Here is a 144,179-nt window from a genome sequence, read left to right on the forward strand (position 1 = left end):
AGGAAGGAGAGGTGGGGATAGAATAAAAAACCTTTCCATGCAAGAAACTTTCTGGATCTATAAGTTAGAGTCCCATACCCCTAAAGGGTTAAATGAGGACGTGGATATTTGGTCCTGTATTGATTTTGGTATTTATATGTGCACCTGTAATCATCTGCTTTGAAACTAATTTTTTGTTTCCTTCTTTCAGAGTTTACATTAACTTTTTCTTTGCCATTTGTTGCTTTTATTTTCTTTATACTTTTTGATGAATTAAGTATTATTAATTATGTTTTATGATGATTGTGTTAAAAATGTTTCTTACGTGTGCAGCTCTAATATTCAGCTGAACAGTATTATCTTAGTGAATGGTGATTTGCTGCTACATTTTAGTAATTAACCAATCGCAGAGTTTTGAGTGGTATATACTCTGAACTAATGTTCTGAGTTTTTATCCCTGAAGAAGTGGCTTTTTGAGCTACGAAACGCGTTGGAGAGATACCACTCAACCTCTAATCTATTTTATTTTGAGTTTTGAGGTTCCTACATAGCCTGTGAGTTTTAATATCAACTCTAAGCTATTTAGTCGTTTTGTACCCTTCGGCGCATGCGCCGTGACGTCATCAGCCTGTGCTGATGTGCAGTGAGGTTTGGAGCAGGGAAGACACGCGCTGCCTTACAGGACTGAGCTGAGTACCTCTCTGGCTCCACCGGGTGCAGTAACGCCACGAACGGGACTTACAGGATCGGACTGATTACACCAGTGGCTCCACCGGGCGCATTGACGCTACAAACGGGACTTTGGAACTGTGTCAGAACACCGACACACCGGTACTGCGGTTACCACTTCACTCCGGCTGATCGTGTGGGAGAGGGAGAGAGATTCTCGCTGAGGGAGTCCCCTGCAGTTCCTGGTTGCAGCCATTGGTAACAGCTACGGTGTAGCTTTATGTGCCTGATTAAGTCTGATTTGATGTACGCTTAACCTTGAACCACTTATTTTATAAACACTGTTTTTACAAATTTCACGATGAGCGTTTTGCGCTTTGTTTTATTGTCTGTAATTACCCTGGATTACCTCCCTGTCTCCTCCCCTGCTCTCAAGGACCTATCCCTGCAAATACCCAGACAAACCTCTGCTCCACCCCTCATTCCTATTGGCCCTCCTTCCTTTATAACCCCACTCTGTTCTCTCAGTCCTTGCTCTGCATAGCTTTCCTGTAGCTCCTGTGTGTGCAGTGTCTATGCCTAGCTCCCTTGTCTGTTTCAGCTCTGGTTCCTGTTCCTGCCCCTGTTTGGATTCCTTTGGTTTGGTCTTTGCTCTGTTGGACTACGTGTACCTCGCTACCCTTGGACTCTGCTTTGGACTTGACTACGCTGCCTTCTCCTGCCCCTGAACCCTGGCTCTTGGACATCACTACGCTGCTCTCTCCTGACCCTGAACTCTGGCTCTTGGACATTAACCCTCCGACCTCTGGCACCCCGGACTCAGCAAGTATAACGTTAACCCTTTCTCACCAGGCCTGGCAACGCAACTTACCACACTCCGGGCACGCCCTCACTGCTGTGGGTGCGTGTTATACCCTTACCCACCTCAGTACTGGGGACTGGCCAGGTCTGCGGGCATACAGGCGTTACAATTTATTTTTGATTACATGTTGTGCCTAGCCCCAGGTTTTAAGCTTTGTTTTGTCTATACACTGAGCACTGATACCCGGAACTTTGTTCTACTTTGTACCTTGGCAACAGATTATCCCAGATAGTAGTAGAACAGGTGGAGGGAGCGTGATGTGTGATGTACACAACAGAATAGAAGAACACACGTAGAGTAGTACTGCTAGTAATTAAACACAGAGATTGAATCCTGCTAATCTTCAATCATTATACACACATAGATGTGAGTAAAAAAACCATGTCACACTCAATGTTCTGGTGTGTAGATGAATACCATCATGGATAGAAATAGCGTCTCGGGTTGGGTGCTGTGTAGGTATTCTTTAGGATAGAAAAGAGGGAGACACCATAGTGCTGACAATCAGAACTGATTTAATAACTAGTAAAATAAATAAATAAAAATAATCCCTCCGGGACGCGCACTTCCAATTAGTGCAGTTTTTATAATGACTGTCATATTCTCTAGTCTGCTGTTACCATGCTTGGCCACCGGGACTGCTGCCACTCTCAATGTCTTGTTCTAGCCTGCAGTACCTATACTTGTCCACCGGGATTGCTGCTGCTAAACTAAGGAACATTCCAGACTCTGATACCTGACACCTCTGCACCTGTGCTCCACCTCCCAGCCTGCCTATATAAACCTCCCTTTCCTGTTCCTCTTTGCCTGTTTATACTGGTTCCTTAGCTTCTGCAAGGTTCCTGTGTTTACTGCTGTGCTAGCTATTGCTATCATCCTGTTCCAGTTTCCTCGTTGCCGACCTCTGCTTGTTTCCTGACTTCGCTACCTGCCGCCTGCCTCGGACCCCTGCTTGTTTCCTGACTTCGCTCCCTGCTGTTCCTGCCACTGGGATCCACTTCAGCCGAAGTCCAATCCTTGACAGAATAAACAGGCCCTACCATGGATTCCGCCGGAACAGACCTGGCCCAGGCTCGGACACTGCAGGACTTACAACGTATCATGGTTGGTTTCCAAGAACAACAAGGACACCTTATCAAACGTCTTGGTCATGTGGAAGATCAGGATACCCTCCGGAAAGAACGGGATGCCCGCCAGGTAGAACGTGATGCCCGCTGGGAAGAATGTGTCGTCCGCGCGGAAGGATGTGCCCTCCGCTCAGAGGAACGAGCTGCCGCCCCAGAAGCTGAAAACCGTGAACTACGTGCAGCTTTAATCACCGCATCTGTTCAAAAGACTCTGACTGTGCAAACCGCGCCCCGTGTAACCCTTCCGGAAAAATTTGGAGGAAAAAGACAATCTTGTCGGGATTTCCTTAATCAATGCAGACATGTGTTCAAGCTTCAGCCTACCATCTATAATATACAAAAATGACACTAGATGGCGCTCATACACTCTAAAAAACACAACTTAAACCATGCAGTGAGATATAGTGACTGGTGATATCAAAATAAATCAAAAATAAAGTGCACAAAGTGATAAATAGACACTCAAACCCTTAAGGACTGTTTCACAGTGCCTAAGGAAAAAACGTGATACTCGCATAGTGCAATATGTTAACAATACACATACACAGGCAGAGCTCTCATAAGAGCACAATGAAGCTAGATATCAATGATCACTAAGTATCAGAAATACTAGCTATGTATGGACATCTATGATAAAAAGTGTCCCATACACACAGGAGCAACAAATAGGAGGTAGAAATCCAAAAGAGAGACACCAATCCAAAACTTAAAAAATGTAGATATTTATCCAGCATTGATAAAAATTGGAGGCTTACAGGATTCCGGAAAGGTAACAGCAAGTTTGTACACATGTAGATTTCACTCGAGTCGCGTTCTCGGGATCTCTGCACGATGCTGCTTCCTCATCTGGTCTCCGACCTGCGCTGCTTCAGGGGGCCGATACGTCACTTCCGGGTTCTTCAACACATATAGCAGACGCCACCGGAACTCCACAGCAGGCTCTCTCCCTCTGGATCTCACAAGAGGGGTTACGCTCTACGCGTTTCGCCGTACGTAGTGACGGCTTCGTCAGGAGTGACGTTACCCCATAAAGAGATGCTATTTATACCCTTTAATCTATGCTGACCTTTCCTCCTATTGGACAGCAGATAAATTGGTGATTGACTTCATGTGTCCTCCCAATCCTCACAACACTGTTATACAATTAACCTTTAAAATACACAACAATGTTTATACACTTCAAAGTAAAATACATCTTTATTAATAAAAAAATCCTATTCTAAAAATTAACGAAGTGACCTCATATACAATTGTGCTATTTCAGGAATTGTATATAAAATATATGAGACATAAAATATAATAAGATCGCTCAAAATCTAACTTATAATATATGTTGAAACGGCGATTGATGTATCTCAAAATAAGAACATAGGGAAAAAACACAATTAGTTCACAGTATGTGCATTTTCAACCTTAGTTGCAGTCTAAAACAATTTATTGTCTAAAACAATTTATTACAGTTTTTTATAGGAAAGCACTTAGCTCAAAATCCACATTAAGACCTAGTGGTACAAGTGTTTGTAAGGTGAAGATCCAGAAGCTTTCTCTTTTTTTAAGAGCAGCTTGTCTGTCTCCACCTCTCCAATGTGTCAACACTTGTTCTATAACTGTAAAAGTGAGCCCAGATGTATCCCCATTATGTTTTTGTAAAAAATGGTTGGACAGGTAATGTGTAGTGACACCTCTCCTTACATTGCCAATGTGCTCAAGTATACGTGTATTTACAGTTCTTGTTGTCTGGCCCACATATTGTAATCCACATGGACAGGTAATAAGATATACCACATAATTAGATTTACATGATAAAAGTTGTTTTATGTTATATCTTTGCCCTGAGGTATTAGACATAAAGCTAAATTTGTCCTCTGGCCTATGTTTACATGCAGTACATGTGGTACAACCATAAAAACCTGTAGATTTGGTTAGCCATCTATTCCCCTCACTGGTTATTTTAGGGAGGGCACTAGGGGCTAATTTATCTTTCAATGATTTTGCGTCTAAAGTGTTACCTTTCACATACTTTGGATAGAACGTTGAAGGTAATTTAAGGCCAGAATGTATTAACATTGGTCTGTCTTCTGATGTTTCAGGTAATTTAGTCACATCCGATGTGATGACAAGATTATCAGCGGTCCTTTGTTCTACATCTTTTAGTCTAAAAAATCTTTTTATAGTCAGTTTTCTTAAAAACCTCTGCGCATCCACAAATAGGCCAAAATTACTTGGACCTACTGTTGGTGCAAACTTGAGACCCTTTGACATTAGTGACTTTTCTGATTCTGTCAGTGGTTTTGAACTAAGGTTAAAAATATTATTTCCTATTTCTTGCTTTTTTTGAGATACTTCTTTTTCTCTTCCTCTTCCCCGTTTTCGTCGGGTCTTGTTCTTTTCCTTTCTGACGAGGGATCCCTCTTCATTAGGGGAGCATAATAATTTGCTCCCTGAAATGAAGTGGACCCCCCTCCCCTAAAAAATCCTTTTTTATTACCATTTTTAGGGACATGTTTAGTGAACAATTTCTCTTTCTGAACTTCTCTTTGTTCTTTCCTAGAGTTTGTTACTAATTCTACTTCAGAATCGAAGTCTATACTTATAGTTCTTTTAGGTGTTTTACTTACACTAATCTGAACTTTATCAGGTCCTTTTGATGTTTTTGGAGATTTTGATTTGGTTCTCCAGTTACCTCGTTCAGGACTCTTTCTATTTTTATTTCGTATATCTCTTGTATTCTTACTAGATTTTCTATTTTCCCTTGATTTATCTCTTTTTTGAAAGGATTTTTTAGGGGTTTTCTTATTATTGGTAGATTTGGCAGATAAAACTTCAGGAGTTTTATTCTCCTTAGGATTTGTTTTCTCTTCCAGATCAGGTTTTCTAGGGGGTCCATCTTTATAGTCCTCTTCATCTCTAAGAAATGTTTTAACTTTCTTAGTGATGGTTTCCTTCCTGATCTTATCTAATTTGTTTTGCAGATGAATGTCTTTCTCTTTAAACTGAGTTGTTTGGTTTAAATTACCGATCCTTAGTTCTATTTCATTGATCTCGACATCAATCTGCAAAACATGATTTCTCTGCTGTTCAATGATTAATCCCATTAGATCTTGTGAACATTTTCCTAGCAGATTATACCATTTCTCAACGAAAGCCTCATCTTCTAGATCTATAGATGGGTGTTTCTTGAGTCTTAGTCCTCTTGGGACTCTGCCACTTATAATGTACTGTTCCAAAAAAGTGTAGTCCCAAAACTTTTTAATGTCTTTGATAAACAACTTCTCCAATTTCTCAAATTCTGATTCCAAAGTATGCGACTCTTCAACTATAGTATCAGAGTCTAAATTTAGTTTCAGAATGCTGTCAAAGTCCACAACCCTTGTGTGTCTTCTTGAGAAACATTGGGGAAGTTGTTATCAATTTCTATTTCTTCCTGCTTGTTTCCTGACTTCGCTCCCTGCTGTTCCTGCCACTGGGATCCACTTCAGCCGAAGTCCAATCCTTGACAGAATAAACAGGCCCTACCATGGATTCCGTCGGAACAGACCTGGCCCAGGCTCGGACACTGCAGGACTTACAACGTATCATGGTTGGTTTCCAAGAACAACAAGGACACCTTATCAAACGTCTTGGTCACGTGGAAGATCAGGATACCCTCCGGAAAGAACGGGATGCCCGCCAGGTAGAACGTGATGCCCGCTGGGAAGAATGTGTCGTCCGCGCGGAAGGATGTGCCCTCCGCTCAGAGGAACGAGCTGCCGCCGCAGAAGCTGAAAACCGTGAACTACGTGCAGCTTTAATCACCGCATCTGTTCAAAAGACTCTGACTGTGCAAACCGCGCCCCGTGTAACCCTTCCGGAAAAATTTGGAGGAAAAAGACAATCTTTTCGGGATTTCCTTAATCAATGCAGACATGTGTTCAAGCTTCAGCCTACCATCTATAATACCAACGAAGCCCAGGTTGGACTGATCATAACCCTGCTCAAGGATGAGGCCCTTGCTTGGGTCTCCCCTATGTTAGAACAGGATAGCCCACTACTAAGGGACCTGGAGGAGTTCATCGATGCCATGAGTCTTATTTTTGATGACCCAAATCGTAGTGCAACCGCTGAGGCAACTCTGAACAATCTTCGTCAAGGAAGACGCTCGGCAGCTGAGTGCGCCGCTGAATTCCGCAGATGGGTTAACGATACTGAGTGGAATGAGGCCGCGCAGAAATATCATTTTCGGCAGGGTCTCTCGGAGCAAGTTAAAGACGAACTAGCCCGGGTGGAGACCCCAGAGAGATTTCAGGACTTTGTCCGTTTATGCATCCAAATTGATCGCAGGCTTACGGAAAGACGATTGGAGAGACAGGGGTTCATGCCAAGCAACCCCGGGTTTAGAGATGTCAGTACCCCAAGACGTTCCAGGGAGACTGAGGAGGAGCCGATGCAAGTAAATACACTGCGGGGACCCATCTCAACCGGGGAAAGGAATAGACGTCGAACAGAAGATCTCTGTTTATATTGCGGAAATGATGGGCACTATCTCGCTGATTGCCCAAACAAGTCCAGGCGGTCTTCTTTCCAGAGCCCTAGAAGAAATCAGCTGCACGCTATTTCAAAACCTGTTCTCTCTGCTTCTCAAAGGAAAGATAACCCTCCTTCGCTACACCCTCACCTCCTGGTTCCTATTATCATCGTGGAAGGAACACATCGTTTTTCAACCACAGTAATGGTCGACTCAGGGGCGGCAGGGAATTTTATGGACATAGAATTCGCCAAGAACAATTCGGTATCATTTGTAGCCAAGGAATCGCCAGAAAGGATGGAAGTCGTTGACGGTTCTCCCTTGAGCTCTGGACCTGTTACCCATGAAACCAGTAACTTAACACTAATCATGGAGCCCAATCACCAGGAGAAGATTTCATTTGGTCTCATTCCATCACCTTTGTTTCCAGTGATTCTGGGAATTCCATGGCTCATGATCCATAACCCACTAATCGACTGGAAGACCAAGACACTCACGTTTCCCTCGGAGCACTGTCAGCTAGCCTGTCTACCTAAAACTCCTATACCAGAGTGTGTAGGAATACATAAGATTTCCTCGTCTCAAGAAAATCTTCTGCCGGCTCCTTACTCTGAGTTTTTAGATGTGTGTGACAAGAAGAACGCAGATACGCTTCCCCCACATCGCTCTTATGACTGTCTCATTGAATTATTACCGGGTGCTGCTATTCCGTTTGGAAGAATTTATTCCCTCTCAGAACCGGAATTGAAGGTCCTCAATGACTACCTACAGGAGAACCTATCAAAGGGTTTTATCCGACCCTCTACTTCTCCAGCAGGCGCTGCGCTCTTCTTTGTGGGAAAGAAAGATGGTTCTCTACGCCCCTGCATTGACTATCGGGAACTAAATAAGATAACGGTGAAGAACAGGTACCCATTACCTCTGATTCCTGAACTATTGGAAAGAATTCGGTCAGCCAAAATCTTTACCAAATTAGATCTCAGAGGAGCGTATAATTTGGTCCGCATTCGACCCGGTGACGAATGGAAAACAGCCTTCCGAACCCGTTATGGGCACTATGAATATCTGGTGATGCCTTTCGGACTCTGTAATGCCCCTGCTACCTTCCAGCATTTAATCAATGATGTCCTCCGAGAGTTATTGGACCAATTCGTAGTGGCATACCTGGATGACATCCTAGTCTTCTCAGATAACATCATGGATCACCAGAGACATGTCCGAATTGTCCTTGAGCGTCTCCGTAAGTACAAATTATACATCAAGTTAGAAAAATGTGAATTCGAAAAACCCAGCATGCAATTTCTTGGTTACATCATCTCTCCCAAGGGTTTGAGTATGGACCCAGGCAAGATTCAAGCCGTGGTGGAATGGCCAATCCCTTGGAATGAAAAGGACATTCAGAGATTTGTGGGTTTTGCCAATTTCTATAGACGTTTTATTAAAAATTTCTCTGGCATTATTGCCCCAATCACCCAACTCACACGGAAGGAATTCCCCTTCAAATGGTCTCCTAAAGCGGATGCGGCATTCGAACAATTGAAGTCACTCTTCACATCTGCCCCTATCCTCATCCATCCAAATCCAGAATTACCATTCATCTTGGAAGTGGATGCATCCAACTCCGCTGTTGGTGCCATTCTGTCACAAAGAATTGGACCCAAGATGCTCCTTTATCCATGTGCCTTTTATTCATACCAAATGTCAACAGCTGAACGAAATTATGACATCGGAAACAAAGAACTCTTGGCTATAAAAGCTGCATTCTCTGAGTGGAGACATCTACTGGAGGGGCCAATCACCCAATTACGGTCTTTACGGATCACAGGAACTTAGAATTCATTCGATCCGCAAAGAGACTGTCTGCGCGACAAGTGAGGTGGGCTCTCTTCTTTGCAAGATTTCAGTTCCACATCTCCTACCGCCCTGGCTCCAAGAATGGAAAAGCCGACGCCTTGTCACGGTCCTTTCCTAATCCTAGTTCAGACAAAGAGCAAGAAGAAACTATTCTTCCAAAAAGAATTTTTTTGGGCGTCACATTCTCCGCCGATCTCCTCACACGAATAAAGGGAGCCTACTCAAATGACTCTTTTCTTAAAAACCCTCCTCCGGAAGCAGAACTATTTCTATGTGATGGTCTCTGGAACTATAAGGATCGTCTGTTCGTCCCTAAGGAGGTAAAATTAGAGGTGCTCCAATTAATGCACGACTCCCGACCCGCTGGTCACCCAGGTGTCCTCAAGACACAGGAACTGTTGTCTCGCTCTTTTTGGTGGCCTAAATTAGCACAAGATGTTAAAGACTATGTCCTCTCCTGTGAGACTTGTGCTAGGACCAAGACCCCTCGAGCATCACCTGTGGGTTTACTGCAGCCCCTTCCGGTTCCAACTCGTCCTTGGGGGTCCATATCAATGGATTTTATTGTTGATCTGCCCCGATCAAGTGGACATAATACCATCCTGGTAGTGGTGGATCGACTTACAAAGATGGCTCACTTCATTGCAGCACTGAATCTTCCTTCTGCAGACCAGACAGCCAAGTTGATTGTGAAAGAGGTGTTTCGGCTTCACGGGGCTCCTGATGAGATCATATCCGATAGAGGGGTACAATTCACTTCAAAATTTTGGAGGACCTTCTGTTCCTCTCTAGGAATTCGTTTAAATTTATCGTCTGGCTATCATCCACAATCCAATGGCCAGACAGAAAGGACCAATCAGACTTTGGAACAATACTTACGATGTTTTGTTTGTCATCTCCAGGATGACTGGATTGATTTCCTACCATTAGCTGAGTTTTCTTACAACAATTCACATCATTCTTCGACTCAGAAGAGCCCCTTTTTCTCAAATTATGGATTTCATCCAACCTTTATTCCTCGTTTTCCATCTTCGGGCCCCATTCCGGCAGTTACAGAGAAACTGGAGACTCTGTGAGACATCCAGGAGACCCTCAAAGAGACAATTCGTGAGACTCAAGTAAAGTACAAAAGAGCAGCAGACCAACACCGCAGACCCTCCCCAGAATTTCAAGTCGGGGATAAAGTCTGGCTTTCTACAAGAAATCTACGTCTAAAGGTTCCAACCATTAAATTGGGCCAAAAATACATCTGGCCATTTCGCATCTCAGCACTAATAAATCCAGTGTCCTTCAGATTAGAGCTTCCTGAGACCATCAAAATACACCCTGTGTTTCATTCTTCTCTGCTGAAACCTTTCCGTGAGAATCCGTTTCCTGGACGGAGACTTCCTCCCCCTGAACCCGTCCTCGTGGATAACGAAGAGGAATTCATTGTGGAGAGAATTTTGGATTCCAGATTACACCGAGGGAAACTACAGTACCTGGTTCACTGGGGGGGCTATGGCCCAGAGGAAAGGTCTTGGGAACCCAAAGATTTTGTACATGCTCCGCGACTAGTCAAAGCTTTTCACCGGAGATATCCAGACAAGCCTAGCAAGGATCGTCCGGAGAACCTTCTTGGGAGGGGGGAGTAATGTCATATTCTCTAGCCTGCTGTTCCCATGCTTGGCCACTGGGACTGCTGCCACTCTCAATGTCTGGTTCTAGCATGCAGTACCTATACTTGCCCACCGGGAGTGCTGCTGCTAAACTAAGGAACATTCCAGATTCTGATACCTGACACCTCTGCACCTGTGCTCCACCTCCCAGCCTGCCTATATAAACCTCCCTTTCCTGTTCCTCTTTGCCTGTTTATACTGGTTCCTTAGCTTCTGCAAGGTTCCTGTGTTTACTGCTGTGCTAGCTATTGCTATCATCCTGTTCCAGTTTCCTCGTTGCCGACCTCTGCTTGTTTCCTGACTTCGCTACCTGCCGCCTGCCTCGGACCCCTGCTTGTTTCCTGACTTCGCTCCCTGCTGTTCCTGCCACTGGGATCCACTTCAGCCGAAGTCCAATCCTTGACAACGACTCCCGACCCGCTGGTCACCCAGGTGTCCTCAAGACACAGGAACTGTTGTCTCGCTCTTTTTGGTGGCCTAAATTAGCACAAGATGTTAAAGACTATGTCCTCTCCTGTGAGACTTGTGCTAGGACCAAGACCCCTCGAGCATCACCTGTGGGTTTACTGCAGCCTCTTCCGGTTCCAACTCGTCCTTGGAGGTCCATATCAATGGATTTTATTGTTGATCTGCCCCGATCAAATGGACATAATACCATCCTGGTAGTGGTGGATCGACTTACAAAGATGGCTCACTTCATTGCAGCACAGAATCTTCCTTCTGCAGACCAGACAGCCAAGTTGATTGTGAAAGAGGTGTTTCGGCTTCACGGGGCTCCTGATGAGATCATATCCGATAGAGGGGTACAATTCACTTCAAAATTTTGGAGGACCTTCTGTTCCTCTCTAGGAATTCGTTTAAATTTATCGTCTGGCTATCATCCACAATCCAATGGCCAGACAGAAAGGACCAATCAGACTTTGGAACAATACTTACGATGTTTTGTTTGTCATCTCCAGGATGACTGGATTGATTTCCTACCATTAGCTGAGTTTTCATACAACAACTCACATCATTCATCGACTCAGAAGAGCCCCTTTTTCTCAAATTATGGATTTCATCCAACCTTTATTCCTCGTTTTCCATCTTCGGGCCCCATTCCGGCAGTTACAGAGAAACTGGAGACTCTGCGAGACATCTAGGAGACCCTCAAAGAGACACTTCGTGAGACTCAAGTAAGGTACAAAAGAGCAGCAGACCAACACCGCAGACCCTCCCCAGAATTCCAAGTCGGGGATAAAGTCTGGCTTTCTACAAAAAATCTACGTCTAAAGGTTCCAACCATTAAATTGGGCCAAAAATACATCGGGCCATTTCGCATATCAGCACTAATAAATCCAGTGTCCTTCAGATTAGAGCTTCCTGAGACCATCAAAATACACCCTGTGTTTCATTCTTCTCTGCTGAAACCTTTCCGTGAGAACCCATTTCCTGGATGGAGACTTCCTCCCCCTGAACCCGTCCTCGTGGATAACGAAGAGGAATTCATTGTGGAGAGAATTTTGGATTCCAGATTACACCGAGGGAAACTACAGTACCTGGTTCACTGGGGGGGCTATGGCCCAGAGGAAAGGTCTTGGGAACCCAAAGATTTTGTACATGCTCCGCGACTAGTCAAAGCTTTTCACCGGAGATATCCAGACAAGCCTAGCAAGGATCGTCCGGAGAACCTTCTTGGGAGGGGGGAGTAATGTCATATTCTCTAGCCTGCTGTTCCCATGCTTGGCCACTGGGACTGCTGCCACTCTCAATGTCTGGTTCTAGCATGCAGTACCTATACTTGCCCACCGGGAGTGCTGCTGCTAAACTAAGGAACATTCCAGATTCTGATACCTGACACCTCTGCACCTGTGCTCCACCTCCCAGCCTGCCTATATAAACCTCCCTTTCCTGTTCCTCTTTGCCTGTTTATACTGGTTCCTTAGCTTCTGCAAGGTTCCTGTGTTTACTGCTGTGCTAGCTATTGCTATCATCCTGTTCCAGTTTCCTCGTTGCCGACCTCTGCTTGTTTCCTGACTTCGCTACCTGCCGCCTGCCTCGGACCCCTGCTTGTTTCCTGACTTCGCTCCCTGCTGTTCCTGCCACTGGGATCCACTTCAGCCGAAGTCCAATCCTTGACAACGACTCCCGACCCGCTGGTCACCCAGGTGTCCTCAAGACACAGGAACTGTTGTCTCGCTCTTTTTGGTGGCCTAAATTAGCACAAGATGTTAAAGACTATGTCCTCTCCTGTGAGACTTGTGCTAGGACCAAGACCCCTCGAGCATCACCTGTGGGTTTACTGCAGCCTCTTCCGGTTCCAACTCGTCCTTGGAGGTCCATATCAATGGATTTTATTGTTGATCTGCCCCGATCAAATGGACATAATACCATCCTGGTAGTGGTGGATCGACTTACAAAGATGGCTCACTTCATTGCAGCACAGAATCTTCCTTCTGCAGACCAGACAGCCAAGTTGATTGTGAAAGAGGTGTTTCGGCTTCACGGGGCTCCTGATGAGATCATATCCGATAGAGGGGTACAATTCACTTCAAAATTTTGGAGGACCTTCTGTTCCTCTCTAGGAATTCGTTTAAATTTATCGTCTGGCTATCATCCACAATCCAATGGCCAGACAGAAAGGACCAATCAGACTTTGGAACAATACTTACGATGTTTTGTTTGTCATCTCCAGGATGACTGGATTGATTTCCTACCATTAGCTGAGTTTTCATACAACAACTCACATCATTCATCGACTCAGAAGAGCCCCTTTTTCTCAAATTATGGATTTCATCCAACCTTTATTCCTCGTTTTCCATCTTCGGGCCCCATTCCGGCAGTTACAGAGAAACTGGAGACTCTGCGAGACATCTAGGAGACCCTCAAAGAGACACTTCGTGAGACTCAAGTAAGGTACAAAAGAGCAGCAGACCAACACCGCAGACCCTCCCCAGAATTCCAAGTCGGGGATAAAGTCTGGCTTTCTACAAAAAATCTACGTCTAAAGGTTCCAACCATTAAATTGGGCCAAAAATACATCGGGCCATTTCGCATATCAGCACTAATAAATCCAGTGTCCTTCAGATTAGAGCTTCCTGAGACCATCAAAATACACCCTGTGTTTCATTCTTCTCTGCTGAAACCTTTCCGTGAGAACCCATTTCCTGGATGGAGACTTCCTCCCCCTGAACCCGTCCTCGTGGATAACGAGGAGGAATTCATTGTGGAAAGAATTTTGGATTCCAGGTTACACCGAGGGAAACTAGAGTACCTGGTTCACTGGGGGGGCTATGGCCCAGAGGAGAGGTCTTGGGAACCCAAAGATTTTGTACATGCTCCGCGACTAGTCAAAGCTTTCCACCGACGATATCCAGACAGGCCTAGCAAGGATCGTCCGGAGAACGCTCTTGGGAGGGGGGAGTAATGTCATATTCTCTAGTCTGCTGTTACCATGCTTGGCCACCGGGACTGCTGCCACTCTCAATGTCTTGTTCTAGCCTGCAGTTCCTATACTTGTCCACCGGGATTGCTGCTGCTAAAATAAGGAACATTCCAGAATCTGATACCTGACACCTCTGCACCTGTGCTCCACCTCTCAGCCTGCCTATATAAACCTCCCTTTCCTGTTCCTCTTTGCCTGTTTATACTGGTTCCTTAGCTTCTGCAAGGTTCCTGTGTTTACTGTTGTGCTAGCTATTGCTGTCATCCTGTTCCAGTTTCCTCGTTGCCGACCTCTGCTTGTTTCCTGACTTCGCTACCTGCCGCCTGCCTCGGACCCCTGCTTGTTTCCTGACTTCGCTGCCTGCTGCCTGCCTCTGATCTCTGCTTGTGACCCCTACTTCGCTCCCTGCTGTTCCTGCCACTGGGATCCACTTCAGCCGAAGTCCAATCCTTGACAATGACATAAGTAGAATTACAGGTGCGGGACAACGGCGTTCTCACCACCCTCTCATGTGGATCAGGGGAACTCGTCCGAGCGTCACTGGAGCTCCTTCCGATTGCGGCCGCATGGAAACAGCAACCTCGCTCCGTAGAGTTCCTACTTCCTCTGACCTGGTGTTTCTCCTTCACTTGTCCTACTGGATTCAACGCGTTTCGTTTGACAGAACAAACTTCCTCTGGAATCCTATCCTATCACATCTATGTGTGTATAATGACTGAAGATTAGTAGGACTCAATCTCTGTGTTTAATTACTAGCAGTACTACTCTGTGTGTTTTTATATTCTGTTTTATACATCACGCATCCCGCTCCCTCATCATGTTCTACTACTATCTGGGAGAAAATAACAAGACTCTTTTCTGTTGGAGGTTGAGTGGGAGGCTCAGTACATTTATTGTATTTTCTCTTGGTTTGCACATATGAAATAATAAGTGTAATTATTAAGTGTTCCACTGGGTGTCACTATATATTCACTATTCTATTTTTATACGCAATTTATTTAATATATATTCTAGAATCACTGCACTGTATAAAAGCGCCAGTCCTGTTGTTGTTTGTGTTAGCAGATTATCCCAAACAGGAAAATGTTGCAAATATCTTGCACTGCTTGGCAGGTGGCTAAAGCCTTCAATAGAAATCAAAGGATGCTTTAAAACTCATTAAAAACGGCATTAAGAGTTTAATAAAAAATAAATTAAAAAAAGTCACAATTATCTAATACTACAGCACTGATTTATTTATAAAAAATAAATAAAGCCATAAGATTTTACGTTTTACTGCTTTAAAGTGTTATGGGTGATTGAATCGTTCTACTGAGCGGCTGATTTTGTGTGTTTCTTTCGACCGACTACGTGGGACTTAACCTTTAACCCTTTGAGTGCCAGAGGGGACACAGCACCAGAGTGCCACGGCCCATCCGCCAAAGCACGGTCACGTGACTGTGGTGGCCCTTAAACAAAGTCCTCTTCTTCCATTTCCCTACTCTGCAGAGTGCGTCCTGCACTCCATGGGAACCTCAAGGCGCGATGTAAGCTGAGGGAAAAACGTCCCTTCTTGGGCATGACGGAGCCATTACCTCGTGGGGTCCCTGGTTTGGCAGGCCCCGTAACGTAGTGACTACGTCTTGGGGCACCCAAAGGGTGAAAGCGTGAATCACCATTTTTGGGGTTATTTCATCTTTTTACTTACTTTAAGAGCTATTTAATTGCTATTTCCAATGCACTTTCTATCTTAAAATTGGATGCTCCGTTCAGGAGATTTAAGCATTTGGAATGTGCAATGTCCGGGAGGTTAAAATGGAGCTCTCCCACTGAGCCAAAAGCATTCCAACGGTTACCATGGTAACCTCAGAAGCTAGAGTAAGAACATCATGACACTAAAACACACACACACACACACACACACACACACACACACACACACACACACACACACACACACACACACACACACACACACACACACACACACACACAATAATAGTTAAACTCAAAGGCTTCTGAGGGATCTCCCACACAAAAAAATGTTCTAGCTTCCACAGAACAATTAGAGCTGATCAATGGTCACCCGGCCTTTAGGAAAACCCTGGTTACAGAAAAAAAATATTTATTTTTTTGTAGTTTTTTCTATAAGAAAACAACAAAAGCTACAATATTATCTCCATACGACATTGCGGCTTTTCTATGAACAGGTGAAGGTAAGGCTAACCCTGCAGCCATTTTGTATCCCCCAGGCAAATATTATTGCCCGCTGGGCAAAACGCCTTCTCACTCAGGAACAGTCAGTCCTCTGAGGTCAGAAAACCTCCAGGGAACCCTCTGGTTCAGGTTAGTAAAAGATCACAAAAACAGCGTTGATTGCTGCTTTAATGTCACAAATCTCATTGGTGAATCAATTTGGGTTGCCAGGTGTCCTGTATTGAACCGGACTGTCCTGTATTTGGACACTGTCCAGTACAAAATGTATGTGTCCGGTATTACCTCTCTGGACATGTGACCTGACCGGCTTCAAGGGGCCGCGGGATTTCCCCGAGCTGGGAGAGATCAGAGCTGTTGTTAGGCGGCTGGGCCGCTTCCTCCATCCTGATTGGCTGCTGCTGGAAAATGCAGCCAATCAGGAGCAGGCGTCAGGAGCCTGAGGGTGGGGACAAGGAGAGGAGGAAACAGCATGGAGCAGTGGGCGGTGAGTGTTTGTCTCGAGCGCGTCGCATCTTTCACCATTGTGCCCAGTACTTTTAGAGAAGCCACCTGGAAACCCTAATAGGATAAGACTTGGGAGCTATTAGTTCTTTTAGATTTACAAATGCAATATACATGTTAAATAGCATGCCTGCGTGGTCTTATAACCTCTCACAAAACCACAGGTCTAATGGAAATCATCTGCTTATATAGGAGCAGGTGATGTAATAACCACTTCCTGCAAGCTATCATTTTCACTCTGTACTTCCTATTGTGCCTGGCCCTTTAAGAAACCCCTACCACTAGGATGAAGCAGATTAATGATTGGCGGTTGAGGCACAGCACAACCTAACCACCCTCCAGCCTGTCTGACAGGCCTCTCAGCCAATCACACGACACTCCCTCGTGGCAGGGGTAACCGTCCCGTAGCGCTAACCAATCACCGCGCGCTGCTTCTTTCCGCCCCTACCACTGATCTTCATATTCTGACTCCAGCCGGCCAATGAGGCGCCGAGGCTTGTAACACCGGAGCAGGAGCGGCAGCCAATGGGAGAGGGGGGAAGGCGGGGCCGACGCCGGAGGATTAAAGCACGGTTGTGAGATGAACAAGATAACAAGAAACGTTTAATATTTCAGGTAATAAAATGTCCCGCGGGGAATAACAGGGAGAGGATCCGTTACATACAGCAGGGTTCCCCCAGCCCGGACACAGCAAACATATGCATTATTATAGGAGGGGGCAGCAAGAAGGGGGGGAAGGGGGTATTTATCTCCTGATTAAATAAATAATGACGTCATGTCCCCCACTGATTGTCCTGCTCCTGGCCGGGGACTTCCTGGGAGTTGTGATGATATTATTTCCCCCTCTCTCTCTGTTGTCTGGGGAGTGAAGCTGAAATTAATTTGTGTTTCTTACTTCGTTTTAGCAACTTTCTCTCTCATCACAGTGCTGGCTCACAGTAAACAAGGGATTTAATTTGCTCCTTTAGTAATTTGATTGAACATTAATTTAAGTGGTGGGTATATATATATATATATATATATATATATATATATATATATATATATATATATATATATTATTGCTTTTATTTAGGGGGAACGTGGTGAATTGCAGTTTCTGTACTTTTTCCCCTCCCTGTAGATCACGTGGTAGATTTTATAGCATTGTGATATAAAAAAAAAACACATGTTTTCTAAAACAATTAGAATGTAATAATTATTATTTACAAAAATAACAGATTTGAAATGATTTTGAAAGGTGAATGTGTATCTTATTGCGCATGTCCAAGATTAATCCCCCATCCCCATGTCCCACCCTCACGTCAGCGTTCATCTACCTTTCTTTCTTAATACAGTATATAATCACCCTCTCTTTTCACCTTTAGGACCTTTCTTAAAGCACACCGCTTTAACAAAGCATATGGGTAGCTGCTGGCTGATACTATACTGTAGATCTTATAGGCACTGACCTTAGCTTCTTGCAGGCGCACTTTTCAGAGCACGGCCCCCACTTACTACTTTGTTTGTAAACTCTTTGGGGTAGGAACACCTTTTCCTATTGTTCTCTGAAGCGCTTATTGCCATTGTTATAATATTATGTCACGTGTATTGTAAAGCGCTATGTACCTATATATCTGTCTCCAAAAAAACATACATTTATTTCTGTACCAAAGAAATACAGATCTGCTGTGATTCCCTTTCGTGTGAATTTTTTTGGTCTTCTCGTTATTGTGTGTTCACTGTTTATTACCATCATAAAAAAAAAAAATCTTGCAGATGAAATTCCCCTTTTTTTAAGCATTTTTTTACTGCACAGCAGACACATGCAAACAAAACGTTCAAACAAAAACAGCAACAGTTGTGTAAATTGTCCCTTGTTCGACCTGTGTAATAAACCAATACAATTTTCAAGATGAAGCTGTAGCACTGAGCTGAATCTTCTATGCAAATAAGGGAACACCATTATAATGAAACAAATGTCGATAGCGTGTTAATTAGATTGCTAAAACAGGAATTTGCCTTGTGATGCCCATTGTCGACCTTGCATGAAATGTAATTTCACAGGGTTTCTTATGCACAGTAAGCGTACATTAGCTTGATGAGTACACTTTATATTATTTGATGGGTAAGAGATAGGGATGAAACTTCAGTCAGGTGAAACATCTTTCTTAATGAGTTTCTCTTATGGAAAGATGGATGCCATTCATCACACAGGGAATCTGCAGTGAACTCGCAAGTAGAGGGTTGTGTTTCTGCACAGACTTGAAAAGAAAGACTTTATGATCTCCAAAAGCCATGTACGTACAACACCCGCACTACCTGCTTTACAAACCACTGCATCACTATAAAGAGCTGTTCTGCTGATCCGCTAAAAAGTATCACTTCCTCTAATAGGATCGGTATCCATGGCACGGATCTTTAATTACCCAGGGTGGGAAGCAAGGGGTGTCCAGAGCTGGACCACGTTCATTTCGGCTTCAGGGAGGATCCCCTGCTCCACGACATACTTTTTTATTTATTTATAAAATGTTTTACCAGGAAGTAATACATTGAGTTACCTCTCGTTTTCAAGTATGTCCTGGGCATAGAGTTATGATGACAAATACATAGTTACATAAGTGAGCAGGGTTACACATTATATACAAGGCATTGCATGCACAGTAAGAGATAATATATATTATAGGCGTATGTAACAGTTACAGACCAGATTAAAATGCGAGACGGCTTTAGTTTTGAAAGAAACTTCTAAAGTTGATGCTGGTATCTTATGCAGGTTTAATGGTACCGTGCGTCAGTAGGAAGCCACAATGTCACCCCGTGCGGCTTCCTATTGGCCCATGTGACGCAGGACCTGTAAACCTGCATTGGATGCCGGCATCACCTTTTCGAGGTGAGTATCTCGAGGAGCAGGGTTCCCCAGAGCTGAAATGGATATGGTTCAGCTGTGGAGACCCCACACAATGGGGAAATAAAACCTTTTTAAAATGGGAAATACTTCTTTAAATACTGTTGACGCACTTCTACTCATAAATGATTTAATTTTTAATTGAGGCCTAATACTGATACTTCATCTCTCCATTGTTCATTCCAATAGAAAACCACGACTGAAATCTGCCGATAATGTCCCAAGCAGCAAAACATCTGGCAGGAGTCTTGTAAGTGTGGAATCTTATTTATACTGACTTATTAAACACTTTCCTCCCCTCGTACTCGTTTACAGTTTGCTTCTGCAGTTTAATATATATTTTCTATGTTCTATGTCATTTTAGTGTTTTAAAGATGAATTGATGTGGCCTTATTTTCAGGAAATAAGTCTCTCTAAGCCTAGGGTGGGCAACTCCTGTTGTCAAGGGCCGCCAATAGGTCAGGTTTTCAGCATATCCCTGCTTCAGAGAACAAGAACGGATGAAAAAATCCTCGGCTGGACTGCAAAGGTCACTAAAAAAAAAGTACTTTATTGGCACATACAAAAAAGTAGTAAGGGTGACAACACCAACGCGTTTCACGCCTAGTCAAAGAGTAAGGAACCCTAACTGGCTGACATCCTTTTAAAAGCATCTTGCAGACCTGAGCCGCCGTCCATATAATTATTGTGAACTGCTTCAGGTGAGGAAAAAAGGGGCGTGCATACAACCCGATCGCAAGTCACGGCTCAGGTGTGCGGATGACCTAGCATCTCCTATTAACCATTACACTCCCGAACCGTATGACACTGTATCACGGAGTGTATTAGTGACAAAATATATAAAAACACATGTAGTATTGAAAATCGGCAATATTATTGCTTTGATTAATATTAAGCATGACATTTCATGATGTTTCTATGTTCTAACTATCTGGCTGTTTTTAGATATAGGGTTCCTAGAAGTATCCCTATCTAATTAACATGCATCAAGTTATAGGCTCTGGAGACAGGTTACATTGACATTTTGGAGTATCCTACAGAGGAAGATCTCGCATATGAGCATCATATTTTACAGTTTAATAATGCATCTTTTAACATTTTTGTTTCCTTTCACATACTGTACTTTGGTGTTGCTAGGGAAGGGTTACTTATGGTTATCACACAATATATTCACACCAGTACATTTTTGAGCCCAAGCATGTTATTATATGTATTGCTATATATATAATTTTTTATTTTAAAAGAGAATTTTAATAATCTTGTCGATTTTATTTATTTTTTTTTTCTTCTTTTTTTTAAATTTATTTATTTATTTATTTTTATTTTTCCATCTCAATACTACATGTGTTTTTATGGATTTTGTCACCAATACAATCCGTGATACCGTGTCATACGGTATGGGAGTGTAATGGTTAATAGGAGATGCTAGGTCATCCTCACACCTGAGCCGTGACTTGCGATCGGGTTGTATGCAGACCCCTTTTCTTTCTCACCTGAAGCAGTTCACAATAATGATATGGACGGCGGATAAAGTCCGCATGATGCTTTTAAAAGGATGTCAGTCAGTTAGGGTTCCTTACGCTATGATTAGGCGCGAAACGCGTTGGTGTTTTCACCCTTGCTACTTTTTTGTATGTGCCAATAAAGTCCTTCCTTTGCAGTCCAGCTGAGGATTTATTTTTAAGTGCAGTGTACCCGCCATCTGTCATTGTTCTCCGTTACTTCTTCATCAGGCAGGAGCATGCCCACGGACTTCCCACAAAAGGGTAGTGTGAGTACTTTGGAATTATTAAAAGTTACTTTTTCCTTGCTCATCCCAGCTGGGAGCTAGTGCACGATCTGTACAGGGGAGGAGATCTTATACAACAAAGAGGGACCCACAGGATTTAGTGTTGGTTCCCTATCCCCCTCAATATTTTCTCCCAGCAATATATGGTTTTATGTGCTTCATGAACACATGTTCATGCTAACAAGTCACGCAAAGAAATGTACTCACTTATTATGATTATTGTCATTACCTGACCGACCGAAGCCCTATTTTTCATGATACAACAGTCACACCAGATTATCCGAAGGGATTGATATTCTCATATGCAGTTTTTTTTTTAATGCACTGATGTTCGGATTTTGTCCGATGTTTGCTATGCCTGCTTCAGCACAGGTGTCTCAGTCTTTGAGTCTGTGACTGAGCCACTGCTTCAACAACCTGTGCTGAAGCAGGGATATCCTGAAATCCGGATCTGTTGATGGCCCCTTGAGGACTGGCGTTGCCCTGCTCTAAGCTCACGTGACATTTCTTTGGATTTCAGGCATCCTGTAACCAAAGCACACGGAGGAAGCTTTCTTATAGCTGTCAAACAGGAGAAGGTGGATGGGCCGAGAACAAGTGGCGAGAAGAACACGGGTGCAGAGGAAGAGGTAAATGACAGGCACTTCTCCTGCAGTTATTGTTGAAGGTCATGCTAAAATTGCTCATTTTTAATATTCCAACACTTGCCGTAAATGGTCATCAACAGTCTTATAAGAGAAGACATGTGGCCTCTCTTTTAATATGCTCTAAAGCCGTCTTTCCATGGGGGCCAGAATGTACGGTTCAGCGTTGCAGGCGGGATATGGTAGAGAGGCTGACATAACGGTAGGTAGCCGAGGGAGGCGTTCTTTAACGCAGTGGAATGAAAAGACGTTTGGAAAAGACTTGAGTAACCTTAAGGCAGGGGTTATCAACTCCAATCCTCAAGACCACCCCCCCCCCCCCCCCCCCCCCAACAGGTCAGGTTTTCAGAATATCCCTGCTTCAGCACAGGTGGTGCAGTCGAAGACTGAGCCACCTGTGCTGAAGCAGGGATATCCTGAAAACCTGACCACTAGGGGAAAGGGGGTTCTTGAGGACTAGAGGTGAGAACCCCTGTGTTAATGGGTTTGGGAAATAGGATTAGGATGTAAGAGGCGGACATCAAGAATGGTGGGGAGTTTTACAGAGGTTTATCAGTGATCCTGTAAAATATTTGGGCCCATATTTACTGAGCCGTTTTCTGCTGTAAAACTCCTTCTGGCAACAGAAAACATTTTACAGCCCATTCACTTAAATGGGTGGAAAGGGGTCTTCCAGTGCCAGCCGGCTTAGTAAATATGGCCCTCAATCCTTAATTGACCAACAGGAGATTTCTTCATAGCTGTAGTTTGTACGCAAGCTTTTGACGTTTCACAATCCTCTCCTTGGGATGCCATGCCTAATTAAGGACCCCAGGAGTTCATATACAAATTAGATCTATGAAGAACTCTCATGTTGGTCCAGTAAAAGGTATCGCCACCTACAAAATGACCACCTACAAAATGATCCCTATCTGCTGACGATTCTGTATCAATTTCTAGTCATTTTCACTGTTTTACATCCCATTTTATTTATTCTTTTCCTCTTGACGGTAGCCGGTAAAGAAGAGGGGATGGCCAAAAGGAAAGAAGAGGAAAAAGATCCTGCCAAACGGACCCAAGGCCCCGGTCACAGGCTACGTCCGGTTCTTAAACGAGCGCAGAGAGCAGATCCGGGCACAGTATCCGGACCTGCCCTTCCCAGAAATCACAAAGATGCTGGGAGCAGAGTGGAGCAAACTCCCACCCCCAGAGAAGCAGGTATTTCAGAATATTTATTCCATACAGCACACAAAGTATATGCTACATAATCTGTAGTCAAAGACGGTGTATAAAGACAACCCACTGATGTTGGGTCTCCAAAAGCCGATTTAGGATTTAGGCCCATATGTACTAAGCAGCCTTCTGCACCTTCCAACACTGGAAGACACCTTGTGTCCCATTCACTGAGCTGGGTGGTGCCTTCAGCAGAAGACTGCTTAGTAAATAGGGAATGTAAGATCTACACTACCCTATTTTCAGACCCCTTGATACTAGGAATCCCTTGTATTGTAGGGTTGGGGGTTACTGACCTATTAGTTTTAGGCAGACACACTAAAGATTGCCGGGTTTTGGTTTTAGAGGTACTTGGACGAGGCAGAGCGGGACAAGCAGCAGTACATGAAAGAGCTGCGAGAGTACCAGCAGTCCGAGGCCTACAAGATGTGCGCAGAAAAGATCCAAGAGAAGAAAATCAAAAAAGGTCAGCAGAGTCTGCTCACACACCTACTGGACAGTGACCCTAGAATTCAGTCCATGCTTCAATTGGCCAGTAATACACGCAACCACAGTGACATTTCAATGTACATTACAGCCAAGAGATGGGTCTTCAATTGTCAGTTTACAAGCTAATTAGTTGGGGGAGGGGATTATCCAGAGACCCCTGTATAAGAATCTCCATATTTTATTTCAGCACAAGCCTGAGTTTTATGCGGCTTTGAACACCAGCTTCTTTTTAAATGAAAGAAGAATGCCGCCATGTTTTTACCGTTGCTTTGAATGCGTTGGTGGTAGTTTAAGAAAAATATAACAAATGACATGTTTAATGTAACCAGACTTTGACATTAAATTTAAGCAATGATTTATTATTCTATACGCGTATATGACCAGGTGAATGTTATTTAGAGACGTATCCTTTATGTAACTTTTAAGGTGTGTACATCTTATTAACCATGTTTAACTAACTATCCCGCAGAGGAGACCAATGTGGCAGCTGTAAGCACCTTGCTAAATGGATACAAACACAAAGTGAGTGAAAGAATAACCGGGTTAATCTTGTATGTGATCCGTCCACCTAACTTGTATGTATCTGTCTGTCTATCCCACATGCTTTTATTAGTCAATTTTTTTGGAGGGTTATTCGTGCCATGTTTCTCTCTTCTAGTGCAATGTTCTTGTAGCTCTTCTGGCCCTGGGGAAAACAAGGTCAATATTTATTGGTTCCTTTCAATGGACCAATGTGAGTGTTTTTCATAGAGAGAGTCCGTATATGAGCTTACAAGACCTCACAAGTCTCCTTTTTCAAGGTTTCGGTTGCCCCTGCAGACCACTGGGGTTCTGGGGTTTGTCCACCATGTTCCAAGACAAAAGGCTCTAGATGTCATTGGAATGTCCCCACATAACGAATGACACAGACCATATTCTCTTCCCCCATGCACTGTGCTGGAAGGAAATCCCACAGAGCTCGTCAATTCTGAAGATCCATCTCAGGTCTCCAATTACCCCTATGGTTTAAAACTGCCCTGTTAGTGCAATAAAAAGGTACAGCGGCCTGCCAGAAGATCTAGTTCCGCCTCACCTGCCGTCTGCTTTCAGCCAAGTTGTTCTAGTGTTACAAATATTTCCTCTTTAAACCGCCGGTACGTAGCATCTGTAAGAGTAATGTGGGATGGTTGTCTCACTCTGTAGAGCGGAGATTTCCAGAATGACGGGTTCTCCACATTTGACGTTCCTATTTTCACTGAGGAGTTTTTGGATCAGAACAAAGGTATGTGATTCTTTTGGATGCCAGATGTTATGGAATTAATGGCTTCTCTGCACCAAGCCAGTAGCTGCTCTGTAATGGAGGGAGTCAGATATCCTACCCCCAAAGCGTTGTTTTTTTTTTTTTTTTACAATGACTTTGTTTATGTTATGCTAGGTTCCAAAAGAATAAAACGCTAATATCACCAGATCACTGATAATAACTGCTGCATTGTAATGTGTTTAACAAAGAAGCCAACCAGCCTGCACTGGTCCATTACTTTCACTAAAACACAGTTATAAATAGTTGGATATAGCTCATCATGTAGTGCACGTGATGCCCCCCCCCCCCCCCCCCAAAGGGTTTAAGCTTGCCCCTCCCCACTTTCTAAGTTAGCAGGTCTTTTTGATTTTACTGGGTTCGGACAGATCCAATGTGGTCGTTCTCCCTCCAAATAGAGGTAAATGAGAATTTTAATCAGGTAGTGTTAGGACTTGCTAATGGTCATACCTTGATGTGGCTGGCAGACTTATAATGCTTTGGCCAAAGGGTTTAACTAAATGACCCTTCCTTTTTCTAGAGAATATATAGGTATTTCACTGTGTATTTTTGTCATATTGAATGTAGAATTGGACATTTGTGTCTTTTGTTGTATACATTTGGCCACGCTCAGTGGCTCTCCTTTTGACACTTCTATACATATATATATATATATATATATATATATATATATATTAGACAAAGAAAAGAGAAAAAGCGCCCGATCCTTGTGTAAAATCAGATGAACATTTTAATAAATCATGGACAAGACAAATGCACACTTACAATTTGTCTGATAAAAACAGGCATTTTATGGGACCTGCCCATGCACCAAACGAAGACTCCACAGTCACCTCCGCTCTGCAATCTCACGATTAATTCGTATTCCAGTATTTGAGAACGCCGTTTTCTCCAGGGTGTATATCAACCATCCGTCAGGAGCTTCTCAGCAGCGTGCGTCCGCCATTGCTCCCACGCATGTGGTACTGGATACCGGAAGGACTTTGCCTGCGTTTCCTTGGTCTCTCTCTGGTGCCGAAGGCAGGTCAGCCACCGTAGTCCCTGGGACGGTTTACATTGTAACTACGGTGGCTGACCTGCCTTCGGCACCAGAGAGAGACCAAGGAAACGCAGGCAAAGTCCTTCCGGTATCCAGTACCACATGCGTGGGAGCAATGGCGGACGCACGCTGCTGAGAAGCTCCTGACGGATGGTTGATATACACCCTGGAGAAAACGGCGTTCTCAAATACTGGAATACGAATTAATCGTGAGATTGCAGAGCGGAGGTGACTGTGGAGTCTTCGTTTGGTGCATGGGCAGGTCCCATAAAATGCCTGTTTTTATCAGACAAATTGTAAGTGTGCATTTGTCTTGTCCATGATTTATTAAAATGTTCATCTGATTTTACACAAGGATCGGGCGCTTTTTCTCTTTTCTTTGTCTAATAGGTACTATGGGAACTTGGTGAGCCCAAGAAGAAGCAGCCTGGACCTTTGTTTTATTCATTCATGGACTTCATTTGGACTTTAGTATTTTTTATAGTTCATTTTTTGTATTTTTATGCCACATTTTTTATTTATATTCAACAGATTATTGCAATAATTTTTTTTCACATTTTTGCACATTTTTTACAATTTTTTTTTGTTTGGATTATATATGTTTTTTCATTATATTACAATTTATCTTGTATAGGCAAGCACTAGTTGGTTAATGTAAATATCCTATTCAATATTGGTATTTGGTGCAACATTTTGGCACACGTCACCAGAGGGGCAGCAATTTGGGTGTGCTGAAATAGGTGCGCTGTCTTTAAAACTATTCATATATATATATATATATATATATATATATATATATATAATATATATATATATATATATATATATAATATATATATATATATATATATATATATATATATATATATATATATATATATATATATATATATATATATATATATATATAATGTGGTGGGTTTTGGTGTTTCTTGAGCTTGATGGGATTTTGTGTGTTTATTTACCCACTCCTGTCTGGCCTGCAGTGCGTGAAGCGGAGCTCAGGAGACTGCGCAAGGTGAACACTGAGTTTGAAGAACAGAACACTATCTTACAGAAGCACACAGAGAGCATGAACTGCGCCAAGGAGAAGCTGGAGCAGGAGCTGGCTCTGGAAGAAAGGCAGACCCTGGCTCTCCAGCAGCAGCTGCAAACCCTTCGCCAAGTTATGCTCTGCAGTTTTGTCTCTCTCCCCATCCCAGGTCAGTCTAAGCAGCAGGATGCAATTGTTTTATAAAAACGCCTTCAACAGGTAAGGACTTGGACTATCTGCCCCATTTTCCTGTGCACTGTAATACCATAATCTACTTTCTTTCCTAACTCCTAAACGTTCATTGCATTTCCCAAGCATTTCTCAGATGGTCTAGGATATTTTGGTCACAGCCTTTTTGCCGCAACCATTTGACCACCGGCGTTTAGCAGCCACTTACGTCGCAGCGGACACATCTCTCCGCCAGGCGCTTTGCCACCAACGCAAGATCCTATTACCCCTTACCCTAATCTTAACCCCTAATACTTATGATATGCACTACCCAAAAACCTTAAGCCCGTACCCTAAAAACCTAAACTTCCCTAACCTTTTACCCTAAAAACCTAACCCTTTACCCTAAAAACCTAACCATTTACCATGATCCCCTACCCTAAAAACCTAACCCTTTATCATGTTCCCCCTACGCTATAAACCTAACCCTTTACCCTAAAAACCTAACCCTTTACCATGATCCCCTACGCTAAAAACCTAACCCTTTACCCTAAAAACCTAACCCTTTACCATGATCCCCTACGCTAAAAACCTAACCCTTTACCCTAAAAACCTAACCCTTTACCATGATCCCCTACCCTAAAAACCTAACCCTTTACCATGATCCCCTACCCTAAAAACCTAACCCTTTACCATGATCCCCTATGCTAAAAACCTAACCCTTTACCATGATCCCCTACGCTAAAAACCTAACCCTTTACCATGATCCCCTACGCTAAAAACCTAACCCTTTACCCTAAAAACCAACCCTTTACCATAATCCCCTACCAAAAAACCTAACCCTTTACCCTAATCCCCTGCCCTAAAATCCAACCCTTTATCTTAATCCTCCACCCTAAAAACCTAACCCCTAACCCCCGACCCTAACCGCTAAAACCCCATCACTTACCTTGGCGACGTGACCGACGGCAGAGTGTCCAGCAGGTGTGGTGAAGGGTCCCTTGGCAGCCAAATGCCAGCGGAGCCGTGATCGCGACGTGACGGCCGCAACCACATGTTCGATTCCGTTTCTCCGATGCGCAACTACCAGCGACAACCGACCCGCGCTTTCCCTTATTTTACATCCCTTACATTTCCCTCGTTTCAGATTTCTAGCTTGAACTCCTGTTTTGCCAGCATGGGTTTTTTTTTTGAGTAATACTTCCCTCTTGTACCCAATTTTATATTTCATTTGCACTGATCTATTCTGCGCTCTCGGTTCTTTGCAGTGTATTTGCTACTGTCCTAATGATTCTCCTTCCAGGACTCTGGTTGTAGGGCCCTTTTCAGCTGCCCTTCAGAAGTTCAGAACAATAAAATCATAAAACAAACCCGTGGGATGTGGTTGGGGGAAAAAACGCTCGGACTTGTTTGCAATTGTTTGTTTTATTTATTGTCTCACAAGATCTGCTTGTGAATATTGTATGGTTAACTATATCATAAATAAAATGTAGGTGCATTTATATGTATGTGCACTATTACAGCATGATAAAGAACAATTTTATGATTTGATCCTTTAGCACGAAAGAATGGCCGCTATTAGTGAAGCAGGGCAAAAAAGTGGGATGGAGGCGTTGTTCTAAATCACAGCTTTAATTCTAGGCACGGGGGAAACCCCCACGCTGGGGAACCTAGATTTGTACATGGCCAAACTGCACAATGTCATAGAGAGTAATCCAGCACAGCACGAGAAGCTGGTGATCCGAATCAAGGACATCCTCTCCAGGATTAATAGGTGAGTGATGGTTTAATGCCAAAACAGCCTAACCCAAGAGCAGGTAAGCAAATGGCTTAAAGCTGCAGTTCAAGCAATATCCTACATGTGTTTTTTTTTTTTTTTTTTTTTATAAATACATCAGTTCCGTACTATGAGAAAATACTTGTAGCATTTAAAAAAAATAAAACAATTTTTAAAGATTTTTTTTATGTATTCTAATGTAACAAGCACTTTTGATCCTATAGCAACCATTTACAAAGTCACATCCCCTTCCCCTTCTGAAACAGCATCATCTTTTTGAGCCCTGCCCTCTCTAGCAGTGAGCCAATTGAATCTAGTGCCTGCCTGGTCACATGAACTTCCTCACAGAACTTTAGCTGTCAGTGCAGCAGAAGAGGACCCAAAATGCTACAAGTATTTGATTACCACGTGTATTACTACTGTGAAGCGCTATCTACATTAATGGCGCTATATAAATAAAGACATACAATACATTTTAGTGAACCCCAAGAGAATCTTCAGCGATCGATTTACAGGTGAACGGATCGATCAGCAACTTAGCTAATCACTTGTCAGTTTGTAGATTGTATTGATGCACATATTAAATGGGAAGAAACCTGCTAGAACTGCGGCTTTAATGCACTGAGAGATGTAGAGGGTGGAAGTTTACTTGGCAACAGGTGCACAACCAGCAATATCCTCACCCAAAGGGGAATCGGCAAAATCCATATAATCCAAAAGATGGAGGCACTCCACAATTCAAAAAAAGCAATTAGTCTAAAATGATCAACGTTTCCGACCTTGACAAAGGTCCTAGAATGGATCAAATGTTAATCATTTTGACTAAATTTGCTTTTTTTTTTGTATTGCCACTGGATTGTCCTCATCTTTTGGATTAGATGGATGTAGAGTGTGCACATCCAAAACAGTATTGCAGGGGGATACTATACAATTTGCCATTTTAGATCTTTATCTCGGTAGTAAGAAAGAGTTGATAGCGGAGGAGAGTTAGAGCGTGTGTGGATATTCTCAGCACCTGTATCTCCATGTAACCTGTATAACAACTAGATGAAAACATATAACAGGCAATTTCCGTGACTCTGACATTCCCCTTCCCAGTAAGGACATACCCTTTAATATTGCTGATTGTATGGTTAACTCCTCGAGTGCTGGAAGATCTATGGCACCAGAGGGCCAGTAACCCCACCGGAAAGTCGCGATAACGTGATTTGCTCCTGAGATCCTCTTCCTTTCAGATCACGTTTACATGATCTTCCCTGAAAAATGAGCAAAAGAGCATGATGTAAGCTGTATGTCCCAAGGGCCTCCATGGGGGCCGTCCCTCATGACATACAGAGGTTCAATGATCACTCTGAAAGCATGACAGGAGAGAAAAGCAGATGTTCGCTTATTGTATGAAGTTGGCATCAATTGCAGCGTTTGGTTCTACTTTATAATGTCAACAATTGTAGAGGGGGAGGGGGGCGAGGTGAGTGCAACTGATAGAATAGAATGCAAGTATGTGTCTAAAAGCGGAAACACCCAGCAAGGTTTGGGAAGATTGTAAATGAGGGGCGTGCAACTGACGTTTCTGGCATTAATGGGGTTAAGTGCTATGCATATTCTAATTACACTTATCACCTATGTTCTTTTTGTTAATTTCTGTGTTTTTAGTGAACACCTGTGAAACCGACGTGAGCCACTACACCCTTCCTTTTTTTTATTTTTATTTTTTAAGCAAGACCCAAGAATCCCTTTTTAAACGCTTCACTATTTGAACATTGCTGTAATGCAGGATGGAACCAAGGCGAACGACTGTGTGCAATGGGGGAAATAAATTAGAGTAAGATATTTCTTTAAAAAAAAAAAAAAAAGAACAAAAAAAACGTTGTGAGCCGGAACATTTTGGAAACCAGCAAACATCTCCAACAGACTCAAAAGCCTGTGTGTCGTTTTGTGACGGGAACACTGAAAACTGTCAGGATCTGATGCAAAGAATGTAAAAGCAGCCTGCAAAATTCACCCTTGAATTGTGTATTTATCTCTATGCTGAATAGTTATTGTAACTAAAAGGTGGTCCTCCGGTGCTTACATTGCCTGGATGCTGTGTGATGCCCAAAACTAACAATATTACATTGTAAATGAAACAATGTACTGTTTAAGGGAGAGATTTCCGAAATATCTGTTCATGCTCAATTCTCCTCATAAAGGCCCAAAGTTACTAAACAGTGCAAATTACAGCCATTAAGTTCAAAGCATTTTGGGCCAAAGGTCCTTGTTCTGTTCCCTTTTAGAACTTGTATTTTCCGTACATTTGGCAGCAACAAAAAGGTAGTTTTCCATAAAGTAAATGACATATTTTTCTATGTCCCAAAATCTAAACACTACTAAAATGTCTGCAGCGTTACAGCAGGGGAATAAATGTAGCCACTTGTTATAGGACATGAAGAATTGTATTGAAAGATTTTGCTATTTACAAAAAAAAAAAAGGTAAACGCCCATGTCCAAACCCTTGCAATTTTCTTTCAATATTAAATATATTTGGTAATTATTTTATTAAGTTTTGATGAACATTAATGTCCGCATATATATCATTTCCACGCGTTAACTTGTTCCTGCTGTTGGATGAAACGTGCTAGGAAAGATGTCATTTTTGTATGAGTGGATAAGGCATAACATTCATTAACAAATGGTGCTAAATCAATTTGAATACTTTTTGTGTGTGAACTAAAACATAGGGGCTGGGGAGGGGTTACAAAATAATAATAATAATAATAAAAAGTATTAACAGGTGTATGCCCTGAAATGTACACTACATGGAACTGAACTGAAATGACCAAGCTTTTTGTTTTCACTGGTAATAAAAAGTATTCCTCTGTGGCCAATTGAGATTTTAGCCAATACTTCAATGAATAATTATCTGCTGTCTCCTGGAAAGGCGTCTGCGCCCTAATATGTATGTGTTAACTGCCTTAACCCCCACTGTGCTGGAGGGCCTAGCATATGCAGGTATTCCATCGTTGCAGACATTCCAGCATTGAAGGGTTAATTGATGCTCATTGTGCCAGACATTCTGCATGCCGATTTCTGCAATAACACGACGCTTCGTTAGGTCGCTCTAATGAGACAAATCTAGCACTCATTTGATTTACAGAATTAAAAACCATATTGATAGGAAACAATGTCTAGTTTTTTTGAATCCGGGATGCAAATGTGTGCATAATGTCATGCAGTCCTCTGCCCAGCTTACACTTTATTAACAAGATGGCGAGCAGTCTGTGTGTAAATAAAAGCAGCCATTGAGCGTTGACTTTCTTATCTGGAAAACATTCATAATATGTTTTGAAGAATATACATAGTTTTCTTATTTTGGGGGGGGGGGTTGCCATGGTGCCTCAGTGTAAAAATGCCTTGGGGAAGAGCGTGGGACCTCCTGTAACCCCCAGTTAGCGCACCCCTGTGATAAGGGACAACATTTGCCTTTTACAATTCCGAACCGTTTACATTTATCGCGGAATCTGTGACTTGACATGAAACACGCAAACAACATTACGGAGGCCCAAGTGGCACAAAACACCTTATTAATGCATTTGTATTTTGACGTTTTGGAACACTGCCTTGGCACAGGACATACATGCGATACGTCTGGCTGATGGCTTCGTGGCATATAACCGTATACAGATTGATTCACAATTTCATACCGTTTATCAAAAGCTTGAGGACGGGAAAAAAGATGGCTTTTCCGGTGCCCATTACAAAAAATGGGCACGTATCCTTATTCCACATTTATTAGCGCTATTTAACACATTTCTGAAGAGGGCAGCTGTGTCGAAAACAATGGCAACAGCCAACATTGTGGTTATTTTGAAGATATTCACACAAATTGCTCCAGTTACCACCCAATATCGCTCATCAATACTGATGTCAAACTATATGCTAACATTTTGGCGACCCGCCTATAGCACATGTCATACTTAATATACCATATACCATCCCCACTAGGCATGCTCCAGATAATGTGCGAAGGGCGGTTAATCTAGTCCACAATGCTGGTACAGACAGGTCTTTGATCTGATTAACTCTCTGACCGAAACAGCTATGGTCCCATACCCTGGTTAGCTTTGCTGGGCAGACCTCGTTCCAATGTGCCCAAATGCTTCTACAAATTAATGTTACCTGTGCTCTTGGCCACTAGATGCGGCATTGCTGCGTGCTGGAATAAACCGCTGATTCCCGAAACACTGACTATTAAACGCTGAGTATGGCATGTACTCAAGATGGAGAGGATCACTGCGTATCTACGGGAAAATTCCTCATCCTCTCTCTCACCCCACTCCTCCTCACCCCTCCTCCTTTCAACCCCCCTCCACCTCTCAAGCCCCTCCTCTCTCAGACTCCTCTCTCTCCCTCCCCCTTTTCCCTCTCCGCCTCCTCTTCTCCCCCTCCCTCCTCCTCTCAGCCCTTCCTCACTCCCTCCCCATCATCTCACCCTTTCCTTTCACCCCCTGTCCTTCCTCTCACCCCTGTCCTTCCTCTCACCCCCCTCATCCTCCTCTCACCCCCTCCTCATCCAATTAATAATGCCTACCTGGCTTCCAGTGATCTGAGGTGGAGCAGGGCGGCAGTGGAGGAGGACAGGGGGAGCAGCGGCAGATTTCCAAATTTGGCGCCTCATGGCACTTGCCTGTGTCTACTGCCTCCTTGGTGCCGCCCTCCTGCTCCTTTGGAATCTCGGCAGCAAATGAAGTTGCGACGTCACCAACGTGAAGTACGGCGGCGCGTTGCCATGTTAACGTGATGTTATTTGACGTCTTTGCTATGGCAACGAGATGCCATGTGACATCATGGTGGGGGTGTTGGCAGCGTCATTTGACGCCGGGATTCCAAAGGAGCAGGAGGGCGGCAGAAAGGAGGCGGCCGAAACAGTTAAGTTGCTTCCCATTAGGTCCGATAGGCCTGACAGTGCGGCCCGGGCCTAATGGGAAATCTGAAATTTTTTTGGACAGACCTTGCCAGAAGGCGACAGTTAGTGCCTCATCATTCCAGCCAGTCTCTGCAGCGATGGTGCGGAACTCTAGGGCGTAACGGGCCACAGAACGGGTACCTTGGGAGATATGCAAGAGGGAGGAGGCAGCAGTTACCTTGCGATCTCAGCTCCCAGATGGGAGAGTCCCACGCAAGGGCGGCGTCAATCAATAAGGAAATGATGTATGCTACGTTAGATCAGGAAGACATGAAACGGGAAGGCATCAGCTCAAATTGCATGAAACATTTATTAAGGAAACCACGACACCCCTATGGGTCACCGCCGTAGCGATTGGGGGTAGGTAGTCGTGGTTCAGAAGTGGTAGCCTCAGGGATGGGTGTAGAAACCGCCGCCATGGGGTTTGACAAAGGATAAAGAGTTGTGTCAGGAAGGTAACGGTTTGAACCGACTGTTGGAACATGTCCATGCGCTGGTTATTTAACGCCAGAATTTTGTCCAGTCTGTCAAACATGTTGGCGTGCACAGTCAAGAGTCGACCCACTTCAGCGGGGTCCATGTTTGTGGGGCTGAGCATACTGTCACGAATGCTCACCACAAACAAGGCGGGACCGCGAGGCTGAGGTGGGGATATTGATAGCCACCAACCAACAACCGAGCAGGCATGTCCGGAGTGCAGAGTGGTAGACGGGTCAGGGTAGGAAAGGTCAGTATTCTAGGTACTTGCCGTGGCCAAGGAGAGGAGAAGGTCGGATAGTCTTTTATGCGGTGCCAGAGTCCAGGAGTAGAGAGAGAAGAGTTGTCGAATCCGTAGCCATGGTCCAGGGGTCAGTGAAGTCGGGAGTCCGGGTGCAAGCTGAGGTCAAAAATACAAAGCAGGAACAAGGCAAGGCAACAGGAAGCAAGGAGGTAAGCACACAAGAAAGATTATGCTCAGCCAATTTGTCAAAGGGGCTGGCTGAGCATATAAAGGAGAGGGAGCCAATGGGAAGGCTGCAGGGAGTGAGCATCCTCAGTATGCTGTATAGTGATAGGCAGGGATGGAGCCCGTAGCAGCTGTGGAATAAGTGATCCCGTTAACCCCTTGAGTGCCTGTGACCGTGCGTCGTGTGCGCTGTGTGCTGCCCCTGTCGTCACAGAGGCGGGACCTGGAGGCAGTCCCCGCGGTGTCAGTCTTCCTTGCGGGGCAGCGCCTGCGCGCAGGCTGTGGCTGACATGCGTCACCTGTGACGTCACGGGATGTGTCACAGGGCGGAGCCAGGGTACGGTCCCTGTGGTGTCTGCCCTTCCAGCAGCGCGGTGCCTGGGCGCCGGTTGGGGCAGGCGCGCGTCATTGCGTGATGGAGGCGGGACCTTGCGCTGATCCTCACACACGTGCCGCCAGGGTCTGACAAGGAGTGCTGCGCTTTACGTAGGTGCGAGGCCATGGGTGCACTTCTACATGGTGGGTTGAATTGCAGTATTTATGTCAGCAGTAATTGCTTCACAGAGATAAAGTCGATGCGGTAGATCACCGCGGGCAGTTAAATGATCTTCCGCCTTCACCGCCATACTGCATGACATATGGTGCCAGAAAAGGTAAGCGCAAACCCTATAATATATCAACAAATAAATCACAAAAAATGATATCACCAAGAGGAGATGCTGCTGGTGTGAGGAATTTCACAATCCCTCAATAGACAGCAGGAGGAGTACACAGAGCGCAAGAACTCCTCTCGTGGGTAAATGGTAGTTCACAGGAATCAGAACAACATGTATTAAAAGAAAAGAGAAAAGATCATGGTACAATACAGTTTAATTAACAAAAAAATCCTTTGAGCAGTGAGCTCCAGTACACTCACATGCTCCACGATCATCAAAAGCAGTTTAACCAACTCAGGGTTAGGAGCGACGCCCGCAATACAGCAAACACAGCTCACACGAATCCTCTGGGTAGGGACAGTCTCCTCCGCATCAAAACAGCGTCTGACGTCACAAGACTTCCTCAGCTTTCCTCCAATGGTAAGGGAGGAGTAGCAGGATACAGAGTCAGCGTCAGCGTTGAGATCTTTACAGCGGGAGAACAGCTGGTTCGCAGAAAGCGGCAAGAGGCTCCACACAGCTCACGGGTCACTGCGCTATTGAAATTAACCCTACGCGTTTCATCCGGGTATTCGGACTTCTTCAGGGGTGCATGGATACAGACTCATCTCAAGACATTAAATAGTCCCCAAAAGGGGAGGGGAAAGGGCGGATGCAACACATCATAGCACAGCCATACTACTTGTGCTGATTTTCCTTTTTGTCTCCACTTAGGTCCTATCTGGATCCTTATTGTATTAATTGTCTATTTGCGTATACATATTTTTATTATAGTTTTATTATATAAATTCTATGTATATTTTTTATTATATAAATTTTGTGTATTTGTACCATTATACATTATTTGTGTCCATTTAACATTGGCTGCTATCTGTATGTGTACATCTCTGCATTGTGGGCATGGCTTGTGCTATGATGTGTTGCACCCGCCCTTTCCCCTCCCCTTTTGGGGACTATTTAACGTCTTGAGATGAGTCTGTATCCATGCACCCCTGAAGAAGTCCGAATACCCGGATGAAACGCGTAGGGTTAATTTCAATTGCGCAGTGACCCGTGAGCTGTGTGGTGCCTCTTGCCGCTTTCTGCGAACCAGCTGTTCTCCCGCTGTAAAGATCTCAACGCTGACGCTGACTCTGTATCCTGCTACTTCTCCCTTACCATTGGAGAAAAGCTGAGGAAGTCTTGTGACGTCAGACGCTGTTTTGATGCGGAGGAGACTGTCCCTACCCAGAGGATTCACGTGAGCTGTGTTTGCTGTATTGCGGGCGTCGCTCCTAACCCTGAGTTGGTTAAACTGCTTTTGATGATCGTGGAGCATGTGAGTGTACTGGAGCTCACTGCTCAAAGGATTTTTTTGTTAATTAAACTGTATTGTACCATGATCTTTTCTCTTTTCTTTTAATACATGTTGATCTGATTCCTGTGAACTTCCATTTACCCACGAGAGTAGTTCTTGCGCTTTGTGTACTCCTCCTGCATGACATATCAGTCTAAGCATGGTCCCAGGGGAGTGCCTCAGCCACGATAGCTCGGTACTTGCTTGGTCAGTTGGGGATAAGAACTAAGTTTTTCCTCTAGCCTACTGTGGATCAAGTTGGTTCGAGTTTCACAGTTTTGCCACTGTTATTGTCAATATGCTTCAGTGACAGTGGACAGGGGCCCAGTTACATGAGGAAGAGCGCTCCTTCACAATTATCTTTGATGGATGTTTGTGAACTGTTCCTCGATACTAAAAGTGTGTAGGGAAACCCCCATTTGTATGTATGGTTGTACTGGAAGACGTCAGGTACCATTTTTAAGTTCCTTCTTTTTTTTGCAGGGTCGCAGAAGTGATTAAATTGTGGGCTGTTTGCAGCTTCTGGCCTCTTTAGATTTAAACAAGTGAAAGCGGACTATAATATCATAGGCAGTAAAGCGTGTTCACCCACAGCTGAGCCAACGTACTCTGCTTCCATTCAGCTTGGCACTGCACATGTTGTCCCTGTTATATTTTTATGAACTGTTCTCTTTCCGTTCTATGTGCCAACATGGTACCACTGCTGGCATCTGTGTTAAACAAATGGAGTGCCCCCTGCCCACTGCTTACACTTGTCATTTCACCTTTAATGCCAATACCAAGAACAGAGTTATATCCAGTGAGCAGCCTTTAAACCCACACTAATCTACCCCCCCCCTTCCTTTAAATTGTAAGCTCTTTGGATCAGCTGCTTCTTTATGTATTGTACCATAGTGTTGTCAATCAATGTGCTGTAAATGTATTATTTATTTATTCTTATTGTCTTCCACGCCTCGGTTGTGCTGTGTAATATGTATGTGCCTTATACACGGCTCACTTGTTTCTGCCATAAAAATAATGTCCTTTATTTATTTTATCTTCATGATTACACTTGTGAAGTTTTGTTTTTTTCTCCCCACTGCATTAGCTAGATAATTGTTTAGACTTAATTATTATTGTTTGTAGTATACAGTGAAATTGTTACACTCCACAGAAGATATTATTGCGGACAAAGAAACCACTATTTTAGATTACATAGATTTGAGTGTTTGAGATTTGGGGTTCCCTGGAACTTTCAGGCCATTTGAAAATTGTACCAAATACAGAAGAATTTACAATGCATCTGATCTCAGACACGCTATTAGAGAGGGTTGGGGTTCCTTACAATTTATCTGATCTCAGGCGCGCTGTTAGAGAGGGTTGGGGTTCCTTACAATGCATCTGATTTTAGACGCGCTATTAGAGAAGGTTGGGGTTACTTACAATGCATCTGATCTCAGAGGCGCTATTAGAGAGGGTTGGGGTTCCTTACAATGCTTCTGATCTCAGGCGCACTATTAGAGAGGGTTGGGGTTCCTTACAATGCTTCTGATCTCAGACGCGCTATTAGAGAGGGTTGGGGTTCCTTACAATGCTTCTGATCTCAGACGCGCTATTAGAGAGGGTTGGGATTCCTTACAATGCATCTGATTTTAGACGCGCTATTAGAGAAGGTTGGGGTTACTTACAATGCATCTGATCTCAGGAGCACTATTAGAGAGGGTTGGGGTTCCTTACAATGCTTCTGATCTCAGGCGCACTATTAGAGAGGGTTGGGGTTCCTTACAATGCTTCTGATCTCAGGCGCACTATTAGAGAGGGTTGGGGTTCCTTACAATGCTTCTGATCTCAGACGCGCTATTAGAGAGGGTCGGGTTCCTTGCACTGCATCTGATCTCAGACACGCTAATAGGCCTCGTCCAGGGTGAGAGCGGGCGCCCTGGCACTCGAGCACCATGACTTCAGGCGCTCATGTTGCTCAGGCGATTCCTGGTCAGAAAATTGCTCGTGCCGGGGGGCGTGCCATGACGTGAGCGGTTCGCCCTCATTGGCTGAACCGCGCACATGACCAGGGCAAGCGCGACAGATAAAAAAATATTTGTCTCTGCAAGTATTGCGCCTCTCCACGCTCACGCACGCGCACAGTATGGACGGGGGGATTGTTTCTTTGTTTTGATCACGCTCTCACCCTGGACGAGGCCTTAGAGAGGGTTGGGGTTCCTTACAATGCATCTGATCTCAGACGCGCTGTTAGAGAGGGATGGGGTTCCTTACAATATATCTGATCTCAGACGCACTATTAGAGAGGGTTGGGGTTCCTTACAATGCATCGGATCTCAGACTTGCTATTAGAGAGGGTTGGGGTTCCTTACAATGCATCGGATCTCAGACGCGCTATTAGAGAGGGTTGGGGTTCCTTACAATGCATCTCACAGGGAGCAGATAATAGTTGTTAAACCATTGTCATGCCAAATGCCAGTACCCACTAATGACACTCCAAACTCAGCAGGTCCATCCAGCACTGAAGGAGTTAATGGGTGTTCCCGGAATTGATTGGTTTTGACTGGTCCCCTGTGACCGCATCTTTCCACTTACATCCCCAGGTGCACTGGCTCATTGAGCCACACCTCGCATTCTATTCTATCCAACAAGCGGATAACCTGAGCTGCAGGGCTAAGGTTACCTGTGCTGTATACCTGACTGGGGATCTTTTTACCAGGTGCCTGATCTAAGAAGCGCAACCTAGCATCTATTATTCATCGTGCCCAGCTTCTGCTGTGTAATTGTGCCCCAACGCCCCTCCTGGCGAAGGTAGGATGCTGCACAGATCAGGAAAGAGAAACAAGAAGGGGACAGAGCTACTGGAGAAGTCCATGGACAACGGAGTGGACCCAGAGCAGAAGGAAAACAATGCTCCAAGAGAGACGCAGAAAGCCAGAGTAGCCGGGCAAAATGTGCCAGCGGCTCCTGCACAGAGCCAGCCTGCTCCTCCGCACCCCCCAAGAATTAGGCCAAGACTGATCTTTCACACTCAACTGGCCCACGGAAGCCCGACAGGAAGAATCGAGGGCTTTACCAATGTGAAGGAGCTCTATGCGAAAATTGCTGAGGTGTTCACCATCTCTCCAACAGAGGTGAGATGTTAAGGGGGAAACTAATAAAGAAATGAATTGCTCCAGAAATAGCCTGGGAGTCTTTCAGCTCGATTTTCAGTGCAAGATATCCGGTTCCAATGATAAAGCGATTCTATTTACAGGCACATCTCTACAATCATTGCGATTTAGGTTGAAGAGCAGATTTGTATTAAAATAAAACAAAGATAAACTATAATGGTATATAATGTATCTATTAAATTAAGTACAACATGGTGGGAGGGGGTAACGAGGAAGCTGCTGCCAGGAGAAAGTAAATAATGTGACCAGTGACAGAGTTACACTGTTGTTTTAAGCACATTGATTTTCTTTACTTTGTATTGTAGTTAACAGTTTAAGAGTGCATAGTGAGCGTAAATCAATAGAACAAAGATGAGCCAAACTTGAGAACACACAGGTGTCTTCTGAAGATGTTGCCTATGACAAATGTTTTTTTTATATATATATATATATAATATATATACCGGTATATCTCTTTATTTAAAGCACAATCTCTACTCATTCAGAGCATAACATTCTTTGATGTTTGTATAGAAAACTCCAGTCCTCAAGGACCACCAACAGGTCAGGTTTTCAGAATATCCCTGCTTCACCTGTGCTGAAGCAGGTACTGAATGAGCCACCTGTGCTGAAGCAGGGACTGATTGAGCCACCTGAGCTGAAGCAGGGATATCCTGAAAACCTGGCCTGTTGGAAGCCCTTGTTGGTGTTGGCCACCTCTGGTGTAGTTCCTATATCTCTGCTAAAGTTGTAAGTCCTTTTGGTTGTATGCTGATAAACCACATGCTTCTTTTTGCCTAGATACTGTTCTGCACTTTGAATACTCACAAGGTGGACATGCAGAAACTGCTGGGAGGTCAGATTGGGCTGGAAGACTTTATTTTTGCTCACGTCAGAGGTGAAACAAAAGAGGTAGAGATAACCAAGACAGAGGATGCACTGGGTCTCACCATCACAGACAATGGGGCCGGCTATGCTTTTATCAAGGTGAGTTTCCTCCCAGTGCTAGGATCTGAAAGCACCCTGCACAACTTAGTAACTTTGTCCTGATCCTATGTCAGCATAACAGTAATGTTTCATTCACTTCTGGAATGAATGGCACTGCAGCTGTCATCCATCATACCGTAATACACAACTTTAGAGAAGGCGGAGCTGCTTTTAATCCTGTAATTACAGTTGCACTGACCAGAAGTAAGATGACCCAACAATAAATGTGTGTTCTATTTATTCCAACACCTTTAATGCAATCAAAAAGAGTTGAGTAAGTGAGCGCCACTTGAATGTGTTTCAGATGACAATAAGTGGCTTTTGTAATGACATCTAATCAATAATGTTGGGCTACTGAGCGGTGAGCAGTCCTTCTGTGCGTGGCTGGCCCCTCTGCCAGTTTCTGGGGTAACCTGTATGCTGCCAGGGGGACCTGCACCACAAGAAGTGGAGGATAAATATTTATGTCTTGAAGAAGCGTTTAACGCACTTACAGAAGGTGAGGGTTGGGTAAAAAGGCAAATAATTCCCCCACTGACCCCCAAACCTTTGCATTACCAGAGGATAACGGAAGGCAGCATCATTGACCGGCTTGAGACGGTGAGCGTGGGTGACAACATAGAAGCTATAAACGAACAGACGATTGTGGGCTGCCGTCACTATGAAGTTGCCAAGATGTTGAGGGAGTTGCCGAAATCCGAGACATTCACCCTGCGTCTGGTTCAACCAAAGCGAGCGTTCGGTGAGTTCAATGGGAAGGACAAGGGACGGGTAGGAGTATTTGGGTTAGGGGAGTAGAGCTCTGTGTTATTGGGCCAGTCATTAAACATTCCAGTGCCTGATCCAATTTAATTGCAAGCTCTTCGGGTGGGGATTCACTATGTCTGTACTGTGTACACGGGGAACAAAGCATTGACATGACCAACATTTTGATTTGACACAGGAATACTGTCATGTGTTTACATTTGCTGTAGGTGGTGAGACCTTTTAATAAGCCAATATGAGAGTTTGTCCTATATGACATTAGAGTACAGAGCTTTAAACCTCACAGGTCTCTTATTCAGAGGCAATGACAAAACAGTATCATAACCTACAGCAAGTCAACACTTCTTATGGACTAAAATGACTACAAGAAAGTTGAACTGCATTGTGTCTACATTTAGGGCCTCATTTGCTAAGCAGTGCTATGCCACAAGACACCTTCCTCCACCAGAATAAACATTAAAGCCCATTCATATGAATGGGCTGTAGGTGTTTGCCGGCACCAGGAGGTGTCGTGTGGCATAGCACTGCTTAGTAAATATCTACCTCCATGCCTATGTGAAAAATCCGATTATGTGAAGTCAAATGTTTACAGAACGTTAAGAAACTAAGGCTGTGGCCACGCTGCCGCTGAGCGCGCTCATGCTTGAGAGCGGTGATGTCACCAACTCTCCAAGCATGAGCGTCGGCAGTCCTCCATAATGTTGCAAGAGCGGTCGGGGGGGGGGGGTGTATGGATCGGGACTATTTGTGTTTGTGTAATGTGTGTGTTTGGCTGTGTGTGTTTGTGTGTGTAGCTGTCTTCTGTGTGCTGTGTGCATTGACTGCTGTTGAGCGCGCATCAAAATTAATTTTCTTTGTCTCCCCAAGCGCCGAGCTTGGGAGAGCGTATGTACCCGTGCACGAGCGCGCGCGCGTGCCGCGTGAGCGTGGCCGTGCAGATTCACAGTCACTGAAGTTAACGCACCTTACACAGCACGACTAGATATGCGTGTGTGACGTTCATACAACAGCCGAGGATAATCCTTTTGAACCTCGGCAAATGACAATGACGCAGTGAACTCATAACAGCTGCCTCTGCCTGAGGCCAGAGCACATTTACAGTAAGAGAGTATTCTCTGGGGTATTCCTGGGAGCTCAGTTATCAATCTGTGAAAGTAGACTGCAACCATATCCATTCATTCATTTGGTCACTCGTTGTAACACTTGGTCTGGCAGGGCAGGGCAGACCCCTTTACCAGTGCAGCTATATCATTTATTAATTGGAGTACGTGTTGGAAATGCGTTTCATTCTTTAGCACAAGTACATTTTAGAGCAGCATTTCTGCTGAATTTTAATACAGATTTTTTTTTAAAGCATTAAAACCATAGGGTCTTCTAGAGCTAAACTGTGCTTTTTTTTAACCCAGAAAAGTACAGATCCTCAGATACTTGTGTAGTTGCCGGTGTTACTTTCTGGACATTTAAACAGTCGTCCGTTAGGAATCTGCAAAGTCATCCCTCAGCTGATGTTGCAGCTTCCTACTGGCCCACAGTACAGGCGATATTCGGTGGCCATTTTGATCTCTCTAGAAGGAAGGAAAACACTGGCAACTATAGCCGTATGTATATTGGGAAGCAGGGGATCCCCGAAGCTAAAACTATAGTGTCTCATTTCCACCCCTTTCACCTCTACTGCTCTCTCGCCTTAAACCTTTTTCCTCTCGCTGGCCACCAACAGGTAAGGTTTTAAGGATACGCCAGTCAATGACTGAGCCACTGATTGAGCCACCTGTTATAAGGAAGTCCTTATAACCTGACCTGTTAGTGGCCCTTAAGGACTGGAATTGGCCAATACTGGCCTAGACTCATGGCTACTGTCCCACACCCACAGTCGCTCCTACCAACGACTGCCATCTACTGCACGTATTCCCTCACCTGCTGCCTCTGTAAATCAAGCTTCACTTGGAAAACGCTGTTGTGTCTGCCTAAATGTCACGGAATATCGGTGAAATAAATCGTTCCGCAGAACTCCGTAGTGCCCTGCTTCCTGCTTCCAATTTGCTGATTCTGGAGTATTGACATGGGATTCCCTGACCAGGAGCTATAACCGGTGACTATATCAATCATTTGCTTTATGGTGTGCAGCAGACATTTGTTGTACTGTCCCGCACCGGTCTCTCATGCCGGTGCACGCCGAAAGTGCTGGCCGCAACTTCCGGTGCGATCCGACATCACAGAGCCTGGCGTGGGACAGCACAGGAGAGAGGCAGGCAAGCGGCTGGGGAGACGTCGGGCCTGGCGGCAACAAGAGGCCCGATCAGCGCCGGCCAGCACCCCCTCCCCCCCACCCATGCAGCCACCGGCAAAACAGTGAGAGAGGGAGGCCCATTTCATTCCCCCACATATTTAGCTGTATGTTAATGCTTATACCGTATATACCTATTAGTGTGTGTACAGCATGTGTATGTGTAGGGGGGGTTGTAATATTCATGCATGTGTAGCAGCTCTCGGAATATTTTGTAGAAATATTTTTTTTTTATATAATGGCTTTTCTTCCTTGAGACGTTGCAGACCCCCGATTTAACTCATCGGATCGCCCCAGAACCAGCAACTTGTTTATTTGCTGTTGCTTTTATGCAGTTTAGAGATGGAAACACCACAAGGTGGTGCTGCGATCATTTGTTTGTACAACAGTAAATAAAAATCCCCCGTGTGAGCACAGTCACATCTCGGACAGGTCTGCACCCCTGTCCTTCCCCATTATCTCTTAGCATACAATGCAGCCAGGGATTCTGGGTAATGACATGTGAATGAGCACACAGTGTCACCTTTTGCTTCCTGTCCATTTTAACATGAAGCCCTCTAAACATATGCCTGTAGTAATACACAGCTTTTCAGCACAGCCTGGGTTGCAGAAGCGCATAGCCAGTAACCCTGCTCACAGACAGCTGTTTCAACCTTTTGGGTCTCATCAGTGTGAGAATAGTTATACTGGCTTTGTAATGTGACGCTGGGATAGGTTTCAATCACACATAATATAAGATATGGTGGGTAAAAAAGTGACAAAAACCTAGTGAACTGCAAATAAAGATACAGTATGTACAATAAAAAGGGTCATATTGCTGACAGAGACTATAAAAACAACATATTGCACCCGGTCCATTTGGCTCCTCCAGTGCCAGAGCAGCCAGAAAAGGCACCTCACTTAGGGTCAAAAGCACAAATACATTGTATAAAAGCTCTCCTCCTCACTTCCGAAGATCCACACGCCGCTCCCTATAAGCTCAGCTTATATTTCTCTCTGCCATCCACAGCACCATCACACCACTTTGATTGTGAGCTCTGTGGGGCAGGGATTCCTTTCTGTATTTAAATTCCCTGAACTCATATCTATTTTTATTAATCTAAAGCGCTGCATGTTGTCCCTGAGGCCGAGGTCGCAGTGCGCGCAGTGCGCATGCGGTGAGGTGCCTGGCGGCACTTGTTCCCGGCAGCAGCGTGACCTGGTGGACTCCAGGCAGCACGCGATGGGTAGGCGTGGGCACGGTGGGGGCGCGGCCATGATGTCACGCTTTTGGTTCGCCCTCATTTGCTGAACCGCCACCGTGACATGGCCAGCGCTCCGTCGCCACTAGCAAAGACAAAATCCTTGTCTTTGTAAAATGTGGTCGCGCGTCGCGCATTGTGCCGGGGCGCCCAGGCAGCTACTGGGGCCGGCCCCATCGTGGGCCATACCTTGTGTGCGCCGTGCACGCAGCCGCGGCCAGTGGGGATCTAGCCTAAGTACAGCAAAGAAAAAATATACGCACAAAAATAAAGGTTAAAGACACCAAAATGCCAAATCAAAAGGATGGATTTCCACAGTGATCCTTACAACTCGATGACACACATTCTGGAAACGAAAAAGCACACTAAATGCATGGAGGTGCAAGGCATATATATCACAAACATGTTACTGCCTCGCAGAACCTCGTGTCGTGCCGGGGCCCCTGGGAGGGGAGCCAATTACAGAGGAGTTTAGTCAATTGGAATGGAATTTTTGGAAGTGGAAGCGTCCGTGGTTTCCAGCACACGTGGCCACTGCATTCAGCCAGCAAATCCTAAGTCTTTTGCTGGAAGAACCGTAAATGTTGTTCAGATTTAGCAGCGCATCTCGGTCAGCTTTGTAAGTGGCGTTATTATCGGGATTAGGTTTCACTCGAGATGTTTGCGTGCAGCGATCACTGAATCCATTGCATCTGTTTCCCCAGATATGATTGGTCAGAGAAGTAGGTCCAGCAAATGCCCAAGTGAAGGAAAAGTAGCCAGCGGCAGAGAAACCCTGCGCCTACGTACGAAAGGCATGGCCACGGTGGAGGAAGCGGTAAAGCCATGCGTGATAGTATTTTATTGGTAGGATGATGGGAGAGCAGTCAATAAAGACATTAACGGGGCGGGTCCACATAGCAGGCCACTTTAAAAAAAAATACAAATTACGCGGATAATCGGCTCGTTAGAAAATATTTAATTACCTTTAAAGTAACAGTTTGACCTATTTTCATCATGTAAAAAAACGTGCTAATCTTTAGGAGCAGTGAATTCAAGCATGTGAACTTCTATAGAAGAAGAATGTACACTTGACGATGAGGACTAATGGGGGAGGGGAATGGTGCAAAAGTAAAAAGGGGGGAGGTTGCCCACACCACATCACATATACAGATTAAGTAGGAATTGTACAGCATCTTAATTATACGGAAGACAATTGCTTATAAAATGTCACCTGATTTGCAGCCTATAACCCCATACTAAGGTCTGTCCTGTATAGGGACGGACTTATTCCGTCATCATCTCCACCATTGTTGTGGGGTAATACCGGGTGGTGTGTGGGCTCTGCAAGAGTACCGACCCCGGGATTACTATGTGGCTTTCCTGGTTGTGCCAGCCAAGGTTGCCAGACTTTTGGGAATTTGAAACACGGATCATTTACATAGCTGGTCAACTTTTATTATTATTATTATTATTATTATTATCATAGGATTGAAGCAGGGGGGCTCTGGAGCTGAACCCCATTAATTTCAGCTCCGGGACCCCCTGCTTCCCGAGATACAGACCTCCAAATTAGGTGCCGGTATCCCGGCAAAGTTTAAAGCTCCCGTGCCACATGGGCCAATAGGAAGCCTAACCTGATGATGTCGTGTCTTCCTATTGGCCCACAGGGCTTTGGGAGCTTTGAAACATCGCCATTATGTGATCCCTGCTAGCCGAGTGGAGCGGCTTCCCAGCGCCTCCTACAGATATAAGTATCTCCAGAAACAGGGGGTCTCCGGAGCTGAACCCCAATGATTTCAGCCCCAGTGACCCCCCCTGCTTCAATCCTATCTTAAAAATAAAAACAATTCGCCAAACGATTGCCACTTTAATACAATTTTATTGTATAAAAACATAAAACCAGAGAAATGAAAAGGTAGTCAGAAGTCCCCAAGCACATTGCGCTTTGCTCAGCCTATCACTGCCTTTGTTTTGCAGCTGAGTGAATGTGAGGAGGAGGCATCAAGGAAGGTTGATGACTTGCTGGAAAGTTACATGGGAATTCGGGATGTGGAGCTTGGTAAGAATTTTGCGGCGACAAATAATTGCAGTGCTAATAATGGCCCAAAGTATGAGGAGGCTTCAAAAAAAATCCGAAATAGCTTCAGCGTTTCTTTTTTTAAATTTTGCCTAGACTCTGAAATGTGCTTCTGATGCGCTAATGTAGGCGCCTGCTGAGAAATCATTTTATAAGTGACAGGTTCTGGGCAGTGAATTTCTGGTAATTTAAAACAGCATCCAAACAACATTGGGTTGTGTTTATCAAGAGGTATGTAAAAAAAATGTGCTTTGGTTTTTCTGTGTGAAACGTGACATATTTATGACGTGTATTAGTGCTGTTCTAAAATGTGGTGTGTGCTGCGCTTGTATTCTGCTGTAAAAAAAAAGACAGTTACACTACCTTTATGGTGACGGAGAAAACCAACTCAGAAAACCATCAAGAAAAGTAACGATAGCCGCATGTTTTTTTTTAACACATAGACCTGTGGGAATATCCAAATGTAATTCCGCCCCAACTCCTCCCACATGGTCCATCAATCCTTCACCTCATTGCAGACATATCTGAAAATGGTGCAACGAAGATTAGTACATAGATACTGCCTGGGCAGGTATATTTCAGCGTGAACCCCAAGAAACCTTGGGTAACACTCTTAACAACATGTGCACATTAAAATCAAACGTGACTAATAAACTGTTGAATCAATAACACCTGGTGAATGTGCTAATAAGGGTGTAATCTACAGCTGGGTTGTGTGTAAAAGCCCAGTAAATACAAATAGCGTGAGCAAGTGAATCACGCAATAAAGTTAAGTGCAATGAATAAGGTGAAAAAGTATATGAATAAAGGATGCACGCCTCCACTCAACCCTTCAAGTAGAAACGGTCTCGACAGTCTCTTTTTGGAGGATTATATATCAGAGTGAGTTGCAACAAAGTAACGTCTTTGTGCCAACATTTTGCCTTTGATACATCGAGCCCATTGTACCGTCTTCCTTTGGTTTGTTTGAAGGGTTTGTAATCGCGATTACGCGTCATGTGTTCCGGTTGTTTACTAAACTGCACTGAAAACTAGTGCTCTCCGCCCGGGGGTTTGTTAGAACGGATCTTGTGCAAAAGAAGGTAAAAATAAACAAACAAAAAAGATGCTTTGGCACTTTCAGGTTTACAGGAAATATATAAAATGTGGAATCAGTCACATTTTTTTGTCTGCAGAATGATTGCACAATGTATCCTGTTTTTTAGTAAAAAGGCAATGTGTTATGTGAGGTACAGGGGGGGAGAGAGACATTTTAGCGCTTGATTCATTGTGATCATGTGTATCGCTCTTTCAAGACTCTACCCCAATGAGTAAAACATGTTTTAAACAAAATAAGCTGGATAAGTAGTAACATTTTGATGCCAGATTTCAGACATATGGACTCCACTGATGTGTATATGTCTACAAATTGAGGTTTTCACTGATTTGGTAACATTTGATCTGGAAAAAACGAAACCCACTCATTATTCTCAAAGTAATATAACCATAAAGGGGGGAAAAAGCTCTGAATGACTTGATGAAAAATGAAGACATTACAATAAAATCTTCCGATAAGGGAGGAAATATTGTTATTCTTAATACCACGGAATATGTAAAAGAGAATAAACAAATTCTGAAAGATAAAAGCACCTGTTGCATCCTAGACGGTGACCCGACAAATAGTCATTTCTGAATTGTGCACACTATTAAGAGAAGGCTTAGATCTGAAACTCATCAGTAAAAACAACTATGAATTTGTGCATATCAAACACCCAACCATAGCCACAATCTACTCATTTCCCAAAATCTACAAGAATAAAGATAAACCACCGGGGAGACCCATAGTATCTGGTAACAATCTCACTGAAAACAGCAGTATCTATTTGGATAAAATCTTATGGCCATCCGTGATTGCGTTGCCGTCCTATGTACAGGATACAAAAGATACACTATTGAGATTAAATGGAATAACTACAGATCATAATACCCTATTGGTCACGCTAGATGTGGAATCTTTGTATTCTAGTATCAGACATTCTAATTGATTGACAGCGTGTGATTTTCATTTGTCAACTAAGAATTGTGGCTATGTTGCGTATAATAAATTCATCATGGATTTGATGCGTTTTGTGTTAACGCACAATTATTTCATATTTGATGGAGTGTTCTACCACCAGACCCAGGGTACAGCAATGGGCACATCTTGTGCCCCAACATATGCAAATCTGTACTTGGGCTGGTGGGAGGCCCAATATGTGTTTACAGATGAAAATGTCACATATACTGAACATATTGAGATATGGCTCAGATATATTGATGACATACTGATAATTTGGAAGGGCACAGAGGTACAACTAACATAATTCGTAACAATTCATTAAATCTCAAGTTAACTTCAGAATTTAAAATCAAATGCATTACCTTTTTGGATTTACGAATTGAGAAAGATTCCAACAATGAGATCCAAACAACAGTTTACCGCAAGAAAACCTCAACAAATAGCTTACAGTCTGCGACAAGTCAACACCCTAGGTCATTAGTCAATGGTATCCCCACAGGACAATACCTATGTCTGAGAAGGAATTGTTAGACCATTCAAGAATACAAGAAACAGTCAGACAAACTTAGAACAAGGTTTCTTGAAAGAGGATATATTGTAAGCCCAATGTCTAAAAAAAAAAAATTAAAGCATACAATAGGGACAAAAATAGTGATAGAGATTAATCTTTTAACTATTAAGACAAGACCAGTAGACAAGCAGATACAGTGCATCGGTACGTATAGTCAAAGGTGGAATGAAATCAAAAGTATATTTGCCAAATATTGGCACATTAAGATCGGACAGTGACTTGGCCAAAGTTCTAAATATGACACCTTGCATGTCGAGTAGACGGTCGAGAAATCTTAAGGATGATCTCGTCCATAGTTACTACCAGAAAAGAAAAGTTAAAACTTGGCTCACGTCACGATTAAAAGGGTCATATCAATGCAAGAAAGAACTGTAAAGCCTGCCAGCACATTGTGAATACAGAAACCTTCAGTAATCATGATAAAACCAAATCATATAATATCAAACATTTCATAAATTGTAGGACATACAATGTAATTTATCTCATTGAATGGCAATGTGGACTCTGACATATTGGCAAAACGATACATGAACTTAGAAGTAGCGTAGTAGAAGATGTTAATTCTGTTACTAATGAACTAGACGTACCAGTTGCTCGTCATGTCAACTTGTACATAAAGGGGGTGTAAAATGTTTAAGTGTTTTTGGCAAAGACCATATGAAAAACAATCTCAGAGGAGGTAACATTGATTTAAAGCTTCTTTAAAAAGAAGCGGAATGGATTTATCGTTTAAAAACAAGAAGCCCTATGGGACTTAGGGCCTCATGCAATAAGCGCCGAAAAGCTGTTTTTCACCATTTATTTTTTTGCCAAAAATGCCTTGGCGATCCAATAAGCGCCGATAACACACAATATCGGCATTTTTTTTTTGCCGGAAAAAAGTTATCGTCAGCCGCGTGGCGATAAGCCCCAATAAGCCCCTTTTCGGAACTCATCGCCACTTTTTGAAACCGGCTCAATTCTAGAAGCCCCAAACAGCTTTTCGCAGCTGATTGCCACTCTAGAATTGAAAATTTCGAGCCACTCCGTCCCGCCATAAGTTGCTGGGGAGAAGTATCGGCGCGGACGGCACCTAGAAAATATTTTGGCCTTTTTCCTGCCTCGGATTGATGCCGGGGGTCTCCGGAGTTGATACCCATTAATACCAGCACCGGAAACTCCCGGCATGCATCCAAGGCAGGAAAAATGCATTTACAGCCCACTTCATTACTTTAGCGGCTAACCGCTAAGGCAATGAAGGGGTTAACCACACGTGCCAGGTTTATTGTGGCTAGCGGGGTGGGTGAAGGGTGTATTTGGCCTTTGGTGGGTGTTTAGGGCTTGCGGGGGGGTTGCATGTGGACTTAATACCTTTATTACCTTAGCGGTTAATACCGCTACGGTAATGATGGGGTTAACCCATCCCGCAAGGCCTAAACACACACCAAGGGCCAAATACCCCTTTCACCCACCCCCTCTAGCCATAATAAAAAAACTACACACAACAGCCCCACAATAAACACACACAATATATATATATATATATATTACACCACCTATATACAGTACATATACATAATTTTGGGGATGCACAGCAATGATACTATAGGCCAGTGGTGGCCCTCGGGTGTTCCCCACAGGTGTCTCTGCTTGTCTGCAGTTCCAATTCTGTGCCCCAAAAAAATAATTAAAAAACACATAAATACTTATAAATAAATACACCCCCCCCTAACACATAGAGTATAGTAATGGGCAAAATTACTATTATCCACAAATGTATAATAGTGCATTTGCCCATTTAAAATACATAAAGCAGAATAAATACATATTGCACTCACCCATGCATGGCTGCCACGATAAAAGCCATCCTAATCTTCATCACCGTCCATGTCCCCTCCGGTGCTAGAAAACATACACAAGAATAAAAAGAGCCAATGTAATGTCCCCTAACCCCTTAATCACCTTAGCGGTTATTAACCGCTATAGTAATTAAGGGGATAACCCAACCTCCTCCACCACTCACCGGGGGAAAGAGTCCTCGGGAGCCTCCGACCTCTCCACCCGCCGGCATCCGCACACTCTGGGAGCATGAATGTATTTTTAATAATATTGTGAGGGAACAGGGGGTCTCCTGAGCTGAACCGCATTGATTTCTGGCTCAGGGACCCCCTGCTTCCCGAGTTACAGGCCCCGGTTTGGGGCATCGGGTGCCAGTGTCGCCGCCATCTTTATAGCGGCCATGTCGCGTCTTGGACGCTATAAAGATAGCGGCGACACTGGCACCCGATGCCCCAAACCGGGGCCTGTAACTCGGGAAGCAGGGGGTCCCTGAGCCAGAAATAAATGCTGGTCAGCTCAGGAGACCCCCTGTTCCCGTACACTATTATTAAAAATACATTAATGCTGCTTCATTACTATAGCGTATAGCCGCTACGGTAATGAATTATTGTTTATTGATACGTGTGTTTTACTCATAGTGTAGATGTGCAATGGGGTCTCCAGAGCTGAACCGCTTTGGTTTTAGGTCGGGGGACCCCCTGCTTCCTGAGATACAGGCCCCGTTATGGGGTGCCGGTATCCCTCTGCTTTTACATCCCGCGGTCACGTGATCGGGACATTTAAATGCAGAGGGATACCGGCACCCCATAACGGGGCCTGTATCTCGGGAAGTAGGGGGTCCCCAGACCTGAAACCAATGCCGTTCAGCTCCGGAGACCCCCTGCACATCTACACTATGAATAAAATGTTATTAAAAATATCTTTTATTTTGCCGATATATGCGCAGAGAGAGTGTCGAATCTCTCTCTGCTGCAGGCTGATCTCGACAGGGGATGCCTTATCGCCATGTTATCGGCAGGCAGAACTTATCGCCACCAGCAACCCATCATGTTTTGAAATGTTGCTCTCGCACGTATTCGCCAGGGATTCGGGCATTCCTGCATACTGCGAGGGCATCATGCCAAAAATATGCCGAGTTCAAACCCCTGGCGAGAATGCTTTTTCGGCGCTTACTGCATCGAGCCCTTAATGAGGGTTCCACCTTTAAACCATTCTTTTAACAACATCAAATAAACATCTTCACCTCTGTAGATCTATACCTTAAAATAAAGACAGATTACAGTATGCATACAGTACTTATTATCATTGACCATTGTGATTTGGTTTTGGGTAAGTATAATATGCTCTCTACTTACTAAAAGACAATTATGATATATTGATTTAACAATGTTGGCCATTGTCGTTGCTTGCTAAATATATCTAATATAACAGTATGCAACATGTTATTATCAGATACCTTATATCACGTACATGGTTGAGATTCCAATATTATAAGTCCACCATTGAATTCAAACTTGCACTCAATGATACAAATAAGTTCTTTAATAAAGATGAACTTTCTGTAAATAGGCTTGTAATATCCATTTTCAATTCATATCCATTAAGGTTCAACAACAAGGTAACGCTAGATCATGCAAATTTACAGAAATTCACGTGACAAATTAACCCTGTCATTTCACTGAAATAATAGTGGAAACATACATGTACATAAGATTTTGAAATTCTAAAAATATAAATATAATCCAATAATTGGCATTTAATATGCTTTTTTAATATGATTTTATTGTGTTGGGGCTCTGTGTATAGACACAACAGTATGTATATAGCCGTTGGACTTGAATGGTGCACGCACTTTCGTCGAGTATCTCCATGGTGATTGTACACAGTACTGCGGTTGAGGAGTGGTGCGTGCGCATATGTTAATCACTTTCAGAGTGATTATACATAGTATATAAGACTGCAAGTGAGCTCCATCACATGCCAGCCCCTGACAAAGTCCCGTAGAGGAAAGAAACGCGTGGTGACGTCACATCACGTGGTGCGGTGTTCGGGCTAGCTGCAGGAGTGGAAAGCTGTATGCCGAGCGACTAATTAGATGTTGCCACCCGGATGTAACAAATACAACAATTCGGCTAAGTGAACTTGTTTCTATTGCTGGTATTGAGACACAATGTTACATATATTATCTCATGTATTGTAGTGAGTACAGAGAACAATGTTGGCGCGAAGTTGGAGCTACACTGTGCGTAGGCACAGCCTTTATATGTGAATCTAGTTTATATCAGGGTCCAAGCTTAATGTTCATTCTGCTTGTTAAATAACACAATGACTGCACTGGTTCTTTCTCACTAGCATAGAGTAAAATTAGGCAGCGAAGTTGGAGCTGCGCTGTTTAATACACGGCATTTATATGAAAGTTTAGTGCATCTAGTGTTGTCTGACCTTCATAACTAGTGCTCTTTACACCAGCATATAAACATAATTATCTGCTGCTTAATGTTTGAATTTGGTTACTAGCATATGACTAATCTGACTTGCTGAAATATTGTATATGAGACCGAGTTGCATGTATGGCAGATGCAGATTTACACCACTCATAAAAAGTAGCAACGAGACTACTGCACCACGTGTGAAGATTTTTATATTAATATTTCATTCACTCACCACTTGAGCACTTCATATTCACTTTAACATATTAAAATGTAAATGCAAATGTGTTAGTTTGGTGTGCTCCAAGGTAATGTGCTTTCTGGGGAGGATTTGCTGATTTCTTTTCAGTTAAACTCTCTAATTCGTAATATTTTAAATTTGACATGTAAAAAATGCAGTTATCATTTTCCCACCTCCTAACTACATCTATACTGAATATCTCACTTGCAATAGATGACTCCACCATAATTATGATACCGCGATCTAGATGCTTAGGTGTCATTTTAACTCCTCCTTGGCCTTCATTCTACACCTTCAGCACATCTCCTAATCATGTGGGTTCAACCTCGGCAATCTTGCTAGAATACGTCCCCTTCTCACTCACACACTCATTAGATCCTGACTGGACTACTGCAACCTGCTTCTAGTTGATCACCCCCTATGCCGCCTGTCTCCTCTCCAGTCCATTCTAAATGCTGCTGCCAGGTTCATTTATGTCCCCAATTGCTCTTCTTCTGCAGTACCACTATGCAGGTCCCCACATTGGCCACCCATGCCCAATATGGAGTGAAGTTTACGGCACTTGTGCTCACCTAGACACACAGTCTTGGCAAGCTTCATGCAGTGGAGGAGATACGAAGGACCACGGTATAAAATGGGTAGTGTAGGACCTGCTGATGGGGTTTACCTTGACGTGGGTGCAGGCGTAACATGTTTTGGCCAAAATGACTTATGAGAAGAAAAAACATAGAAATGAATCAAATCATTTGCCATATTGGATGTGCACGGGGGTTTCTTTGTTTACTTGTTCTCACCTACAAAGTTATACATAGCACCGCTCCTCTCTACATCTCTGACTTAATTTCCAAGTACTATCTTACACGCAGTCTACCCTCTGCTCGTGGTCTAGATCTACCCACCTCCCTTATTGCGCCCTCTCGCTCCCACTTCCAAGGCCTTGGCTGTGCGGCATGCCGACTGGAATTTCCTAACACTTGAACTGAACTAATACAATTACTGCAATAAGATGAATTTAAGTTTGAAGCTATGTAGAAAAAAAGAACCAAGGTTCAAATGCCATTGGTCTAGAGTTCACAGGGGGTGTCAGAATAGCTTCATTCATAGCTAAAATATGTCAATTGTATGGATTATGACGTTATTGTCTTTTCGAATCAGCATAAGAAAGTTGCATTTATATAGAGTCAATAATATTCCCAGATCGGAGATGGATCTAGATAATTGCACCAAGAGGTTCTCTGTGCTTGTCCTTCCGAGTCCTTATATCAATCAAGTCTGCGCAAACTTTCCCCCCTGTGCCCCCATCTGCACTCCCCTCCCTGCTCGCGCCCCCCTCCTTACCATGTCTCCGGCATCAAATGGCGCTGCGGGGTCACGTGATGTCACGTTGGGCAACGTATCGCCGGAGACAAGGTAATTGAAGTTGCAGAGGCCCTGCCTCATATCATGTTGCGATTAGCCCAATATACTACTTTTTAACATTCCTGAGCGATCCAGGATTTATTTTCGAATTATAGCAGTGCAAGGCTTTTTCTCCACCCCCCCCCCCCCCCCCGCCCCCCACGGGATTCTATTTCAAGTTTGAAGCTGTAACCAACATTATTTTTATCTCTCACGGAATTGTAGCCTCGACAATGGTGGAGACGGCGAAGCAGAATCAGAGCCCGGAAGAGTTTGCCCGAGGTCTGGATGCTGTGTTGGGCGAATTCGCTTTCCCGAATGAGTTTGTGCTGGCGGTGTGGGGAGCAATTCACCAGGCAAAAAACTGCCCAGAAATACCAGCCGTACATCTGTGATTTATTTTACTGTAACTTCGAGCCAGGATGATTGCTTAATAACTCTACGTTTATCAACCTCAAAGAACAAAGCTTCTAGCACGCTACTATAACCTTGTACATCTGAACATTTTCATGTGACTTGGAAGCCGCGCGTATGCACTAATCTGTCTTAAATTATATTTTACCAATGTGTTTAAAGAGGCCGTGCTACTCAAGATCAAAGGCATTGAGTTTTTTTTATTTTTTATTGATGCCCTTTTCAAACATATCTGGAAAGATTAGGAGCCATATATACTAAACTGTACTATGCCATAAGGCAGAGGCGCTCAACTCCAGTCCTTAAGCCCCCCCCCCCCCCCCAACAGGTCAGGTTTTCAGGATATCCCAGCTTCAGCACAGGTGGATCAATCAGAGGCTCAGTCGAAGACTGCACACCTGTGCTGAATCGAAGACTGAGCCTCTGATTGAGTCACCTGTGCTGAAGCAGGTATATTCGGAAAACCTGACCTATTGGGAGGGCTTGAGGATTGGAGTTGAGCGCCTCTGCCATAAGGCAGCTTCCTGCAACGGAAAAGCCCATTCACTGGAGTGGGCGTTACGATGTCTACTGGTGATGTCCTAACACAGCTTAGTAAATATGGGAGACCTGGAAGGAGGAGGAGGAGTATTGTTTATAGTGATTGTGCTACCCCGATTATGATGATGATGATGATGATGATGATGGTGATAATAATAATGATAATAACATGTTCTTGTATAGCGCTGCTAGTTATACATAGCGCTTTACTGAGACATTTTTGCAGGCACAGGTCCCTGCCCCGCGGAGCTTAGAATGTATGTTTTTGGTGCCTGAGGCACAAGGAGATAAAGTGACTTGCCCAAGGTCACAAGGAGCCGACACCGGGAATTGAACCAGGTTCCCCTGCTTAACTCTGAGTGCCAGTCAGTGTCTTTACTCACTGAGCCACTCCTCCCATTGATAATGTAATCAAATTGATGCCAACTACTATGTCAGAGGGCCAACGATGAAATGGGTAGGGTTGCCAGGTGGCTTTTCCAAAAATACTGGACACAATGGTGAAAGGTGCAATGCACTGCGCTACGCACACGCTCCATGCTGTTTCCTTCTCTCCTTGGCCCCACCCTCAGGCTGCTGACACCTCTTCCTGAATGACTGCATTACCCAGCAGCAGCCAATCAGGATGGATTCCCAGCCCCCTACCAACAGCCCTGCTCTCTCCTTGCTCAGGTCGATATGTCCAGAGAGGTAATACCAGACACGTACACGTCCAGTATTACCTCTAATTTTTTTTACTGGACAGAGCGTCCAAATACAGGACAGTCCGGTTCAATACTGGACACCTGGCAACCCTAGGTGGGAGAGTGCTTCTCATACAGTAAGGCAAACACAAGCATAAGGCAAGGGAAATAAAAACCTCCCAAGTCTAATTTTACTGATTCTTTGCCAGACAACTTTCACAAATGACTTTAGAATGATCATACCAGTCTTATTATTAGCGGCATACTGTAATCCTTTAAGATATTGATGCCATTAGTTCACTTTAAGCCTACGTGGAGCTTTTAAATCACAAATTACACACACGCTATACTCTTAAATGAATTCTCTTTTTATTACTTTGTCTCCCTATGACCCATATTTAAAGTATTTTCATGAAGAATATTGTATATCTGGACTGATTTCCCAGCCATCTAAATCAGATATGTAATAAAGTCTGGCATAATGCCTAATCTATACACTGTATATACAACTATATATAATCAATCTATTGTTCGGAGTATGTATATATTATATTTATACAAGGGAACATTTTATAATTTAACATTAATAATATCTTAAATTAACCAATCGCTAAAACTCAAACAGCTTATTACAGAAAGTTCACATTTCCTGAGTCCCATTCCATATAAATAGAATTCTAAAATGTTCCTATTTTTGTGGTATTTAGACAAATATATTTTTCAATTCAAATAGCTGTTTTGCATGCGATGCCATGTAGGCCTTATCATTACATATGAGAAGTGTTTATATGAGAATACATTGTGTGTTTGGTATATTGCAAATAATCTGAAACTAATTTAGGCTGTTGTTGCTGTAGTAATTTCTGTGTAAATAAATAGTGATTATATCAGAATAATAAATGTTATGTTCTTCAAGTGTCAGATTGCAAACATTGTCTTATGTAAATGTCTTTTCAACTCACTTATCATTTGCTCGTGACACGTTTGGTGTAATACCTGTGTGTGTATGTGTATGTGTGTGCATATGTGTATATATATATATATATATAAAATGTAATCCTTCTTTATGTATAGGCCCCAGACTGACACGTAGTGCTGAGGTGGAGGCCTCAGGCCTTTATTGCTACTCAATATGCCACACATGGTCTTCGTTCAGAAGGCGGGAAATAAGTACACAGCATGTGCGATACAACTGCTTATATATAAGCAGTGGGGGTCTTTTTAATTGGGGCGGCGGGGGTCCTTATTAATATGTATTGGCGGGGGCCTTATTAATATGTATTGGCGGGGGCATTATTAATATGTATTGGTGGGGGCGGGATATTTTTATTATGTATTGCAGGGTGGGGTTATATGTATTTAGGGCGGTGTTTTTTTTTGGTATTTTGTGGGGGGGGGGGGAGGGTTGAGTGAGAGTGGGGTAATTGACGGAAGGTGGAGGCAAGTGAGAGGAGAGAGGGGGAGGGAGACAGTGAGGAAAAGAGGGAGTAAGAGTGAGATGCAGGGGAGAGAAATACATGCAAGGCAGGAGGGGGGAGTGTAAGTGATATGGAGGGGAGAAAAATACATGGGTAGAGGGTGGGAAATAGAGGTGGCTCGTGAGGAGTGAAATGGGGGGGGCCCGGATGCAACTCTAGTCCTGGGTCAATCTGTCTGCGGCCCTGGGGATGCTTGGTTTGTGAGGCGAGTCTTAAGGTTAGTAAATATTCAATCAGATAGGTTAATACCATTAGCAGGGGAATAGGTGGCAGGGAGACTTGGGTGAGAGCAGGTGTGTATATGGCTGGGTCCAGAATTAGGAAAGGTATCACCAGCAGCAGGAAAGAGTAGATAGAGAGGATGTGAATAGGGCAGTTATGGGGGCTCTTTTTATTGAGGGGTAAAGAAGTTGTTGGGAGAGAGGTGTATAAATAATGGTGCAGTGCATGGCCACAGGCATAGGTGGAGGGGAGGAGAGATGAAGAAATGTGGATAGGAGTGGAGTGGTGAAGTTGGAGAGAACAGAAACATTTACAAAGGAGTGAGGAAACAGTAAACAGAAAAAGCAATAGGGAGGGCATAATGAGATGCAGGAGGAGGGCCTTCCCAGGTATTGGAGTATAGGAAGAGTACACATTATTAAAGCATTTAGAACGTCAAGTTCTCACAGTTGCAGAGTTGTTGTTATAGTGCAGAGTCCAGATCTTCTTGTAGTCTTCACCTCAAATTCTAACTCCAATATTAACTCCACAGACACTTTATATGTGACACTTCATATACTTAACAATAGTGCTGCGCAGGTGTGTGTCAGTGTCAGTTAGAAGACCGCCACCCACTCCTGGGTATATGGACCTATATAAATAGTGCCGGCACCCTGTTGGAGCTCTTAATGCACTAACATGTAGCAGGCCTGTACTTCACAAAGGTGCTTCGGTACCATTGTTAACTGCAGCCGTTGAGGGTCTCCTCTAATTGCGATTGACACGCCGTGCACTCTCTGGCACGGTCCTGTTGGGCCTTGCTGCACCAGGTACTGTTCTCCCTCCAGTGGATCTCCACTCTCTCTCAACAGGAACCAGACTGGCCCGAGTCACACTTGATCAAGTCTGAAGGCATTCAGGCTTGTGCAGCTGTCTGAGACAGGGGCTGCTCTCCATAGGGTCTATCCAGTCCCTCCTCATGCTCTCCTCTGTCTCTCCACCTGCATGTCCTGATTCACTGACCTCTGAAACTTTGCCCTCATTGGATGTCATGTAATGTGTCCCTATTTCAGTTTCAGCAACAGCAGCTTCTGGGAGTTGTAGTTCTGCTGCCTCCTGCTCTGTCAGGGGCTAATTCCCAGCAGCACACACCAGAGAGGAACACAGCCTGAAGGCAGCATGCATACAGAGCTGTATTCTATCAAGGGGGTTTCATATATATATATATATATTGTGACAGTTAGAGATTCCTTCTATGTCCGTAGAAAGTTAGAACATGCTGTATTCCCAGCATGATGGGGTTAACTTCTGTTGACATTAGCTTAGAGGTGCAACTAATTAACCTGACCTGCAAAGTTAAAAAATCAGCCTGAGAGTACAGCCAGTGTCGCACAGAGAGGGGCGAGAGAAGGCTCAGCCTGAGAGTACAGCCAGTGTCGCACAGAGAGGGGCGAGAGAAGGCTCAGCCTGAGAGTACAGCCAGTGTCGCACAGAGAGGGGCGAGAGAAGGCTCAGCCTGAGAGTACAGCCAGTGTCGCACAGAGAGGGGCGAGAGAAGGCTCAGCCTGAGAGTACAGCCAGTGTCGCACAGAGAGGGGCGAGAGAAGGCTCAGCCTGAGAGTACAGCCAGTGTCGCACAGAGAGGGGCGAGAGAAGGCTCAGCCTGAGAGTACAGCCAGTGTCGCACAGAGAGGGGCGAGAGAAGGCTCAGCCTGAGAGTACAGCCAGTGTCGCACAGAGAGGGGCGAGAGAAGGCTCAGCCTGAGAGTACAGCCAGTGTCGCACAGAGAGGGGCGAGAGAAGGCTGTCAACCCAGAGTTCTGGCACACAGCAAATCTACCTTGGAGAGGACTGTGCTGATTGCGTTACTATACCTGTGACCGGAATGGACAAGACAGCGGTGACCAAGTCTCTGCCGGCGTTCAGCCGCCATGGCACCCTACACTGCAGCCGCTCCGCCGCTAGACACTCAGCCATTGGCTGCATCGCCGGTAAGTTAATTTAATGGGTTTTAGCGGTTAGGGTTTGGAATTAAGGATAGGGGCTGCAGCGTAGGGGGTTAGGTTTTTAGGGTAGGGAATTAGTGTAAGAGGTTAAGGTTATTAGGGTAGAATAAAGGTTATTAGGGTAGAATAGGGGGTTAAGGTTTTAGGGTAGGGTGAGAGTTAGAATTAGGGTTTTTTAGGGTAAGGTTAGGGGCTTACCTTGGAGGCGAAGTGGCCGGCAGGGAGATGTCTTGGCGGCGAAGTGAGTGGCAACTAAAGGCCAGTGGAGATTTGGCCACGGCGCTAGATTTTCTGGGGGGTCGCAGTAGTTATAGAGGTCCCGTGCTCTAAATTATATGCCGGGGGACCAGACGAGGCCTCTATAATACACATCCCTTCCCGCGATGCGTCGTCATGGTAACCCGGCGTCAAATGACGCCGTGGGGTCACGTGACATCACGTCACCATGGCAACATGATGTCACATGACCACACGCATAATTTGACGTGAGGCGCTGAGGAGAGCAAGCAGCGGTGCGCATGGGGGGAAAGTTTGCGCACCCATGTGCTGGGAACCAGCCTAGCTGGCCAGTGATGGTAGTTAGTGAAGTTATTTTCTTTAGTTAGCTTCATGAGTGGAGCATGGTATTTTGTTACTTTGCCATAAAGGGGCAGTGTACCCACAAGTGTTGTTTATTTTAAGTCTGTGGACAAAATAAATCAGTGAATTACACGCCTGCTGCAAATTGTGTCTGTTTCTCACAACCTGCCACAATATATATATTTATACAAAACGTTGGAAAATAAACTTTGCTGCCATTAAAATGAGTTGAAAAACCACATTTACACGGCATATTACCTCTGAATTACAACACCTTTACTTTCTAAAGAGCCCGTGTGAATCTGCCATTTATCATTATGCCGTTTGAGACCCATCTGCCACTGACGGGATCCAATCTGGTGACAAGTATACAATAATTTGTGTACACAAAAACTAAAATAAACAGCATTAAGTCCAAATGGCTGTTTCTATAAACAACTCTGCCTTCTATATAAGGATTCAGTTGTGGTGTTTCTGGGTACCAAGGAGACACATTTCAGTATCACATGACCTGCGGTTTGACGGAATGAGGAGTTTTTCATATATATAATCCAAAGCAGGGAGGTTCAGAGATATGGGCCTCGGGCCCGGAAACCCATATTGTTGGCTGTAACAGTGGGAAATTACTGTGTGTAAAATGTAAAAAAATGTGTGTACACACACACACAATGTCAGTGCCACCTCCCCCCCTCCCCCAAACACACACACACACACAATGTCAGTGCCAGCCCCCCTCCCCCCCCCCCACACACACAGCCAGTGCCAGACACACACACACACACACACACACACACACACACACACACACACACACACACACACACACACACACACACACACACACACACACACACACACACACACACACACACACACACACAATGACGGAAGGGGTAAATATGGCTGCTGTTAATAAGGGTTAAGTCTGCCTTTACCCCTACCTGTCCGTAATACATTGGTATTGTAATACTGTATATGTTATGTATATATGTATGTCTTTTCTTGGTTCCAGCACGTCATGAATCAGGGGTTAATATGTTTGCAGAATTGTTGCAACTTGGTCTGTGACCTTTCCCTGTATCTTTGTTATGTTGCAAATGTTATGTTGCAGTTCTACCCACCAATCTAGCGGATCCCGTGGCACCGTGGACTCTTATACCGGGAAAAAGCCCCGGCAGCTCCGGACAGACCATGAACAGCCAAATGTCAGTTAGTGGTACCTACTAAGCACCGCACACAGTTGTTGCACTTAGCGCCCTGCGATCCCGCTGGCAATTCTACATCTGGTAATTGCAGATCTGTTGCCTCTATATTATTCATTGAATGCAAAGTTTACACTATGAGGGTCTTGTGTGCTCTTCTACTCCCTGATTTTAGAAAGTAAATGCGGTTTCTAAATTTGATGCGCACCCAATGCCCAGAGTGGATGAATTGGAGAGATTAGGGAAGGCCAATTATATCACAACGTTAGATATGATTAAGGGATATTGGCAGATCCTTTAACGGGAAAGTCGCAGGAAAAGACTGCTTTGGCCACTTCCTTTGGTCTGTTTTGGCCTTTTGGTTTACATGGTGCTCCTTCAACCTTCCAGAGGTTGATGGATCAGATATTGTTAGCCCTTAACACATATGCGGAAGCCCACCTTGATGCCTATTCCATAGATTGGGAAACACAGTTGGCTAAAGTGTCGCTGTGTTAAGGTCCCTTAAAAAGTTAGGCCTGACTGCCAATACAGCAAAATGCTCAATCAGGAGAAGTAACAAAAAAGCCTGCATGTAGCAAGGTGCAGGCACGTTCTTGGGCTTAGCTGATTATTACAGGAAGTTTGGACCAAATTTTTCCATGATCCTTGCCCCACTCATCAACCTAACAAGAAATGTAGCAGCCAATAAGATCCAGTGGACAATACAATGTGAGCAGGCGTTTCAGGGTGTGAAAAAGGTACAGTACTCTGTTCAGAACCAGTCTTATAGAGTCCAGCCTGTGAGAAACCCTTTATTCTTTAGACGAATGCCTCAGAAGTAGGTTATGGGGCTGTCTTGTCGCAGGAGGTAGATTGGGAAGAGTGTCAGGTCCTATATCTCAGGAGGAAGCTGGTAAAAAAGGGAACTGGCCTACTCCGTAGTCGAGGAGTGCTTGGCGGTGAAGTGGGCAGTGTCGGCGCTCCGGTATTACCTCCTGAGGGCATTTACCCTGGTCACAGGGCATGTTCACTTAAAATGGCTTCACACAATGAAGGACACAGACCCCAGAGTCACGCCCTGGTACCTCTCCCTTCAGTCCTTTTCCTTCCAGGTTCAACATACGGCCAGGAAGTTACTGTACATGCAAAGGAGAGGCGGGGGATGTTTCAAAAGGTGAGTGTGCGAGGAACGACACTGAGGAGGGTTATATGTTAGGGAGCATTCAAGAGGTTAAAAAAAAACTCCCTCTCTCTAGGAGACCCAGGAAACCACACCCCGGCTTGTACTGTAGGTCTGCTAGCTGATTGGAAAGGGGAGGTTTGAAAAGCAGGCAGCACACTTCCTGCTGTCTCTCTCTGCTCTCAATCTGTGAGGAAACAGGTCCCAGCGCGCCTGTCTGGGGGTGAGCCCAGACTCCCATTCTGTTACCAGAGGCTAAGAACTTTCTGTTGTTTGACAGACGTATGCTTTACTTTGAACCGTTTGTTCTGTTATTTTGAAAGTGTGCTGCAACCTGCTTTCCCTTGGGAGGGAAATAAAGGAAGTCCGTTGCAGGAACTTGCGGTGCGAGCTCCTTTCTGGCCCTCCCTACCAGGCCGCACGTCACATATTCTCACAAACTGTCATGTACAAGTCACAATATTTCACTTTAAATGACATTTTTAATATCAGCTTTCTTTATATAGTGCTGTAGCTGTACATGTAATGTTCAGTCCCTGCCCCACAGAGCTTACAATCTATGTTTTGATATCCGAGGCTGTGAAATGAAGTGACTTCCCCAAGGACACAAGTAACTGATTGTAGGATTTGCCTGGGTTCACCTGCTTCAAAGGCAGTTATATTGCCACTAAGCCACTCCATTATTTTAAAGCCTTGCGCAGGTCCCTTACAAATAATAATATAATAAAAGTGATACAAATGTTTTTTTGGGAGGTGGGAAGGGGGCTGTCCCACTTGTATAGTAGACAGTGCCATTCACAGACACTTCCCCATAACCTCGCTCTGTCCCAAAACCAGGGTCATGGGAACGGTCATGGGAAGGGTCATGGGAAGGGCCTCTTACCTGAGATGAACAGAAACATATCACACTGAATGTTAAACCTATCACATACTCCATATATATTCTATAATATCCTCTCCCTCACCGGATGCAACAAGGAAGACGCAGACATCTGGATGAAAGGACTTGTCTCCTGAGGGTAAAGGTGGATCTCGCTGGGTCATGTAAAAAAATTAAAAAAAATAGTCTCCTGGCTGCAAAACAAAGGCAAAATTGGAGCAAAAAATGGAACCCAATTTATCCAAGAAAATGAGACCCGTGGAAGGTGCAGGGTTTTTGTTTCCCTTGATAAATATGGGGCAGGTTTATTTTTGGTCCTAGTTTTGCAGCTGGGAGCCTTTGCTACATATCTACCCTTATGTAGGGAGTTTGTAACCACTTTAAGGCTGCAGGGGTACACAACACACGGAGGGGGGTTCATTATTCACTGGTGTTACCTTTAAAAAGCTGCAAAGCAAGAAATATATATCTTTTTTTTTCTTATATAGCGCTGGCGGTGTACGCTATTCCAGCATAAATCCCTTCCCTCCGGGGCAGGGGTGGCTAAATCCAGTCTTCAAGGATCCCCAACCGGTCAGGTTTTAAGGATATCCCTGCTTCAGCACAGGTGGCTCTATCAGTGGCTCAGTCCATGACTGAGGGATATCCTTAAAACCTGACCTGTTGATGGCCCTTAAGAACTGGAGTTGGCCTCCCCTGCTCTAGAGCTTACAATGTGATTTTGATGTCCAGGGCAGAGAGCGCAAAAGGCCGGTATTTACTGAACTGTGCGAAGCAGCAAATGCACCTTGCCTCATGTTTACACAGCAGTGTTACTCCATAAGATGGAAGACGCCTTGTAGCCCATTTAATTGAATACGCTGTAAAGGGCGATGTTTACTGAGTCGTGCTGGAAGGCTTATTATGAAGCAGCGCTTCTTATTAAACATGGGCCCTTGCTTGTCACATGAGGTGCCTTATGGCTGAGCACCCCTTAGCAAACATGGCCAAAATTGACTTGCTCAAAGCTACAACAAGCTGACACTGAGGTTTTAAAGAGGTTGACATACAGTACACACTTGAGACACAGTGACATGAGCGCTAGACCACTTATCCCTTGTATCATTTTAGTGCGTGCCACCCCTGTGTATAAGTGACGTGTGACCATCTGTATGTTTTAACATCTGCACTTGTTCCAGCTGTCACAGAATATCCGCATGACTTGGAGGCATTAACGTGGATTAGTCTTGTTAGTTTTTAACATTTGTGAAATGCATTAAACAGCGGACACGAGGCATTAAGGTCTTATCCTATCCTCCGGCGGCGGGATTGTGTTAACCATACTTTTGAAAACAGTAACTTTCGACTCCTCAGCTGTGACAATAAAACACAGGAAGGATTGGTACTCGGCAGACTTGTTTATACTCTAATACAGAGGTGCGCAAACCGGGGGGCAAAAGATTTTCCAGGGGAGGGCACGGCGCTTACAGAGGTCCCGTGCTCTTCCCCAAGGCATTTAAATGAAATGCCGGGTGATCGCACAAGACCTCGGCAACTTCCCTTACGTTGTCTTCGGCGATGTGTCACCATGGCAATGCAGCGTCATATGACGCCGCGGGTCACGTGACGTCACATTGCCATAGCAACGTGACGTCACGTGACCCTGCTGCGTCATTTGACACCGGAGACAAGGTATGTTGGGGGGCACGAGCAGGTGGGGGGAGAGAAGGAAGGGAGGCGCAAAGGGGAAACGTTTGTGCACCCCTGTTCTAAGAAGTTTCTGTTTTTACCATACTGATCTTTTAGAAAACTTGATTAAGTGTAGGCTGGGATACCTTTTAGACATCTCAACATCTTAACCCCCTCACAGCTAGAGGACCTCTCTGGTAGATCACTGGTTAGATCAGCACAGGGTGGGCAACTCCAGTCCTCAAGGGCCACCAACAGATCAGGTTTCTGGATATCCCTGCTTCAGCACAGGTGGCTCAATCAGTGGTTCAGTTGAAGACTGAGCCACTAATTGAGCCACCTGTGCTGAAGCAGGGATATCCTGAAAACCTGACCTGTTGCGGGGGGAAGGGGGGGTCTTGAGGACTGGAGTTCAGCACCCCTGGGTCAGATACTCATGTTCTTCTTGAGAAAGGGTTCATTTTGGATGGTAATTTCCAAGGCCCACCTAGCATCAATGACACGTCCTCTTTTTCCTATTGCTTTTTTCATGAACTATGTCTTTTTATGAATCCCTTTTTGTTTTGTCTTTCCATAGTGAGCTGAGAGCAGAGGATTTTTTTTAGATTTCATTAAGTAGCAGTTAGAAGGCAGCTAGTCACTGTACTGTACCTGTGCAATCATATGGTTGTGTTATGACAATTGTGTCATACGTTTTGTGGAATGCTAACATTACCTACTAAAATACTAATTGAATACACAAAGGCCTAGCCTATATGGAATGAAACAGTATGTATTTATTACACTCCTAATCATTAGGGATTCCCGTTTTAGGTTTTCACCGGAAAAAAACTATCGATGGATCATCTTGCACTATCGGCTGAAACGGAATGAAAAACATAATCTCTTATTGCGTTCCACCTCTTGTCGCCGCCCAGCCATAGGTACTGTAGGAGACAAAGGCATCACAAGAGGGGTATGGAAACTAACACAATTAAACAGTTAAACGCCAAATTCAAATGTGTCTCCGTTTTGTTTTCATGTTTAACACTGATCATTTATATTGTGGGTTTTACTGTGTTTATTATCTGTTTCCATTTATAGGTCTGTCATCAGTAAATAGTTTGCCATGTAAATGCAGTATTTGGATTCCGGGCGCTCGTTTCGTTTTGCTTTTTAACGCTGATAATAAGCACTGTATATTTTAATCAAATGAAAACAGAACCCACCCACATATTTTACTACAACAACAAAAACACTTATACTACTTAATAATAAGGGACACTTAAAGCAAACTTATAGCCACCGCCGGGATGCGCTGTAAACGAGGTCTTTCCGGCGAATAGTTTCTGTGATGAAACGCAGGACTGAGCAGACGGCTCCCTGTGCTGACACCTACAGGCATCATAGGCAGCGGGGATTACTGTCCGACCGTGTCCGCCATTTTCTGAGACGCCTATCTGTCAGGTGACATATTTTGTTGTTTGTATGCAATTGTAGCAGCACTTAAATGCATCATTGTTTGTAATTCCCGAATCTGGGATGTATTTTAAAACAGGGTACTGCATCTTGCATTTCTTGATATATATATATTTGCAGAGCCAAGACAACAGTCTTGCATCGCACATGCATTTGTTTAACGCCGTACATTGTGCGTGTTAATTAACTTATCACGGATTCCTTTGTGTACTTGCGCCGTAAGGATGCAGTCAGAGTTGGGTAAAGAGACACAATTGATGGCCGTGAATTTAAACTGGGGTAAATTCTTTTCAACACTGCTCTTCTGAAGAGGATGTAAACCCAGGGGTCCAGGATCTGGTTCCAGGTCGCTACTCGCAGGTAGATAAGCAGAAGTTTCTCTGTCTCTCTCGGGATTTCGTCGCCTGTGAAAACTTTGCTGGGCTGTTGCAGAACGGTCTGCGCTATGAAAATCTGATGAGAAGGGGGAAATGATAAAGTTAGACATCTTCCCTCTTACCAGTCTCCTACTGTTTGTTCAAATCTAGCATGGTTCGGGTATTGCTCTAATTTAAGTTGAACCATTCTAAATAATGTGTGACCCAATGGAGTTTGTAGGAACGCCGTGTGGCTGAGTGGGGTAGTGAAATGGTCCTTATTTATCATTACATTCTGTAACATCATATATTCATTATTTCACAACTGAAAATAGTTGCAATGCTTTGATCTACAATGCATACAGGTTCTTTCGTTAACAAAGAGGTTACATGGGCTCTGCATACAGTTTGCTATCAAGGCTTTGGGGCATGAAATAACACAAAACGTAAAAGCCTTGCCAAAACGCTTAAGTGGGTAAATATGGGGCATTTGCTATCCTATCTTGTCTATAAATCTGAGAATTGCCGTTAAAAAACCTAGAATCTTAAGTACTGCTCCTTTTTTTAATTAATTTTTGTGTAACAAGAGGTGATATAGATTTACCAATGCATAAATCTAACATAGATTTACCAATGCATAAATCTAACATAGATTTACCAACGCATAAATCTAACATAGATTTACCAACGCATAAATCTAACATAGATTTACCAACGCATAAATCTAACATAGATTTACCAACGCATAAATCTAACATAGATTTACCAACGCATAAATCTAACATAGATTTACCAACGCATAAATCTAACATAGATTTACCAACGCATAAATCTAACATAGATTTACCAACGCATAAATCTAACATAGATTTACCAACGCATAAATCTAACATAGATTTACCAACGCATAAATCTAACATAGATTTACCAACGCATAAATCTAACATAGATTTACCAACGCATAAATCTAACAGATTTACCAACGCATAAATCTAACAGATTTACCAACGCATAAATCTAACAGATTTACCAACGCATAAATCTAACAGATTTACCAACGCATAAATCTAACAGATTTACCAACGCATAAATCTAACAGATTTACCAACGCATAAATCTAACATAGATTTACCAACGCATAAATCTAACATAGATTTACCAACGCATAAATCTAACATAGATTTACCAACGCATAAATCTAACATAGATTTACCAACGCATAAATCTAACATAGATTTACCAACGCATAAATCTAACATAGATTTACCAACGCATAAATCTAACATAGAGTTACCAACGCATAAATCTAACATAGATTTACCAACGCATAAATCTAACATAGATTTACCAACGCATAAATCTAACATAGATTTACCAACGCATAAATCTAACATAGAGTTACCAACGCATAAATCTAACATAGATTTACCAACGCATAAATCTAACAGATTTACCAACGCATAAATCTAACATAGATTTACCAACGCATAAATCTAACATAGATTTACCAACGCATAAATCTAACATAGATTTACCAACGCATAAATCTAACATAGATTTACCAACGCATAAATCTAACATAGATTTACCAACGCATAAATCTAACATAGATTTACCAACGCATAAATCTAACAGATTTACCAACGCATAAATCTAACAGATTTACCAACGCATAAATCTAACAGATTTACCAACGCATAAATCTAACAGATTTACCAACGCATAAATCTAACAGATTTACCAACGCATAAATCTAACATAGATTTACCAACGCATAAATCTAACATAGATTTACCAACGCATAAATCTAACATAGATTTACCAACGCATAAATCTAACATAGATTTACCAACGCATACATCTAACATAGATTTACCAACGCATAAATCTAACATAGAGTTACCAACGCATAAATCTAACATAGATTTACCAACGCATAAATCTAACATAGATTTACCAACGCATAAATCTAACATAGATTTACCAACGCATAAATCTAACATAGAGTTACCAACGCATAAATCTAACATAGATTTACCAACGCATAAATCTAACATAGAGTTACCAACGCATAAATCTAACATAGATTTACCAACGCATAAATCTAACATAGAGTTACCAACGCATAAATCTAACATAGATTTACCAACGCATAAATCTAACATAGAGTTACCAACGCATAAATCTAACATAGATTTACCAACGCATAAATCTAACAGATTTACCAACGCATAAATCTAACAGATTTACCAACGCATAAATCTAACAGATTTACCAACGCATAAATCTAACATAGATTTACCAACGCATAAATCTAACAGATTTACCAACGCATAAATCTAACATAGATTTACCAACGCATAAATCTAACATAGATTTACCAACGCATAAATCTAACATAGATTTACCAACGCATAAATCTAACATAGATTTACCAACGCATAAATCTAACATAGATTTACCAACGCATAAATCTAACATAGATTTACCAACGCATAAATCTAACATAGATTTACCAACGCATAAATCTAACATAGATTTACCAACGCATACATCTAACATAGATTTACCAACGCATAAATCTAACATAGATTTACCAACGCATAAATCTAACATAGAGTTACCAACGCATAAATCTAACATAGATTTACCAACGCATAAATCTAACATAGATTTACCAACGCATAAATCTAACATAGAGTTACCAACGCATAAATCTAACATAGATTTACCAACGCATAAATCTAACATAGATTTACCAACGCATAAATCTAACATAGATTTACCAACGCATAAATCTAACATAGATTTACCAACGCATAAATCTAACAGATTTACCAACGCATAAATCTAACATAGATTTACCAACGCATAAATCTAACATAGATTTACCGATTTACCAACGCATAAATCTAACATAGATTTACCAACGCATAAATCTAACATAGATTTACCAACGCATAAATCTAACATAGATTTACCAACGCATAAATCTAACATAGATTTACCAACGCATAAATCTAACAGATTTACCAACGCATAAATCTAACATAGATTTACCAACGCATAAATCTAACATAGATTTACCAACGCATAAATCTAACATAGATTTACCAACGCATAAATCTAACATAGATTTACCAACGCATAAATCTAACATAGATTTACCAACGCATAAATCTAACATAGATTTACCAACGCATACATCTAACATAGATTTACCAACGCATAAATCTAACATAGAGTTACCAACGCATAAATCTAACATAGATTTACCAACGCATAAATCTAACATAGATTTACCAACGCATAAATCTAACATAGATTTACCAACGTATAAATCTAACATAGATTTACCAACGCATAAATCTAACATAGATTTACCAACGCATAAATCTAACATAGAGTTACCAACGTATAAATCTAACATAGATTTACCAACGCATAAATCTAACATAGATTTACCAACGCATAAATCTAACATAGATTTACCAACGCATAAATCTAACATAGATTTACCAACGCATAAATCTAACAGATTTACCAACGCATAAATCTAACATAGATTTACCGATTTACCAACGCATAAATCTAACATAGATTTACCAACGCATAAATCTAACATAGATTTACCAACGCATAAATCTAACATAGATTTACCAACGCATAAATCTAACATAGATTTACCAACGCATAAATCTAACAGATTTACCAACGCATAAATCTAACAGATTTACCAACGCATAAATCTAACATAGATTTACCAACGCATAAATCTAACATAGATTTACCAACGCATAAATCTAACATAGATTTACCAACGCATAAATCTAACATAGATTTACCAACGCATAAATCTAACATAGATTTACCAACGCATAAATCTAGCATAGATTTACCAACGCATAAATCTAACATAGATTTACCAACGCATAAATCTAACATAGATTTACCAACGCATAAATCTAACATAGATTTACCAACGCATAAATCTAACATAGATTTACCAACGCATAAATCTAACATAGATTTACCAACGCATAAATCTAACATAGATTTACCAACGCATAAATCTAACATAGATTTACCAACGCATAAATCTAACATAGAGTTACCAACGCATAAATCTAACATAGATTTACCAACGCATAAATCTAACATAGATTTACCAACGCATAAATCTAACAGATTTACCAACGCATAAATCTAACAGATTTACCAACGCATAAATCTAACATAGATTTACCAACGCATAAATCTAACATAGATTTACCAACGCATAAATCTAACATAGATTTACCAACGCATAAATCTAACATAGATTTACCAACGCATAAATCTAACATAGATTTACCAACGCATAAATCTAACATAGATTTACCAACGCATAAATCTAATATAGATTTACCAACGCATAAATCTAACATAGATTTACCAACGCATAAATCTAACATAGATTTACCAACGCATAAATCTAACAGATTTACCAACGCATAAATCTAACATAGATTTACCAATGTATAAATCTAACATAGTTACCAACGCATAAATCTAACATAGATTTACCAACGCATAAATCTAACATAGAGTTACCAACGCATAAATCTAACATAGATTTACCAACGCATAAATCTAACATAGATTTACCAACGCATAAATCTAACATAGATTTACCAACGCATAAATCTAACATAGATTTACCAACGCATAAATCTAACATGGATTTACCAACGCATAAATTTAACATAGATTTACCAACGCATAAATCTAACAGATTTACCAACGCATAAATCTAACATAGATTTACCAACGCATAAATCTAACATAGATTTACCAGTGCATAAATCTAACATAGATTTACCAATGCATAAATCTAACATAGATTTACCAATGTATAAATCTAACATAGAGTTACAAACGCATAAATCTAACATAGATTTACCAACGTATAAATCTAACATAGATTTACCAACGCATAAATCTAACATAGATTTACCAACGCATAAATCTAACATAGATTTACCAACGCATAAATCTAACAGATTTACCAACGCATAAATTTAACATAGATTTACCAACGCATAAATCTAACATAGATTTACCAACGCATAAATCTAACAGATTTACCAACGCATAAATCTAACAGATTTACCAACGCATAAATCTAACATAGATTTACCAACGCATAAATCTAACATAGATTTACCAACGCATAAATCTAACATAGATTTACCAACGCATAAATCTAACATAGATTTACCAACGCATAAATCTAACATAGATTTACCAACGCATAAATCTAACATAGATTTACCAACGCATAAATCTAACATAGATTTACCAACGCATAAATCTAACATAGATTTACCAACGCATAAATCTAACATAGATTTACCAACGCATAAATCTAACATAGATTTACCAACGCATAAATCTAACATAGATTTACCAACGCATAAATCTAACATAGATTTACCAACGCATAAATCTAACATAGATTTACCAACGCTTTCTTTTAACAGAACATTAGTGCATAGCAGAGATGGGCATATTTTGGGGGGAGGATTTGGATCCCACTCGGATTGGCCGGTTCCTTCGGCCAGGGATGTCCGCAGACCAGTCCCAAATAGGACGATTTGCTTTGGTGGATTCTAATGTCCCATTTTTTTTAAAGGCTTGAAGCAGTGGGTTTGTGGAGCAGAACCCCATTAATTTCAGTTCCAAGGCCCCCCTGCTTCCAGAGATACTTACCCCTGTAAGGGCGCCAGCAGCCGCTCTTCGGTTTAAATATCTCGCTCATGTGGGCCAATCAAACTGATTTAAAATGTGTTTGTTTTTTTAAAGGATTTTAGAATCAGTCTGGATTATTAACAATCAGCTCAGATTTTTAATGCCAAATCAATGGACGGTTTTTGGCCGGAGGGGATGGAGGGGGGGAGACAGATACGGCCTAAAATATCTGGGAAATTCCGGCGAACGGATTTGGACTGTTCTGCTCATCCCTAGTGCAGGGAAACAGAACAACACATGCGGGGTTGCTGTCTCTCTGATGCATTTAGTCCCACATGGCATTAATGACAGTGGTATGTTTGGTGAGTTAAATCCTAGTGTCTGATGCCTTTAAAATTCTTTTCTTTTTTTTTTTAAATTAGAACCTGCAAAAAGGACTGATGTTGTTGTCTTTTAAGGGGCCCAATATGGTATTTATAGGTCCATCGGCATTCATCCCAAAAATAATCCAGACATCAGGAAGTAATGAAAACTATTTTTGGCAGAAGTACAGACACACTGAATATATTTCAGAAGGCTTCATATGGTGGAAAATGGATGGATTCTCTGGACCTTTGCAAAATAATGACTTTGCTTTGTGCCTGACTAGTTGTGAAATAGAATAATCTGTACTTTGTATCTAAATGCAGAAATCAGTCCCATCAGGGATGGAAACAGTATTTATAGCAGACATCTTTCTAGGATACACATAATGGATGAGGATATTATTCTTTATTATTAATTATTATTATTATATACATACCTCTGTACATTACTTTTTTTTTTTTTCAAATAAAGAAATACTATATTTGTTTTATATGGGGTTGGGGTTCCAAATTGATTCATCCCAGTACTAAAATGAATACCGAATTGATCTTACCTGATGAGTTTACAATGTAGTCTGTGATATTCAATTCACAGATACTGTAAATACTCTATACATAGTCTAGCTCAGTGTTTTTCAACCAGTGTTCCTAGGAACCCTTGGGTTTCCATTGGCAATTTTCTGGCCATTTGCAAATTGTATCAAATACAGAAGAATTTACAATGCATCTGATCACAGAGTTGCTTTTAGAGATGGTTGGGGGTTCCTCAGAATTTCACTTGAGGTTCCTTAACCAAAAAAAAAGGTTGGAAACCACTGCTCTAGCTAAATGTTACAGTTTGGAAGCACATTGTTTTCACTTCACGTGTGACAAATCATGGATTATATAACCAATAAAAGCCTTTTTTACCCAGAGACATATTTACATTTGAAAAGTAACCTTACACCACATTCATTTAATTGTAACTGGCAGATAACTAATGTATTGTGTACTAATTTTTGACAAAATATGACCATAACATACTTTAACATGACCCAAAATACATTAAACTTCAGTATGCCTCTTGCCACAATTATATTTAGGTCAAATACAATAACATAATTAATGCTAAGTCAGCAGCTGTTTGGGCAAAGAATAAACTGCTTCCAAGTGAAAAATGCAAAGAATGGCGAGTTTGCAAAGTGTGTTAACTTACCAGCAATGGGAGCCAGCATACACTTGCAATTATCATGATGCCAACTAGCTGGACCATCATTTCCACTTCACTGTCACGCCGCCTCTGTACAGACTCACGGTCGTGATAAACCCTGCAGAGCGTCACTACACTGATGGTGTTGAGGACAAAGGAGAGACAAACAGCGAAGATGCCAGTCATCGAAAAGAGCAGGCCGAAGGCAATGTTCTTTGAGTCGTGTAGTAAGGTCAGAAAACACCAGGATTTTGGAAATTGCAGTGTATACTTTCCTATGCCCATTATGGGCAGCAACCCTAAAAAGAAGGCAAAGAACCAGACCATGACCACAATGCCCCAAGCTCTCTTCTTAGACACATTGGCGGAGCGTGAAAACGGCCTATTTATACCAAAGAAGCGTTCTGCTGCCATCGTGGCGCCCAGCAGAAGAGGGCACAACCCATAAAATACCATAGAAACACCCATAAAATTACAAAAGTGGCAATTTTTGTCTATCGCCATCCAGCTAAAGTTGGTGATGTGGTACGTCCCCACAATGGTCCCAGTTACCAGTAGTCCCATAAAGTCTGTGAATACCAAACCACAGAGGAAAATAAGGAAAGAGGAGCGTGATCGGCTGCGTGTCGTCTTCGAAGCACTGATCAAAACGCAAAAGGCAAACAGGTTGGAGAAGAGGCCAGTGAGGCTGAAAATGATGGAGAACCACCCAGACGCAATTAACTTTGTCTCTTCCATGGCCAAGCTCATGTTAATGTAACGGAAGCAGGTGCCTGTTTTTGTAACAAAGCTACTGTTTTCCATGTCCATGTCACCTGCTGGGCATAAAGCTGCTCCCACTCTATCCATAGTGCACATTTCTGTTTCCCACGGGGAGTTTTGATAGGCGAATAGCTGTGTCAACCGTTGGATTCATGTACAAGAGAGACCAGACTGGAAGGGTCTTTTAGGGGACTTGTCCAGTTCTGCTGCATGTCATTTTCACTCTGTCATGTATTGGACTCAAGCATCATCCTAGAGCTGGGAACATAAAACAAGAAAAATAGTCTCATTAAACCCATTTGATTGATACAGTAATAGATTAAGCTATTAAAACTTGTAGTCATGCTATTGCCATTGATATGGCATTTAGAACACTTTATCAGTGAATTGAGTCAAAGAGAAATAAACAGCTACCTTTCAACTGGATAGTACATATAATGTAGTTTATAAAAAAAAACATACCTTGTATATGTATCATTTTTAGTGTTGAAACTAGCTACTAAAAATGACTGTAAAAAAAGCAATGATTGAATCCATATACATGTTTTTCATATGCTAAATTACATATTAAGATGGTTATGTCAAATAGTTAAATCTTTAAAACGAAGGCAAAATATGGCACAACATGATGGTTCAATTTTCTAAAACATTTTATTTGGTCCTTGAAAGCTTCTGTTTTTTTTATTACCAGTTAATCTCTAAAACAGCATTAAATTCCCTGTCTTGTACCTCACGTAAATACATTCCTTTGGGTCCTTAATGTGCAGCAGTAATCTACCGAAAATATCTAGTCATTTGTTGTATAAACTGGAGCACAGGATAGTTGGGATGCTTATAAATGGTAGTTTGGTAATATAATCTATTTCCATTTGTTTTAGCAGTAACTGCTTCAGTTCAGTGGACTATACTAGTCTATAAATATAGACACAGTAACCGCGCACATCGCGCCATCACACAGGGCTTTATTCCATTACAGTACATCTGGGTGATGAGTTATCCACAGGTTTTAGTTTTGCACTGAAGCAAATTTTGGAAAGTATTATGTGGGAATGAATTTTTATACAATTATTGTTAAAATGGGACTAACACACACATATATATATATATATGCAGTGTTCGACAAACCTATACATTTGCACGCCCCGGGCGAGTGGATTTAACATCGTGGCGAGCTCCTATTGGCCCAAGCAGCACACGTGTGGTACTAGGTGGCGAATAGATTTTTTTGTTCGGCGAGTAGATTTTTTGGTGATTTGTCGACCACTGTGTATATATATATATATATATATATATATATACATACATACATACATACATACATACATACATACATACATACACAACCACTGCAAGCTCAGAACCCAAAACCACCACAGCAAAAGGAGTGCTACTGGAATTATATATATATATAAACGTACAGAAAATGTAATAAAATAATGAAGAGAGGGAAACAGGCTCACTCACAAACAAAAAAAGAATATCAGGCATGTAAGTAATGTATATCACCACCACGGGATCAGCGCGGCAAAATCTCCTGCAGCATGAGATGTAACAGACGCTGCCAGCTCGTGTCCCAATGTATCAGACCTCATGGATGGTGTTGAAACTCGTATTAACAGGAGTCTTGAATAGTCAGTCTCTCCAAACCAGACCGGCTAACAATCGCGCCAACTCCTGGCTGTGTGCAGCAGAGCTGGAAGCTTGCCACCCTTCCGACCCGACCCTTGATGATGACGTAATGTATATATATATTAGGGAGCCCTGATAGGCTGTCAGGGACGTTTAGTGTGATTACTATTGCAGGCATAGGGCTACGCATGCGCTTGCTGTTGAATTAGTCTCTTTCTGTTTACATTAGTGACGCGTGACTTCATCGCCCCTATTCCCATTCCACACAGAGGAGGAGATTATCTTCGCGCATGCGCAATGATAGCCCTAGTGACGCTGGTCTCCCCGCTATTATCTAATAGGATCGCCACCTACAGGGGTGCTGCGGACAACGCAGAAAGGGTGCAGACCTCCTTTTCCCATGATATGTAAGTTTATTGGCCTGTATCTCCAGCATTGTTTGATTCAGTGGTAATGATTAGTGCCCATGTATTTAGGGTTACTGCGCATGCTCAGCATTGGCACACAGATGATTATGATTAACTGCACTGCTAATTCTAACAGGTTGATTTATGTTTTGGCGCCGTTTGTGTCTCTGATCCCTATATATTCTGCCCTTGTTCGCCAAGGAACTACAACCCATTCTCCAGGAAGATACAAGACTGCAACAGGTCTTCCCTGAAACACCCCTATTATCATACAGACAACCTCATAATCTCTAGAAAATGATGATGAGAAGTAAGGTATCCAACAATACAACTGAATGCGGGACAAGACCATGCCAGGACGCAAGATGCAAAACCTGCGCAATGCTCCACACAGCGGGCACAATACAAATACCATACAGGAATCTGGAGTACAAAATCAGAGGAAGGTTCATCTGTTCCTCCAGCAATGTCGTGTACCTCATCATGTGCCTGAAATGCCCAGGGGGCTGCTACTACATAGGCGAGACAGGACAGGGGCTAAACAAGAGAATGAATCTGCATCACCACAGAATCACACGCGGAACAAGAGACAGTCCTGTCGGCAAACATTTCTCTGACTCTGGCCATAAGATGAACGATCTGAAGGTGGCCTTACTCAAAGGTAATCTTAGAACACTGAAAGAGAGATGGTTGCATGAATACAAATTTATGCAACTGTTCGGGACACTTAGCGGTGGCCTAAACCGAGACAGAAGTTTCACGAGTCATTACTGACACAAGAAAACTCTCTTCCCACGAGTGCTAAAGGCCATGTCTATACATACTGCACTATATGAATGCACACACAGCTGTCTCCTACACATACAAATACATTATGTAATTCCATTCCTATATACCAATAGGGACCACATAGTATCTACACACACTTATAGTAATGGAACACCCTCTTACATTTCTACACCTACCCACACCACTATATACACGTCCACTCCACACACACCTTTTGTAAAGCGCTGTATACTCTGTGGGCACTTTACAAATGTATATTTACATACACACATACACATACACACTCTTACATCACTTACGTTCAGGGACCATTTAACACCTCAAGTCCTAAAACACATACTGCACAGGGGGGAGGGATAAGCTTCAATCACAGATCACATACCAGTATGCACTGTTTTAAGGTTAAAACCCTTTTTTGGCTTCATTCATTGTAACATCGCCGGAAGAATAGATCAGTGTATCTCGAAAGCTCGCACAAATAAAAGCATTTCGTTATCCACAGAACGTTAATGTCTATTCGTTTTTGATTTTATATATATATATATATATATATATATATATATATACATATATATATACCATCATGTTTTAAGTTACTGTATGGTGGGTGAAAAAGGCAACAAGAAACCTCGATAAATGCATTCGTGAACATTTTTCATAATAGAGTACAGTGAATTGCTGCTTCAATGCTTCCACGCCTAAGGCGTAACACGTCATCAGGGACTATTGACTAAAAGTTCTAACATTATAAGAAAATAAGTCACTAATATGCCAAGTCAGAAGTGTTTCTAATCCTATAATATTCAGGCATCTGGAGTGTATTACATTGATTAATACTGTAATCGTCGAAGTCAATTCCAGGCGTTTCGCAACGTTTAAGCTAACCCTTTGGCTGTTCATGTAACCTCTCACGGACTGTATGCCTTGAAGTTCCAGATGGTGAATGCCCAGGGAGCATAATGTTCCAAAAAGGCAGCCCATTGTCAGAGGCTCATCACAGTTCCTTATACATTATATTCACCGATAACTCACATTCAAACATTTAACATGTTTTAAGGGGGCCCATAAAAATCTCTTGAAGGAGTAGTCCTGCCTAGGGCACAATTAAACTGAGGACAGGGTTTGTTTAACCCCTTGGGTAATTCATGGCGTAGCTACCATATCATGAGGTCTGGCACTCCTGGGTCCCAGCATGCTACTTCATGGGCATTTCGCTTGTTGATCTGACCGGATAAAGGACTGAAGAGCAGAAGACTCTTATTCCCTCCTCGTGATGAGCGACATCGTGATCATGAGGATCGCTCCCCGAGGAATGTGCACATGATCTCAATGTGCCGCGTCCCTCCCCCCCTCCCCCACCATCACTCAAAATGTTAATTGAGATGTGGCCAACTCCAGTCCTCAAGGGCCACCAACAGGTCAGGTTTTCAGGATATCCCTGCTTCAGCACAGGTGGCTCAGTCTTTGAGGCTCAGTCTTTGATTGAGCCACCAGTACTCAAGCAAGGTTATCCTGACAACCTAACCTGTTGGTGGTCCTTGAGGACTGGAGTTAGCCACATCTGGGTTAATTCATCGAATGTTGCAGATTGACACATTAAAAAAAACAATTTAACATTTCTATGGTGAACTAAAGCTTTGAGGAGTTTTACCTTCTTCATGATAGGTTTTAGTGGTACAACGGTTTGGAAGTCCTATAGCTACCGTTACATTGTTAACTTTTCTCCATCATTTGTTTGCAACATCATTATTAATCCCGCATTGCTTATTTCACAAGATACAAATAAGAAAGGCGAGTTACTTTAATGAAGGTAAACGAGGATGTGTGCCCCCGCGTCAGCTGTAGAAATATGTCTCGGTGGTGGCGCTCCTTGGGTCGGTAAATGTTCACACTCAACAAGAAAAAGAAACTCAATACGGGCACTCTGCCACCGGTCTGGAGAATGAGATATTTATGTATTAGATATGTTAATAGGATAGACGTGGGGTACATTGTTATCCACCCATCCCGTTCTATTTGTGGGTCCGGAGTTCCAATCCTCGCACTCCTCACAGGGTCATTGTTGCGTCATTTCTTGATTTTTAACACCCCTTATTTTTATATTCGTTATGTAATAAAGTCTATGAAATGTATCACTAATCCCCCAGATCGGTGGCGGGGGTGGGGGGGTGGGGGCCCGTATTGGGTTTCTTTGTTTGTGGAGTCTTTACTTTAATGAAACCTGCGAATGTTTCCTCTTTAACCTGAAACAGTGCCCTGCTCCTTTAAATGTTGGGATTTTCGCCGTAACAGAGATGTATTCATTTTCCTTCCCGTAAATCATTGATTTCTTCACGGAAAGATCTAGAAATTGGACAGCGGACGACCCTTTTGCAGGGAGTGGTAGTTTAATATGGATGTGGTGATAACTTTTCTTAGGGCTAGATCCGCAGAAGTCCCTTTAAAGGTTTGTCGTGACATTACTGCAGGGGTGAACAAACTTGTTGCCCTGTGCCCCCCTGCTTGCTCTCCCCCACTGCTCACACCTCACCCCCTTACCTGCGGGTCATGTGGCATCACATCACCCTGCGGCGTCATTTGGCGCGGTGTTGCCATGGTGACACGTTGCCCAAAGCTGTCTGAGTCAAGGTAAGGGAACTTAAAGAGGCCTCACGCGGTGCCCTGGCATTTAATTTAAAAGCTTTGGGGAAGAGCGCGGGGCCTCTGTAAGCGCTGCGCCCCCCTAAAATAATTCTCGTGCCCCCCCCCCCCCAGTTTGCGTACCCCTGCATTAACGTATTGGTAGTCCTAATGCATTTCCACAAAAGGTGATTAGCGCTACGACACCCCTCGTGTTAACGAGAGAAATATCGGAGCGCTACATCGTAACGGCTTATCTGGCTTACTCATATGCAAATAATATGCTAATGAGCTGTTAACCTAACAACGCATATCGACAAACCTCCAGTCATGTTAGCGCATGGAAATAGCGTTACGATAATTACGGTCACATCAGAACCTGCCTCAGATCCAGACCGTGATTATCATAACGTTATTTCAGGGAGTGTAGGACTTAACCCTTTCATTACACTTGTCATACAAATATATATATATATATATATATATATATATATATATATAATGATACATAGTTACATAGTAGTTGAGGTTTAAAAAAGACATGCGTCCATCAAGTTCAACCTATGCTAAATTTAGACAACAGATACTATATCCTATATCTATACTTCCTTATTGCTCCAGAGGAAGGCAAACACTGTACATATATATATACACAGAATGGGAGCACACACTGGGAAAAAAGTGTGCTGCATGGTAAAGGGTTAAATAGTTATAGTCTGTGAGGATCCCTGGAGATCCAATATACTGGCACAGCACGTGGGATAATCACATCAAAGTGGTGTATTCGGTCCAAAATGCACGCATATGCCTGACGTTTCAGTCCTCAGAAGACCCATGAAGAAGGTTCATCTGGGGACTGAAACGTCAGGCATATGCGTTCATTTTGGACCGAATACACCACTTTGATGTGATTATCCTCGTGCTGTGCCAGTATATTGGATCTCCAGGGATCCTCACAGACATATTATATATATGTATGGTAAAACCTATCCTGCTTCATTTTTGCATAGCCAGTATAACCAACCCCACCCTGATGAGACCCATTAAGGTCAAAACAGGTGTCTGTGGGTGGGTTTACTGGCTATGTATCTTAACCCTGGCTTTGCTCAAAGCTGTGACCATGCAGCAAGCTTAAGCCTTTAGGGAACCATGTTAATGGTTTGAAGCAAAAGGTGAAACCAGAATGATTTAGATAGGCGCTAAATAAAAGTGCAGTGGTATAATGATAGATTCACACAGGAAAAAATATATAAGTAACTTAAACGATGTCTCAACCTTCCTGTGGGGGATATGTACAGATCCCCCTCAAATGGAATGGATACAGGTGGTTGGAAGGGAGCCACAGTCGCAGGAACATCCAAAAAATAAAAGGAAATATAATAGTGCAATATGTTGTGATAAAGCGAATTTTGAGATGTCTTGGCTCTATAGAGTGTCTACTTACAATAAGTAGGTGTATAAAAAGCGTATTGCAAAGTAAGGTGGTGTGTAGCAGGCTGCAGAGACAGGATCCTCGCGAGTTTGAGGTGAAGGAGATCTCACTCAGGTACACATGCCACAGGAAAAGATACAGAAAAGACCATAGTACAGATCGGACAAAATCAGTTTGTATTAAAAGCAGGGTAAAAGTTGTACTTACAATAAGTACATAAACAATGTACACGTAGCGTTTACTTTAGAGGTGAAACCGGCGTCTATGTGGGTAGCCTCTAGCTGCTGCAACTCCCAGTCCTCCTCGTCGGATCGCGATGACTGGCGTCTGACGTCACTACCGGCGCAAGGGTGACGGCTTCCGATCCGGAACACAGAGGTTGGCAGACAGCAGGGGGACCGCAGAATAGGCACCTTCTCCTTCTGGGCAGCTGTGCAGGCTGCAGGAATAGGCTCAACGCGTTTCGCTGTGTTACACCACAGCTTCCTCAGGAGCAAGTGAATACCCCTAGTGGGTGTGCAGTTTATATACCAGAGACAATTACTCAATAAAAGCTTGATTTTACATAGGTCCTCCTCTTAAAGGTACATGACTCTATGGTCCAAAAACGACGCAATTACACTAAAACTTTAATATTACATATCACAAAAAAATATAAGGTGCATAAAAGATGCTAATAGATATTAAAATGTTTATAATGTTTATAAAAAATGTTTATAATGTTTATAAAAAATGCCCTATACATCAATAAAACTATGCAGACTATATAGCTCAGCATGGTGGCGGAGAGATAAAAAGGGGGAGAGAAATAAAATATGATCAGTGACATAGATAGTAGCGTATTCTTATGTTCATAAGATCTCAAAGGCTTGAGATCAAGGGGGGGGGGGAGGGAAGGGAACATGAGAGAGATCTGTGGTAATGGGGATAAAGGAAGGAGTAGGTAGGGTATACAAGTGGGTACAGCAGAGATATTAGGACTATTGGACAGATGTTAGTTGATTAAGAATGGTATTATTTCAAAGTCTGCATTCAGACCGTGTGGTATTAAGGTGTTTAATTTGTGAATCCAAAACATTTCACGTTTACTTAAGTCAATATCTCTGCTGCGACCTCTCCAATGCTGTAACACATTTTCTATACCCGTAAATTTTAAACCTTTAGTGCTCGAATTATGAAACAGTGCAAAATGTTTGGAAACACTGTGGGTTAAAACTCCTCTACGAATGTTGCTCAAATGCTCTAAAATACGTGTTTTTATTGCTCGTTTTGTTTTGCCCACGTATTGGAGTCCACATGGACATTCCAATAGATAAATTACATATTCCGTGTGGCAGTTCATGTACTGTTTAATCTTAAAGGTTTCCTTCCGATTATTCCCCATAAATTCTCTTTTGTCTGTCTGTTTATATTCGCATGCTTTGCATATTGAGCATCCAAAAAAGCCCTCAAGTTTTTGAAGCCAACCTGTTTTTTTAGGGCCATCAGTTTTCCTTATGGCGCTTGGTGCAATGATGTTTTTAAGATTTTGCGCTTTTTTAAATATTATTTTTGGGTGCTCCGGAATAATATCTTTTAGTATTTCGTCATTTTGCAAAATATGCCAGTGCTTGCGTATTATTTTACAGATGTTCTTTGATTCTATATTAAAGGAAGTTAGAAAAGCAGTATCAAAAGAATTATTTTCAATAGCAGGTGTATTCTTAGGCCTAATCAGCTCCTTCCTATCTAGGCTTTTTGCCTTGGTCAGGGCGGTATCCAACATTGCTCCATTATATCTTTTCTCTAGGAAGCGTGACTCTAAGATTTTACATTGTTCTTCAAAGGTAATTTCATCGGTACAGTTCCTACGCATACGCCTATATTGATTATAAGGAACATTGTCCATCCATTGGTGATGGTGACAGCTTGAACGGAGAATATAGTTATTACTATCAACCGTTTTGAAGAACGATTTGGTCTTTAGGATACCTTCCTCTATATATATGTTAAGGTCCAAAAAGTTTAAAGATGTTTTATTTGTTTCAAAAGTAAAAATGAGATTAGAGGTATTGATGTTTAAATTAGCCAGAAAAGCATCTAACTCTCTTTGCTCGCCCTGCCAAATGAGGATGATGTCATCAATGTAGCGCCGCCATAGGACAATGCCGGCCCCCAGCACACCACCGGGCCAGATGTTATTTTCCTCCCAGTATCCCATAAAGAGATTGGCGTAGCTGGGGGCAAACCTCGTTCCCATGGCGGTGCCACACTTCTGAATGTAGAACACATCCTCAAAAAGAAAAAAGTTCTTCTCCAATATGAATAAAATGGCGTCAATAATAAACTGTGTTTGTATCTCTTTTAATTCTGGGTCTTGGCTTAAAAAATATTTGACAGCTTCACACCCCAGATTGTGTCTAATGGAGGTATATAGTGCGGTAACGTCTATGGTAGCCATAATGAAATCTTCCTTCCATTCTAAATTATCTAATAGAAGCAATATTTCCGTCGTATCTTTGAGGTAAGATTTCAATGTTTTTACATAGCTTTGCAGGAAAGTATCTATATATGCTGAGAGGTTCATTGTACGTGTACATTGTTTATGTACTTATTGTAAGTACAACTTTTACCCTGCTTTTAATACAAACTGATTTTGTCCGATCTGTACTATGGTCTTTTCTGTATCTTTTCCTGTGGCATGTGTACCTGAGTGAGATCTCCTTCACCTCAAACTCGCGAGGATCCTGTCTCTGCAGCCTGCTACACACCACCTTACTTTGCAATACGCTTTTTATACACCTACTTATTGTAAGTAGACACTCTATAGAGCCAAGACATCTCAAAATTCACTTTATCACAACATATTGCACTATTATATTTCCTTTTATTTTTTGGATGTTCCTGCGACTGTGGCTCCCTTCCAACCACCTGTATCCATTCCATTTGAGGGGGATCTGTACATATCCCCCACAGGAAGGTTGAGACATCGTTTAAGTTACTTATATATTTTTTCCTGTGTGAATCTATCATTATACCACTGCACTTTTATTTAGCGCCTATCTAAATCATTCTGGTTTCATCACTGGTTTTCTGTACTTGATTTGGTGGCTGCTTTTTTAAGTGACTTTATTACACGTTAAATATGGAGGTTATTTCACCAAATATTTTTGCAAAGAGACAATCAAGAAAATTACATTTTAGCTTTAATGACACAAAAACATCACATACACCTGTTATCAATGATTTGTTAGAAGAAGAATTTTTGAAATTAGAAAGGCTATTAATCAAGGACACTAGAAAATGGCTGGATCTAAGCTTCCTAAATAAGTATATGGAATGTAATAGAATACCCAGAGGCCTAAGATTTTCCAAAAATCCCTCATCCAATCTTGATGATGAGGATTTTGTGAAAAACTGGCACGAGACCATTGACAAATGCTCTTTTAATCTAATGGTATCCTTGATTAACCAACACAAAAAGCATATAAATATTATTGATGAAGAAGTAGTAATAATAGAAAACAAACTAGCTCATTTGGAGGATACTGCAGAGTTCAAAATTAAAGATAGAAATCTGAAAAGAAAAATTGATAAATTAGAAAATGATTTGTATACCACAAAAATGAACAAATTCCTAAGAGATGAGGGAGACTATTTAAGAGGAGAACAGAGAGATTGGAAGAAAAAGAAAACTAGATATCAACCAGAAAGGTCACAATCAGATAGATATGGTGACAAAACTTTTAAAGAATCGGACAAATCTTTTAAAGATACCTATTTTAAACCAGACTACAAATCGAATAATTCATGGGGAGATAATAAAGATCTCAAATCCACCCACCAAAATTCTAGAACAGACTATCCTACCTATGATAAACACCCTAAAAACAACACTATATTTAGAGGTAGGGATCACCATAAAGAAGGAGAGAGTCATAAGGGAGAGGATACAGAAAGAAGTGATAGATATAGACTAGAAGCAGAGAAACAGAGGAGGGAACAACACAAAGAGAGAGAACAACATAGAGAGAGAGAGCAACATAAAGAAAGAGAGTTGCAGAAAGAGAGAGAGCGAAAGAGGGAAAGAGAACAAAGAGATAGAGAGCTCAGAGAGAGAGAACTTCAAAGAGATAGAGAAGCTCAACGAGAGAGGGATTATAGAACTAGCAAATATCTACGTGAGAAAGAGATTAAAGAGAAGGAGACGAAAGAGAGAGAACATCAAAGAGAACGTGAATTAAAAAGAGAGAGGGAACTCAGAAAGGATAGAGAAGAGAGAAGAAGAGAAAGGGATAGGCATGAATGTACAAAACATGCCAAAACCAGCAGATCCCGCTCACCTATAGGAGCTACAGGGCCAAGTAACTTTTTAGAGATAGAAGATACACTAACACTATGGGAATCAAAAAACCCCTACACTCCCCTCTCAGACCAAGGAGAGGGGTTCACACTCCCGAAAGGAGAAACAGGCAGAGAGGGAAGCGGGGGAGAAGAAAGAAAAAAGAGAGAACAAAAGTGAATAATAAAAATAAGAATACAAGTGTATTCAACCTAAGTTCCACCATTTTGTCTACCCCACAAGTAAACCTCATTTCAAAGGGACTGTCTTTTGCCCCTACTGTTGGACCCAACAGCTTTGAATTATTCCTAGATGCTAATAAGTATCTGAGAAAACTCACGGTCAAACGCTTTTTTCTAAGCAAAAATGCTGAATCAAGAATGACAAACCTGAACCCCCCTATCTTAAAAGAGGCAGATAGTTTTAAACATACCAATTTAAAGAAAAAATCTACATTTTACCCCACTTACCTTAAAGGTAATCATTTGGACGTATTTTACAATCTAATAACAAAAGATTTTGAAGAACTAACCAAAAACAAAAAGATAAATGGTAAAAACAATCTGACAAAGGTTGAAAAAACAGCTCTAGAGGAAATCACTAAAAACACCAATTTGGTAATTAAACAAGCAGATAAGGGAGGAGGAATAGTTATCTTGAACAGAGAGGATTATCTTAAAGAAGCCAACCGTTTATTGGGTGATGTAAATACTTATGAGATCTTACACAAAAATCCCAGCAAAATATTCTTTAAGGAACTTAAATCCCTCTTAGATAGAGGTAAAGATCAGGGTATCCTTACAGACCATGAGTATAACTTTCTTCTGAACGAGACCCCGCAACTACCTATCTTTTATATATTACCAAAGATACATAAATGTCTGGTAAATCCTCCGGGAAGACCGATAATTTCCGGTATTAACTCCCTTACATCGAACCTCTCAGCATATATAGATACTTTCCTGCAAAGCTATGTAAAAACATTGAAATCTTACCTCAAAGATACGACGGAAATATTGCTTCTATTAGATAATTTAGAATGGAAGGAAGATTTCATTATGGCTACCATAGACGTTACCGCACTATATACCTCCATTAGACACAATCTGGGGTGTGAAGCTGTCAAATATTTTTTAAGCCAAGACCCAGAATTAAAAGAGATACAAACACAGTTTATTATTGACGCCATTTTATTCATATTGGAGAAGAACTTTTTTCTTTTTGAGGATGTGTTCTACATTCAGAAGTGTGGCACCGCCATGGGAACGAGGTTTGCCCCCAGCTACGCCAATCTCTTTATGGGATACTGGGAGGAAAATAACATCTGGCCCGGTGGTGTGCTGGGGGCCGGCATTGTCCTATGGCGGCGCTACATTGATGACATCATCCTCATTTGGCAGGGCGAGCAAAGAGAGTTAGATGCTTTTCTGGCTAATTTAAACATCAATACCTCTAATCTCATTTTTACTTTTGAAACAAATAAAACATCTTTAAACTTTTTGGACCTTAACATATATATAGAGGAAGGTATCCTAAAGACCAAATCGTTCTTCAAAACGGTTGATAGTAATAACTATATTCTCCGTTCAAGCTGTCACCATCACCAATGGATGGACAATGTTCCTTATAATCAATATAGGCGTATGCGTAGGAACTGTACCGATGAAATTACCTTTGAAGAACAATGTAAAATCTTAGAGTCACGCTTCCTAGAGAAAAGATATAATGGAGCAATGTTGGATACCGCCCTGACCAAGGCAAAAAGCCTAGATAGGAAGGAGCTGATTAGGCCTAAGAATACACCTGCTATTGAAAATAATTCTTTTGATACTGCTTTTCTAACTTCCTTTAATATAGAATCAAAGAACATCTGTAAAATAATACGCAAGCACTGGCATATTTTGCAAAATGACGAAATACTAAAAGATATTATTCCGGAGCACCCAAAAATAATATTTAAAAAAGCGCAAAATCTTAAAAACATCATTGCACCAAGCGCCATAAGGAAAACTGATGGCCCTAAAAAAACAGGTTGGCTTCAAAAACTTGAGGGCTTTTTTGGATGCTCAATATGCAAAGCATGCGAATATAAACAGACAGACAAAAGAGAATTTATGGGGAATAATCGGAAGGAAACCTTTAAGATTAAACAGTACATGAACTGCCACACGGAATATGTAATTTATCTATTGGAATGTCCATGTGGACTCCAATACGTGGGCAAAACAAAACGAGCAATAAAAACACGTATTTTAGAGCATTTGAGCAACATTCGTAGAGGAGTTTTAACCCACAGTGTTTCCAAACATTTTGCACTGTTTCATAATTCGAGCACTAAAGGTTTAAAATTTACGGGTATAGAAAATGTGTTACAGCATTGGAGAGGTCGCAGCAGAGATATTGACTTAAGTAAACGTGAAATGTTTTGGATTCACAAATTAAACACCTTAATACCACACGGTCTGAATGCAGACTTTGAAATAATACCATTCTTAATCAACTAACATCTGTCCAATAGTCCTAATATCTCTGCTGTACCCACTTGTATACCCTACCTACTCCTTCCTTTATCCCCATTACCACAGATCTCTCTCATGTTCCCTTCCCTCCCCCCCCCCTTGATCTCAAGCCTTTGAGATCTTATGAACATAAGAATACGCTACTATCTATGTCACTGATCATATTTTATTTCTCTCCCCCTTTTTATCTCTCCGCCACCATGCTGAGCTATATAGTCTGCATAGTTTTATTGATGTATAGGGCATTTTTTATAAACATTATAAACATTTTTTATAAACATTATAAACATTTTAATATCTATTAGCATCTTTTATGCACCTTATATTTTTTTGTGATATGTAATATTAAAGTTTTAGTGTAATTGCGTCGTTTTTGGACCATAGAGTCATGTACCTTTAAGAGGAGGACCTATGTAAAATCAAGCTTTTATTGAGTAATTGTCTCTGGTATATAAACTGCACACCCACTAGGGGTATTCACTTGCTCCTGAGGAAGCTGTGGTGTAACACAGCGAAACGCGTTGAGCCTATTCCTGCAGCCTGCACAGCTGCCCAGAAGGAGAAGGTGCCTAGTCTGCGGTCCCCCTGCTGTCTGCCAACCTCTGTGTTCCGGATCGGAAGCCGTCACCCTTGCGCCGGTAGTGACGTCAGACGCCAGTCATCGCGATCCGACGAGGAGGACTGGGAGTTGCAGCAGCTAGAGGCTACCCACATAGACGCCGGTTTCACCTCTAAAGTAAACGCTACGTGTACATTGTTTATGTACTTATTGTAAGTACAACTTTTACCCTGCTTTTAATACAAACTGATTTTGTCCGATCTGTACTATGGTCTTTTCTGTATCTTTTCCTGTGGCATGTGTACCTGAGTGAGATCTCCTTCACCTCAAACTCGCGAGGATCCTGTCTCTGCAGCCTGCTACACACCACCTTACTTTGCAATACGCTTTTTATACACCTACTTATTGTAAGTAGACACTCTATAGAGCCAAGACATCTCAAAATTCGCTTTATCACAACATATTGCACTATTATATTTCCTTTTATTTTTTGGATGTTCCTGCGACTGTGGCTCCCTTCCAACCACCTGTATCCATTGAAGCAAAAGGTGGCACTGTGTGCTCATTTGCATGTCATTTCCCAGAATCCCTTGCTACAGTGGAAGTGCTGTGTGCTGGGTGATAATGGTGAAAGGCGGGGTTGCAGACCTGCTAAGACGTGCAAATGAGCATACAGTAATATTTCCATTTGATATATATATATAATCATATAAATGTCTAAAAAATATCAAGAGAGGCATCTGATAATTGTCATGTAATAAACTATACTGTAGTTTTTAGTGATTAAAGTGCATTTGTCTGTCTAACCTAATAAGGTATATCACCTTGACTGTTTTCAGAGTGGGTGTACAATAATGTGTCTACATATTATAACAAGAATTACCAAGAGACAGAAACTTTTAGTCACACAAAGTTATTTCACTGTGAGTGAAAAATAAATTCAGGAATATATTCATTTCAAAACTATTTCCAAAAATCTCCTCCTCCACCTTTTTTGGAGCAGAGCTGCCGGGTTCACAAAGTCCCCCGGTAACGCGTCTGTAACTGGAATGGGAACGCACATGATCGTTTTTCCAATGCGTATGTGCAGTATATTGTTCACTGCGCCTCTGTGCCACGGAAATCTCCATTAATACAGCACATGTAACGATGCTAGTTTGCTGAATGGCTGTTGTTTTTGCTTAGTAGCTTTGTGGATACCTGTTAAACTGAGGATACCTAATAGACATTACCTATTTAGGTAACATCACGTTAGTAGCCGAGATTTAATGGAGCTCTGCGTATCTACGCGGTAATGCTTTGAAATGCAGTATTAGTGAAGATCTCATTGTGTTAGATATCATGCCAGCAGCTTTTCACCAATGCTTTTCATTTCCCCTTAGCACACAACAGAAGAGCACACTGGTAAGAATCTTTATTCTGTTTAGTTACTATTCATATTGTAGAAATGTTAACAGTATTGTCTGGCATTGTTTAACACAGTATTTTGCACTGACCAAATGATAGGTGCATTCAGGTATACAGTAATATCCATGCCACTGTTTTTATTGGATGAACATAGAATCTTTCCCTATACAGCTCCTGTAAAACAAATATATATATATATATATTCCCCGCGCTTCTCCGTGTAAGGAGCATGCTGCTGGTGAAAGGATTGGCCATACATATGTGAAAAAACAGAAAGTGAATCCCTGCGCTTCTCCCATTGGGATAGCAATAAATGGGGAAATAAATATACACAGTGAAACCTAAGTCTGTAAGACAAAGCAGACTTTTGGTTATATCCTTTAGATAAAATTATGGCAAGCCAGCTAACCAACGTCAAGGTAAGTCGCAGTATCAGGTCCCTATGCTAAATACATATAAATATTCTGTTAAATATACCCTGAAGGGGTTAATAAACTAAGCATAAGCTTATGTAACTTAGTGCAGTTAAAAACTGGTATATACCAGTAAAGATACTTACATGTATGCAAGTAAAGTGAAAAGTGAATTTACCGGGAGATAATATACCTTGAAAAGGAGGCACTAACCTCCCACAAGCTGCTCAATAAGCAGTTACAGGTGGATTGGTTAAATACATTAATCACACCCCAATAGTGGTGCCCACTGGAGTGTGCTGCTAGGGATTTGATTCAGCCCAACAGAAAATGTAAAACAAATATATATATATTCACTGCGCTTCTCTGTGTAAGGAGCATGCTGCTGGGGAAAAGATTGTATACAGCTCCGGAGATACCTCCAATGGTGCCGCAGCAGCATCCCCGGTTAGGTAAACATTATGGGGGTTTAAATCTCCCACGTCAAGGAAGCCAATAGGAAGCAGTAACCTCATCCATCGCAGCTTCCTATTGCCCACCGTGCCATGGTTAGATTTAAGAATCCTAGTGTGTTGGCAGCAGGTACACGGTTAAGTATCTCGGGAAGCAGGGGATCCGCAGAGCTGGAAGGAACACGGTTCAGCTCTGGAGACCTCTTTGACAATGCTTTTTATATTTCACAGGGCTAATTTACCGATGTTAAAAACAAGTTAAAAATGAAACAACAAAACAGTGAAAGTAAAGTCTGGCAGAACCCAGGAAAAGATAAGAAAGCCATTTTTAATGGATGATCTATTTATAATAGACTTCCTGCATCACTAAATATCGTCTTGTTTGGCTGAGCAACATACACAAAATATTCAGCATTGAGCATCAGATGATTTCAATGGTTGGATTGAAATGAAACAAGGCAATTTATAATCAATTCCAGCCTTGACCTTTTCTTGTTTGCCAAAGGTTCCTAACATTTTGTTCTTGAGATACAAAGTTGACTATAAAAAATAAAATAAAAATGTTTTATACATTATACATATTATTATATTAAAAAAAACACATTCTAGCAAAAGTATTCATTCTGTAAATATTTTCTCATGCAGACATTTCTCTCAACACGCTCTTCAATAAGCAGAAGGTTAGATTCCGTGTAGAAGCTCTGACTATGGGAAGGAACGTCTTGTTCTAAGAAAATCTTGTAAAGGCTCGATTATTTCAATGGTTACATTAGAGCAGGTGTGCGCAAACTCTTCTCCCTGCGCCCCCCTTGCCTGCTCTCACCCCCTGCTCGGCTCGGGTGGCAACTGACGTCACATGACCCCCCGCGGCGTCATTTGCCGCCGGGTTGTCATGGCGATGCATCGCTGGAAAGTGAAGGTACGTAAAGTTACAGAGGACTCGCGCGATCCCCAGCATTTCATTTAAATGCCTTCGGGGGAAGCGCGGGGCCTCTGTAACCTCCGTGCCCCCAGTGAAAATCTCGCTCCCCCCAGTTTGCGCACCCCTGCATTAGAGATGGGAAAGAATGTGTTTCTAAGTTAATTAGTTAGCATTCATTTTGTGGTTCACATAACAGTTTTGTACAGTTATTTTATCTTTTAGCCGCCCTTGTTCAGATCCCATGTAAGTGGCCACACCGTTTCCTGATGGCAAGAAATGCTTTAGCGAGTTTCCAAGCTTGTCAGGTCACAAAAGATATTTTTGTCATGTTCGTTCACAAACCCTTTGGACGCATGCTTTGGATAAGCCTCTCTGTAAATGGACCCCACATCAAATAAAGAAAAACATGTAGGATGCATAAGGTCAGGGGGCTCAACTCCAGTCCTCAAGCTCCCCCAACAGGTCAGGTTTTCAGGATATTCCAGCTTGAGCACAGGTGGCTCAATCAGAGGCTCACTCAAAGACTGTGTGTGTGCGTGTGTTAGGGGGATCTGTGTGTGTGGGGGGGCGGAGCTGTGTGTGTGTTGGGGGGAGCTGTATGTGTGTGTGTGTGTTGGGGGGAGGTGTGTGTGTTGGGAGGGAGCTGTGTGTGTGTGTTGGGGGAGCTGTGTGTGTGTGTGTGTGTTGTGGGGAGGTGTGTGTGTGTTGGGAGGAGGGGTGTGTGTTTGGGGGAGGTGTGTGTGTGTGTGTTGGGAGGGAGCTGTGTGTGTGTTGGGAGGGAGCTGTGTGTGTGTATTGGGGAGGTGTGTGTTAGGAGGGAGCTGTGTGTGGTTGTGTGTTGGGGAGAGGTGTGTGTTTTGGGGGTGAGGTGTGTGTGGGTTGGGGGGAGATGTGTGTATGTGTGTGTGGAGGGCTAGGGCAAAATGGGTGCAAAACACTTTTATACCACATGTATTACTACTGTGAAGCGCTATGTACATTAATGGCGCTATATAAATAAAGACATACAATACAATACAATACAATACAAAGGGGCAGGATGATTTTGCATCAAAATTGGCTTCATACATGGACCCTAATTTAGGGAATTTAAAAAAGAAGACAAATTGTTTTACGTTCACAAGTCCTTTTTAGATACTATCTTCTCAGAATGGGCTTCCCCACAGCGAAGATATCCTACCAATTACTAATTTACTAGGATGTAGCTTTTTTCCAAACAAGACGCTAGGAACGGGAATACATCCCCTAAAGTAGTTGCGGGTCCCGTTTAGCACAAAGAAGGACGATCCTTTTCCGATGACAGGCGGATGGAAATATTTCTAGATACACATACAATAAGCGCTCCACCTATTTGAATCTATAGGGTATTAATTACCTCTATATAAGGAGATAATATAATGTGAATGTGCGCAAAAATGTGACAATGTGACTAGTTATGTAAAATCACTAACAGTCAATAAAGAGTTAAAGTGATACAAATCCTAAAAAATAAATGAGTGAATACTAGGATGGCAGCCTTAGGACAATACAACAAGTCTATCCAATGACTTGTAATGATGATAGAAATAACAAGAGAACACAAAGTCCTTGGCGCAGTTATTGATTAAGAATACCAGTCCTGGGCACAAGCTGTAATCAGTCCAGGTGCACAGTCTCTGATGAAGCACGATCTCCTCCAAATGCAGTAATTCTATGAATAAGCAGAAAACAAGAAGACCATTGTGAAGTAACTTCTAACTTGAATCCCAGGACACTCCCCAAAGAAATGCCTACTTACAGGAAATTCATAGATTAAGGACCTTGATTGGTATCTTGATCTGGTGTACACACTGACTCCCTGTATCCCGCGCAGTCTCCAGATCAGTAAATGCCCATATACAAAGAATACAGGTACATAGAGTAGTAACAGGGATAACAGTTTATTAAAAACGCAAAGACCGATAAAACACTCGCATTGGGATCAGTCTTGGAGTGTAGCTTAAGAATGCCGTCCGCAGCTTGAGTGGTCGTGATGTAGTGCGAGCAGCTGAGTTTGGTCCCACACCCTCCTCTCTCCCTTCACGGCCGAGACTGGAGTGTGTTCCTCCCCAAGATGACGTCACTGCCACTGCACTAATCTCTCTCTGCTCGTAAACGGACGTAGCAGGCTCCACCCTACGCGTTTCGTGACCGTAATTGTGTTCATGGAGGCTATTTAAAGCCTGTTGAATTAATCCTATCACTCCCTTATAAAATAATACATGGAATTTAGAATAATTAAAAACAAAGAATTAGCACTATAGCACTATAAGTAATGGCTATGAATTAAGCCCATAACGTTTTCAAGAGAAAGAACTGCTTACGTGCTTGCAATACAACATACATAATAATTTTATAAACATAGATTATATAATTATATAAAATGATGAGTGAAAAATCAATAACAAATCTATATGGAAGGAACACTATATGAAACATCAATTAATAAATGATGGAGACAGAAATCCAAAAATCCAAGGAACAAGTGATCGACTTTTCTAGCTCTCTTTCAGGAAAGTACCAAATCAAATTCGATATTCAGTCCCCCAGGAGTCAGTGCCTTAAGGGTATATATCCAGAAGCTTTCACGTCTGGATATAAGGTTGACTCTATCTCCCCCCCCCCCTCCAATATGGTTGGGGGCAGTCAATACCATTACAAATCAACCCCTCTGGATTCTGGTTATGTGTAATTTTAAAATGATTGGAGACACTTTGTGTCTCCAATCCAATTTTGATGTTATATACATGTTCTGCTAGTGTAGCGCACTTTCCCCCACCCCCTGGGAGATATGGCGGCTACGTGTATGTGGTGCGTTACCTGCGGCTCACAGGAGGGCCGAGCCTCCGCTGCTGGGAGCCTGGGGTGTGCCTGATCCATCTGGTGACAGCGCCTCCACCTGCACGGGTTCCTACTATGTGGGATAACCCCGTGACAGGACCCAATACAGTAACACACACACTGATAAGAATAACAGTTTACTATGAGCATCATATAATGAACAACACCACTACGTCCCCACCAACTAGGCCTCGCAGGGCCGTAACCCCACAGTGTCTTCCAACCAATGTCCACACCTGATGGATATGTCCCCACAGTTCTGAGGGGCTCCTGGGCACCTAACCTCACATAGTTTCTTGAACTCCGTGTCTTGGGTTGGCGATCCAACGAACTTGCGGGGTCTGCTCAGTACCATTACGTGACAGAGCCGCTGAGCATTACCTACACTACTATAGAGACATTGGGACACTTTGGTGTGGCCCCTCTTCTGTTGGCTGGGGGAAGAAGTGTTACATTATATTTCACCATGACAGATATGTGGATTAATTTCCGGTTGTGCTAAGAAAGCCCTTGTACTGGAGAACCGGAAGTCTTTTTGCTGTATCTCAACGTGGAAGCAGGACTTTTATACCATGGGAGTGCTGGCCACCGTGGAGGACTAGAAAAAAGGAAAGGTGAGACAACCTCTCTTTTTCAGTGTAGATTGATAATGATTATCACTTTAAGCTTGTTATTTCCCAAAAGCTGTGTCTCATTAAATATAAAGTGCTTTAATCTACAGCTCAGACATCTCTCTGTGTTTTATTCTGGAGCTGTTTGTCCCCTCCTTTTAGGTTCTGTGCTCTTTGCCAAATTCTAATAGCAAATGGGTATAAAACAATTCTACGGTGTTTGTGTGTGTGTGTGATCTTAGCATACGATGCTTCCATTGCAGCCAGGGATTTGGGGAAATGAAAAGCAAATAAATTACTTTTCACTAAGTAACTCGTGCTCTCACAATTTAGCTTTAATTCTAAGGGAATTTTATTTCTGATTTTTGCCAGTTATAATTGCACTGAATCGCAGATTGCATAAATGTGGCATTATTTTACCCTTTGTGCACTTTCACATGTTCCTGTCCTGTAACCTTCTCTTGAAACAGTGAAGACGTTTACACCGTAGGACAGTAAGACGTATTTAACATTTAGTGTAGATTTCGTGTAGGTACCTGCTTAAATGGAGATTACCGTGCCATGGCTTTCAGTCCTAAATAATTTGTTGTATCAACAGATGCTACTAAATGACTGCCTTGTTATAGGACTTAGGCTGCGCTTATAGTGCCTGACCTGGCAAAACAAATGCATTGTCGCCGTCGCAAGCACTTATAGTAAGCGCAACGCGACGGGAGCGACGTCGCAACCAAAAATTTGGTAGCCGGTCAAATTTGATTTTTCAGAGGCTGTCGCCACATGTGACAGCCTCTGAACCAATCAATGGCCAGGTCGCTAGCGACGTCGCTGCAAAGCGAAATACAACTTTCACGGGTGGTGACGGCGACGGGTGACATCATCCGTTGCGTCACCGTCGCGGGCACTATATGCGCGGCCTTAGGATCAAAATGTAAACATTCACCATTACATTGCTAACCAATTTGGGAGGAGCGCAGGGTTTCTGTATTTGTTTTCTATCAGTGGTAGAGCTGGCATTTTGCTATGCCCTTTCCCCTGCCCCCACAGAGACATTTTATAAACCTTTCCTCATCAACCCAGGCTTAAAATAGGATTTAAAGGCGTAGGTTGTATATGAAGAGGAGTTAAAAAGGGGACCTAGCTTCCTATATTATGCAATCAGCAGAGACCAGGAATGCAGCATCCACAGCCCTTCAATTCCTCCCAGTAAGTCTTTGGAGAATGCGGTGGATTTCATTTCAGCTATACCGCCTGAAGCCCTGTACCCAGGTGATCACCACTTACTCACAGCTACCCCTTTTTCTACCCATCATAACCTAATTAGGTCTGGTCCACATCCCCCCCTGAAATATTTTGGATTTGCAGTCCTTGTTCTTTCATTCCCAAATGAATCTCAAGCCCGAAATGAATGATGGATAAAACAAAAAACAGAAATGACAACAGAAAAAAATACGTTGCTCTATGTCTAGCTAACATAGCTCAATATGTGTTTTGTATGCTGAATGTCTCCAGCTGTTTCACACACTGTGCCTGTTCACAAGCTCGTGTCTTCCTGCCAATCCGACCCTATCCCATCTAAGAACATTTTGTAAGCGTCTTCAATCGCTCCTTCCAGCCAGCTTCTTGGCTGGTCTGACTCTCCCCAGGTTGTTTTCATTAGAACATTTATTATTGCAACACGTGAACAGGAAGAATTTGCATCAGAGATGGCTGCCAGAATATACATTGTGTTAGTGATTAAGCTGTGTGGGACACATTGATTCGTTTGCCAATTTCTGGATAATCCATGGCAGGTAAAAACAATGCTTTATAATCCTGTAATCTCCAGTGTGAAACAAATTGCCTTTTGTACACCTACCATCCACCCCTAACCTCTTGTGCCATTAAAGAAGCAGTCCAAGCTGCGGTTTAAATTTATTTCCTTTGATATGTGCATCAATACAATCCACACAATGATAACTAATTAGCTAAATTGCCGATCAATCCCTTCTTCTGTGATGGATCGGCCGAAGATTCGGCTCAGGGGTTCACTAAATGGCTGCCAAGGAGTATTGACTAATCTGTGACTTTGAAAATGGTTGCTACAGAAAACAGAAAAGGCTTGTTACATTATAATACCTTAAAAATTGTCATTCAGAGTTGTTTAAAAAAAATGCTACAAGTATTTCCTCATAATACAGAACTGATTAGTTTTTTTTATAAAAAACACTTTGGTTATTGCTCGTTCTGCAGCTTTAAGGTCACAATAAATGGATTTGCAATGGATTTGACAAAAATGGACTTTTTACCACGTTGATCTTCACAGTACTGTGCACGCAATGTATATAATGTATATCCTGCTCATTATGTAACTGTATTTGTAAACATGTATTATTTGTCTTAACTCTGTGCCCAGGACATACTTGAAAACGAGAGGTAACTCTCAATGTATTACTTCCTGGTAAAATATTTTATAAATAAATAAGTACTCCAGGCATACACTTAGAAAACTCCTTGTATATTTTATGTATCTGCCTACCTTTGAACTTTCATCACGTGGCACTGCCCAATCTCATGCTTGGCACAATATTGAGAGTTCCATGTATAGCGTCATTCTTTTCACCCTGCTAATACTTATGATTTATTTATTTATTTATTTTTTAGTAAAGTTTCCCAACTGCAAAACTGGAGAAAAAATGCGGGCATGTGGAGTTTGTCCATAATACATCTGATGCAATTCTTTTGCTCCAGATTTGCAGTCGGGAGATCTTACTAAGTCTTTTTAAAAAACCAGTAAGAAAAATAAATCTGGTATTAGATTTAGGTATGAAACGAACTTTGTAGCATACATATTCTGCTTTCTTTGCTAATTTTATCATATTGTAGATCAGGGGTGCAAACTCTTTGCCTTGCCCCCCGCTGCCTGCTCTCCCCCACTGCTCGCAGCCCCCCTTACCTTGTCTGAAGCGTCATGTGGCATCGCGTGTCATGGCAACACGGTGACAAATGATGCCGCGGGTCATGGGAAATTTGACTCCATGTTGCCATGGCGACGCGTCACCGAAGCCATCTGGGTCAAGGTAAGGGAAGTCTGAGGCATCGCTCGGTCCCCTGGCATTTAATTTAAAAGCTTTGGGGAAGAGTGCGGGGCCTCTGTAAGAGCTGCGCCCCCCAAAAAAAATCTTGCGCCCCCAGTTTGCGCACCCCTGTTGCAGATTATCTTTTAGAACAAAATTAATTTGCTAACTGTCATTACACAAATTGTTGACGTACTTATAAGGCCAAAGAACATATTTAAAAGTGCAAATACTTTTAATTGTTCACCACCATCTTATGCTATATGCTATTTTGCCACGCATTAGAGATGTAAGTTTTTTCATGTATTTCTGATGAATGTAAATAGATATTAGTGTTCCTGGAGGGAACAAAAAGGTACAAACTAGTTTGATCACTTGGATTATTGTAAAAAAAAAAAAAAAGGATTTCCATAAACCTGACATGCACAAAGTAAACAGTAATTTACCTTAAAAATATATATATATGATGTGAGCATATTCACTTCCTTCCCCATTATCTATTAGGATGCAATGCTTCCACTTCAGCTAGGGATTCTGGGTAATGACATGCACATGAGCACACAGTGCCAGTCCTTACTGCTTATCCATTTTAACATGGAGCCCTATAAGCTATTCCTGCCGCATTACACAGTTTTTTTTTTTTAGCACAGCCTGGGTTAAACAAGTGCAGAGCCAGTAACCCTACTCACAGACAGCTATTTCAACCTTTTGGGTCTCATCTGTGCGAGGTTACATAGTTACATAGTAGATGAGGTTGAAAAAAGACTTCTGTTCATCAAGTTCAACCTATGCTAAATTTAGACAACAGATATATGATAAAATATCTATACTTATTGATCCAGAGGAAGGCAAACAAAAAAACCCAGAGTCATATCATCCAATGATATCTCATAAGGGGAAACATAAATTCCTTCCTGACTCCAAGAATTGGATTAATCCCTGGATCTACATCCTTCCCATGTATACTTACCGGCAGTCCTCGTTTTACAACACTTCGCTTTACAACGAATGGCTTATCCAACGCTATGCAATGCATTCCTATGTTCATTTTTACAACGCCAAAACGGCTTATCCAACGCTCTTACGACGCTTTGCACACAATATACACACATACACATAAACAACGTTGCAAAGCGTCGTAAGAGTATATATATATTATTATATTATACTATATAATATTATATTATACTATATAATATATTATTTATTATGTTATATTATATATATAATACAGTATATACACTATATCATTTATGTGTGTGTTGCATATCTTATTGCCTGCGTAAAATATTTGGTGTATTTTAGTGTTAAAAATGCCTTCAGGAACGGAACCTTTCATTTAAACAGTGTTCCTATGGGAAAACGTGTTTCGCTTTACAACGTTTCGCTATCCAACGCCATTTTGAGTAACGCATTGTGTCGGACAACCGAGGACTGACTGTATTTGGTATATCCCTGTATACCTTTCCTATCTAAAAAGACATCCAACCTTTTTTTTAAACAAATCTATTGTATCTGCCATCACAGCCAGTGGTTACTGGCTTTGCAGTGTGGAGCTGATACGTGGGTATGACCAGACGTTAAACAAGTTATGGTGGGTAAAAAAATAAAATAAAGTGACAAAAATCCTCCACTGTGTAGCACATAAAAATACCACTTGTGGTGCATTAAAAAAAAATATATAAAGAATCCTGGATTAACTGTAATGCATGCGAGCCACGCATAAACTATTTCTTTTAACTTGGCTTTTCCACAGGATGGAACTGCAAAACAAACTCACAATCAAGATTCCACTGATCCCTGTATGATGTGTCTATCCTGCATTTTTTCCCCCAAAAGAAAATAAGCAAATTGCAGGATGTTCTTCAATGAAAAGGCCGAGTGAAAAAAATCCATTTGACCTCTTTTTCCCAGTTCTTAGTCAGACTTTTTTTTATAGGCAGCCTGCGGGCGTGACTGATTTAACATGATCTGTTAATGCTTTTTCCATTAATTAAAAGCTGAAAGCAGCACGTTAGACATAGAAACCCACACATTCTACTACACAAGGCATCACTGAGTATGTCAGTATATTTCTCTAACTCCAAAGATAGTTATTATGTTAAAGTGGAGTTTCTCTAAAAAAGGTCTCCTATAACCAATAGCAGTGTTTGACCTTCCAACACCCACTTGTAATGTACCTTAACAGGCGCCAAATACTAATTAGTGTTTTCCTTATGTGAGAAGGGACTCTCTGTGCCTTTATACTATAACATGCGAGACATTGCACAGAACACCTTATTGTAGTCACTGTATAGAATAAAGGCCTCTGATTATAACTGGGGGTTATCAGAGAACCACTTGAGGAAACATAACTAATATGACAGACCTAGTACGGATTTGCTCTATATGTTAGGGTGGCGTTTATCTTCTGAGGAGAAGCACGGAGGGCTGAAAGGATATTGATAGTTATATCTTCTTCATCAGCACGTTTGCTTTCAGGAGAGAGATTCACCAGAATATTTCCTTACAGAAGAGGAAAATCACGTTCCAAAAAACTCTACGCGAAACGTACGTCGGGAAGTCTCTGGCTCGACTGTGCAGACTGCTACTGGACTATTAGTACCACTATATTAGTACCGCTATTAACCCATTTGATCTTTTTACTGTATCCTTAGAATCTATGTTTTTGGTGCCTGAGGCACAGGGAGATAAAGTGACTTGCCCAAGGTCACAAGGAGCTGACACCGGGAATAGAACCTGCTTCCCCTGCTTCAAACTCAGTTTCATTGTTTTCACAGTGTCTTTTCTCACTGAGCCGCTCCTCTACTATTTTTTATCTTAGCGCAAAGAAACATACATTTTTAGTACATACAATTAACATCCCAGTGCAGTCTATTTCTGTACACCCTAATAAAAATAAAGTATATTTTGATGGTGCAGATTTTGCGCCAAGATAGCCGTTTGCAACGCTTAGTACAGGTGCAGTAAGACCCTATCGCCATCTCCACGGACAAACAAGCTGGGTAGAGTGTCTGACGCAATCACGCTGTGGGGGGCTGGAGGGGTTCACGCTTCTGAATGGGACCCCCCGAAGAGTTCATCCTTTAGTGCCACAACCACCATTGCCGCTTGATCACGAGCGGCCGAAACAGTGAAGATGTACATAGACCTAACTGTGTCTATTCCCAGCAGACTTCGATTTTCCTTACCATTTTGATCTCCACCAAACCTGCTGGGAGGTTATTCAATGAATGCACCATCCTGAGGAAGTACCTCCTCATGTACCTCCTAAACCTCTCTCCCTGTCGCTTCCTAAATCAGATGGTGTTAACAGCAAATTGTGCAACAACACAATATTGTGCCGAGTTTTCTGCTTAATTGTTGTTTCTGGATCATTTTCAAGTATTTAAGACGTGCTCGTCCCACACAGAAGAAACAAAAGCATTGAAAACCACCACAAATACAACACATCTGTGCGAGTATACACTTTACATTCCACAAGGGGAAAAGCGTCATAGGTTTTCAGCGTGACATGCACAAGCAGCCTCACCTAAATGTACATCTAAAATATAAACAAAAGTCAATAGTCACAAGAATAAGCACCAAACAACATTTCGGTTCTTGGAAGAATGTGAGGACAGCTTTGTGTTCGCTTAACTCCTGCAATGCCCGACGAGATAATTCATTCCATGTCCAGAAGTTGATGCAACAATGAATGATTATTCTGCTGCAACAGAAACACAGTTTTCGCTCCGGGTTGTGGTTTCAGCTAATGTTTTACTCAATGTTTATGAATTTGCGTGAGTAAAATAAATTACAGGCTGAATCGCTAGGAAAATAAAAGTATTTATATCCCCCTCTCTTGAACATTTTGGGGGATAGTTACTCAGAGGGTGTCTATCGTTAGAACTTACATCCCGAGGCATGCTTTGTACTACAGTATATAGGAAAATGCACGGCGCTTGTATCACATTTACAAATAGACTAGTGAAATAGACAGTCTTATGTTACTTGTTTTTACATATAATAATGATTAATGCAAGTCAGATTAAGTTCGCTGTGTTGTGAATGTTAGTAAATCAAAATGAACATGTATAGATGTGTGTTTGTATATATATATACATATATTGTGACAGAAACCAAGGAATTGTAATAAAGTCGATATATAGGACTCCCAGGCTTCTATCCTGTTTAGGTTGGAAAGTGCAGCCACAGAATGGATGTCCTCCATCCCACAGTTTCGAAGGTGCTGGAACGTAAGGATGAGGGATCCAGACCAGAGTTTGTCTGCGGTCTGATTTCTGTCACCTGTCCTGCTAATTAGAAAACCGGTATTTAAATCTGTAAACAAAATCTGTATTTAAATCTGGTTTCCTGGTTCCTCTTCCCTCGCCAAAAAGCTTGGAGGCAGGAAGGCTGCCAGCAAGCAGAGAGGGGAAAACCTTTCCCCCAAAAGAGTAAACCATTTATGTACTCCTTTTGATTCTGAAGTTGCTACCTTGTTTTGTTGGAAGCGGGCAAGCCGCCCAACCCTAGTTAGGGTGATCCTGTGTTTAGTTATTGCTCATATGAGCAGGGTTTTGTATATGTATTTGTTTTCAAGGTGTTGCAGTCCCAGTGCCTGGGTCTGAATAAACCAGGCAGTAGCCTGCTTAAAAGAACATTGCAGTCCATCTCATTGATTTTCTACCCTAAAAGACCGTGTTCTAGTGAGCCCGGACAAATGGCGGAGCCCCCTGAGGAAGCCGTTTGTCACATATGGTGGAGAATGCGGGTAAAACACTAAAATTTCTGCGGGCAAAAGAACTTTAAAGAAAATAAGTAAATAAATATTTTATTTTTGATAAAACAAGATGGACGACATGGTGAGTGCGTTGGTACGCAATGTTTCCGCCCAACAAGAAATGAATGCAACCCATTGACAGCTGATGTTGACCCAGCAAAACACTAATGCAAACCATCACCAGTTGCTAATGGCCCAGCAAGAGGCTAATACACTCCAGTCTGAGACAAATCGCCTGCTGAGAGAGGAGCAACAACGTTTTTCCCAGGTTCACAAGATGGGGCCCTCAGATGATGGTGAAATCTTCTCACTTTTGAACGCACGACACAGAGAGAGGGTTGGCCAGAAGCCGTGTGGGCCAGTCTAATCACACCGTTCTTAAGTGGTGAACCCCAGAAGTCTTACTTTGATCTAGAGCTAGCCGAAGCTAACGTCTATGCAAAGTTAAAGTTCGAGATCCTCGCCCGCCTTGGTGTAACAATGGCTGTTCGTGCCCAGAGGTTCCACACATGGTCCTTCACGTTGAATAAAGCCAGTCGGTCCCAGATGACCTCATCCACCTCGCAGGTAAGTGGCTGCAACCTGAGGCCAACTCACAAAGCCACCTCGTGGAACAGTTGGTCGTGGACCGGTTCCTGAGGAAACTACCCTCTGCCTTACGCTATTGGGTCAGCCAGAGTGATCCCCAAACTGCAGACGAGCTGGTGGCCCTCGTAGAGAGGTACATTGCGGTAGAGGAGCACCGGCAACCCATAGGCCGGGAGCATCCCCACAACCCAAGGACACAGGACTCTACCAGAGATGGTAAAAGGGTATCAGGGTTAAGGGGGGCTGAAGATCGGAGACCGCCTTCACACAGCAGCAGCAACACTAGCTCGCATACTAAGTGCAACAGCCAACATGGAGAGCCACGAAAGGACTCTAAATGGGACACAGACTATATACCCAAATGTGTCAATTGTTATGAGAGGGGGCACAAGGCAACCGTGTGAGGGAACACATGGGAAAAGCCCAAGAAGCACAGAGGAATACTTATAATAAGGGTGCTAGGGTCAGGATTTTTCATCCAGGGGATAGGGTGCTAGTTTTGGTTCCCACTGTAGAGAGTAAATTCCTCGCCAAGTGGCATAGTCCATATGAGGCCATGGAAAGAGTGGGGGAAGTAAATTACAAGGTGAGACAGCCAGGTAGGAGGAAACCTGAACAAATTTACCATGTAAACCTACTTAAGCCCTGGAAAGATAGAGAGGTCTTATTAACCCTAAAAACTACAGGTCTATCAGAGAGTCGGGAATCTGACTCAGAGGTTAGCGTAGCTGAAACCCTGTCCATTCATCAGTAATGAGAGGTCCAGAACCTAGTGAAAAGAAACAAAGAAGTTTTCTCTACAAATTGAACATGACCTAGTCTCTGAACCAGGGGTCCGAGTCAACCTTAAACCTTACCGAATCCCTGAGGCCAAAAGAGAGGCTATAGAGGTAGAGGTTACAAAAAATGTTAAAACTTGGTGTAATTGAGGAATTCCAAAGTAGGTGGAACAGCCCTATAGTTTTAGTCCCAAAACCCGATGGTACAACAAGGTTTTGCAATGACTACCGCAAACTAAATGCCGTGTCAAAATGTGATACTTATCCTATGCCTAGGGTTGACGAACTGGTAGAGAGACTGGACTACTCTCACGACCCTATATCTCATGACCCTAGACATAATAAAAGCTGGCAGGTTCCCCTCACAGAAAGGGCAAAAGAAAAGACAGCCTTCTCAACCCCAGACGGCCTCTTTCAGTACAGGATGCTGCTGCCTTTTGGCCTAAATGGGGCTCTTGCCATATTCCAAAGAATGATGGATAACATTTTGAAACCACATGCTCGGTACGCTGCCGCCTACCTGGATGATGTGGTAATTCATAGTGAAGATTGGCAATCCCACCTTCCAAAGGTCCAAACTGTGCTAGATTCAGTTCGGTCTGCCGGATTAACCGCTAACCCCGCTAAATGCACTATTGGTCTGGAGGAGGCTAAGTGTCTAGGATATTCCATTGGCAGAGGTTTACTTGAACCCCAAACAGTCAAAGTAGAGGCGATACATGAATTGGCCGAGGCCAGTTACAAAGAAACAAGGGAGGACCTTTTGGGGATTAATTGGCTATTATAGAAGGTTCATTCCCAATTTTGCAACTAAGGCAAGCCAACTAACCAACCTCACAAGTGCAAGAGGGCCTCTAATAGTAAAGTGGTCCCCTGAAACTGAACAGGCTTTTAGAAGCCTGAAAGAAGCTCTCTGTGTCCAACCAGTGTTGGTCACACCTGACTTCTCTACAGAGTTCTTTGTCCAAACTGATGCATCTGAGGTAGGGCTGGGGGCTATGCTCTCCCAGGAAGTCCAGGGTGAGGAGCATCCCATCCTTTATTTAAGTAGGAAATAAATCCCTAGGAGAAAAATGACTCCATAGTCAAGAGAGTGTATCGCAATAAAATGGACTGTGGAGTCCCTCAAATACTATCTATTTGGGAGAAAAGTCTGGTTGGTCACAGATAACGCACCTCTCACCTAGATGTGTCAAAACTGAGAGAAAAATACTAGGGTGACCAGGTGGCTCCTAAGCCTACAACCCTTTAATTTTTCTGTGGAGCACAGGTTAGGGCTGAAACACGGCAATGCTGATGGGTTGTCAAGGATGCACTCCCTAATATCCATGGTCGCTCACCGTTCTAGGTCTGAGCTGGGAGGGAGGATATGTGACAGAAACTAAGGAATTGTAACATTTGATATATAGAGTTTCAAAGACAAAAGAAACAGCGCAAAAAACCTCATAGTGTAGTATATAAAATTATATTGTGGTAAAACAGGTGAGTATTGCACGTACATCAATTCAATAGTTACTAGCCGTACATGTTTTGGACATGTTACCAGTCAGCAACAGATGGTGGGTATGGGTCACCGGATAACTCCCCTTCTCCTCTCACGTCTCGCTTGTGGTGTCGCTCAGGACGCCGTGATGCAGGGCAGCAGCCCCTCAGCATGAATACAGCAGTCCGATGGAGTACAGCTGTCTCCCGACGTGTTGACTGTGGCAGTTTGCGGTAGAAGCAGGCTCTCAGTCACTGGCTTCAGGCGTGTATCTGCACGTGTGGCGTCTGCTTGCAGCGCGCCTCGGATGACGTCATCAAGCGGCGCCGATCACTCTGCAGTCTCAGCCGGCCACAGAGGCGTAGATAGCATAGATTGCAGTAACGGAGATGGGGCCAAGTGACAAAAATAGGGTTATATCACACTGCAGGTAGTGTCAGAATGCGCCTTTTTGACACTACCTACAGTGTGATATTACCCTATTTTTGTCACTTGGCCCCATCTCCGTTACTGCAATCTATGCTATCTACGCCTCTGTGGCCGGCTGAGACTGCAGAGTGATCGGCGCCGCTTGATGACGTCATCCGAGGCGCGCTGCAAGCAGACGCCACACGTGCAGATACACGCCTGAAGCCAGTGACTGAGAGCCTGCTTCTACCGCAAACTGCCACAGTCAACACATCGGGAGACAGCTGTACTCCATCGGACTGCTGTATTCATGCTGAGGGGCTGCTGCCCTGCATCACGGCGTCCTGAGCGACACCACAAGCGAGACGTGAGAGGAGAAGGGGAGTTATCCGGTGACCCATACCCACCATCTGTTGCTGACTGGCAACATGTCCAAAACATGTACTGCTAGTAACTATTGAATTGATGTACGTGCAATACTCACCTGTTTTACCACAATATAATTTTATATACTACACTATGAGGTTTTTTGCGCTGTTTCTTTTGTCTTTGTATCTTTAGCTCTGGTCTGTGGAGCCATTCCTCGAATATAGCAGCATATCCTCACCAATTAAGTAACAGGTTTATATTATATCAATATCACTTTATTATCACTTTATAACACTAATCACGATTATTAGAGTGCAGTTCGCCCTTTGTTTCTATCGATATATAGAGTTTGCAGGATACTGGACAGCTTCTATCCTATTTAGGCTGGAAAGTGCAACCACATAATGGATGTGCTTCATCTCACAGTTTCGTAGGTGCTGGAACTGAAGGATGAGGGATCCAGACCAGAGTTTGTCTGCTGCCGGATTTCTGTCACCTGCCCTGATAATTAGAAAGCAGGTATTTAAAGCTGGTTTCCTGGTTCCTCTCCCCTCTCCAAAAAAGCTTGGAGACAGGAAGGCTGCCAGCAGGCAGAGAGGGGAAAAGCTTTCCCCCAAAAAGTAATGCACAGAATGGATACCTATAAATGGTATCCTATCACTTAGGTTGGTTAGCCGCATTACAGCAGATAAATAGTGCAGCCTTTGCAATGCATACTGTATGGCAAGTTAATTTGCAAGTTAATTTGCATCACTAAATTGATCATTAGTGCCTGTGCACACCTGATATGGTAGCCAGAGAATGAAGGCTGCTAAGTAAAGCAGGCAGCCTCCAAGTTAACGTGTTCCTGCTACGTGAGGCTACACCGTGTTACTGTGCACTATCCCCCTCATTGAGGTGACACGTTTGCGCTATCAGCAACATGTCTCCAGCACTTTACTAACTAGGGTGTTTATTGTCACATTGACCCTCCTACTTGATGGCACCATTATGCATATACATATGCGGAGTATATAGGTATTTACCTAACAGCCATTTCAGGCATTTCACTCTCTGCTTCACATCAGCATTCATGGTGCAGGTAGTCAATGCCCAGCCTGGTGCCTCACCATGATGTATTATACTCTGAGTAGGGGGCTCACGTTCCTATTAAGGCATTATTATTATTTCGCTTGACTCATTAGCACCTATTTTGAGCCCTTTGAGATTTGTCAGCTCCCCGGTTACCATGTCCCACGTTATTACTTTATAAGTACTGTTACTACCCACAATACAGTGATACATGTGTAGCCCTGTTTCCCCTTTAACAAGACGGCTACTGGTGCTGCCCTTAAACCTGTTGGCACACAGAAGTCTAAGCCTCCGCCATGGGGAGCCTGGGGGAAATAAATACCCCCCTCCTAATACATACAGTGCAGTAATGGGCAAAATCACTATTATCCAGGTATGGATAATAGTGCATTTTCCCGTTAAAAATAAAACATTAAGGGGCAGAAGTAAAATAAATAAAACTTGCAGTCACCCCTGCCAGGATGCCACGATGAAGGCCGTCCTCATCACCGTCCATGTCCTCTGTTGCCACAAACAATGCAGTACCATCAAAACACAATCTAATGTCCCCTAACCCCTCAATCACATTAGCGGTTAGTAACCACTATAGTAATTAAGGGGTTAACCCACCCTCTCCCACTACCCACCAAGGAGGCCTAACCACCCTCCCCAGACAACTACCCCCAACCTCCACCCATTCATTGGTACAGTGGGTACATCATGCCCATATAATATGGGCCTGATTTACCACTATAGCAAGAAATGGTGAAGGATTAAAAAAACAGGCCCAAATAAAACCACATTACATTGCAAATGAAAGGAGCAGGCCCCCCATTGCGCACCTACCACCAAAAAACAAACACACATTTTTAGCGCGCAACTTTTACTTAACAGTTTTCTTGTTATTGTTAATATGGAAAAAAAACATTACAATGCAATCTGTTTATTTTAATATTTTCAACAAAAGACACCCAATGCTACATCCAATGTAACAAAAGACTTGGGGGGATTCAGTATGGGCGTGGAGGGGGTTAAATATGGGCGTGGATGGGGCTTAAATATGGGCCCTGGAGGCGGTTAAATATGGGCCCTAGGGGGGGTAAATATGGGCCGGGGGTGTAAAATATGGGCCGGGGGGGGGGTTAAATATGGGCCTGAGGGGTTAAATATGGGCCTGGGTGGGTTAAATATGGGCATGGGGGGTTAGGTAATGGTTTGGGGGGGTTAAATATGGGCCTGGGGGGTTAAATATGGGCATGGGGGGGTTACATATGGGCCTGGGTGCTGTATATATATATATATATATATATATATATATGAATAGACGATACCGTTTTGTGGCAAACGAAATGCTTTTATTCTTGCGAGCTTTCAAGATACACTGATCTCTTCTTCCAGCGATGTTACAATGAATGAAGCTAAAAAAGGGGTATAAACTTAAAACAGTGCATACTGGAATGTGATCTGTGATGGAAGACAATCCCTCCCCCGTGCAGTTTTATGGCTAGCGGGGGTTAAATGTCCCTGAATGTCAGTGATGTGAGAGTATGTCTTGTGACCGGCAGCAGGGCCTGGCCAGGGGTTGGGAGGAATTTGCAGCGCCGGCCGGGCCCCACCCAGCCAGCGGGCCCGGGACACCAGCCCCAGCAGACCCCCCCTGTTGGCGGCCCTGTCACAGCTTAGTGAATCACACTGACTGGAAAAAAACTGCACGTTTACCTGTTCGGACGCATTTTCTTACATTTTTTGTTTTGCCGGAAAAAATGCCTTTTACGGCCAATAAAGCGCTGTTATCACTGCTTAATGAATCGCGCAGCAGGCAGTATCGGTCTTAATAGCCATTTATCGTACTTAAAAGTAGTTATCACTGCTTAGTGAATCACCCCCAATGAGTAACTATTTGTGGTACAACAGTAACTACTGTATATGTAGTAAGTGAGTTGGATACAATTATTTTCTAGATCTCAGCCTGATCCTTTCTAAACAGACCTACTGTGAGATTGGAATATAAACAGAGGCCAACCTCTCTATTGCAACAGTTTGCCTACTAAGTAAAAAAAAAAAGATCCTCACTGTCACACTCTCAGTTTCTGCCACCACCAGATTTTTATTGTTTTGTGCCTTGTTGTGTGTTGCGCTTTCATTAATTTTTACAATATTGGTTTAATATGAATTATTACACTTTGTTTTTAACTCAAAACATCATTTCATATTCACGAATTAGTAGCAGGGCAGTGAGTGCAATTTGAGTAGTGATCTTGTTCTTCTGTGTTTATCTGTTTTCAAGGATTGTCCCCAATTTTTCCCTTTCTTAAATAGCCCCCTTCATCGCTCAGATCACCCAGTCACTGTAATAATAACAATCAGTATTGACCACTGGTTGGTCCTGCTGTACACTGTTTTAAGTCATTAATACATCACCGGCCCCCAATGAGTTTATCACTTTAAAACCCCGGGCAGAAGTCAGACATTTCATTAGGGGATTATTTGAGCTATATATTACCTCTGTTTCTTTTATGGTTTGAGAACGTGCTAATGCAGCCCAAAACATTACTCCTTGTTGTGACTTTGCTACACTATATGTGAGTCTTCTATTATAGCATTTACGTGTTGGAAACATTGTTCTACTCTCCTACAGCCCCGAGTATTAGAAGTTACAAGAGAGTGAGGTGTTACCGTGTCAGATCTTGTGTTACCCCTGAGGTGCTCATCCCGCAGATTAGTCATTCCTATTTCGAAGGTATAAAGTCACATATTAGACTAACTTTGTTTTCCTATTTCTCTTAGTGGATGGAGTTTGTCACCTTTTTTTTTTAAATTCACCCACATGTATTTGTGTAAATCCAATCCCTGGCCTTACATTTGCTAACGCCCAAGGCCTTCCCAATGCCGTTTACAATTTTTTAATATTGCTTCTGCCTTCTACTTCTGTTGTCGGAAGGATGTTCCATGCATCCACAACCCTTTTAGTGCAGAGGTTTGTGTTTGTTTTTTGAGGCTAGGAATCTGAGTCATTGACATACAAAAAAAAACCAAAACCGTTTATTCTGTCACTGTTTTCAGTCTATCGGCTGGGAATGTGAAGAATGTTCCCAAAACCCCAAACCCAGTGCAGGACAAGCCTGGGAAAAGACCAGCATTGTCAGTAACAGTTGACAACCCATCTATTGCTCGGAATACAAATGTAAAAATGGATTGTGGTTACTATTAAAATAGTATTTATTTTGGGTGGGATGGAAAGTGTCACGCTACATGACAGCTAAACAGAGCAAGGAGATGGGACATCTTATGTCAAAGCATAGTGCCTTGGAAAGGGGTGCGTCCAGCGTAGTCGTGCCTTTTAGTGTTTATGGTGTATCTCCAGTGCTGGTTTAACCACTAGGCAAACTAGACGGTCGCCTAGAGTGAAGACATTTGGGGTGGAGGGGGGCGACAAAAAGCTGGGGCTTCCATGTAGCAGTAGGGCGGACGACAGGAGGGACATCTGGGACTACTGTACCGGGCCCATTGAGTGAGCAACCTGCCAGCGGCCCTAACATGAGCCAGATCAGCAGAGATGCCTCACAAGGGGGCCTGCTGGAGGCCAGTGGTACTGACAGACACCATTGCAGACACCCTCTGACAGGCATCTCTGTGTGCCCCCTCCATCCTCCAAGGCTGCACTTGGGGCCTCCTTATTTAAAGAGCAGTACATGCTTAGGGGCAAGATACTAACATTGTAGGAGTTAGTACGTGCTCAGGGGCAAGATACTAACATTGTAGGAGTTAGTACATGCTCAGGGGGCAAGATACTAACATTGTAGGAGTTAGTACATGCTCAGGGGGCAAGATACTAACATTGTAGGAGTTAGTACATGCTCAGGGGGCAAGATACTAACATTGTAGGAGTTAGTACATACTCAGGGGGCAAGATACTAACATTGTAGGAATTAAACTAGGGGTGGCCAACTCCAGTCCTCAATGGCTACCTACCTACCTATGTAATCATTGAGTGCAACAACAGTGATTTCTTTCTGGCCAGAATCTCTCTACTGACGTTTTCTGTACCTACATGCAATTATTTCCCTATGCACCGCGATCATGTCAGTACTATTATGTGAATGGTGAGTGATAGGCAACAGCCTGTTTATATCCTCAACAGCTACCTTCAGGATATCCCTTCTTCAGCACAGGTGCAGTCAAAGACTGAGCCACTGATTGAACCACCTGTGCTGAAGCAGGGGTAGCAAACGTGTTAACTGGCAGTATAACATTTGTCACGTACGGCACCCAGCTAGCACACGACCTGCATACGGGAAATGGTTAATACTCACGCCCGCAAGCGCTCCCACTTTTCACCTCCGCAAAGGTCCGTCAAATGGACAATATCTTCTCTACAGGACAAGGATTAATATACAGCTCACAAGCTGCTCCACTCTTCACCCCTGCAAAGGTCCCTCAAATGAGTTGTATCTCTCCTCAATCCGTCCCATTATACCACCGTCACGAACAGGACACAAGTGAGCACGTAACTTAGATATGCAACCAGGGTTAATACACACGGCTGATACTCTAGCCACCCCACCTTTCGGCTCCGCAAGGAACCTGTGAGTTAATATTAACCCCATCTCAATTGCAAATCATAACTATACACTGCCACCACTTTAGAAAAATTGATATCCTCTACAATTCAATATACCGTTTTTTTCACCAATGCAACTACAACACACATCACTGCGAAATGCTCAAATAACTAGATTAGCCATCACTTGAGTCTAGGCTCAAAGTTCATCTCTCCTGTCTTGCCTTCAAATACTTTCTGGGCAAGTTACCCGTCTATCTGAACAAGCTCCTCACCCCTTCCACATGCAGCACTTATCCTCTGAGATCTGACTCCAAAAGACTGTTCATGGTCCCAAGGTTCAGTAAAGTATCCGGCCGCTCCTCCTTCTCTTACCGTGCACCCAAAAACTGGAACAATCTTCCGGAGGCTCTCAAAGCCACCACAAGTATATGTTCTTTCAAAACTAAAGCGGCCTCACATTTTAATCTGGTCTGCAACTGTTACATACGCCTATAATATATATTATCTCTAACTGTGCATGCAATGTCTTTTATATAGTGTATACCCTGCTCACTTAATGTAACCATGTATTTGTAACCATGTATTATTTGTCATCATAACTCTGTACCCAGGACATACTTGAAAACGAGAGGTAACTCAATGTATTACTTCCTGGTAATTTTTTTTATAAATAAATAAATAACGGATGGGAGACAGATCAGCAAAACAGCTTTCTGATCCTAATAAGGATAATTTGGAGACTACAGAAATCCTACAGAATGACCCTATGCTATAATCATACAGTGCATACATGTATATAATACATTAACTGCGCATTGCCAGAGTGGACTGCCAATCATTACTCTCATTACCTTCTGCAAGGAAGGGTTGATACGAATTTCATCATGCTGTATATTGTACAGCTCACAGGGGATCACATTTTCTCCCTTTTTTTTTACATATGCCATTAGTGGGTTTTAGAAATAGCAACGGGTCATGCATAATTGTTACTTTAATTACCACCGCTGAAAAGGCAATGCGAATCATTATACTATATTACGAAAAGGCATATAATCGTGGCATTCATTAGCACCAAAACAGGAAATCATTACAACCACAGGCATTTCTTTTGCGGTGTGTAGGAGTTTCCAGCTATCGGTTAAATGGCCTCTTTTCCCGTATACAGTTGCTGCCTTCATATCCTATCACTGTAAAAGACTAGTGCATTAACTATCATTAAAGGAAGTGCTTTGCGACCCATTAACCGTTTAGCTGCCAGATGGGCTAGCAATTGCTGGCCCCTGGGTTCAAATGATGTGTGGTACTGTATGCCCCGCACATCAAAGTATTTTTCTTTATATGTGCCATAGCTTTTCTTGCTAAGGCAAGGGTGGCCAACTCCAAGCCAGGTATTAGGGATTTCCCTGCTTCAGCATAGGTAGCTCAGTCATTTCTGATTGAGCCACCTGTGCTGAAGCAGGGGAATCCCAAATACCTGGCTTGTTGGTGGCCATTGAGGATTGGAGTTGACCACCCCTGAGCTATGGTTTCTTAAACATAAAAGGTCACACAAAAGCACTGGAACAAGCGAAACAAGACTGCAAGGAATAGTGCGAGAAAGGTAGGAAATGATAAAACAATGCACAGTCTTAAATGTCATCGTGTTTAAAGCGTGTCATGTTCTCTGATTTCCGTGCTGATACATTATAGCATCATTCTTCCGCTTTCCATGTTTGATCAAAACTGACAATAGTTTGGGAAATAGAGCAGAAATAGATAGCTATTAGTGAGGGTATTTGTTATTTCGTGGTAAATCGCTAGATACGTACTGATGTTTGTATAGTCCTCTCAATAAACGTCATTTGTTTTTGTGTCAAAGGTAGTACCCCAGGCATATATTTTACCTGCAAAACGATGACATTATTATTTTAGCTGCTTTGCCCGTCTCCTTTTCGAAGCCTGCCTCCTACATTGTTCTCTTGCAAATCTTTGCTTACAAAAATCAAAAAGCGACATAAAGGATGTTAACTCACCTGCATTTTCTGTTTAAATCCTAAAGCTGGTCAAGCTCTGTCAGAACGAGTCAGTGGCAGCATGATGAGAGCATCCTTACTCTGTGCGAAGCCTTAACTATCTGAAACAGCTGGCTGAAATGTGTGTGTGACTGTGCGTGTGCTCAAAGGAAGGAATGACAGCTTTTTATGTCTGCTCCCTACTGCTTCCCTGATAGGCTCAGAGAGCAGCCACGGAAGTATGATTGCAAAACTGCCATCTGATACATGACTGAAACTTCTGCAGTATCCCAAGGGACCCTTGCTTGTAGGGGCAGTGCTGCCTACACGTTAAAGGCAAAAAGCTTTTCTCATGCTCCTCACTGACACTGAGTCAGTACTAACGCTTTGTAATCAACGTTACATAGTAACATAGTAGATGAGGTTGAAAAAAGACATTCTGTATGTCCATCGAGTTCAACTTATGTTAAATGTAGATGACAGATACTTTATCCTATATTTGTATTTACAGCATTTTGATCCAGAGGAAGGCAAACACAAAACCCCGGTGAAACATCATCCCATAATATCTCATAAGAGGAAAAATAAATTCTTTCCTGACTCCAATAATGGCAATCAGATATCTCGACATCCTTCCCATGCTTACTTACTTGGCTATCCCTGTATACCTTTCCGTTAAAAAACAATGTTCAACATTTTTTGGAGATATCTATTGTATCTGCCATCATAGTCTCCATGGGTTATAAATTCAACATTTTAACTGCCCTTACTGTAAAGATCCCTTTGCTTTGTGCTGGTGAAATCTAATTTCCCCCATCCTAAAGGGATGACCCTCTGTCATTTGTACTGCCTTTGGGATGAATATTTATTTTGAAAGCTCCTTGTCCAAATATCCAAATATATTTGTATATAGTTTTCATAGCCCCTCTTTTCTAATGTAAATAAATCTAATTTCGCTAGCCTTTCCTCATAAGTCAGATATTCCATCCCCTTTATTAATTGGTGGCTCTTCTCTGCACTTTTTGTGGTTCCATTTTTTTCTTTTTAATGGAGCAGTTTCCAAAACTGTACTGCATATTAAAGGTGTGATCTTACTAATGCTTTATAGAGGTGCATAATTATGCTAACCCCTTCCATCCATACCCGTTTAATGCAAGATAAAATCTTATTTGCCTTTTCAGCTACTGCACTACTGCTACTGCACTTCTAAATCCTTCTTCATCCTTCTAAATCCTTCTCCATCAAGGATTCACCTAACTTCATCCCATTTAATTTGTAAGAATTCTGTGTATTCTTGTTTACCAAATATACAACCTTACATTTATCTGTATTAAACCTCATGTGCCATTTACCTGCCCACGTTTCCAGTCTATCCAAGTCCTTCTGGAGAGAAATTACATCCTGCTTGGATTTTACTATTGTACCTTACACCAGAGGCGCGCAAACCTTTCTGCTTGCGCCCCCCCCCCCCCCGCCTGCTCACTCCTCCCCTTCTTACCGGCTCTCTGGCATGGCGGCGTCATATCATGTCCCGACGTCATGTGACATTGTGTTGCCATGGAAACACCTTGCCATTTCACCCCATGGCGTCGCCGAAGGTGCAGCTGAGACCATGTAAGAGAGACTTACAGAGGCCTGGTGCCTCCCCCGGCATTTAATTGAAATGCCTTGGGGAAGAGCGCGGGGCCTCTGTAAGCGCCCCCCAGTTTGCACACCCCTGTTTTACACAATATTGTTTCATCAGCAGAGATGGAGACTTTGCGCTCTATTCAAAGTCATTAATAAACAAGTTAAAGAACAGATCCTTGAGGTGCTCCACTTACAACTTCTTAGAAATCTGTTTATTATATTAAAGTATGAATGAGAAATTATATCAAGACAATTGAATGAGTATATGTTTTAAGGTTTAGAATTCAATGTAGTCAAAATAGATGAATAGCAGTTATAGTTTCTTGCATAACAGACGTTGGAGGTTGGCTTAGAGATAGAATTTCAGGACTAGTCTAAAGTGGGTTAAAGTTCTTTGTTAGGAAGATCACGAGGAGAATGGGGGCGGAGTTAGTGATCAATAAATTCAGTTGCCTCTGGGTTCATATCTCTCTCTCTCTCTCTTTCTCTCTCTCTTTCTCTCTCTCTCTTTCTCTCTCTTTCTCTCTCTTTCTCTCTCTTTCTCTCTCTTTCTCACATCTAAGCAGCATGTGAGGGACAAAAGATTTCTCTTTCTTTGTTCTATCTTTACCATCTGAGAGAGAGAGCGCATGTTATCGTCATTGATTGAACGTCCATCTGTAAGTAATGCTATAAGATTAAACCATAACTTTGTATGCTGAACAACAATTGTCTGAAGTATTGGAATCTTATGAACAAGGAATAAAAATAATTAGCTTTAGCCCATCCTGAAAAGGTTCTATGTAAGACAACTCTCTGTTGTCTGTCCTTTAACTAGTTTTCAATCCTGGTGCAAATATTTTTACCGAGATAAATTTCCTTTATTTTGTGCACCAACCTCTTGTGTGGAACCATATCAAAGGCCTTTGCAAAATCTAAGTAGACCACATCAACTGCATTACACTGGTCTAAATTCCTACTTACCTCCTCAAAGAAACAAATAAGTTTAGTTTGGCATGACCTATCTTTCATAAATCCATGCTGACTATTACTAATAATTTTGTTTTCCATTAGTTATTCCTGAATATTATCCCGTATTAAACCTTCAAGTAGCTTCCCCACTATTGAAGTCAGGCTTACAGGTCTGTAATGTTGTGATCTAGCTCCCTTTTTAAATATAGGCACCACATCTGCTTTACGCCAATCTTGTGGTACTGAGCCTGTGGAAATGGAGTCCTTGAATATTAAATGTAATGGTTTGGCTATTATTTTTATTTATTTATTTATAAAATATTTTACCAGGAAGTAATACATTGAGAGTTACCTAAGGTTTTCAAGTATGTCCTGGGCACAGAGTTAAGACAAATAATACATGGTTACAAATACAGTTACATAAATGAACAGGGTATACATTATATACAAGACATTGCATGCACAGTTAAAGAAAATATATATTATGGGCGTATGAAACAGTTACAGACCAGATTAAAATGTGAGACAGCCTTAGATTTGAAAGAACTTAAACTGGTGGTGGATGTGAGAGTCTCCGGTAGGTTGTTCCAGTTTTGTGGTGCACGGTAAGAGGAGGAGCTGCCGGATACTTTGTTGAGCCATGGGACCATGAACAGTCTTTTGGAGTCTGATCTCGGGTGATAAGTGCTGCATATGGTAGGGGTGAGGAGCTTGTTCAGATAGCTGGGTAGCTTGCCCATAAAGAATTTAAAGGCAAGACAGGAAAGGTGAACTTTGCGCCTAGACTCTAGTGATGACCAATCTAGTTCTTTGAGCATTTCGCAGTGATGTGTGTTGTAGTTGCATTGGAGAACAAAACGACAAATTGAATTGTAGAGGGTGTCAAGTTTGCTAAGGTGGGTTTGAGGTGCCGAGCCATATACTATGTCTCCATAGTCAATAATTGGCATTAGCATGTGCTGTGCGATACGCTTTCTGACCAGCAGACTTAGGGAGGATTTGTTCCTGTAAAGTACCCCTAGTTTGGCATAGGTCTTGGTTCTCAGGGTATCAATGTGCATTCCGAATGTTCAGTGGGAGTCAAACCATAAGCCCAGGTATTTAAAACTAGTGACAGGTGTTAGGGTGGTGTTAGTGTTGGTTCTAATCTGGAGCTCAGTCGCTGGAAGCTTTAAAAATGTTGTCTTGGTCCCAAATACCATTGTTACAGTCTTGTCAGTGTTTAAAAACAGTTTGTTTTGGGAAATCCAGTTTTCGAGTCTCAAAAGGTCAGACTGAAGTATGTGTTGAAGGTCAGAGAGGCTATGGCTGTGTGCATATAGGATTTAGGATATAGGATATTACTGAGCTTAACTCCTTAAGTACCCTTGATTGCTTGCCAGGGGGGGGCAGGTGCCTTATGTACTTTAATTATATCAAGCCACTTATGCATTTCTTCCTCAGTTAACCAATTGTTCGTTAATATAGAAGTTGAGTCTTCCTCCTGTTGCAATATTTTTGCAATGGACTCCTCCCTGATACATACAGAGGTAAAGGATGTATTTAATACTTCTGCCTTTTACTTATCTCCGATAAACTTGTTGCATGTTCATTTTTTTAGATGTTAGTGTCATGAAGCAGGGCTCTCGCAGCACCTCCTTACCTGCCTCGGAGGTCGTTGCTGTCGCCCCTCACTCCCCGCCGGTGCATCCTCGGCGTGGGACTCGGCGATCTCGCCCGACGCTGGCACTTTCGGCCGCCATCTTGCGGCCGCCATCTTGCCGGGGCGCGCGCAGGAGGATTTTACACAGCGCGCACCTCCGGCAGTAATTTATTCACTTCTCCGCTCTTCTAGCCAAGCCCCCCTTGTACAGCTGCAGCCCCGCTCCTGCTCTCACACTCCACAGCTGATCACATGCAAGGATCACAGCCTGCACCAGTCACAAGACGCTCCACGGCACCCCCCCGCTTTACCTCCTTCCCTGATTGTATTGTATTGTATTGAATGTCTTTATTTATATAGCGCCATAAATGTACATAGCGCTTCACAGTGGTAATACATATCATATAAATAACAAATAATATAAATAACAGATCATGGGAATAAGTGCTTCAGACATACTGTAAAAGTAACATTAAGGAAGGAGTCCCTGCTCCGAGGAGCTTACAATCTAATTGGTAGGTAGGGAGAACATACAGAGACAGTAGGAGGGGATTCTAGTAAGTGCGTCTGCAGGGGGCCAAGCTTTATGTATCATGTGTCCATGATTATCCAGTGCTATTCATATGCTTCTTTAAGCAGATGTGTCTTCTCTCCACGTATATCACCCCTGTTCTCCCTGTGAATCATTGCTCTGCATAGCTTCTGCTAGTTGGGCTAGTATTCGTGTGTGCTCTTGTTCTTCGTATTCTTCAGGTTTGACCCGGCTTGGCTTTCTACTCCTCCTCTAGCTCTGGACCCCGGCTTACTCCTCACGACGCAGTCTCTCTCCGCCCTTCGATCTCAGCTCGCTCCTCTACCTCCCGGACCTCTGGCACGGCAATCACCACGATTCTTCTACCTCCGGACACGGCAAGTACCTTTGGTTCCCTTACTAAAGACTCCTGGCCATTACTACCACACTCCGGACACGCCCCTCTGCTGTGGATGCGTGGTATTATACTTTGCACCTCAGTCTTGGGACGGGTCTGGTCTGCGGGCAGCACTACCGTGACAGGTAGTTGCAGAATACAAAGAAACATTTCTTCTCGGCCTCTAAGTTCCCCTAGCTCTGCTCCCTTCCATGGCATCAGAAATATGTATGTAATGTCCCTGTGATATTGTGGGTACAGTATGTTGTCGTTTTGAAATTATGCTAATCCTAAATCAGCACTGTCGCTTAGAAAATCACACCGAACATTAACTGAGCGGTGCTCAACTCCAGTCCTCAAGTCCCCACAACAAGTCAGGTTTTCATGATATCCCTGCTTCAGCTTCGACTGAGCTGCTGATTGAGCCAACTATGCTGAAGCGGCATGATCTCCCCATCACTCACTGCCTGCCTTTAACTCTAGCCCGGCCCCCTCCCCCCTCCAGGGTGTCGCTGGTGACAAAGAGGGGAGGAAGGGGGCAGGAGGAAAGATGGGGGTGGGGTGAGCCTGGGCCTTGTGGTTATGCCACACTTTGTCTAAGGCTCCATGATTTCTTGACCTCAGAGCCTGATATGTTGCTCCCCCAAACCCCCCTAACATCTCGCAAATAAAGCACCTACACAAAGGTCTGGAGGTACAATGGTCGCGGCTTTAATTCATATACAGAACCCTGCCAGAGTGCTCCACCCACAGGTAAGGCCAATAACGCTTAAATCATGGCCCGTTACCTGGGACCGTCCCAAGTTCCAGCCGTTCAGCTGACTCCACGTCAGTCGTGAGATGGGTCCCAGGTACTCAAAGCACTATGAGCCCTGCCCACTCACCAAACATGTCACCACCAGGCATTACCATAACTGAGCCCTGTCTAGCAAGGTTAGCCTGCACTTACCCCCCAAACAGCCGCCACCAACAGAGCTACATAAGGCCTTGCCCCCGCTGCCTACTACAGTGTCCTACTACAGTGTCCTACTACAGTGCTCGCACGAGAGCCCTCCCCGCAATGGCACCGGGCCCGCTGCGAGGGGGGGCCGCAGCGCTCGCACGAGAGCTACTCCTGCTCTCAATAGAATTGAGAGCAGGACTCGTGTCGAGCGATTAGGCACGCCCCCCGGCGGTTCAGCCAATGAGGGCGAACCTGCCGGGTGACGTCATGGCCGCGCCCCTGTCACTCCTCCGCCACGCCCCCCGGTCTCTCCTCCTGCAGTGAGCTGCAGACCGGGGAATCGGCTGAACGCGCCGCCAAAAGCGCGGGCGCGCGTTACAGCGGAGAGACCGGGGCCTCAGCCTAACCCCTTAAACTAGCCCCGGACGCCAGACCTACCGAAACATTTCAAACCGTTCTGAAGGAACATTAACCGAGTCAAACCGTGAGATAATCACCTGCACACAGACAGCTCTACATTACTGCCAATGTACTGCTGATGCCCGTGTAAGCATCCTCAACTTAAAGCTAGACACCGTCTCAGCCACTGAGTTAACTCGTTGTCAGTTGGGGGATGGACACGATGAGCATGCATGACTCAAACACAATGAGCCCAGCAGCCCCCTCTAGCCAACATCAGAAACCCTCCCGGCTTCAGCCAGGACAACCATAATCTTACCAGGGCAACTCCTAGACAGAACACACAGGCAGACCATCACTGTAGGAACATTCAAGAGTTCAACCCGGGAGACAGGATGTGTTTGTCTTCAAAGAATATCCGTCTCAAAGTTCCCACGCTAAAATTAGCACCAAGGTTCATCAGACCCTATTACGTCGTGGTGAAGATCAATCCGGTGGCATACCATCTGCGCCTTCCTCCTTCTATGAGGATTCCGTCGCTGTTTCATGTCTCCCTGCTGAAGCCGGCCATTCGGGATCCTCGCTTCCCCGACTCATCCTCGTTTCAAGCGCCTCTCCTTGTACAGGGCCAATAGGAGTATGAGGTCCAGTCCGTCTTGGACTCCAGGTTTTCCAGGGGCTCGATACAGTATCTCGTACACTGGAGGGGCTTTGGACTCGAGGAACAGTCCTGGGTTCCTCGCCACCGTCTTCATGCCCCCAGGCTTGTCCGGCTCCTCCACGTCAAATATCTGCACAAACCCTCCCTGAGACGCCCGCGCACTCATCACCTACCCAAACCCGTGATCGCGCCCCCCGCTCCTTCCGTCAGCCATGATGCTTCTCTTCCTTCTCCTGGGATCAGCCGACATGCTAGGCGCGCGTGTATCCCGCGCAGAGGTTAATACCACTCCCTCCGGTACCCGCCTCCAGACTCCGCCCACATGGCAATGTCATCAGTGCGCAGCGCCGCACAGGCGGCGTAGAGTCAGCATGCACACGGGCCGCGTCCTCTTTCTGATTCTGGAATCCTCCCCACACCTGTCTCCCGCACTCAGCCCTCCTATCACGGTCACTCTTACTGATGCGCCTCCTCCAGCCTGTTACCTCATTGGTTCCTGTCTCCTATATATGCTCAGCCGGCCCACTGGCAAATCGGCTGAGCATAAACCTTCCTATGTGCGAAGTGTTCACTGCTACCCTTGCCTCTACAGTCTTGTCTTGCATTCCGGTTCCTAGTTCCTTTGTTTCTGACCTCCGCTATTCTTCTGGACTCCGCTCTTCTAAACTCCTGACCTAAGCTACCAACGACGATCCGCACCTCTCCAACCCCGACCTCGGCAAAGTACCACAACGATCCGCACCTCTCCAATCCTGACCACTGCTAAGTACCTTCAATGATCCGCACCTCTCCAACCCCGACCTCGGCAAAGTACCACAACAATCCGCACCTCTCCGACCTCGGCAAGTATCTCTGACCATCCATACCTCTCCAACCCCGAACCGGCTACCTCGACCTATCTACACTCCAGACGTGCCCACGCGGTTGTGCGTTGGTGTTATATACAATCCCCACCTCTGCGTCGCAGTCATGCCTTGTTTGTGGTGAGCACTCCGTTACAGTTACATTCACCTTTTACGTAAACACAGTTGGAGTTTCCTAAAATGGGATCTTTTTTTAAAAATAGGACAGTGTTTTTCTAAAATGTGTTTTACCTTTCCGGCGTCGTTATTATATTTTGTAATAAATGTAGTCTTAAAATCCATTATAAAATCCTATTAGCTTCTTTAAGATAAAACTCGGTATCCATAATAACTATTCCCCCCCCTTTGTCCGCTTGTTTTACGGTTATCATCTTATCTTCCATAAGTTAATTAAGTGCATTTTTTCTTTTTGTTTAAAATTATTTTTAAAGTTACTTCCTACTTTCTTTTCTGTTAATTTATCAAAATCGCCCAGGACTTATTTCTGAAACACTTCTAAAAAATGGCCTTTAAAAATAGATGGGTTAAAATATGATGGTCTTTTTTAAATTCGAGTGCGTGTTTTCATCAATATAAATATTTCTTGTATTTGTACCCACTATGTCCCTAGTGGTAGCATCTTTATTTAAAAAGAACCTCTTTAGGGTTAATTTCCGTTGTAATCTATTCGCATCTAAGAACAAGTTCAAATTGTTAGGGCCTACTGCAGGAGCAAAATGTTTGCTAGAAGACTGTTCTAATGCTTAGTTAGGATTTTTCTGCTTATAGTAAAGATATTTTCTACATTTGGTGTCTTTTAATTGTTGTCCTCCCTCCTCGCTTTCCTCTAGTGGTCTTTTTATCCCTGACCTTGTTGGCTCCTGGTCTTGCTCCATAAAATAGAAATCCGTTTCTGTGTCTCCCACTTGTTCAGTGGGGGACTCGGTTCTAAAAAAAGCCCTTTCGTCCTTATCTTGATGTCTAATCTTTTTCTCACATGAGTGTGGGTATCTTTATAACTACTCCTTTGTTCCCGTCTGTTTTTTGTCTCTTTGCGTAATTCCTCTCTAGGTTCTCTTCTTTGATGATAATTATCTTGTTTAAAATCCCTATAAGGACGGTCATTTGCTCGTCCATTAAATTCATTATCTCGACGATTCAAATCTTGACGATTCAGATTTCTGTTCTCCTTCTAAATCTTTCTTTATCTGGGCTTCTGCGTTCTCTCCTAAATTCTGTCATTAATATTTTGGATGTTCTTTTTTTATTCTCAATTCTCAAATCTTGTTCTTGAGTGAGGGAATGGCTCAGTGAGTAACGACACTGACTGGCACTGAGAGTTTGAAGCAGCGGAGCCTGGTTCAATTCCTGGTGCTGGCTCCTTGTGACCTTGGGCAAGTCACTTTATCTCCCTGTGCCTCAGGCACCAAAAACATAGATTGTAAGCTCCACAGGGCAGGGATCTGTGCCTGCAAAATGTCTCTGTAAAGCGCTATGTATAACTAGCCGCGCTATACAAGAACTTATTATTATTATTATTTCTCCCTTTCTTGGTGTTGAGGTTTATTTTGTAATGTATGTCTATTGGGTTCCCAATTTTTATCTTGGGGCAGATTATCTTTTTTGTTTTTGTTTAGATTCCCATCCCTAAAAACTCTTGTTTCTCTAATTCTTTGTTCCATTCCCTATGATTTCCTTTGCCATAATCCTCTTCGTCTCTCTTAATTTTTTTTCGTTTTATGATTAATATGCTTTCTTCGAAAGTGTCCAAATTTTCTCGCAGGTTAGTATCCCTTTCTTTAAATATTCCATTTGTTTCAAATGTATCGAATTTTTCTTTGATAACACCAATCCTGTGGCGTAGCAGGTAAGGAATTGGACTAGCATATGGAAGTTCATGGGTTTGATTCCTGCATGTGTATTACATGAAATGCATTCAAAATATACAAGTACTCCTGATGAAGCTGATGTCAATCAGCGAAACGCGTTGAGCTAAACAGAGTGTGACGAGACGCCGAGAGGATCAGCCATCGCCACATCTGCCTTTCCCCCGAGGACCCGGAAGAGACTGTGATTCCGGCGGATGTGACGTCAGACGCCATGCGAAGCGATCGTGCTGCGGGAGGATCTGACTGACAGAGACGGCTGCCACTACCCATCTCCTCAGCAGTATCAAAGTTACACTCTACCTTATGTGCCTGTTTTTTCTTTACAGAATGTGAGTACACTACTGTTCATTTTTTATGCATGATAAACTTTTTAATTGGTCTGCACTATTGGCTCTCCTTTGTCATTCTCTGAGACACACAAGATAAGATTGGACTTCACATCAGCTGATTCCACCTATACTCACTGCTGTTGAACACCTACCAGTCTGTAAGTAGGCTCTCTATATGAGCCAAGACTTTGCTAATTGTTCCTGTCACACTACACACACAGAAGTGCACTATATTGTTTTTCTCTTTTGGGGTGGATTCCTGACGAACATGCTCCCTCCTAATCCTGGAAGTGCTGTCTGTTAGCGGAGATTGTGTACATTTTCTCCTTGGAGGTTGAGACTTCGTTTTTTTCACTATATATATATAGATTAATCACTGGATAATTTATCCTTCACTTTATTGTATGTAAGCGCCTGTTGAGATCACTTTGGTTTTATCAGTGAGTAACGACACTGACTGGCACTGAGAGTTTGAAGCAGGGGAACCTGGTTCAATTCCTGGTGCTGGCTCTTTGCAACCTTGGGCAAGTCACTTTATCTCCCTGTGCCTGAGGCACCAAAAACATAGATTATAAACTCCACGGGGCAGGGACCTGTGCCTGCAAAATGTCTCTGTAAAGCGCTGTGTACAACTAGCAACGCTATAAAAGAACATATTATTATTATTTCTCCCTTTCTTGGTGTTGAGTTTATTTTGTATGTCTCTTGGGTTCCCAATTTTTAACTTGGGTCAGATTATCTTTACAGGCATACCCAGGTTTAAGGACACTCACTTTAAGTACACTCGCGAGTAAGTACATATCGCCCAATAGGCAAACGGCAGCTCGCGCATGCGCCTGTCAGCACGTCCTGAACAGCAATACCGGCTCCCTACCTGCACCGAAGCTGTGCGCAAGCGGGGAGACTATAGAGCCTGTTACACATGCGTTATTTACATCCGTTATGCACGTACATGACGATTGCTGTACAGTACATGCATCGATAAGTGGGAAAAATGAGTGCTTCACTTTAAGTACATTTTCGCTTTACATACTCCGGTCCCATTGCGTACGTTAATGCGGGGTATGCCTGTATATTGTTTTTTGTTTAGATTCCCATCCCTAAAAACTTTTGTTTCTCTAATTCTTTGTTCCATTCCCTATTATTTCCTTTGCCATAATCCTCTTCGTCTTTCTTAAAAAAATTTCATTCTATGATTAATATGCTTTCTTCTAAACTGTCCAAATTTTCTCGCAGGTTAGTATCCCTTTCTTTAAATATTGCATTTGTTTCAAATGTATCGAATTTTTCTTTGATAACATTTATTTCAACATCTAGGGTTTCCAAGCTTTTCCTATGGTGTGATGCCAATATCCGCGTAAGGTCATTTGAGCATTTATCCAATGTTTTGTTCCAAATATTAGAAAACGCTTCACTTTCAAAGTCAAAACTTGATTTTCTCAATATTCTGAGACCTTTAGGTACAGTATGTGGTCGCTCTCTAGATATTTAAAAAAAAAAATCAAGTCCTACCATTTTCTGGTCTCTTAACGCAACAATTTTTTTAACTTATCAAATTCTGTGTTTATTAATTCACTATCTTTCACATTAGGGTTACTAATTTTTTAGTGGAATGGCTTCAATGTCGTGATTTCTTTTTCATTTTTTGGTAAAAACATTTGTCATTTCTGATTCAACAGTAATATCCATATAAAAAATGTCTATATATGAATATATGTATAGCCTTGATCCCCCTGGACCCCTGTTTGTCCCCTTACCTTTCCATAGGCAGCAGAGGCTGGTGAGAGTACGGGGGGATGTGCTGGAGCAAGCGCAAGCGGCGGCCGTTAGGAGTATAGCACAGCAGAGGAACTTCACTCCCCAGAATGCTGAAGGGGATGATCACGCAGCACGGCTCAGCCAATAGGGCTGAAAGATGCATGGCAGTTAGAATTCTAGCAGTTGGAATTCTGACAGTTGGAGCCAGGACAGAGAAAGGGAAGGTAGGGTCTGGGTGTCAGTGGCATCCAGACTAGGCCAGATTAACCCTTTAGGTCCAAGATAGGCCCCACTCACATAATCAGATTGTGGCTGCTACAGGGAAACCCCAAGCTAGGGACATTTCCCCTGTAGCTTTATACAGTTAGTGTATAGTGCAATTTGAAGATGCTGCACAGCGATTTGCGGACTGTAGTCTGGGGCAGGACCACCACCGCACTATCATAGACTATCAAAGGGGAGACCCTCCTACCGGCGTTTACCCCAAGCAGAGGCGGAGGCTTTGCTGACATCGACGTCACTGTATCAGTAGATCCCTTTTGTTTTTCGGCCCTACCTGGGTGCTGGAGCACCTGGGCAGGTACCTCACAACGTGCACCAACTATAACACTTTCAGTTAATGTGGGCAGCGCTGTCTCACACATTGGGTGGGTTGGCTCTTGTGGACACCATGGAGGTTGGTGCCCAGGGGCCCCTCAGTACTTTGGGGAAATCCCATCAGGGGTGGACACTACGGTTGGAGGGCATGGTGGGGCTACGGCCGTGCGAGGCCTATATTGTATGTGGATTAATGATATATCTAGTTGTACCTGTGTTCAGTAAACTGTTATTAAATACAAGTGTGTGAGCTTATTGCATTGGGTCTTGTGAAGGGGTTATCCGGCGCTGTCAGGATCCCTCACAGGTGGAGGCGCTGTTACCAGACGGATTAGGTACACCCCGGGCTCCCAGCAGTGGAGGTTCAGGCCTCCTGTGAGCAACAGGTAAAGCACCACATACACTCAGTAGCCGCCACATTTCTCATAGGGTGGGGGAAAGAGCCTTACATATGTGATACACAATAATAGCTGCCTTGGGTTAAAATGAGGTGAAAGAAGACAAGTGAAATGGAAAAAAGAACCCAGCGCTTAAAATGTGCTTGAGTGATGACAAATTGTATGAATAAGTGGCTGCCCTAAACCCAAAAAATAGAATTTACCTCTAAATTCTAGCAACAAAATGGTATAGAAACAACTTGGGGAGCGCTCATAAAATTAAGTGTGAAAATATGTGCAAGATGCAATAAATAGTGCATGCAATCCAGTGATATGCAAAAAGATTATAAAACAATATATTCTTTAAAGTTCTTTGTGCAAATAAAGTGAAAAGTTAATAAGAGACAGTTATATATGAATCAAAAAATGATATATATTTAACCATAAACTGCTTGGATGTGCTTGCTCAGATGAGACTGTAGTGAACTTCAATCTTCCTCCCAGGGTCATAGGAGACAAAAAGGAAAAACGGATCCAATGGTGCAGATAAAAACGGATATATTGATATACACAGATAAGCTTTAAAATGTACACTTACATTTAAAACTTAAGATACAGGCTTGATAAAGGTTTCTTTGATGCTGTGGTCCTTCAGAGTCCTAGTTGTCAGCTTTCTTCCTCTCCGTGGATCCGAAGGACGCAGTGGAGCACCGGCTTGCTCTCCCTGCAGTCACTTAGTGGTTTGTGATGTCAGGGTGTCGCGTCTCGCGATACTTGGGATTGAACTTCTGTAGCTGCTATTCGGCCCTCCAGGGCACCTCTTTCGCGTCTCCTCACAATGACAGGCTCTCCAGCTCAACGCGTTTCGCCCGATGGCTTCCTCAGGAGTTCCTTACTATCTGTCATTTATTGTTTATATACCCTTCAAAAAATTACTCTTTAATTCAGACCTAGCTACACTCAATCGGAATTAGTTATATGATTGACACAAACTGAATAATATGCATAAAAACGGTGACTCAAATGTCTCTAATGACTCCCGGCATGCAGATGGGTTTCTCCAAGTGAGCACGCCTCACTTCAGAGTATTTTGTGCAGCTCAGCAGGAAGGGTGTTTCATCTTCTACCTCTCATCACTGGCACAGTTTCATCTCTTGGGGCAGGTCCTAACACTACCTGAGTTAAAATTCTTATTTACCTCTATAATTAGAGGAAGAATGATCAACATTGCTTTTGATAGACCTACATCTAATGTTGAGAGGGAAACAAATGATCTGACATTTGTACCACAGGCATCCTCTCATATTTAATATCGTTACAACCGCGTGTATTTTAGCTCGTTGCATATTTATATTTTATTGCGGTTTGTGCCAGATATGAATAATCATACATTGTGTAAATCTGTAAGGATATGAATGGTGTGCTGTTACCTCTGACTGCTGGCCAGAGACAGTACCAGTAAATTACAATGTCCCTTTGAAACTCACACGGGCAGATCTGTGGTAGATCTGTACACTGTCACAAGTCGGCTCCATGTAAACATGGTTCTCCTGTTAATGGCTTAATGGCTGCCCTAAAAATGTAACCCCCCCTCCATGACCAGTACTGGTACCCATCAGAACAGGAAAAATGTGTTCTTTTAAAAACGAAAGTTAACCCCTTGGTTGCTGGGTGGATCAAACCATTTAACCCATTCATCGCTCTGTCTCTTTTTTTTGTGTGAAACAAACCACCTGAAAATGTCCTGACACAATGTTACTACTGAGGTGGTTACATGAATGCCTCAATCAGGATTAATAAAGTGCTTTCATTTAAAAACGCTAGTGTAACAGGGGATTTATCCCTGTTCTGGAAATGTGCCTCTAATCCAGCAGTGTGGTGGTTAACTGCTGGTAGTCAATTAACCAATGCCACCTGGCTGATTAGGTTTGTTAGAAAAGCATGCCTTTGAGACAGGAAGGGAGATTTCCTGAGTCTCACAAATTGTGGGACTGAGCATAGGAACAGATGTCTTGAGCCTGCCAGAAGAAACTGCACGCTGCTTGCAAGACACAGGGGAAAGCACCTCTAAACCTGAATGCTGATATAGCCTGAGGAAAAGGCAGCAACACAGGAACAGAGAAGACTTTCCCTCCAACTACAAGAAACAGATAAGACTTTCCTTTATAAGACTTTTTGTATATCTGCACATATCAAGATATATGATTGGGGCTGGGAGACATGCTAATCTAAAGGGAGTTGTGGACTGCATAGGTTTCACTAGAAATACTTCCAAGTGGAACAGAAGCTTTGTTTGACCCCTTATTTGCATATGTTTGGATGATTTTCTTATGTTAAAGAAACAGGTGCAATAAAAGCCTTATTTAATTTCACCTTAAAAAAGTCTCCATTGCATACCTCTGTGCACGTCCTCCGAAATATGGTGTCAGAAGTGGGATTGAGGTGGCCCTTGAAGTTAAAAGGGGCCCCAGAGATTGCCTGTGAATTTGTTTTTGTGCTTTTTCCCTACAAACAGCCTGAGCAACATAAACAAAGAATCTCATGCAGCAGAGACCAGAGTTAAAGGGATTCGCACCAAGGCAGGAAATCTACACTGCACTGAAACCCACAAAACCACAGATGGACTCTTTTTCCCGATTCCAAGAGGAGAGAAAGAGAGACTGTGCTGAAGCAGGTAAACCTTACTTGCCTATCACAATAAAGTGTAATATGGTCATTGAAATAGGGGTTTTGCCTTCCAGCCGTAGTCAGGGTTCAAGAAGTAAGTTAGCCCTTAAAAGGGATAGGCGTTTGTTGTTTTCAAATGTTTCGCTGAAGCAGTGAATACAGATGGTGACCCAAGAGCGGTACTGATTCTGCAAGTAAAGTCTGCCACACCGCATAGGACTACCAGCTGTGAATGGAGTATATGCAGAAAAGTGTGAAAATTGATGCAAGACTGTGCTGAAGCAGGGGAATGTTCAGTAAACAAGTGCTGAGGGTAAAATTGCCCTACCGGGGAAAAAGGAATTGCTGAGCTGTGTAAAAGGTATCCCAAAGCCAATTGCTGAATGTTGAGTTGCCCTGCCGGGAGTGAAAGAAATATTCCACTGCAAAGAATATATATTTTTTTCTCTGCAAGTAAAGTCTATGTATGTATCTTGGGAGTAAAACAGGCACCCAAAGTGTGAAGAGTGAATGCCATAATACCCAAAGTTGAGACTGAAAATTACTGAACTCAAGCAGAAAACCACATTATTTGGCTGAAGCGGAGAAATTGCACCTAGCAAGTAAATGGTGTAAAGCAAACAGAAGTTTTTACCTAGCAACTGCACATCCAGTATACCTAATGAGAGAGAATGCGTGCACAGTACTGCTGATATTGTAAAACTTACCCAAGGAAAGAAAAAGGAAAAAAAAGTTTACAGAGATGCCTGGGAGAGCTACGACCTCTACAAGCACAATATGCCCACCTGTAGGACTACCACAATTGGGGGTTCTAGCAAATACAGTGGCAACAGCAGCAATAGCGCCTCCTGAGGTCAGGAAGAAAATTACACCTGATAGCTCCAAAACGGAGGAGAAGATGCAGCGTTCCTGTAATGAACCCTACCCCACAGAAGAGTGGCCCTTCCAGTCCAATAAAGAGGAAGACATCTCTTAAAGAGTCTTTGATAAAGTTCCTACAAGGGACGAAACGCGTCAGAGAACAGGAGTCTCTGTGATGTCCAGCACCATGTTCAAATAAAGCTGATTTTAACCTTCATCTTTGGCTGAGATCCTATCTTTGCAGTGACCGCCTACAAACTTACCTTTTACTGCTATCTTCCTTTGGCTGGAGCACGCCAACGATCCCCTGCTTCAGAAGACCCAAGCCACGGAGCCGCCTCCCTCTGCAGTCGCAAGGATCACCGGCATCCGTGACATATCCTTGGAAGTTCGCCCCGGAGCAAGCAGGTCGGAGACAGCGGTGACGTTATTCCGGAGTGCAGCCACTGTTGAGCTAAGACCGGGACGCTATCGAAGGAGCAGCACAGATACCAGGCGGGTAAGGGCAGCAGGTTTTGGTTATTCTGTGAGTCCAGGAGGGGAGTCTATCATGGCTTCACTCCTTGTCTCTATACTATTCCCTGCACAACGGGCCCCCCTCCTAGGTTGTCAGTCTGTCTCCCCGCTCCTTCGCTTATATACCTTCATGCACACTTATACATCTCAATAGCAGTGGGATCGTTTCATTTGTCCTACATGCGTGTGAGGTTGCATATATACCCGTATATACCCAGCTTTATACCTTGTAGAGCACCGGACATTATGGGGTTCATTCCCCTTATTCTATAGTCACGCCAGGAGACAGCCCGCCTCCAAGCAGATGTGCAAAAATTGAAGGTGGACTGCAAGGAGGCCCTGAATAGTACAGAAAAAGGAGAAAATTTAAGATTAAAAAGAGAAAACTGAAAGAAGAAAATTCTCATTTGACAGACTACGTCAAGGAAAAGAATGAAAAGCTGCACGAGCTTAAAGAAATAAATAAACTTTTGGAAGATGAGAAGTTTGAAGCAGAGCACCGACTGCAGAACCAACTGCAAGGTCTGCGTACGCACCTCCAGAAGGCCGAGGAGAAGCAGCAAACGCTGCAGGAAGACAATCTGCAGGCTGCTAAAGAAGTACAAGTGCTGCAGGAACATCTGATTACCCAGTATGTCCCTGCAAAGCAGCATGAGAAACTGAAGGCTACCCTGAGCATCACCAAAGCATCGCTAGAGGCAAAGCTTAGAACCCAGGTGACTCGGCACAAAAGGGAGCACAAGAAGGTCCAGAAACTGAAACAAGTAACTGTGGCCCGAGCAAAGAAATTCACAGTGCTTCACAATACTATGAAAATGTGGAAGCAAGCTCAGAGAAAGCAGTGTGCAGATAAATTCCCTGAGGAGAGACTTGCAAGACGCACTCATAAAACAGGGATCTCTCGCGGATGAGATTACAGTTCTACAAGGACAAGTATTGACCCTGACTAAGCGTCAGTATCCCACAGCCACAAAAACCCATGAAGACAAGGGTACAGTGAGAGCTGGGAATACCGCTCGTCTGAAAAACAAGGTTGCAAAATTTGAACCACCTAAACAAGTACTAGCAAAACCTTCAGCCACCCAACAGGCAACAAAAAAAGGTACACGTGCTGAATCAAAACCAGAAGAATCCTTAGCTGATGAAGCTGAAAAGATGGGACATTCTCTGGAAGTGGATGTGGAATTGCAACTCAATCCCAAAGAAGCTGAACTAGCAACTCCATTGAGTGGAAAAAGTGCAGAGTGACAGCTTCAAGAGTGGAAAGCTCAAAGGGCTGTTTTTAAACGCTCTGCAACTGTTGCCATACAGTCTGCCTACAATATGACGAGCACCCGACACGAGGGAAATCTCATGACTGTGCACGCAGTAAAAAGACTATACCTGAAAAAAGTCCTCCTCGAGCGACTGAGGAGTGCTAATCTCAAGCACCTTCGGGTGGAGACACGAAAAAACTGGAGGAAGGGCTCCGATCCCAGCGGGACTGAGGGTTCTCTTCCTCCATCCAGTCTCATTCAAGTCACAGAGATATCTTGAATGAGAGTGGAAGGATGGACTTTGGCCGTGGCAAGCCCGAGCTTCCCACAAACAGGGGAGGTATATAACAGGGGATTTATCCCTGTTCTGGAAATGTGCCTCTAATCCAGCAGTGTGGTGGTTAACTGCTGGTAGTCAATTAACCAACACCACCTGGCTGATTAGGTTTTTTAGAAAAGCATGCCTTTGAGACAGGAAGGGAGATTTCCTGAGTCTCACAAATTGTGGGACTGACCATAGGAACAGATGTCTTGAGCCTGCCAGACGAAACTGCACGCTGCTTGCAAGACACAGGGGAAAGCACCTCTAAACCTGAATGCTGATATAGCCTGAGGAAAAGGCAGCAACCCAGGAACAGAGAAGACTTTCCCTCCAACTACAAGAAACAGATAAAACTTTCCTTTATAAGACTTTTTGTATATCTGCACATATCAAGATATGTGTTTGGGGCTGGGAGACATGCTAATCTAAAGGGAGTTGTGGACTGCATAGGTTTCACTAGAAATGCTCCCAAGTGGAACAGAAGCTTTGTATGACCCCTTATTTGCATATGTTTGGATTATTTTCTTATGTTAAAGAAACAGGCGCAATAAAAGCTTTATTTAATTTCACCTTAAAAAAGTCTCCATTGCATACCTCTGCGCATGTCCTCCTACAGTTAGAAATACAGGTTATTACTATTATTTAGGCTACAGCTTGCAATTAAAGAATGACCAATTTATACTTTTTGTTCCAGTTATGTATCACGTGTATAATTATTATTATTGCTCAATTCCCCTTTTGTTAAAAATACCAAAACAGGAACAAAGGCACTGCTAGCTTCTACTGAAAAAAATATTTCTTAAGAATAAAGAGAGCAGGCAGCTGGTATGTATCAAGCTACCAGTGGTTGAGCTAGAGGACATGGTATTAAAATGTAGCAAGTGTCACAGGAAGAGACAATGCACAGTGTCAGGACAGGACAGTTCTGTGGAGGATCACCTGTTTCTCCTGGAAGATTTCACAAGAATGATAATTAACCAACACTGATTCCAGAGAGCTTTTGTGACCTTGTACTCAGCATTTTATTTGAAACTGACGATTCCAGCAATCTCATCCCCTTCAACACTGTGTAAAATATTGTAAAATTATTTCCCGACTCATTTTCTTGTGATTGTGAAGAAGACTTATTTAGTAAGTGAAGCTGTTGAGAAGTCCTGGCCTGTCTCAGATTTTTATGCTTCATCTACAGCAAGTCTGTTGTCGAAATATTGCCATTAAAATTGGATGGCATTCCCCAAATCTCACTGATTTCAGTAATACAACATCATCAGTGCAGGAGATGTGTGCAGAGGTTTAAACCAGGAGACTGCTTTACGAAAATAAATGTAGGATTTCAGTGACGGATTTACAGTTGTGCCGCCCTTAGGCCAATACCTTTTTGACGCCTTTAACTACTAACGAGCCCACCTGAGTTTAGCAATGGTTTGAAAGGCAGGAAAGGGGAGTGTTTGTCTTTCTCCCCTGGTCTGCATACAGACCTCATGTCGTGGTCTTGATATAGATAAACACCAGGATCAGAAAAAAACTCATTGCCAAGGGAGTAAAAGAAGAGTTGGCAAGATGGAAAAAGGATCTTAAGCAAGAAGTCCTCCACGGGGTTGAGGTAACTAAGCACGTCGTGGAAAAACAGTGCTTTGAAAAAGTCCGCCTCGAATGACTAAAGCAGCCTAAATTTAAGCGCCTACTTGAATAAACACTGGTTATGTGCACCGGCTACAAGGACTTTGTCACCGGTGTTCTCTTCAACCACGAACACATATTGTATATTAAAAGTAGTTAACTACTACCTGGCCGACACCCAATAGCTCTATCTGTTGGTAACACTCAGGATTTGACAGCACAGAATGACCAGCAAATCCAACTAATCTTCCAATTACTAGTCTCCCCATTACTTCTGTTAATTGTTATACCACAGGTTGTACTTGAACTGTGATGTTACTCCCTATTTCTTTACAGGGCAGATTGATTGTAATTGTTAGAGGTATTACTGCACAGTGCAACAAGGGGTGGGAAAATTTGTCATGCAATACAAGTGTCGGGATAACATCACTGAAAACTGGTGTAACCACCCTCCTAAAGTGTTACTAACATGGCTGTTGTATGCTGGGCCCCACCCTGAGTTGCTATGGGGATCCAGAGGTCACGCAGGGGTATTTAAGAGGGAGAGACTATTTTAGAAGGTTATGTTCCAGGAGGACGAGAGGAGCCTCGGGGAGAGTAGATCAGTAATGTTTCTAAAGTAATAGTATAGACCAGCCCCCCCTGTTATTATGTTGTAGAGAGGGACAAGTTAGGATCCCTGAAAGAAGGAATGGAATCTAGAATAAGTAGTAAAAAGGAATACGGACCGCCATAGAGGGCTTCAGGAAAGAGAGCTCCCGGGTACCGGTGGATCAACTCTATCCGCGAATCGGCACAAATATTCCTCATTAGTCTGTATGGAAGTGGCAATTCCCAAACAGGCAAAAGGTACTGGGTCAAGAAAGAAAGACCCACTAGGATTTCCGTAGGAGCCCAGAGTAATTGAATTAATACCGATGGTTCCAAAGCAACAAGGGGCGCCGGGTGCCACACTTACTTAGAACAACTAAGTCAAAGTACCTTCATTTGAGTGTTAGGAGTGGGCATTGATGGAAGATTATTATAAAATCCACTACAGTACAATGTTGTTAATATGTGTATGAGCGGTCCCTGTCCATAGGAACACGCATAAATGACCGTTGTACTACAAAAGTTCCTGGCGCCCATTATTCTACAACCTTGCTACCTCATCATCCAGCTCCTGAGTCAAGGTAATCCATGTGGAGTAGCCATATATAACACACCGATGTAATCTCCCTAGAAGCCGGGCAGGGAGCGTTCCCACAGTGGCAAATTTACAAATCCACCGCCCATAGACACTTACCTTGGTGCCGTCTGGGCCGCCTCCTTCAGCGTTGCGGCGTCAAGTGACGCTACAACATCACAAGACGTCGCATTGGCACGGCAACGTGGCGTCACACGGCGTCATATTACCATGGTAACGTCGTGGCATCATTTGACGTTGCGACGTTATGTTGCCATGGCAATGCGACGCCATGTAACGTCCCGTTGCCATGCCAACGTAATGCCATGTGACGTCACAGCGTCATTTAATGCCACAACGCTGAAGGAGGAGGGCGGCACGAAGAAGAAGTTAAGAACTTTACAGAGGCCCCACACTGTGCCTCGGAAATCAGTGTGGAAGAGAGTGGGGCTTCTGTATATAGGGGGGGGAGAAATAAAGGAAATTTGCTGCTCACAAATGTAGTCTCCCTAGGCCCGGGACTTAGTGGAAATCTTCCACTGGTTACACAGGCAATTGATGAAGAGATCCTGTCTATGAAGAACTCAGTCATAGGGAAGTTTTATGAAATGGGACAAATGCACCATTGTCGATCTGAAACATCTAGGGCCCACTGGGGAATCTGATTGTAGGGCCCCCGCCGTTCCTCTCAGTGTCCGGCCATCACATCCCTGAGAAAGGAAAGTCTATCTCCGTTCCAGGATATCTGACATTCAAGAACTTCATTCCACATGAGCCTTATCATACATTCCAGAGAGCATGGATTAAAAAAACAAAATACTGTCTGACGGAATGACCCACAGCCCGGGACTTTCAGTAATGGGATCTGCACATTTCCTGCATTACTTAAAAGGGAAGATCACAGGCTGCTGCTTATCGGCTTTTATACTGATTCCTAGTGCAATGCCTCTCCACTTACAGTAACTGTCAGTTAAAGTGTATTTAGAGTACTTGTGGAAATGTGTGTAAATATAGGAGGGTTTCAAGATGCTTATGCTGTTCTAATATAAACAAAAACATTCCTTTTTTTTTGACATATGAACCCTTTCTCTCTAAATAGGAACAAGAATTTTTTTATTTGTTTACCTGATTGTCAATGGGTGTTTTTACTTCTATGTTTTTTTTGTTGCATGTATTCATATGTTTATACATATTTTTATCATTATTGATACTTATATTATATGCAAATTCATATGTAATCCAGGATTTTAAGGTGCCTTATTGCTAAAGTGCTGTCCTGTGAAGTGAGAGTTGTCCTCGCCAAGCCTTTGAATCTGCGTGTCCGTACCTTCCAACTGTACCTATTTATCAGGAACACTACATGTATTTGGGTCGTGTAAGACCAGCTGAAGCTATTAAACAGAAAGTTTTTTGTCTATGGTAAATCACGTACTGTAGGTTAGAAGACTCCCATAGGAATTGCTTGAAAGTACCTCCATCCAGCACAAGTAGAATACCTACAGTAGTCCCTATTTTTATGTGCAAAATGTTGGGATGGTCTGTGTCACGGAAGACCACACTTTAAACAGGGATCGCAAACACCAGACAGAACGAGAGAGTTAAATAAATCATAGTTTATTCTGGTCGGAGCCAACAGGGAGTAACAGTAAAAGCTAACAAAAATAAGAGGTACAGGCCACAAACTCGAGGTACAGGGGACTCCTAGCTCGCTAGGTGCTGGGTGCTGCCAGAGCGAGCTTACCGAGTAAACAACCTTGATCCGTCCTTTTTTCAATCCCAGTAACAAGGGATGCCGACTCTTGTCCACAGTTCACTTTCTAGCTGGTCTCTAGTTACAGAGACCAATCATGAATCACTGTGGAGCTCTGCTCGGCATCGGCTTGTGTAGAACCTATGCCTCCACTTCGAAACATTGTAGCCGGGGTGCCAACCAACCAGTGGAGACCTGCCTTCCTCTGAGCCAATCAATAGCTGAGGGCTCAACCAGACAGACAAAACAGGGCCATGGGTGGTGACAGTGCCTCAGGGCTTTGGGAGCGTGGGAAATTGGAACTGACCAATGGGAATAGAGCCGATGGGACTAACCTAGGCCTTGGTTCCAAATTACAGCTCCATACATCCCACAGGGGTAAATGCCTGGCTGCCGGGGAGTGAACAATTTTGCAGCTTGTACCTTCCCAGCAGGAGGAATCACCCTTCACTGTCTCACCATTGTCCAGAGAGACCGCACCTGGCCCCACACAAAGGCTAGTCCCTGAATCATTGTATGCTAGCCACTCACCTTTGATAGTGGCCAATGCATACAATGAGTCACACAGAAACACATAGAAATCGCACAGATACCTAACAAACTCTATTCACAGCTAACTAGGGGCCAAGTATTAACCAGGCTACCCGCCTTTTTGCAGCTTACGATCGCCACTCTGACCCTGTACCTGGGTTGCCATCTTTACTGGTAGGGACAACGAGCAGACTTAACCTTTATTATGCTGGCCCGCTGCCCTTACCCTCACAGTATGTTTATCTCAAGGTTTAAAATATTACACAGTAAGCACATGGAGCACTTCTTGCTATGTAAAGCTGCATAATTTGGCAGCTTTATATAAGAAAATATATTCTTATTGTTATTATTAGAGTTTTTCACTCCTCATAGTAAATCCCTTATTTTATGTATATTTCAGCTTAAAATGCCCATTACTGACAAACACTTCAGAGATTCATTTTTAAGTCTTCGTTTGCTTAAAAGCCAAGCCATTGAAATCAATGTTTAATGATCTCACCTTGTACAGCTAAGTAACCCTGTGGGCAGCGTTATTGCAGCATTTTGGCATCATATTAAGTCCAAATTGTTTTCTGCTTTTATTTGTGTCTGTTGTACCTAATTAATGTACAGACCCCCACGGAAAGTATCACAACCTTTTAACTGAAAACCAGTTCGATGTTGGTAAAATGGGACGTTGCATTATAAATACACAGAAATTGACAAAGAATAAGGATTACCTGCACCACCTTTGATCATTTCCTTACTATTTCCTGTAAGACAATCAATCAAATTCGATATCTGGCTCTTTTAATGTTCCCTTGAGCTTACTGCATGCATTTGAATGTATTTACTTCATTTTCTTTTCAGTGTCTGTTAAATCATCCATTGAAGGAATAAATAGTTTCTTGTGTCTTATCCTGGCAATTTTTTTGTTTGTTGCCATGTTAGTCCCTTAGTTCAGGTGAAAAAAGATAGAGGGACAGGGGAAATGAAATGCCAGCCACAAAAGAGTAGACAAATTGTGTGTGTGATGAGCATGTGCATTTTAAGTGAAACTTCGTTGTCTTTTGTAATTGTTTTGTCACAGAAATTGTGTTTGTGATGGTGATTTTTTTAAATTAAAAATCAAAACACAATTTCAGTGACAAAACGCAAAGAAGTTTGACTTAGAAAGCGCATGCTCGGCACACATACCATTTTAGCTATTTGCACTTCTATACTTATACTAACTGTGAATTCCGTGTGTGTGTCTCTGTTTGTGTGTGTCTCTGTGTTTATGTGTGTGTCTTTGTGTGTGTCTGTCTGTCTTTGTGTCTCTGTGTGTGTTTTCTCCAAAGTGGGGGCAAGTGTTGTATCTCCGCATGGGCGCTGGGGCCAGTTTCTGTGCATGTGCACCGAGAGGATGGCTAAGCGCATGTGCCCCAAGCCTACGGCTACTGTGCATGCGCGCTGCTGCTGCTGTGCATGCGCGTCACGTCGACAGCTGATGCGGATGAAACTGACTCTTTCCCCCACACTGACGCGCACCGGCGGTTTCTTTTGCCCACATAACGTCACTTCCGTGACCTTACTTCCGTCTCCATTAAAGGAAATTCACTCGTGCCAGCAAAGAAGTTTCACTTCAAAAAGAAAAAATAGGTAGTACAGTATGAAACCTTATAAGTATACAAGTTTTGAATTTGACAGGGTTCTTCGTTTAGGTAATTGTACAGCAATCCAGATATTAAATACAGATGTAGCACATGTGACCACTGCCACTGGTGGTGAGTGTTTCCTATTCAGCTTTCACAACAAGAATTCTTAGTATAGCACTTCTTAGTATATGCAGCTCAATCCGTTATAGCCCGATCCGCTAAAACACGGATCCGCTTATAACGCGGTGTGAGCATGGCGCCCGTTTTTTAAAAGCAAAATTTTATTTAAAGCTTTATTGCTAACGAACGGACGGACAGGTGGACGCACACAATACTCCCTTGCACATCCCATCCCCCCCCTGCCCATCACATCCCCCTGCCTGCACATCATATCCCACCCCCTCCTGCCCATCACATTCCCCCATCACTCCCCCAGCCTGCACATTACCCCTTCCTGCACATCACATCCACCCTTCCTGCACATCACATCCCCTGCCTGCACATCCCCCCCCCCCCCTGCACATCACTCCCCCCCCTGCACATTACTCCCCCAGCTGGAATATCACCCCTTCCTGCACATCCCATCCACCCTCTGCCCATCAAATCCCCTGCCTGTACATCACGCCCCCTGCACATCCCATCCCCCCATGCCCATCACATTTCCCGTGCCTGCACATCACCCCCCCTGCACATCCGATCCCACCCCCCCTGGCCATCACATCTCCCCTGCCTGCACATCACCACACACATACACACACACACATACACACACACACACATACACACACACACACATACACACACATACACACACATACACATACACACACCTCTCCCTCCCTCCCTGTACCCCCGCTGGGGGGGAGCAGAGAAGGGAGATGGTTCCTGCCCAGCTTCTCCTAATTCTCCTAGCTCTGTGAGATCCTCCCCCCCAAGCTCCCCTCCCCCCTCTTGCAGACTCACAGCTTCTCTGCACAGCACACAGATCAACTGCTGCTGTGGATAAGTGCTGCGTGGGGCGTGGGGGGGGGGGTGGCGGCTGTCGCTGCGACACCAGGCTCAGGGAGAGCTGGGAGAGTTATCCCAGCTCTACCCATGCGGCAATCACGGTGGCCATTTTTTTTTTAAAATCGCGATCCTGGTTATAACGCGGTCGTATCGGGTGAACCCCGAGGACCGCATTATAATGGGAGTTCAGCTGTATAAGCTCGGGCGGGGCCCCGAGTCCTCCTCCCTTGTACTATAGGAGAAACTGTTCAGCCAGCCTAGGAATCAGGCCATTGGGGTCAGACAATGTAACGGGAACATATCATTTCAAAAATACTCTTTATATATGTGTTACAGGGTGAAGTCAGGTACTGATAATTATGCCAGCACTCAGAAGGTTAACCCAGTAAGAATACTTGGGCAATCAGGAAGTAAGGCTAGGTCCCTGCTGCCTGCTGCAGAGCCCGCTATGGCGTGTGCTGCTGGGACAAGAGCTGCCCCTTAATGGGGCCGGGCCCGCTACCTACATTGCCCGCCGCATTGTGAGTACAGATTTTTCTGAAGACAGGAAATCTGTGCTCATAACTTGCGACGGAGTGCTGGCCATGCCCCCGGGAGTTAAGCCAATGAGGGCAAACCTGCCGGCTGATGTCATGGCCGTGCAACCCGCCACACACCCATCATAGCCCCCCCCCCCTCACTGCAGACTGGGGATCTCAGCTGCATGCACCGCCAGCATGGCAGGCGCACGCGAAGTGCCGACACCGGGGCCTCAGCCATAGCTGAGACAGCTGACAACCAGCTTGATAAGGCGGCTATTGATTGTAGTATGTTGCTAACTCACACTACAGAGCTGTCCTGTGCAAGCTCCTATCCAGAAGGATTTCCTAAACTCTCTCTAGGGACAGAGATTCCCAAACAAAGATACAGTAAAGACTTTAATATTGTTCCATAACTATTGCGGTATATGTTTAGGGGTTGGGAACTGGACAAAGCCTACCAGCCCGATAGATAGGGACTGGAATGTTTACCAAGATCTCGCTATGGGGAGTAGGCTTTCTTTTTATGAGTATTGTTTTGCCTTAAAGGGACAGTGTGTCCAAATGTTTATTTGTGTTGTGGAGAAATAAAACTATCAACATTTGTTTTACCCTGAAACTGCACGTGTGGCTTATTGTCTGACCTCACCTACAGGCCATCCTGCCACAATGAGGAACACAGAAATAACATAACGTGGCCTTGGAATCAGAGGACCATGAACAATACCTATGAAAATCGTGTAGAGAGGATGATAATGTTCCCCCACTGCACAATTCTGCCATAGTGTCTCCTTTCTCAGTCCCGGTGACC

General features: G+C 42.9%; 3 protein-coding genes and 1 long non-coding RNA gene across 7 annotated transcripts; 3 read left to right on the plus strand and 1 right to left on the minus strand.

Annotated features, from left to right (window-relative positions):
* The first annotated feature begins 17,234 nt into the window (after positions 1–17,234).
* HMG20B (high mobility group 20B) lies at positions 17,235–31,973 on the plus strand. Of its 4 annotated transcripts, none has more exons than XM_075611298.1 (11): positions 17,240–17,389; positions 18,142–18,295; positions 19,851–19,911; positions 21,971–22,079; positions 23,088–23,291; positions 23,652–23,772; positions 24,265–24,317; positions 24,978–25,056; positions 27,118–27,333; positions 28,974–29,106; positions 30,763–31,973. In XM_075611298.1, exons 3-11 carry the CDS (start codon positions 19,877–19,879, stop codon positions 30,773–30,775), a joined length of 963 nt encoding a protein of 320 aa, XP_075467413.1. In that variant the 5' UTR covers positions 17,240–17,389; positions 18,142–18,295; positions 19,851–19,876; the 3' UTR covers positions 30,776–31,973. The 4 variants fall into 4 exon arrangements, with proteins under 4 accessions (XP_075467412.1, XP_075467413.1, XP_075467414.1 ...); XM_075611299.1 differs by lacking the exon at positions 18,142–18,295 and adding an exon at positions 18,949–19,053; XM_075611297.1 differs by lacking the exon at positions 18,142–18,295 and having other exon boundaries at positions 17,235–17,389.
* Positions 31,974–39,601: 7,628 nt separating this feature from the next.
* GIPC3 (GIPC PDZ domain containing family member 3) lies at positions 39,602–56,678 on the plus strand. The gene is made up of 6 exons (XM_075611310.1): positions 39,602–40,102; positions 40,922–41,107; positions 41,669–41,849; positions 46,102–46,214; positions 47,357–47,438; positions 56,177–56,678. Exons 1-6 carry the CDS (start codon positions 39,785–39,787, stop codon positions 56,344–56,346), a joined length of 1,050 nt encoding a protein of 349 aa, XP_075467425.1. The 5' UTR covers positions 39,602–39,784; the 3' UTR covers positions 56,347–56,678.
* Positions 56,679–60,566: 3,888 nt separating this feature from the next.
* On the plus strand, positions 60,567–67,708 carry LOC142501418 (uncharacterized). Its single transcript, XR_012803492.1, has 2 exons — positions 60,567–61,258; positions 67,578–67,708. It is a non-coding gene; the product is annotated as an uncharacterized LOC142501418 (long non-coding RNA).
* Positions 67,709–67,813: 105 nt separating this feature from the next.
* TBXA2R (thromboxane A2 receptor) lies at positions 67,814–116,793 on the minus strand. The gene is made up of 3 exons (XM_075611296.1): positions 116,635–116,793; positions 75,869–76,882; positions 67,814–68,675 (listed from the first exon to the last, which is right to left on the minus strand). The coding sequence occupies exons 2-3, from the start codon at positions 76,718–76,720 to the stop codon at positions 68,406–68,408; spliced, it is 1,122 nt and encodes a 373-aa protein (XP_075467411.1). The 5' UTR covers positions 76,721–76,882; positions 116,635–116,793; the 3' UTR covers positions 67,814–68,405.
* Between the last annotated feature and the right edge of the window lie 27,386 nt (positions 116,794–144,179).

Source organism: Ascaphus truei, chromosome 8 (assembly GCF_040206685.1).
Source record: "Ascaphus truei isolate aAscTru1 chromosome 8, aAscTru1.hap1, whole genome shotgun sequence".
In the NCBI taxonomy this organism is placed as follows: Eukaryota; Metazoa; Chordata; class Amphibia; order Anura; family Ascaphidae; genus Ascaphus; species Ascaphus truei.

Bases quoted from the DNA above. Each gene is read 5' to 3' on its own strand.
- HMG20B (XM_075611297.1), top strand. From the start codon at position 19,877: ATGTCCCAAGCAGCAAAACATCTGGCAGGAGTCTT. The intron at 23,773-24,264 runs GTCAGCAGAGTC...ACTATCCCGCAG, and splicing joins AGAGAAGAAAATCAAAAAAG to AGGAGACCAATGTGGCAGCT. The intron at 27,334-28,973 runs GTCAGTCTAAGC...CTTTAATTCTAG, and splicing joins TGTCTCTCTCCCCATCCCAG to GCACGGGGGAAACCCCCACG.
- GIPC3 (XM_075611310.1), top strand. From the start codon at position 39,785: ATGCTGCACAGATCAGGAAAGAGAAACAAGAAGGGGACAGAGCTACTG. The intron at 41,108-41,668 runs GTGAGTTTCCTC...TTGCATTACCAG, and splicing joins CCGGCTATGCTTTTATCAAG to AGGATAACGGAAGGCAGCAT. The intron at 47,439-56,176 runs GTAAGAATTTTG...ACGGAATTGTAG, and splicing joins AATTCGGGATGTGGAGCTTG to CCTCGACAATGGTGGAGACG.
- TBXA2R (XM_075611296.1), bottom strand. From the start codon at position 76,720: ATGTGCACTATGGATAGAGTGGGAGCAGCTTTATGCCCAGCAGGTGAC. The intron at 68,676-75,868 runs GTAAGTTAACAC...CCTTCTCATCAG, and splicing joins TATGCTGGCTCCCATTGCTG to ATTTTCATAGCGCAGACCGT.